This window comes from Cryptomeria japonica, chromosome 11 (genome assembly GCF_030272615.1).
Source record: "Cryptomeria japonica chromosome 11, Sugi_1.0, whole genome shotgun sequence".
Taxonomy (NCBI): Eukaryota; Viridiplantae; Streptophyta; class Pinopsida; order Cupressales; family Cupressaceae; genus Cryptomeria; species Cryptomeria japonica.
In genome coordinates, this window is record NC_081415.1 from 652,271,477 (window position 1) to 652,415,655 (window position 144,179).

General features: G+C 37.9%; 1 protein-coding gene across 2 annotated transcripts; it reads right to left on the reverse strand.

Moving 5' to 3' along the window:
• Positions 1-29,431: 29,431 nt before the first annotated feature.
• LOC131050967 (28 kDa ribonucleoprotein, chloroplastic) lies at positions 29,432-105,374 on the reverse strand. 2 transcript variants are annotated; one of them, XM_057985290.2, is made up of 6 exons: positions 104,728-105,374; positions 103,876-103,977; positions 103,481-103,738; positions 102,994-103,044; positions 30,179-30,421; positions 29,432-29,882 (listed from the first exon to the last, which is right to left on the reverse strand). In XM_057985290.2, the coding sequence occupies exons 1-6, from the start codon at positions 105,148-105,150 to the stop codon at positions 29,826-29,828; spliced, it is 1,134 nt and encodes a 377-aa protein (XP_057841273.2). In that variant the 5' UTR covers positions 105,151-105,374; the 3' UTR covers positions 29,432-29,825. The 2 variants fall into 2 exon arrangements, with proteins under 2 accessions (XP_057841273.2, XP_057841272.2); XM_057985289.2 differs by having other exon boundaries at positions 30,179-30,478; positions 104,728-105,296.
• Positions 105,375-144,179: the final 38,805 nt, after the last annotated feature.

The following is a 144,179-nucleotide window of genomic DNA, read 5'->3' on the forward strand; positions in this document are numbered from 1 at the left end:
TTTCTATAGAAGTATCATTTGACTGTGGGTAGGTTTCCCACCGTGGTTTTTCCCTTTCCATATTTTCCACATACAAATCATGGTGTTATGTGGTATGGTTGCATTGTGTTGATTATCTATTTTATTTTTTTGCTTACCAGTATCTTTTTTTGCCATTCTAGTACTTAATGTTTATATGCTCTAGTTTAAAGTTGTAAAGTGGATTAATTAATATAATCTATTAACAATTGATTCACCCCCCCCCCATCTCACTCGTTCACTAGTTATCCTAACAATTGGTATCAGAGCTTAAGTCCTCTTTTGCATAAGCTTAACCACTTGAGGTAGATCACATGGCAGCTAATACTTCTAATCGATCGGAAATTATTTTTAGAAGAGAAATCCCTAAGCTTGATGGAACAAATTATGGGATATGGAAAATCCAAATGGAGACTAATCTTAGATTTTTTGGCAAGGATATTTGGGAGATCACTGAGAAAGGATACACACCTTATGATCTGACATCTGGCAATCCTGCTCCTACTGACCAGGACAAGAATATTGAAAATGATTGTAGAGCTAGAGAAGCCCTCTTGTGTGCACTTACTGATCAACAAATCATGGGATTAATTGATAAATCATAAGAAAAGGTTATGTGGGATAAATTGCAAACTTTGAATGAAGGTGATCCTACTGTCAAAATTGCTAAACTTGATGGTTACCGGGTAAGGTATGAAAACTTGAAGATGGAAGATAATGAAAGAATTGTTGTATTTATGGAAAGAGTAAATGAGATTGTCATGGGAATTCAATGTTGTGGAGAATCTTTGAATGATGATGAAATAGTTTCCAAAGTCTTAAGAGTCCTTCCACCGGCTTACAAGATGACTTGGCAACTACAATTAATAAGCTGAGAACAATGGCAAACACTTCAGTGAATAGAGACATTCTGATTGGGAAATTGTCTACTTTTGAGCTTGAATAATTTGGACCCTCTAGAGTTTGCAAAATCTGAACCTGCTTTTCATGCATCAACATCTACTGGCAAGAGTGATTGGAAAGCCTTATATGAAAAGGAATTAGAAGATATGAGGAAAGAGGATGAAGAATTTGAGCAACTTGAAGCCTTATTTGCTAGAAGTACCTAAAGGACCAACAGGGAGTAAGTATGAAGGTAAAGCACCTTTTAAATGTTTTGCATGTAATAAGATTGGTCATTTTGCTTCTAGATGTCCTTAAAGGAATGCAACATTTGAAAGAGAGTTAATAAAACATTTAAGCCTAATCAGAATAGATATAGATTCAAGAAAAGTAAACAATGCTACATAGCGGATGAGGAAGGAGTAAGTGATGACTCTGAGGATGAATCGGCAGGAGACTCTGCTAGTGGGCTTATCAATGGAAAGGAATGGGTGTTCTATGATTTAAAGGAAGATGAACTGGCACCGGCTTTAGAAAATGAAGAAAAGGCCCTGGCAGCAAAAGTTGAAGACAAGGATGAATGGGTAATTGATAGTGGATGCTCACATCATATGACTGGAGATGAAAGAAAATTCATGTCCCTATAAGAATACAATGGCGGTCAAGTCAGATTTGGAGATGCAAAAGCATGTATGATCAAAGGTAGAGGTATTATTTCTCTAGATGGAAAGAATAACATTGATAATGTCTATTATGTAGAAGGTTTAAAGAATAATCTTTTGAGTGTTGGTCAATTGGTGGATAAGGGTTTCCAACTTCAGTTTAAAGATAGAAAATGAAAAATCATTAACAAGACTGGTTTGGAGATTGCAACTGGTATTCAAACTGGAGGTAATATCTTTCACTTGAACACTGGTAATAAGACATGTTTGATTGCTCATATTGATGAGAGTTGGTTATGGCATAAGAGGTTGTGTCATGTTAATTTTGATTGTATTGTTAAGCTCAATTCAACAAAGGCAGTTAGAGATGTACCTAAGATTATGAAGCCTCATAATTCGGTATGTAAGGAATGTCAATTGGGAAAGCAAGTTAGAACTTCTTTTAAGAGCATACATGATAAATCTAATGTACTTGAATTGATTCAAATTGATTTATGCGGTCCAGCAAGGACTAGAAGCTTTCAAGGTGATAAGTATTTCATGTTGATAATTGATGACTATTCTAGAATGATGTGGCTGAATTTTCTTAGGGAGAAGTCTGAAGCTTTTGAGAAATTCAAGATCTTTAAAGCTAAGGTAGAAACAGAAACTGGATTGAAAATCAAATGTCTAAGATCAGATCAAGGTGGTGAGTTCACTTCTCATGAATTTAACAGTTATTGTGAGACAAATGGAATTAGGAGACAGTTATCTGCACCTAGGACTCCTCAGTAGAATGGAGTTGTGGAAATAAAGAACAGAACCATTTTGGATGCAGCAAGAACTATGATGATGGAAGCAAAATTGTCTCACACGTACTAGAGAGAAGCAGTGAGTACAGCAGTCTACACATTCAACAGAGTTTACATCAAAGGTAAAACCAGTAAGACCCCTTATGAACTATGGTTTGGACATACACCTACTATTAAATATTTCAGAATTTTTGGAAGTAAATGTTATATAAAAAGGGATCATTCAATTGGAAAGTTTGATCCTAGATGTGATGAAGGGATATTTCTTGGTTATTCAATTCAAAGAAAAGAATATAGATGTTATAACAAAAGATTGTAGAAAATTGTGGAGAGCGCAAATGTCAAAGTGGATGAGCAATACAGAAATCAATCTATATCATATGGTAGGGAACCAGTAGAGGAAATGATCATAACTAAACTGAAAATGCCTCAACCAGTACAAGACACTGAGACAGTTACACCGGCACAATCAGAAAATTCAACTATGATTGATGATCAGATCAGTGAACTTGAAGTCCAGAAGACACCAAGGTATGTAAGATTAAATAATTTTGAAGATCAAATCATTGGAGATAGGAACAAGGGAGTTATGACAAGAAGGAGATTGGCAAATGAAGAGGTATATCTTATTTCTCAAATTGAACTGGAATTTGTTATTGAAGCTTAGGCTATGGAAGATGAATTAGATCAGATAGAGAAGAATGAGACTTGGACTTTAGTTCCCCGGCCTAAAAATAAAAATGTTATTGGAACTAAATGGCTTTTTAGGAATAAACTAAATGAGGATGGTCAAGTTGTGAGAAACAAGGATAGATTGGTTTGTAAAGGATATTCTCAAATGGAAGTAATTAATTATGGTGAAACATTTGCACCTGTAGCTAGAATTGAAGTTGTTAGACTATTTCTTGCCTATACAACTTATAAGAACTATAAGGTCTATCAAATGGATGTCAAATGTGCATTTTTGAATGGTGAACTTGAGGAAGAGGTATACATTGAGCAGCCTAATGGATTTTCACTAACAGATGATAAAGATATGGTTTGCAGATTGAAGAAAGCTTTATATGGATTGAAACAAGCTCCTAAAGCTTGGTATGCAAGGTTAGATAAATATCTTTTGAAGCTTGGTTTTACTAAAGGCAATGTTGATAGTAATTTATATTATAAGATCACTGATGATGATATTCTGATTATTAAAGTATTTGTTGATGATATCATTTTTGGAGGTGAAGATAAATTGTGCATGAAATTTTCTAATAATATGTAGAATGAATTTGAAATGTCCATGATTGGTGAGATGAGATTTTTCTTAGGTTTGCAGATTACTCAAACTGACAAAGGCATTTTTATCTATCAAACTAAGTATCTGAGGGAATTGTTGAAGAAGTTTGGTATGGATAATTCCAAACCGGTAAGTACTCCTATGGTGACAAGCGAGAAATTATGTATCAAAGACACATCTACATCGGTGAATTCAACAAGGTATAAGTCTATGATGGGTGGCTTGTTATATCTAACTCGGACTAGACAAGATATTATGAATCCAGTAAGTATTGTTTCAAGGTATCAAAGTAATCCTAAAAAAAATCATGAATGTGTAGTAAAGAGGATATTTCGGTATATGCAAGGAACAACAAAATATGGCTTATGGTATTCTAGAGATGATGACTTCACTATATGTGCATATACAAATTTAGATTGGGCAGGTGATACTTATGACAGGAAGAACACTTCTGGTGGAGCTTTCTTTCTTGGAAAGAAGTTGGTTTCATGGATCAGCAAAAAACAGTCATGCATTTCTTTATCTACTGCAGAAGATGAATATGTTGCAGCAGCAACCAATTGCACTGAAGTCTTGTGGATGAAGCAAATGTTGAAGGATATCAAGGTAAATTGTAGTGAACCGATAGTTATTTATTGTGATAACTCTGCAGCTATTGACATGTCTAAGAATCTGGTATTTCATTCTAAGACAAAACACATATCAATAAAGTATAACTTTCTGAAGGACAAGATAGAAGAAAAGGAAGTCAAATTGGTTTATGTGAACACTAAAGAACAGATAGCTAATATATTCACTAAACCGTTGTCTAAGGAATCATTTGAGTATTTGAGAGACAGGTTAGGGTTTTCTGCCCCTCCAGCAGAGACTTGATTGATGTGGTTTGGCATCAGTCTGGCATGCATTATCAGAGATACTATTCATTTCGGCACTGATGTGTGGTGCTACTACTCAGGGGGAGTAGTCAGCTTTGAGATTCAGAGGTTTATATTATTGCTTTGATATTTTTGTTAGATTTATGGCATTGATGTCAAAGGGGGAGAGATAGTGATGTGAAAAATAAATTCAGAACTTTACAGAGATATTATTCATAGAGGGGGAGTTATTGATATTCAGGAGATTATTGGTTGTCTTTCACAGGGGGAGACTTGTTTGGCATTTCTTGGTACTTAGATGTTTTTCACATCTAATGTTTCTATCAATGCCAAAGGGGGAGATTGTTGGCATTATGGAGGAATTGATTATGTGTTGCATTGATGTTTTGTCATTGATGTCAACATTAGTTGTTATGGTTCATTACTGGCACTAGCTGTTACTAGAAGACGAAACTATATGTTGGACACTTCCGGCATGTTTGGATCAATGGAGTATGTTTGATTTTATGTGTTACATGCTTCTGGTGCATATTTTGGTTGGTTGGCATTCACTTGGTGATCCGATGTTATCATACACTCTTGTAAACCCATATCAGCATTGGTTTAAGGTTTAACCGGCAAAGCTTTTACTGAGAATTCTTGATAGGATGCATAAGTGGTGTTGGTGTGGCTTCTAGATGGATTTCAGGATGCTAAAGATATTCTTTGATCGTGCTTCAACTGCTTGAAGACATTTCTTTGGCGTGGTGGACCTAGAATAGCTCTGGTACCTATCTAGGTTATGGACCAGTATCATGTTAACGTGTACTCTACACGTTACCAGGGTGTTTCGAGATGTTTTATGGATTTGTTATTATTGTTTTGGTCTTAAGACGACATGGCATATCATTGTAATATGGATTTATGTTATGATCTTATTGTAATATCTTTTAAGTGGTCGACCTAATTGGTTTAGGCCTTAGGGTTGGTATAAATTGATGTAAGATCTCATTGTAGATCATGTGGAATATGTATTATGGTCATGAAATGTAATATCATATGTGAAGGAGATTTGGTCGATCATAGGTGATCGAATTGAGTTTAAGGAAGAGGTCAAAGGCCTTTGGTATTGAGCTTAACTGGGACTGTAATCAGGCATGGTAGATGTTATCTCTGGCAATTCACTCTACTAGATTATTGTCCAATTATCTTGAGGTGATTATAACCTCTCTATAGTCAGTGAGACTCTTTTGTAATGAGCAGTACGCTCTAGGCAGTGTGCCTTCCTGCATGTCTAGGCCCCTTATTGTATCACATACTTTCTACAGAAGTGTCATCTGACTATGGGTAGGCTTCCCACCATGGTTTTTCCCTTTCCGATTTTTCCACGTACAAATCATGGTGTTATGTGGTATGGTTGCATTGTGTTGATTATCTATTTTATTTTTTTGCTTACCGGTATCTATTTCTACCATTCTGGTACTTAATGTTTATATGCTCCGGTTTAAGGTTGTAAAGTGGATTAATTGATATAATTTGTTAACAACTGATTCACCCCCCCCCCCTCTTAGTTATTCACCGGTTATCCTAACACTTAGTCTAACCTTGGTGTATCTCTATCCTTTCTTGCAAATAAACCATTTTTTCCTTTTCCTGCAACTTGATTGCACCCAGGGAAAACATGGCAGAGTACATTGACAAAGTTGATGCTTCCACTGTTGAGGTGTCCCTCAATGTTCTTATGATGGTTGTTGGCATTGCACACTCTAATGGTAGTTAAAGGTGATTGAAGGTGTTGTCATTGATGGCAACCTTGCAATCTTATAGCACCGGTAGGCACCAGCACCGGCAGACTCTTCACCGACAGATAGTTCATCGACAGCGACAATAATGTTTATCGGCATCCTAGCTGACAGGATTTTTGATTATTGTATTTTGTATTTAATTGTAATATCTTTTTGTAATCCAACATGGCATATTGTAATAAGATTCATATATAAGTATGAGATCTTGTAGATCATTTGAGAGACATATATGATAGAGGATATATATGATGGATATGTAGAGCGAATATTAAGGCAGATTTTGTAGAAGGGTTTATGGTTATTGTATGAGCTTAAATCGGTACTGAACCTGGCATAGCAGATGCATTTTGTAGCAATACATTATATTGGATTTTCATAATCCATTTTGTAAGTTAGTGAGACTTCCTTTTGTAATTGAGCAATGAGCTCTAGGCAGCTGGCCTTCCTACATGTGCAAGCCCCTCTTGTAAGTAATATCCATTCATTGGCCAGTGAGTGAATATTGTGGGTCACAAATCGCACTGAGGTTTTTCCCACATCGGGTTTCCTCGTTAAACATCTTGTGTTATGGTGTTCTTTCTATGTTGTCTTTACTGTCCATATTTGTTGCATTAATTCTTGTTTACCGGTATATTATTTTGGAATACAAAATACTTAATAAGGTTAGAAATTTTGTAAACTAGTTAGATATTGATTCACCACCCCCCCCCCCTCTCAATATCTTTGGGACTATCATCAATCCTAACAATTGGTATCAAAGTGTGGTCCTCTATTTTTAAAAGCCTAACAGCTTTAGGAAGATTCTGACACCGGTACAGATGGAAAACTTGAGAAAACAATTGGAAACAGCTCCTGCAGACTTTGATGCAGAAAAGTTGAAGAATATCAAACTTGAAGATGATCTGAAGACTGCACAGGAATTCATTCAAGGACTTCAGGAGAATCTCACTATTGCTAGAAATAAAAGAAGAGAACTTCATGAGAAGATACAGAATGATGATGATGAAAAGGAAACTCTTAATGAGCTTGTAAGCAAGATGAGGCAAGAAAACATGACCTTGAGGAATGAGATGCAAGACATGACTATGAGATTTTGTAAAGATATTGAAGACAGAAAGAAGAATGAAGATGACTTGACTAGGAGACTCAATGATGCTGGAAATGAAAATCTAAGACTCGATCATGAAAATGATATATTAAAGACGGATCTGATTCACATGGAACATGATAAAATTGAACTTATGAGACAAAAGGAATTTTTGGAAAATAAGTTGGCTACTACAGATCAACATAAAGAGAAATTCAAGAAAAGTTCAGAAGAACTTGATGATATGTTGAAAAGTCAGAAACCTAATGGAGACACTAATGGACTTGGATTTGAAGTTGGAGAAAGCTCTGGTACTGCAAACAATCATGATCACGGTAAACCAGTAAGACAACCCAATGCCTACAAATTTAATGGGAAATGCTTTCACTGTAACAAGTATGGTCATAGAGAAAATCAGTCTAGATCTAGAAACTATCAAAACATTAATGCACCCACCAATCAATGTTCCAAATGCAACAAAATTGGTCACAATTCAGAAAATTGCAGAATGAATGTAAGATGTTATGTTTGTGGAAGATTTGGACACTTATCTAATCAATGCAGAACACAAACTGGCATAGGATATGGAAAGGCTATTCAGAAAAATAATGTGACTTTTTATGCTTGTAACAAGATTGGACATATTGCAAAATTTTGTAGAAGCAAGACTTCACCGGCAAATAAAAAAGGACCCAGTTTGAAAGGCAAAGAGAAGGTAGATGAGGTAAAGCAAGAATTTTCAAAATAATGGATTATAAAGAGAGATCAGAATGTTGATGAGACTATTCCTTCACCTATAGAATAGAGTATCACTCCACCGGCAGGAGATTCTTCATCCAACTAAAAAGTAATCCTTGGGGGTATTGCAGCAAATTGAAAATCATGCAAGTTTACCCTTGACTGATGGCGAGAAGATGAGCTTCTTCTTTATCGATAGATGTGTTATGTTTCACTTAACCGGCAGGCATTTATTATGGTTGTTGAAAGAAAAGACATTATAAATCATTATTTTTCCCTCTTTTTCATTCACCGAGCATTCAAACTTGTTAAACATCTTGTGTTAAGGTGTTCTTTCTATGTTGTCTTTAATGTTCATATTTGCTGCGTTAATTCTTGTTTACTGGTATATTGTTTTGGAATGCAAAATACTTAATAAGGTTAGAAATTTTGTTAGTCGGTTAGATATTGATTCACCCTCCCCTCTCAGTATCTTTGGGACTATCATCAATCCTAACAATGGCACCATCCCTTGTTCTCTCCTCCACACCAATTAAAACTCGAGGCTTGTTTGTACTTGGGGCCTTTTCCCATTGTACTAATGCCTGGATGTTAGGATGATAACCAAATCTAGTATAGCCTCCTTCCTTTTTAAATTTTGCAGCCAACATAGGATCCGGATGCTGCCTTATTTGATCCAATAAAAACATGGTCTTCAAATTCCAACCTGGTATGAGTAGAATCCCACTTTCTTTAACTATTTCTCTAGCCTTCTCTGGAGTGACATGATCTAAATTAAGATCCTCATAATACTGGATCTCAAGAACTCCTTTAGTTGGACCTACCACTTGCAACCACAAGGCTTTAAACTTATCATCTAAAATAAGCATATGAGCAGCAATTGCTCGCTCATCTTCATATTCTTCAAGTGGAATGTGATGTAGTCAAGGCAGGGAAATCCAATAAAGGACATCCCAAGCTTGCAGCTTAAAACATAAACCATGCAAAGCATACCGGTAACCGGTAACAAGGTGTCAGAAATAGAAGAAAGAACAACTGGTAACAACACAGAACACATAACCGATAAACAATGTGAATGAATCTTATTACAATCTGAAGAATTATACATGCCACATGCTGGATCACAGTCCAGGATAAAAATAATGCTTACAATGCAATTACAAGATCCGTAGATCATCTACATATCAAATTGGCCTCCAATAACAGTATGTCGATTCTATCCTAATCTGGACCTCAGCCTTACGGCCTTAGTCCTACCAGATTAGAATCTTGTCGAATCTACATCTTCACTCAATCTCATAACTCTTTCTTCAATCTTCTAACTTTCATATCCTCAAATGATTCACAAACCACACTTTATACCATCCGCAATAATAATAACTCGATCAAGTTGGCCCAAAGACCAACTAGTTCAAGAAATGTGTAATGGTAACATGTCGGCTCAAATCACTAAGAATAATCTCCAAATCATAAAATGATATGCAGACCTCTGGGAATATCAGCAAAGGCCCAAAGAAACACCTCAAATTATCCGCAAATCATGGAGATTAACCGCAACCCAAAATCATCTTCGCTCAACATACAGTCGGGCTAACTGGTAAGAACATATCAACTGGGACAATACCGAAATCCACATCTCACCAAAAACAAATCCAAATGCTATTTAACTCGAAAATGATAAAGACCACGAACACAAGGGAATAAACCCAAAACCACAATGCTAAACACTCAAACATGAAGAAATGCCACGCTCTTAAGCAATTCCACTAAAAATTGCCCAATTGGTAAGAACCAGATCGGTTCTCCTGCATCAGACTCTCGAGGTTAATTGAAAAGTGAGTCCCATCACTTGCTCTAGTTCGGCAATCGGTCAATAGGTACTTGCAACTGCCTCAGAGGATTCAGTGATCTAACCACAACTTCTGGTTGCCTCTCCATAGTGATCTATCGGTCTAAACTGTAGCCTACCTCAATCGACGATCTGTTCAAGTCTCCAACCATTAACTACCTCAATCTCAAGCTCTAGGATCAGTGGTCTACCTGCAAACCTTTCTCTGCCTCACGTTCAGTGATCTGAACAAGTCCACAAGTTGCCTCGATCCTCTCTCCAACCAACTGGTGCACAAACAACACTATGTCCAACAACAGGTTCACAAACCAGCTCTAATACCATTTGATGCAGTCAAGGCAGGGAGATATTATGAAGGACAGCCCAACCTTGCAGCTTAAAACTCAAACCATGCAAAGCATACCAGTAACCGATAAGAAGGTGCCAAAAACAGCAGGAAGAACAACCAGTAACAACACAGAACACATAACCCATAAACAATGTGAATGAATCTTATTACAATATGAAGAATTATATATGCCACATGCTAGATCATATTCCAAGATACAAACAATTCTTACAATGTAATTACAAGATCCGCATATCATCTTCACATCAAGTCGGCCTCCGGTAATAGTCTGTCGGTTCTATCCTAATCCGGACCTCAATCTTCCAGCCTCAGTCCTACCAGATCAGAATCTCGTCGGTTCTACATCTTTGCTCAATCTCATAACTCTGTCTGTAATATTCTAACTTCCATATCCTCAAATGATTCGTAAACCACACTTTATACCATCTACAATAATAATAACTCCATCAAGTCAGCCCAAAGACCAACCGGTTCATGAAACGTGCAATAGTAACATGTCAGCTCAAATCACTAAGAACAATCTCCAAATCATAAAATGATGTGCAGACCTCTGGGAATACTGGCCAAGGCCCAAAGCAACACCTCAAACAATCCCCAAGTTATGGAGATCAACCACAACCCGAAATCATCTTTTCTCAACATACAGCCAAGCTAACCGATAATATCATATCAACCGGGACAATACCAAAATCCACATCTTACTGGACACAAAGACAAATTCTATGAAACTCAAACATGATAAAGAAAATGAACACAAGAGAATAAACCCAAAACCACAATACTAAACACTCAAACATGAAGAAATGCCACGCTCTCAAGCAATTCCACTAAGAATTGCCCAATTGGTAACAACTAGACCAGTGCTCCTACATCAGAATGGGTTAGCCAAATGCACTCCTACTTTGAGGCTCCTCCACCATCTGTACATCTCTTGTAGGTGAAGCAAGGATCTGCTCAACTTCTTCATCAATAAGGTCCCCTTTAACCTGGCCTTATGCAGCTTCTTCTTGTTGCTCTAATGGTATCTATTGCTGCTTTGGAACATATTGTGGAACATATTCTCATGTCTCCTCATGAGCTATGTCATCTTCAATGTTGTATGTCCTAGAGAAAATGGATTCAAAATTATCAAACATTTTCTCAATTCTCACCACTGGTTTAATTTCCTTGGATAAGAATTCTTGGAAATTAGGGAACGTGGCCCTTGTCTCATTCTCTAGCTTAATAAGAACTGTCCACTTTTTTCTCCTTTGGAGGACATGCTTTGTGGTGAGGCAATTCCTTATCACATCTTCATTCAGGTCCAAGTCATGATTGAATGACCCTCTCTTAATTTTAGCCCTAAGCCACTCTATAAATCCCTCAAGGTTGAAGTTCCTTCTCTTAGCATACCTCAATGCATATCTTGTCACCAGATAATTTTTCAATCTATCAACAACCTTACTTCCTACGACAAGTTCACCAAACCTTGTGGACTAGGAAATTAAAGAGCCCTTCCTTTGGTCTACCAAATGCAACTTTTGAGTCCATAGCATTTGCCACATAAATTCAAGGAAAGTTAATCTATGAGAAACATAAATGGGCAATTTGTGAGGAGGGTAACAACATCCATAAACCCTTATTATTGTATGATCTAAAAAGAGGAAAACATCTGCAAAATTGAACCTCCCTTTCTCATCCATTCGATTTTCCTTTGGTCTAAAAATCCATTACTTTGGTTGGAATTTTGTCTATTACTACTCCTAGCCATGACATGATCTTCATAACAAAATGTCGATGGTATGTCACATAATCAACACTCTCACATGTCTTATCCCAATTGTGGCACCATCTCTACACCGAGAAAGGGGGAGCACTCTTATCAAAGAATTTGAGTTGAAGACTTGGGCTCCACTCATATTTGTGTTGAAAGAGAATCAAATGAGACAACAAGGAAGAATACTTCATTTCCATCTCCATGGGCTTCTCTACTACTCTAATCAACCCTTCATGGATCTTCCTAGAGATATATGCAGCATAATTGAATTCTAAATTCACATATTTGTGTTGAATCTTCATCCCCGTCAGCATCATTCCTATTGGTATCCTTACTTCCACGTCTTCCCCAAAATCTGATATGGAGAAAATTATGTTTTAATAAAATACTTTTCAAATGATTCAATAGCAAAAGGATCTTTGTCAATTGGAATGATTGGGGCTACATCACCACGCCAATCTCTCTTCCTAAACAATTGGATCTCCTTCTCCTTGTAATGTTGCTTTCTCTTCTGATAATCATTTTCAAACTTCTCCATATCAATGTCAGTAATTACATGCCCAATTAGACCAAGGAAATTGACAATCTCCATAGGGCTTATATCAACCAAGATTGTGCCTTCATCAATCCTTACTGTCTTAGAAGTAGGGTCATACATTGTTGTCAAGGCTCTAATAAAAATCCACCTCTACAAAAACATCTGGCACAATTAATTTAGGCATATCGAAGTCTCCAAGGATTATACCTAGGAATTGGTTCATCTCTATTGTTGTAAAAGTATTGGAATAAATTCCAACCTCTTTCAGGAATACGAGCATTACCACACCACAGACAACCATACATTAAATCATCAGCATCCTTAATGCTCATGGTAGATGTAGGTAGCACATCCAACAAGTCCTGATACAACGGTGGTTCTTCTCTATCAGTACATTTCATTATAGCCATTTTATGTTCTTCAACAACGGCCTGGAGAGATTGTGTATGTTCTTCAAGTCTCTCCTCAGGGACCTCATGTCTTTATGTCAAACTCACTTGAGACGCTTGAGCCTCCCTCTTCTTTCTTGGAGCCCTAGGTTTTTTCTCTTTTGGCTCTTTTTCCTCTTTTGACGTTGAGGTTTCTCCTTTCTTGCTACTTCTTTTCCTTTTTTTCACTGGAGCTACCACTGATTGGGAAATTTTTTGTATTGCTTGAGGACCTTCTAATTGCTCCGTCTCATCCTCTTGAATTCTGATAATGGGAGGGTTTTGTACAGTTGCATCGATTCGATGCTTCTTTCCCTTCAAATAACTACCCCCTTCTTCGACATTATGACAATTCACAAGAAAACCAAGATAGACTAGGGTAAACTATGGAAATTCTAAACAAAAACACCCTAGGGCTAACCATGCATATACAATTTCCACTCAAAAAAAGCAATTCAACCTAACAAATTAGCCAAGTTTGAGAACACTTACCATTTTCAGTCCACTTCAACACTAAGACACATTCAATTTATGCTCTTACTACATTTTTCTGCAATTCCTTCTCATCAAAGCGATCCACTATCGCACTGTCGTAATTCAATAATCAGGGTTTCAATTGTGAATCAATTTGGCACAAGTGATCATAAAAACCAGTGCATTGAGCAATAAATACAACAGGAAAACTGAGTGTGCAAATAGTCGTACTTTGGTTTGAATTTCCACTATTGATATCTGTTGTGCAAGCAAATCAGATGGCTAGGCCAAAGCTGAAAACCCACATGGAACTCCACTAATGAATTCAAAAACCATGATCTGCCTTTTGAAAGGTCACTAAAATTTACCGCATACCCACACACTTACTATCCCTTTTGATATTTCACACGCAGGAGTGTGGGGTCTGCATTTCATAGTTCCCACAAATCCGTAGCCTTTAGAATTACCATGCAATACTCACGTGGGAGTGCGGGATACACACTTACCAATTCTAATACCTCTCGTGAGTAAGCCAAACTATCTCACTTCCATAAAACCTACTCATGGGAATGCAGGATGCAATTCTCTCGCTAAGCCTTAAACATTAAGATTACCCCGCGAGCCCGCTAAGCTTATTTATTCTCATCAAACCATGATGAGGGAACACGAGGAACTACAGCTTTTGACTCCGCTCACCCGTGCGCTTAGAAAGAAAACGCAAAGGTGAACCCTGGGAGTGTGGGATCTTATTCCCCTTACTAATACAGAAAATTGCATACCTGTACCAACTGTATTTTGGAGGATTCACAAACTGCGGAACCGCGAGATGAACTTTCATGAGGCCGATAAACATTACCCATGGGCCCGTTGTTGAAATCAAAGAATGGGAAAGCAACATGCAGGGACACGGGAATCAATCTGAGCACACAAATATTTAGCACATGCAACTTAAAGAGAGAAAAAATATACTGAAGGAGATCATTTGCTTAGGGGGAGCACTTTCGGTTTTTGGCAATTTTGGTTTTTGATTTTTCTCATGAGTGTTGCCATCAATGCCAAAGTGGGAGATTGTTGGCATTACACACTCAGATGAGAATGGTTGATGTTGTCATTGATGGCAACCAACTGGTAATATGGTTCATAGATTATACCGACAACAATCTTCGCATACCGATACCGACAACTACACAAAGTTCATTCACACGGGCATCCAGTTTACACCGACAATGAATCATAACAGCACTCAGGCCGACATAAGATAAAGTTTTGTTTATTCGAATTATATTGTAATGTAATTAATTATTTGTAGCCGACATGATGTATTGTAAAGACTCATATATGTATGAGATCTTGTAGGTCATTTTGAAAGTAATCTAAATGGTATGCAATTAGGTAATGCAAGCGGATTATGAGAGCGAATATCTGTATATGCATTTTGATGTAATGATTTTATGAGCAGAGCAGAGCAAAGAAAGTTTTATGGTAGAGGTATTTGACAGAGCTTAAACTGGTACTAAATCTAGCATTGTAGATGCTATTTTGAGCAATACATTGTCATTGGATCTAATCATCCAATTTTGTAGTCAATGTGACTCCTTTTTGTGATTGAGTGGTGAGCTCTAGGCTGTTGGCCTTCCTGCATGTGTAGGCCCCTATTGTATCAGTAATATTTATTCATATTGACCAGTGAGTGAATATTGTGGGTCACAAATCCCACCGAGGTTTTTCCCCTACCGGATTTCCTCACCAAAATATCTTGTGTTATGGTGTGCATTGATGTTGTCTCTCTTATTTCTCTTTATTGCATTATTGTTTGTTTACCAATACATTAATTTGGGTTATAAAGTTGCAAACAAGTTTAAATCTTTGGTAAACCGGTTAGACACTGATTCACCCCCCCCCCCCCCCTTCTCAGTGTCTTTGGGATTGATCAAGTATCTAGCAAGCATAAGGGGTTGCTAAGGCCCTAGGACTAAGGGGACAACACATAAAAGGGTTTGAATGGGAAAAAAACCCTTAGAAAATAAAGGAACCCTTTTCAGAATTAAAATTACCAAATTAAACCTGACCCAACGACTAAAAGGCAATAACAAAAATTGAAAATTCCTTGGGATAGAGATGCAAAAATTTTGCAGTTCTAACAGTGGCTCTTGTTGGGGAAAATTGGGAGAACCAAGAAAGATGAGGATCTAGACTTTGGGACGTAGACACACCAAATATTTACAAATGTACACTATATAAAAACCCTAAACTATAATGTATTAAAAATTAGCTAAGAAAAGAAGTTTTTGAGGAATTGTCCATGCACAGGCAGCTCCAACACTTCACCTTTCGTATTCTAGAGAAAATAAGGATCTTCACCATTATTTGTTCCATTCACAAAAGGACCCATCCACAATGGTTCAAACTTCCCATGTTTTCTTTTGTCTTGTATCATAGCATTCCATTGCAGAACCATGTCTCCAACATTGAATTTTCTCTCGGCAGTCCTTTTGTCAAAAAGGTATTTTGCTTTCTGTTGCACCATTAAATTTTACTTCTTATCCTAATCTCTAATCTCATCAAGCTCCACCAGATGTTATGTCCTTTCCTGCATCGAATCCTCACTTTCACTGTACTCTTGCATAAATTTGTGGATAGGCACGAGATTATTGATAGATATCCTAGCTTCAGATCCATAAATCAGTTCAAATGGATATTTTCCTATAGCTTTCTTAACCGTCAATCTATCTGGCTATAATGAAAACTTAATATTTGAATTCCATTCTCTCTTTTTTTTTTCTCTAACATCCTCTTTATAATTTCCATAATACTTTTATTGCTTGACTCAGCCTGCCCAATCCCCTAAGGACGATATGGGGCTGAATAGAAAATTTCAATTCCATAAGCGGCATAAAAGTCCTTGAATTCCTCATACCTAAAACACAAAGCATTATCCACCACAAGTCTTGTTGGTACTCCAAACCTTGTAAGTATATTATCCATCAAGAAATCAATAAGAACCTTTCTTGCAGCATTCTTGGTGGGGATAGCTTCTATCCACTTGGTAAAATAGTCAATGGCCACTAAGATCCACGTGTGCCCTCCACTAGACTTGCCTGCAATTTCTCCAATGAAATCCATTCCCCACTAATAAAAAGGGGCTTCTACATGCACCGTCCTTAGGGGTAATGTACCCGCAAATTTGAGCTTACCAGAAAAATTTTGACAAGCCTCACATTTCCTTGTGTAAGCATGTGCATCCCTAAACAAGGTGGGCAAATAATACCTTGCCCTCAAAACTTTGTGAGCAGTTGTGTGTGTTGTAAAATATCCACCATAGACACCTTCATACAACTCTCTCAAAACCTTTTTGGATTGACCCTAATCCAAACACAGGAGCAAAACTCCATCTCTATTTTTCCAAAATAGATCACCCTGAATCATAACATACTTTTGAGCTTCCAGTTTTAGAGACCTCTTTTGGTGGTCTTCAATCCCCTCAGGTAATTCCATATATTGCAAGAAATGAACAATAAATGTGTACCACAGTTGCCTCTCTATACTAGTGATCTTATCACTAGGCACTTCTATATTGTTCACTTGAGCAGCATCAAGATTGGATTCAACCATCAACTTAGCTAATCCTAGTCCTCTAACTAACTTAGTGATTTGTATATCCATGTCAAACTCCTAAATTCTATTGATCCACCTACCCCTGCACCTAATCACTTGAGATTGAGAAAACACGTCCTTAATTGCTGCCTTAGGTACATATGCAACAACTTTAGCACATACCAAGTATGATCTGAAATTTTTTACCACTTTGACCAAGGCATATGCTTGTTTCTCCATGATATCATACTTAAGTTTTGTCGCTTGCAAAGTTTTACTAAAGAAGGAAATAGGCTACTCAAACCCTTGATCATTCTTCTATAATAATACTACAACAATGGTATGGAATGAATCAAAGGAGAACAATTGGAAAGGCTTATCATACTCAGAGGATTTCAACATCAGGGCCTCTTTAATGGCCCTTTTAATGCCAGCGAAAGCATCCAACGCTTCAGTTGTCCAATCAATCACAACTCCCTTTTTTAGCATTCTAGCAATCGGCTTCACAATCTCTGCAAAATTCAAAACAAATATCCTAACAAAATTGATCTAACCAAAGAATGATTGTATTGCCTTTATAGTCTTTGGAATTGCAATCTTGTCAATCGTTGCTACTCTTTCAGGGTCTATTCTCACTCCTTCTTTAGAAACAATATGCCCCAGCAACTTCCCTTTTGTTACACTAAAGTTACACTTCTTAGGATTCAATGAAATGCCATACTCCAGTGCTTTTGTAAAAATCTTTTCCAAGTGTGCACAATGGTCTTCAGCATGCTTTGAAAAAGCAGTAAGATCATCCTGGTATACAGCCATGATTATATTTATCAATTTTGCAAATGCAACCTTCATAGCTCTCTGAAATGTTGCACCAGCATTTGTTATACCAAATGGAATTCTCACATAAATATAAGTTCCCCAAGGAGTTGTAAATTTTTTCTTGTATTGCTCTGACTCCTTAACTTTCACCTGGTTATAACCTGAGAACCCATCCATCATGGATAAGAGTTCACAACCAGTCATTTTATGTAACATAGCCTCCATGTTTGGCAAAGGATAATTGTCCTTTAGTGAAGCAATATTTAGGTTCCTAAAATCAACACACAATCTAATGTCCCCATTCTTCTTTCTAACAGGCACTAGATTTGAGACCCAGGAGGAATGTCTGATTGGCTTGATTATTCCCCCTTCTCTTACTTTGATCAACTCTTCCTACATTTTTTGAGCTAAAACTAGATTGATCGGTCTCTTTTTTTGCCTGAATGGTTTAGCACATGGTTTCAGAGGTATTTCATGTTTGAATAGATCCTCTTTGTAATCTTTCAAGTCATCATACGACCAAGCAAAAACCCCTTTATATGTCTTCAACAATCGTACCACATTATCCCTAACAGTGGGGCTTAATTTCTTACCAATGTATACCCTTTTAGGGGACTTCTCAATTCCCAGGTTCACTTTCTCTAAGTCCTCTCTCATAGCTGAAGATACCTTGTTCACTGCATTGTCACTACCATTAAACACCCTTTCTAATGCAGCCAGACCTTTAGGAATTTTATTCGTCTTCTGTTGCACTACTTCATTCCCAAAACCTGTGTCTTTACCATCAATGACTTCTACAAAAGCATTAAAATCAATTTCTTGTGTTACGTACCTATCTATACACTGGATAAAGATTAGTATATCATCATCATCCTCAAATACTTGACAATTATAAATATTATCTGGTATCGAAGGTCTCGATTTTATTTCTACTTGGGACATCCCAACCAATGTAACATCGTCAGACTTCAAAGCCACATTAGCTAAAAAGTCTGCCATTATATTTTTTGCTCTCTCAATCCAGTCAATAGAAAAGGCATTAAAAAAATCAATGGAGTTCCATACGGCATGCTTGTATTGTTTAAGCCTCTTGTTCTTAGCAACATACTTTGACCTAACTTGAGACACCACCAACTCTGAATCTCCAGAAACTTTCAACATCTTAATTCCATGCTTGATTTACAACAGCTATAATATAGAACCTAACTTCTTCATCACTGGGCCCCTTCATTCTAATATTGACATCAGCATTATGTACAACATTGATTATCATAAAAAATCCTTATATGAACCGGGTGTAAATTTTGGTTGATGTCATTGTTTCTTACAAATGTCAAACCTATTCAACTCATCTTCAGAGAAATTACACTCTTCAACCTCATAAGCGTGCAATGATACCATATTAATTGTTTGCTCATGATGATTACCTATATGAGTTTCGTCACCTTGGTGTCATTGGGAAAAGGTGGACTTAGCAACTTCACACTAATGAGGGGGATACGGTAAATTACATGCTACACACCACAGATTTTCCTCCACTACATGTGCACCTAGTCTCATCAAAGGGTCAGGGGTATCTTTAGTGTTTGAGGTTGCAGCCTTATGATTTTTCCAACAGGTTTACCATCCTTCCAGTTGATATGGTAGGGCATATCATACAATCTCATTTGCTTCTAGAATTCTTGTCTATCTTGAGTTGACCCCTTTTCCTTTTTATCTACCTTATAACTCAAATCCTTGAATTCACTCATGAGCTTATCTAATTTATCTTCTTCATAGGATTGTCTGTTCTGGTGATTCTTCGGATTCTATAAGATCTTCACCTCATCCCTCTTGCCGATTTTTCCAGCAACCCTCCTATTATTATCAATGCTTATAGTAGTTTTAAAGGCATCTGTAAGAGTTGCAAGCTCTCTAGATCTTAGCTCATAACCAAATTTCGGATCAAACGCCTTCAGGTAGAAAGCTAAACTCATTGCATCATTTGGAGCCATATCATGAGATATCTTACTCAAAGCCTTTATGACCCTGGCATTAAACTCTATGACCATTTCATTTTGATTATTCTGGATGGTTGTAATTTCGCCCAACCTAAACCGTGGATCAATGTGATCACCATTTTGTTCTCTGAATACCCTTTGAAAATCATGCCAACTAGAAATGTGCAAGTCAAGAAGTCTTCTACACCAATCTCTTGCATCATCAACTAAAGATTGCATATAAAATTTAATCAATTATTGATATTGTTGTTGGTGTTGCAATAATCGTTGTTGCAATTGATTTTGTTGCAAATTGACTTGGGGCTGCACTAAGGGCAAGGAAACTTGCAGTGCACAAACTACAAGTATTCTTATAGGCACTAACAAAGCAATAGAAGCTGGCATAGGTATAGTAGTATTTGAATGAATCGCTTGAGGCATACTACCATAACCACTCAACAAATATACGATGGGAGGTTGGGCCATATCTTGTGGAATAGAGTTGGGAGTAGCATTATGTTGGACAGAATTAATATTTTTCTTAGCTAATAAACTGATATTTTCCATCCTCTTCAACAACTCTTCTTTTCTAATCAACATCTCTTGCCACGTATATTCCTCCTCCAACTCTTCGGCCTCCTTTTTAAGTTCAGCATTAGTTAATTCTCTTGTCTTAAGTCCTAAAAATGTACCTATGTCAACATCAGTAACAATGGTTTTACCCTTATCCAGGCTTGACATCGCAACACTTTTAATAACACTTTCACCTACATTCACGAAAGCTGGACTTATTGACATCCCACTAACCAAACCATCTTGCAAACCATTGGTCATGGCTTCATTTTCCCTTCTCAATTGTTGCTTACGGGCCTCCTCATCCAATTCTGCTTGGAATTTTTTTGCCATTTGCTCGAGCCTTGCATTAAACTCCTCAACCCTCTCTTGCTACATATTCAAGCCACTTAGGGATGTTTTGGGTGGGTCTGTATAGCATGTGATCTTGATACCCTCGCCTTTATCATAGTAGACTTGATTACCATCATCATCCATATAATAATATCCTGACTCTTTGGGAATCTCAGAATAATACCTATGGTTTCTAGGGGAAGTTTCACTAGAAGATGAACTCATATGATCCATTAACGGAGTAAAAGCACAACCCTCAATAGTATGTGAATCTTTATTCAAAGCTGAAGAAACATGGTCATTTGAGGAGGAGGATGATAAACCTCTATGATTCTTTCATCTCCAGTGCTGGTTGTCATCGTGTAAGGGTTGATTTGGATGCCCCTGGTGCAGAGATCTACTTTCGTACATTTTCTCTTATTTGCAACTTGGAAAAGGTTGTAGAACGTCAACAACTAACACTTATGTGAGTATACTTGTGTGCATTCAATATTTCACACACTTTCAAGACTATACTGGACTTGAACCTTCAGAGTCGCCACCCAAACTTGGGAACTAAGATTAAGAAATAACATGCTCATAGAGGGATAATAATGAATCAAAACATTGACTCCTCAGACCCAACTAAAGCTACTGGGATAGAACTATAGAAGATGGACAAATCTAAACATGAAGCATTCCAAATGGCTTCCCAACCTTTTAAAACTTGATTTATGTCAAGCGTCCCCGGTATAATCGTCATTTTGTTGGCTATTTTCCATCTAGTAGTCAAAATAGAGATAATTTCAAAGTCTCACTGTGTTCACTGTTCCGAGCTAGATGGCCAACTAACAAGAATTCCAAGAATAAAGCAATTCTTTTGCACTTCGGGCTTTGCAAAACCTAGGCGGGTAAACCTACAGGACATTCATGAAAGTAACACAATTCTTAAAGAACCTCCCTTACAAGAAGATGATTCCCAAAATTCTACGCCAATACACATATATTATTGCCTAACGACATCATTTCATTCCCATGCAAAGTTATATTGGCTTCTAAGAAAACAAGAATATAAACATAAAACTCAAAACAAAGGAAAGATTTAATGATTTTCAAGTTCAGATGTCTAAAAGATCATAGCAGAGAGCAGATCAGTGCTTATCCCGAGCTATAGAGTCTATTTCCCTTAATTCCAACAACTCCACAATCATTCACAAATACAGATGCCTTACACCCATATCCAACAATTCATACCATGAATCATACTCACATAATCTTTGCCATTTGATCACCCTCTGCAACACTTAGCAGGAATTTAATCTTCTCCTTGAAAAGAACCCTAACTAAGTAAATACACATTCACATATGATTGCGAAGACAATACCCATTTACCCCTAATAAACAAGAATCATGAAAGGCAATAAGATGCACAAAAAGATGAAACATGATATGATTTTCATTAATTCAAAATTGTGAGCATGCAATCCAGAAAAACTATCAGAACCCTTAGAACAATTACTTTGAATATCTGTCTATTATGAAATCTCAGAACCCTTTGTCAATTAGCCCTGATTTCCTTTTATAGAAGAAGGAGCAAAACAAGCTTCAAGCTAATGATAGATGTCAAAATTACATTACACATATGGGAATATTTTGTAGTATCTTTTTTAAATTCAAGAGCAAAGATGTCACGCCTTAACAGAACAAAAATTCAATTTCTAACAGAATATGCAACCGCCTGCTCCAAGTGATTTTCAATCTTAACCAAAAGTCATCTCCTTAAACGTCCTTAACTGAGCAATGCTTCTCATGCCAGTTGTGAACTACAAAACCCATTGGCAAATTGCCTCACGTTCAGCAATTTGTTCACATGCTCAGGAACTTCTACTCTGATACCACTTGATAAAACACACTCCCCTTACAAACCCAGCCACATAACAATAACAGAGAGATAAACAAAAATGAAAGAAGGAAACACTTTTTGTCTATTATCCCAATGAAATGAGAACTACAACATTCAAAAAATTACATGTTACAACCACATGAGCTCAAGTCATCACAAAGAAAATCAACTCTTTAAGACAACACAACAATCTGGAGCCACAATATGTATCGATGGATCTATCCTTGTAAACCTCTGTTCACCTCTTTATTTAGCACTAATAATTGCCTTAGAATGTTCTATAAAGTGTAACTTTTCTTCTTTTTGGTACCCAATAGTTCAACAACTCATTTTCCTACCCAGGTGGATTTTTCATTGAAACTTGAATTTTGGGGACACAACTTCCAAGAGCCATAACTTTTGACTCAAGCATTTGATTTGCTATTATAACATATTGTTGAAAATCTTGTGAAGAAATCTACAACATCAAATACATCAAAATATTATTTGTCCCAATTATAAACTTTTCTAGGTCTTCTAAGGTCCTCAATTTTGAGTTTGAAACTTCATTGGAAAATTTTCTCAAAACGAGAACTTTCATATCTTCCAATCAGTGCAAGATATTCAAATGATTCTTTCAACAATCATTTTATTTTTCGATTTCACTCCTCAGGGACAGTTTTCATGTCCATATGAACCCTAATAGATCATCTTACTAAAAATAACAGGTGATTTTTTGTTAGAATTCGTGAAATGCGAATCCCACGAGCCTAGTTATCTTCTACAAGAATACCTATCTCACAATAAGAGAAAATTGAACAGCAAAGAGAATTCAAGACAATTAACAATAATTGAATGTATTGCTTTGAAATTGCTTATTGCTTAATTACAATGAAGGATATGGCATCCTTATAAAGAAATCTAACTCTAAAGATAGAAATCCCAAATGATGGTGTCTACAAGATAGACTGAGAGTTAAAATAGAACGCATGAATCAATCATGTATGCACAAAAAGCATAATAGACTAATTAATGCATGAAACTCTCGAAATTCTAAACATAGCTTGCTTTTCCTAGTTTGCATTATGCATGGGGATAAATATTATTATTCGTAATTAATCAATTAACTAACTAATAAATGCCAATAATTAATTACTAAGGCATCAATTATTTAGTGAATTAATGCAATTAAATGAATAATTAATATATGAACTATTTATTCCAACAAATATTTTTGCCAAGCTTCTAATTGTCCTACACCTCAAAAGTGTCATCATGGGCTCCAAAACAACTAACATGAAACTACAAAACAAAAGAAAAATATAATATTTTTTGGTGATGCAAGATTGCCCTTACACCACTAGATGCACCTGCATCAAGAACACATGAGGTCCAAAAGATGTGCTTGTAAGCACCCTGCACCATCATACTAGCCAATTTGCACACGTGTTGAATCAATGACCACCTATACAACATTTGAGGCTCCAACCTCCTCTATGGCATCTCTCAAAATGTTGAATTGGAAGTTTGCATCCTTACGCTTCCCTGAACAATTCATGGCTTTAAGATAATAAGATCCAGTAGAGCGTGCAACTATGATATTGATGAGTGGTTGATGTCTAATATCTATTCACCCATCCATCATGATAAAACAACCTGTCCTGATCCAAGTTTGCCTCATTTCTTCCATTAGAAAATTAACCTTAGATTTTTAGTAGGGTAGTGCATAGCTTATGATCTTCAGGGGTACGAATGAGGGACCCATAGAAGCTACATGTAATTTCCCCTTCCTAATTTTCCCTAGAATCACAATTGCAACAAATTAGGGTTAGGATTACATCTTACCAGGTAAAATATCTCTTTAAATAATGTGATCCTGAATTTGAATCTTGATTTTGAATTAGAGTCTGATATGTATGTGTGATCTCAATCATATAAAGTAATGGAATAAGGAGGCATGGTAGGGTGCCTTAAGACATACATTTCTCCCTCCATGTAATCTCTCTCCATTCTTCCATGGCAAGAGATCTTTGAGTTTATCAACAGTCCCTCAATTAGGGGTTTGAAGGAAAATTGCAAGAGGGTGCCCTTAGCCATTATTTGCATTTCACAGTGCAATAGGGTGCCCTAATAGTTGTTCTCTCCCTATTTGTCACTGTAGGAGGGTGCCCTATAGTTGTTCTCCCTTGATTGCAAATTTACTTCCTTTTGACAGACTATTGTAGTGTTAAATGTATTTTCAATGCTTATTAATATATAATAGATATGTGCAATAAATTCATATATAAACTAAACAACAATTTCTATATTTACATAATGAGCTAGAATATTCACAAGTTAGATTTGATTATTGCAACGTTTAGTATTCTATAATCTTCTTTTATGTCATTCGATTTCTATTAATTCTCTTCTTCAATGCTGATTACTTTTTTTTCCATCACTTCATTCCATATCCTTGTATACTATCCTATTTTATTGAGGAGACTCGTCTCTTGGAAAAGAGACATCCATTTAAAAGGTCATGCCTCCTCGTTGTTGTCTTATCAAATCTACACTTATTGAAATCATATTTGCACTTCTAATTCCCTTCCATATTCTTCCCTCAAATGAGGTTTACTTCTCCCTTTTATATCTCATGTTTGAGGGAGTCACAGTTTTTCATTTCATGTCTTTTGACCATTCATTAACTTAATTAAATTTTGATTATATTTAATTTAATTTCTATTTTTTATTCTTTTGTATTTTAATTTTATTATTAAATTTTATTTCAAAGTGGGGAAATTACAATACATTTCTGATCATTTGTTTGAAATAAGAGGAACGTGTCACATGAAATAGGATGGCATGGGCATTAAAAAAATTAGCAATGAAAGACTTTGTTGCATCTCATGCTTGCTCATTAAAAATAGCTTCAATTATCCCTGGCCTCTCACCATCACTAATCTTCCTCTTTCCTCTTGTGACAATTTCACTACTACCACTACCAACCATTGACATAGATGATTGTCCACTTGCAAAAGAATGTGCCCATATTGTCACACCTTGAGATCTCATTTCCGCCTCCATGTGCAATCTATGAGCCTCTATCTTCTCATCCTCTTTTATTTGTGAATGAAGTTTAACTCCACTATTGTACTATTATGTAGCTTGCTCTATACTCTTTCTGGCAAATATGACAAAACCACAACCTAGTTTGCCCTGAATTTTTTACTTTGGTATCTATAGCTGTAATAGGTTAGAGAAGAGGTGTTTTTTTGTTAAAAGGGCCCTTTGCATATTTTTTCAAGACTTTTTAAGGGCGCTCAAATGGATTGATGGTTTTCCACCACCACCATCAACACTTGCACTTGTATTTGTTTCAATTTCTTCCACTTCACTGTCACTGCTAGCATTCTCATTGTTGCTCTTGAGATTTCATGCAACTTTAAACTAAAAATGAAAAAAAGCCAAACTTTTTTTGCTTTAAGTTTTCAAAAAAATTGAACAAAGAAATAAAAGGATAAATGACTAACCTCTTTGAAAAAATTGCAGTCCCACTACCAATGATGCCCTGAATTCAATCTCTTTTGTAGTTGCTCCTTCAATGCTTATTAAAAAAAATGTTCTTCCTTCAAACCTTGTTGCAAGACTTTTAGTTTTCACAAATAAAACATGGAAATGAAAAGAAATGAGGTCATTTTTTCTCATTTAGGTTGAGCTAGGGTGTGGGTGCCCACAAAAGAAAATAAAAAAATGTTTGTTTGTTTTTTTCTTAAAATATTTTGTGTTCTTTTAACTAGCAAAGGACTTTATGCTAGAGAAGATTGACTGTACTTGACGTAAAGCCCCTTTGTCCCTATGTCTCAAGGACGTTTCCCCCTTTTTGCTGTGATTTGGGGATGGCCCAAGGATGCCACAAGGCATCCCCAATCCCCAAGACATCCTAAAAATAGGGATGCCTAAAAAAAAAAAACCAAGACACATCCTTGAGTTTCCTTGCAAACTATTCTAATTGTTAGAAACCATAGAAAACAAGTTCGAAAATATTGCAATAATATTTTTACTACAGAAATCTACACCTATATTACCTCTAATAAAAGAAAAAGCCACAAATATTTTTCCTTGAAACTAAAGTATGTACCCAACATCTGATACAAAGGGAAAAGAATTTGTAGCAAAAGTACAATTAGCAATGAATTTTTTGTCAAATTGTCTCTTCCTAGTCCCTATTTTAGGACAAATCCAATGAGAACAATTTTTATGAGGTTCTTGTGAACCTAAACACACTTTCCAATACCCTTTATGGAAATACAACTCCTCCAATGAAAACTTACAATCGGAAATGTAAACCCTTCAAAATGAACAATATCAATCTTAATTAGCCCTCTAGGTTCAAAATGAACTAATATCTATCTTAATTAGCCTTCTAGGCCTCCAAAAGCATGTTTTTGAGAGATGACGCCCTCACACATGCTAAAATGGTACAAAACCTACTTGAACAAGTGGAGTAAGTTGACAAAGAGCCATAGACCCAATTTCATCAATTGGGGAGGTGTTTGTTGATGTTATAGCTAGATCGGATTCCTTCTAGGGCCAAGTTATAGCTAGATGAGATGACAACATCATGTCGAGGATTCTGTGATGGGCACTTGTGTTCATTTGTTTTTTCTATCCATGGGAATAGCCATGATGGACCCACCCTCTGGGAGTAGCCATGGTGGATGTCACCATGTGACTCATGTTGAGGACTCCTCCCTAGCTAAGAGGGAGTGTTGATGGGATAGCTAGGTCGCATTCCTTCTAGGGCCGACCTAGCACTTTTGGGTGGCTAATTGGCATATCGGCCTTAGCCACAATATCTTGCAAAGTTCAATGTATAACTTGTTATTAGGTCTGGCCCTAATAAATGGGCGTCATCATTTGTGAAATGTAATTATAACATGTAACTTGTATTAAGTCCGACCCTAGACAAGTAACTTGTAAATTGTAATTGGGCTAACCCTATGTATGGGCGCCAAAATGAGATTCAATTATTAATTTAAATGCAAGGCCAACCTAAGGAGGAGACATAAAGTCTCATATATATGCAAGATCATTCTTGCATCAATAATACATTTTTCATTCAGTAATCAATCTCATTCACACATCAGCGAACTACCTCTGCTATTGATCAGTGAATCAGTTATCTTGTGCAGCGAATTCATCCTAGATATTATCTAGGGCTAGCAAACTTCCATCTAGGGTTGGCAAACTTCCTTTAGGGCTGGCGAATTCATCCACAAGGATAGCAAACTCCTAGGGTTGTCAGCTTCATCTACAAGGTCAGCGAACTTGTTCTAAGGGCTGCAAGATCAAGTGAATGGTCTACAATCAGATTATTGAGTCACCTACAGCAAGTATACCTCAAATAAGTCTGCCCTAGTGTGTGCCCTAACTTGGATTATCATCTGCTGATTATATTATGCTTCAAGTGTTGAAGCAAAAGTTGTAAGACTGCTACTAATTTTAAGAGGGAGGTTTTCCTACGGTATTGTTGTGTTATGTGTGTTTATTGTTTCATTTCTGCATGTTGTTATCAGTTTGATCTATAAAGTTGACAGCGTTTAACCCCCAAAACTCCAAATTTCTCGCTAAACCCTATGTAGGGTTTGGATAGGGCAACGAAGGTGAAAAATTGATTTCATGGTTAATTTTTTAGTTTCAAGGGCCCTAACCAAGTGCATTAGGTTTGTACTAATCCTTGACATCTCCAAGTACCAATTGAAGTTTTTAATATTTCATATAAAACTTGAAATTCACAGTCTATCAATCAAAAAGTACCAAAAAAATGCACTAGAACAACTCTGTTTTGAATGAATAACTGAAATTCTCTAGTTAATGATTGAAATTAGTTCATTTCACCTCGAGAATGATGAAAAACCAACTAATAATGCTCCACACACAAGAAGATTAGACAACAATTATTCATATGTCATTTATTTTGCAAAAATGTAGGCCTAAACCCTTATTCACACCCTGCCAGCCTAACTGCAACAAAGAAGTCGCTTTCTCTTCAAAAGATCATCAAAACTAACTTGTTCCAATGTTTTTGAAAGTGTTATATCATCCCTAACTATCTACCCCACGCCCTTACAAACCATAGTTCACCAATATTCATTAAAACCCTTGATTAGGTTCTTGGGTCTGAGTTACACACCAAATTTTGAAATTTGTGACTTCTTATTTATTCAAATTTCAAACCTAACTAGATACCTCCAAACGTGTAATTTAAAACCTATCACAACATTTAATGCAAACTGAGGATAAAATTAAATGATGCTCCTGCATCAATATCTTACTAGGGTCTCAAAGAATAATGATTATCTATACAACAATAATAATCTCCTTTCGAGTTTCTCACAGAATCTGCAAGTATCAAGCAAATTCAATGGCCCGAACCACGGAATACAATATTGGAAATAAGGAGTCATAACTCTTGATAGTTTGATAATAAGAACCTTATGAAACTTAATCACAAAAGTAAGTTGAAATTGGATAGCTGAAAGTAAAAAGATAGATGGCACAAGCTGAATGGAGTGCAGACATCTTGCAAGAACTCTGGTAGATCCCCCAAGTAGGCTACTGAAAATATTTGACCACTGCACTCACCAAGATTTACTTTTGTAACCTTACACTGCAAACCAGGGAATACAATCACGCAGAATGACAGCCATTAAACTTGATTGGTTCAAAATGGGAACCTTCAAGAAATTAAATCCCACGAGAAAGTTTATAAAATTCATATGGCCAAAGCAAGAAATTAAATGAATATAAATTTATAAATGGCACAAGTTGAATTATGAAAGAGCCAACTTGCATGAGCTCTGGTGGATTCGCTTGATGGTCTACCAGAAATATTTTACCACTGGATAAACCAAAATTTTCTTTTGTCACCTTATGTTTCAAGGCTGTTTACCCTTGCTATGGAAATTCCTGAGGAAAAATATTGTAAACAAAAGAAGATATTTGACACATTATAGTCAACTTGATACAATCCTGAAACATGTACGATAGTTACAAGGACTGAAAACCGATAACTGAAATAAGGCGATCTTGTATAGATCCTGGTTAGTGACATTCCTTATAACCAAAACATTTATGTTCAGACATTCTGGTTCTTGCAATTCTGTTGATATGGTCATGCTTGGTTCTTCACTTTGGCTTCTTGCACCACTAACGCTCTCTTAAGAAATTCCTAGAACACATGAACAGGAACTTTATATAAGAAAAAAGTTCATATTTTTATCACAACTTGCACATTATAAACTTCTAGGAAAAGACAAATCGATGACAGAATTGCTATAATAGTTAGATTGAAGTGCACAATATGAAGACAGTTAAGAAATCTAAGACAACAATAATCGACAAATTCACAGGACAACAGCAAGTTATATTTTTCAATGTCTTTAACATCACTCTGTTTCTCCAAATTTAGGAAATTATTTATTCCTTTCTTATCCATGAGTCCAAATTAGGGGTATGGAAAACTACCTTCCCATTTAAAGCAGTAATTGCAGATTCAACTTCAGTTTGTGACGAATAGGCAACAAATCCAAAGACACGAGGGCTTCCTGGTTTGCGTTGAAAAAGGACTCTTGCATCCAGCACATTCCCATATTGACCAAACAATTCTTCAAGAGATTTAGCACTGGCTGAATTGGAAAGATTACCCACGTATACTCGGTATGGAGTTTCTGTAAGGAGCGCCATTGATGTATCAGATCTATTGTCTTCCTGCACATATGCAGGTTTTATTAGAATGTTCTGGCCTTCATCACTTTCCCTGATATTCTGTGATCCAGAAATTCAAAAATAAATCACAAGGACATGTCTCCTAGAACATAAGAAAAATTTAAGTGCACCCTAGTTTTATAGCATGCTTACAGTTTTTTTCTAAACTCCAAAAGCCTTCATGCATGCAAGTGCTTAAATTTTCAAACAATGCTTATCATGCCATTAGCCAAAAAAACGAAAAAGTTAATTTCTGAGAAAATGGAGAAGAAGTCAAAATTACTAAAGTGAGTGTGAGACAATCTCGGGGAAAGTACACAAACCTTAGGAAAATACGGGATGGGGGCAAACAATCTCAAAATATTTTTAAAATTACAAGTTCTAATGCATATGCACACAAACAAACCAAAAAAGTATAAAGATTCACTTGTGCCTCATCAAGACGAACAATGAACTCCGACTAGGCTCTAAATAATCTTTCTTGCTTTATTAGAATCATTTAACTTGCAACAGAAAGAACTGCAAAACAAGAGTGCATAAAATTTATACTAGTTGCTGTATTTATATTTATACAAGATTGTATTCGAGAGCCACAGAGAAGGTTGATGCTTCCTTTGTTTCACTCTTCGTGCTGCTACTCTGAATGATTCAATTTTCAAAAAATGCTAACTGTGTCATTAGCCAAACAAAAAAAACTTATATTTTTTAACAGTAGAGAGGTCAAAAACTACTAACCAAGTGTGAGACAATCTCAGGGAATATGCACAAACCTTAGGGAAATACAAGATAGGGGCAAACAATCTTGAGATATTAGATCTTGAATATTTGTGGATTTGACTGCTGAAACCTTTTTCCACCAACATTTTCAGATCACGCTCCATTATCCATCATCAGGATGTAGAGTGCAAGAGAAGAGAAATGTTGATGGAAAAAGTCAAATCCATAAATATTCAAGATCTATATTAGGTACTTGTTGTGACCTTTTTCACACATCGCCCCATTGCAAATGGGGGCCCTCTCTTTTCCTGCTTTCTAGGGTTTTTGTTAGTGTCCCGTGGCCTTCCGATTCAGTTTTGTCAAGCCTTGCTCAATTTTAAGTAGTTCAAAGTCCTAGAGATTGAAAGTTAGTTTTTGCAAACGAAGTGATTCTAGAGTCAGGACACCGTCAAAGTGCCTAGAAAGGCCAAAAGACGAAAATTGCAATTGATTTGGATGAATTTGAACAGCTTCCTATTTTTAGAAAGTTTCTTTTTTGCTTTTTCCTATTTTTTAGGAAGTTTAATTTTTGGCATTTTTAGCCCAATCCCCGATATGGCTATTTTTAAAAAGTTTTCCCTAATTTTTAGGGATGTCTTCTTTTTGCTTTTTCAGAATGGGGACCTAGGGTTTGCACTGATACCACTGACCTGCTTTGACCAAGATCCAAAATTTCCAAGTTTTGACCTAAAAAGCCATTTTCCTACATTTTAGGGGTCATGATGCTTCAGATGGTCTGCTTGAGTATGGATTTCAAATTTCAAGTTAATCTGGTTAAATTTGATTAAATTGTGAAATTTTGAAATTTTCCAAAATTTTTCTTAGTCTGGCTAATGGATGATGTTGAGTGTTATAGCAGGTAATAGATAGTTCGCCATGTTGAAGAGGCCATGAAGAGAGACCTTCAAAACTCCGCCCTATGTTGATGGCCAACACTCAAAACTCCGCCATGCAAAGGAAGGGCATCAAAGTCCGCCCAAGATGCTAGCAATGGAGAGGTTCGCCTTGAAGAGGGAGTACCAAAGTCCGCCCAAGGAAGACCTTCAAAACTCCGCCCTAGGCCTTGTTGAGGTCACACAAAAGTCCACCATGTTGGAGGTAGCATCAAGGTCCGCCATGTTGGAGAGGTGCCTAAGGTCCGCTCAAGGAGACCTTCCAAAAGTCCGCCCTGGTTGAGGTCACTCTAAAGTCCACCATGCCTTGAGAAGCCTTCAAAGTCCGCCATGATTGGAGGTCATTCAAAGTCCGCCATGGAGGGATGTTCAAAAGTCCGCCCTAGGAGATGCTCAAAACTCCACCCTATCTTGGTGGCCTTCCAAAAGTCTGCCCTGGCAAAGAGCCATGATGTCTATGAAACTCCGCTCTATCTAAGCAAGATGATGGTGATCTCCCAAAAGTCCGCCATGAAGTTGAAGAGTAAGCCCAAAAGTCTGCCCTATCATGGGGAATGTCCAAAGTCCGCCATGTAGAGGTAGTAGAAAAGTCTGCCCTATGCCTTGATAGTGGTCTCAAAACTCCGCCTTGGTAGTCATAACAAAAGTCCGCCATGAATGTTAAAGAGGCCAAGAAGAAGGAGCTCAAAACTCCGCCCTCCTTGGTGTCCTTCCTAAACTCCCCCTAAGGAGACCTTCAAGAGTCCACCCTAGGAGATGCATCAAAAGTCCGCCCAAGGTGCTAATTATGTTGAAGACATTCAAAACTCTGCCCTATGCCTTGAAAAGGTAATGAAAAGTCCGCCCAAGTTTGATGTCAAAGAAGATGGTGGAGTCATAAAAGTCCGCCATACATAGTGAGAAGGAGAAAGGCCGCCCATGAAGAGAGCCTCTAAAAGTCTGCCCAAACTTGGAATTGAAGACAAATAAACATGTTGGAGTCCTTCCAAAAGTCCGCCCAAGTATGAAGTTGAGCACTTAAAACTCCACCCTACTCTTGGAAGTCAAATAAAGTCAACAAGAATGTGAGTGATGTCATCAAATCTTCCAAAAAAACCGAACACTTAATCAATTTAGAAAGTTGGAAATTGAGATTTTCAAAGATCAGCGAGTTAGGAGATCAAAATGGAAACTCAAGATTAAAATGCAAAAGAAGATATTTATGATTTTCAGACTGACTTCCAAATTAGAAACTTTTTGGAAGATACTATTTTATGAGCCTAGTTCGAATTAATAAACTAAAAACAATTTAGAAACTTGCACAAGTAAAGGATTTTCGAACTAAAGAAGATGACAACACTTTCCCAAGATTTGAGTTAGATTTAGAAACATGAGTTGGATGATTTTTGCATGTTTTTAATTAGGAATTCAACTTCATTACAAATGCATCATTTGTAACTTCATTCTTACATCAAGAAGTTCGAACTTCTTTAGCTAAGGAGAGCATAAAGAAGTGTTTGCAGATTGGAGTTCATCTAGAGAAAATTTTGATATTGCTTGCAGTTGGACAAGCTTCTTGACAAAGGATTCATGGATTTTGGAGTGAAGCCAGCTGGTATAAGGAAGAATTGTTAAATCTTTCTAAGTTTTCTGAGAAATTTCCAGCCTTATTTCAATCTATTCGAAGGTGAAGTTGAATTTACGATGCAGATTTGTGCATTTCCTGAGTTTTTCAGTCTCATTGAAAATGATTTTTAGTGGATTTATTTGAATTCTTAGTAAAGGAAAATCATTCTATTGACTAAGTAAAAGAGAGTTTTGAAGTTATAACACGTAGTGTTGGATTGTGATCACAGTCATCCTTAAGATTGAAGAATTTATATACGAGAATCCATTTTTTTGGCCAAGTATGAAAATGAAATGAAATCTTCAAACACTTAGCCATTCGCAGCCCCTATTTTCTTCAATTCACGAATTAATTTCTAACTTAAGCTTCATTGTCCAATTGCAGATTCTAGGCACTATGAAATTTCAAGTGGACAAAGACGCTCCTCCTGAGTCAAGGATGACTTCAAAGTGGAAGAATGTTAGCGACACTAACCTCGGGCACATCAATCTGAGGGAGTTCAAGAAACGGATGTTTGGTCTGGACAACCTTGTGCCTACCACAATCGCACAAAAGATGATGAAGAGTGGCATCGTGCATGCTGCTGGTTTTCTTCCCACCATGCAATGCACTGAATTAGTAGCTGAATGTGCTAGGCATTACAACCCCGCCAATAGGGATATTGTTGCACCCGATGGAAGAATATTGGCGAACATCAGTGATGAGGCCATCAGGTAAGCCTTCAGAATTCCGGAGTATCACAATGTCGTGTATGTGACCAAAGATGAAGTTGATCGCATGTATCAAGACCACTTGGAGGAGTATGACGCCATTGTCAATCATTCCTGGCTGGACAAACCTAGGAAGGGTGCCTCCAAACTTCAGAGGAAGAGCTTGGTGAGAGCATACTTCAAGGAAGATATCGGAGATATGATCATCCTGTTGAACAGGATAATGGGGAATCCTCAAGATGCTCCATTTGAGCCCTGGATGTATTATTTTATTAATGAAATAATGAATGGAGTGAAGATGATAGACTAGGCTCAGATGATAAGTGACAACTTGGATAGCCAACTGAAGAACCTGGAGGCAAATAGGACCTTCTTCATGAGTTCATACCTATTTTATTCCCTGGCTAGAACCTACAGATATAGAGGTCTTACTTGCAAAGGGGAAGTGGGAAACAAAGAAAACCAGTTTCCAATCTATGATTGTTACCCTCAGCTGCACATGGAAGAAAAGTCCCATTTTAAAAGGGTAAATGACACATTTCTCATGCACATCACACAGACGTTGCAAGGTGGACTGCATCAGAAACTCTCCCTAGAGTCTATGGACTTCATCAGTAGATTTGGATATTGGTATATCCAATACCCAAAGTTCACTTACGTTAGAATTCAGGGGTTCACTGGATCTCCCTACAAGCTTCCAGCTTATCCTACCATCCGAGTTGTATTGCTCGAAGTTGTGAGGCAATTGGAGGGGTATATGGCAATTCAAAGAGATAAGCAAAAGAAGGCAAGAACCTTTTCTCTCATGATTGGGAATGGACTGAAAACATGTCCGTCGTCACAAGTTGTTGCCACTGCTGAGAAGGAGCTGGCTTGGTACCCCTTTTATCAGTACAAGGCGAGGAAGAATTTTGATCCGTTCCACAAAATAAAAAGGATCGAAGGGATGACATTTGAGCATAGAGTTGATTTAGAAGATTATTGGGCTAACGCAACCAATAGTTTCGAGGTCAAGAAGAGATTTTGGTCAAGGATTCCCTTGAGCCTGGTAAGAGCAACGGAGGTGTTTAGAGTTGCTGACCAAGTAGAAGACAACCTTAAGCTTCAGCAGCCAGGCTTTGAAAAGATGAAGAATGAAACACTAGCCTTGATAGATAGGTCAGAGGGAGAGAAATCAGATTTGGCAGACCTCATGAGGTCAGTTGTCGAATATTATAAATGGTGGACCTTTGAAAGGACGAAACCACAGAAGACTAAAGGTGTGACCCTGACCTATGACTTGATGGGAGTAGATGACTCTCTATCCTCCAACCCTTGTATCTCTGCAGGCAATGCTCGGAATCTAGAGAGTGTTGGGTCACGAAAGAGGAAGGAGTTAGTTGGAAGCTCCGGAAAGGCCATAGGAAAGAAGGTTCTAGGGGAGAGACGGGAATCCAGCGGAGGTCATTCCATCGTGAATGCCGCATCTGCCGTGCCTGATCAGAATGCAGTTGAGGAGCAGGAGATGGACATGTGTATGGTTGATAAGGGAGTGAGAGTGCCTTCTCCTTCGATTGAGGAAGTAATGAAAGTAGTTGTCCAAAGTCCGGACAGAGAGCAAATTCTAGATACAGCTATAGAAATTGAAACGCCTGCATCTCCATTAGTCTTCTTGGATGGTATAGTTACTGAACTAGGAAGGGCAAATGATGGGTTTGATCAGAATACCGTAGAGAAGTCAACTATTCCTGATTGGCTGAGGGAAAGGATAAGGGCTAAGGTACTTAAGGAAGCCCATTCTGAAGAGATCACAGCAGCATTTCTAGAGAAGGTAAATGAGCCAGTCAGAGTCAAGCCACCCAAGTCAGCCAGAAAGTTCTCTTTGATTCAAAGAGACAGTGCAGGATTCAGGACAGTTCAAATAGCGATGCCAAAGGAAAGAAAAACTAGGGATAATGTTGCCCCAGAATATTATAAGATCACCACTATAGAGTTGGGTAAGCCTACCCAAGACCAAGAAGTCCAGTACTTCGATGACTCTTGTAACGCCCTCAAGGCGAGTTTAGCTCAGGAGAGAGAGAAGAGAAAGAAGGTTGAGGAAGAAAACCAGCAATGGAGGAAGTTTGTTCTCCATCTTACCAGGCCACTCAACCATGAGATACCGGTCACCCCTCCATAGCCTCTTCAGCAGGAGTCAATGAAAGATTACGAGGATATGAAGGGCACATTCACACAGACCAAAGAGTGGATTTCAGATGCTTCAGCACGAGCTGATATATTTGTGGAAAACTTAGTATCAGCACATGAATCTGCCTCTTAATTGGTTAGCCATATCCAGGACCTAGTTGCAAATTGGGAAGTCGTGGAGGAAATTCAGGATGAAATACTTCCGCACCTGAAGGAAATCTGAGGCTTGTCGAAGAGAAGTTTGGTGGCTGCAGGTGTAATACAGGCTGGGGATAGGTATGACTTCAACACCTGGTATTATGCTTTGGTCACTCGGATTAAAGTTTTGAAGAAATCCGAGACTAAGTGCTTTGAAACAGAGGAGAGTGTTAGGGATATTTTGAGTAAGGTGTTTCATGTAGCATCAGAGATCTGGAAGAAAGAGAGTATAAGGGAGAAGCATTTGTAGGCAGAGAACCTGAGAGCCAGGATTCAGTCGAGCTTCTTCAAAGACTCGGGGATGATTGACAAGGGCGATCTTTCAAAGATTACCCATTTTCTCTTCATCGATGAGAACTTTCTTGCTCGAGCAGTTGAGTGGGAAAGCATCCTCGCAACATGTACCGATGATGTGGACATCATCGACTTCCAGATTGGCAACTTGCCAAGTGTCACCATGGAGGAGGTCAGGCTTATTGTGTCCAAGTACATCGAATCCGCGAAAGAGGAAACTGGACATTCACCTCAAAGAGATTAGCAGTTGTGCCACATGTCACTTTCTTATTCATTCAAGCTGGTAGAGTTTTGGGAAACCCTAATTAGGGTTTGTAGCTTTTAATCTGGGCCCTCGATCACTGTTTGATCTTGGTCGTTCATTTATTTTCTGAAAACTATATAAGGCTACCTCCTCTCATTAGGAGAGTGTGAGGTTTCTGACATATTGTTGGGTAAGGTCATTTTCAGATAATATATTGCATGTGCGCTTTCTCTTAAGGCTTTGTAATCCCTATTGTTTGAATGATTTGCATGGTTTCAATTTCCTCAACACTTAGTTAAAATTAATCTAGATTTGCTTCCATTGTTGTTAATTTGAATGAAGGATTTGATACGTGTTAATTGATGGTGTATCTGTAAATGTTATTCAATTTTCAATTTAAGATGCAAGTTATATTCAAGGTTATCTTTTCTTTCTTATATGTATTATTTCTTAATACAATGAATCTGATTATTGTCTGGTATGTTGCAGATGGAGAAAGAACATTTATCAATTTCAATGATCTTCCTTCATTTCACCGATCGATATATATATGCAAACATAGGCGATCAAGCAATACCTTGACCAGTCATGTCTATTAGACATGACCGATCAAGATATTACTTGATCGTGCCTCTTCAAACTGATAATCGGTGTGTATTCATTTAATCATTGAATCCGATACTTAATCGGTGGGTAAGTATTTACCGTCAAACCCGATACCAATCGGTGCGAGAGCATTTGACATTAAGACCAATACCAATCGATCTGTTTAGCATTAACAATACGCACGATACCAATCGGTGTGTTAGACCCGATACCAATCGGTGTCCTGTGCACTATGTTCAGTAACTGATGTTAATCGGTGTTAGTTAAGAACTCGATTGTTCATGCAAGATTATATTTATGAATCGAAGGATACGATTATAGTTAGATCATGTATCATGTTCATAATATATAATAGCTGAATCATGATCATAATCTAATGTGTATATAAGATAACTGGAGTCTTATCATAGTCTATCGATGAGATAGATGATTGAATGAGAGACTTCATTTATCTCTCATTCAATCATTTATCTTACTGAGGCTATCATGTATTAACACTCCCTCTTAACTAGGGAAGATAAATGGAAGAAAACATATCTAATATCACATTTCTAATGATGGTCAGTATTCCTTACGTAATCTGACTCTCTAGAAGATCATATCACCTAAACATGTGACATGAAGTACCATTAATCATCTGATACAGGAAATCACATCACGTAAGCACATGACATGAAGTATCACCTAAACATGTGATACAAACGTTCATCACATCAACTTGTGATGACAAGATATCACTTAAGCGCGTGATATCAGTATTGCCTAAACACGCAATACTTTAGAAATAAGTACAAGAAAATAGTTAAATTCTCTACTTATTCAAGTTGCGGTATGTGCACTAACATTTTATTTAAAATGTTTTACCACAACACAATCATGGCACATCCATGGCATACCAGAGATCCAACATGATAATTGGTTTGAACATCACAAGATCGTCACCTTATAATGTCTACATACATGTGTTCATTATCTGAGAGATCATCACCTCTTAGACATGAACACAGGGGGTTTAAACCCATAAAAGTCCTAACATGACAAAAAAGTTTGCACATAAAACATCTTAATAAGCATCGAAGTACAAAGCAAATTACATTTCAATCATACCAAGACCTTTTCTAAAGCGCTCAACTTTCACCCTTGAAAGTGGTTTGGTAAGAATATTTGTTGTCTGATCTCCTGTACAAATGTATTCCAACTGGATCACATTCCTATCTACCATGTCTCGTACATAATGATATGGAATCTCAATATGTTTGGATCTGTCATGAAACACCGGATTCACTGAAAGTTTTATACAACTTTGGTTGTCGCAATAAATAACTGTAGGCTTCATTGGTTCACCGAATAACCCCACAAGCAGCTTCCTAAGCCATACTGCCTCTCGAGCAACCATGGAGGCTGCAATGTATTCGGCCTCAATGGAACTTTGTGCTACTGATGACTGTTTTTTGCTGATCCAGGATATTATGGCTGAACCTAAACTGAAACAGCACCCTGAGGTGCTTTTCCTGTCAGTTACACTTCCAGCCCAATCTGAATCTATGAATCCGTGTAGGTCTAGTTCAACTCTCTCATATTTGAGATCAAGTTTTAGGGTACCTTGTAGATATCTCATGATATGTTTTACTGCTACCAGGTGTATTTCCTTTGGTTCACACATAAACTGACTCAAGGCATTAACTGCATAACAGATATTTGGTCTTGTATTTACAAGATACATCAGGGACCCAATCATTTGCCTATATAGAGTAGGATCTGAGGGTTGTGATTCTGCTGCTGCTTCCTTAAGTTTATGAAGGTTTGTTTCCATTGGAGAGGTCATGGGTCTGCAGTTTAGCATTCCAAATCTCTTCAAAATGTCCAAGGTATATTTACCTTGGTTTAGTATAATGCCATCAGAATTTTGCCATACTTCCAAACCTAGGAAGTAATGAAGGAGTCCCAAGTCCTTCATATCAAATTCTTTAGCAAGGTCTTTCTTACACTAATCTATGAGGTGATCTTCTCCTGTGATTAACAAATCATCAACATATAAAATCAATATCAACATATCACCTTTGTTTTGCTTATAGTAGAGGTTAGGATCTGCATCATTCTTGGAGAAACCTAGTTTTGAGAGATAAGTATCAATTCTTTCATACCAAGCCCTGGGAGCCTGTTTAAGCCCATAGAGAGTTTTCTTGAGTCTACACACATGAGACTCTGTATCATGAATCTCAAACCCTTCAAGTTGCTCTAGGTATACTTCTTCTGAGATCTCACCATTAAGGAATGTTTTCTTAACATCCATCTGATGAACTTTCCATCCCTTTGATGTTGCAATGGCTAAGACCGCTCTTACTGAGGTGTATCTGGCTACAGGTGCAAATGTTTCCTCATAATCAATTCCTTCCTTTTGAGAGAACCCTCTGGCTACAAATCTAGCCTTGTGTTTCTCAATGCTGCCATCTGCAGCGTGTTTGATTTTGAAGAGCCATTTGGAGGTGACAACAGATTTCCCAGCTGGCTTGGGGACAATCTCCCAAACATCATTTTTCATAATGGATTGGTATTCCTCAGACATGGCATTCTTCCATACTTGATTTTTAAGTGCATCTGATAGATTAGTAGGTTTTTCTTTTGAGAGATCATTCATGAGAGCGACGTAGTTGGCGAGTTTGTTGGGCCTTTTACTTTCTCTAAAGGTTCCTGAAGGAGCAACATACTTTTGAGCTTCTTCTACAGTTTTGGTGGCCCATAGTGGTCTTTTCTTGAGGTTTTCTCTAGGTGGGTTTTGAGTTTCACCTACATTTTCCTCAAGACTCTCCCTCTGAAGCTCAGGAGCAAAGTCTTCCTCTATTCTAGGGGTGGGGATATAGACTTCAAGTTTTATTGAGCTTTGGGCTTTTTTGAAGGCTAAGTCTTCTTCAAAGATTACATCCCTACTTAGTTCAATATTCCTCTGACCGGGAATATAGATTCTGTAGGCCTTGGAGGTTTCACTATATCCTACAAGTATTCCCCTTTTTCCAGAAGGCTCTAATTTTAATCTTTTCTCCTTAGGTACATGAATATAGACAGGACACCCAAATATTCTAAGGTGGCTGATATCTGGCTTTGTTTTAGTAAATACTTCCTCAGGGGTTTTAGCTTCAAGATGGGAGTGAGGACATCTATTTTGTATATATACAGCAGTGCTTGTTGCGTCTGCCCAAAGATTGGTATTTAGATTCTGATCAAGAATCATGGCTTTGGCAGCTTCTACAATTGTCCTATTTTTCCTCTCAGCTACCCCATTTTGTTGAGGGTTATAGGGTATAGTAAGCTCCCTCTTAATCCCAGCATTTTTACAAAAGTCTTTAAACAAATCTGAGGTGTATTCCCTCCCATTGTCAGTTCTTAAGGTTTTGATTTTATTTCCTGAGTAGTTTTCTGTTAGTGATTTAAATTCCTTAAACCTATTAAGGATCTCTTCTGATTCTTTACATTTCAGAAAGTAGATCCAAGTTTTCCTAGAGTAGTTGTCAACAAATATTACATAATACAAAAATCCCCCTAAAGAAGGTACAGACATAGGTCCACATACATCAAAATGCACTAACTCTAGAACTTTGCTTGTTTTCCTAGTACTACTTTGAAAAACACCTTTAGCATTTTTACCTAGTGCACATCCCTTGCATGCCCTTGAATGATATTGCTTTAACTTAGGTAGGCCTGTGACAAAGTTTCCCATTGATGATAAAGCTCTAAAATTCAGGTGACCTAGTCTTCTATGCCAAACTTCATTAGCATTTGTAGTTTCATGGATTAGAGCTAGGTTGAGCTCTGTGCACAGCTCATATAAGTAGCCTTGTCTTTGACCAATGGTTTTAGCTTTCTTGATAGATGAATTCTTTGGCCAAGCCAACACCTTGTTGTCCATGAAGGTCACTTTGTACCCATTATCCTCTAGTGCTGATATGGAGACTAGGTTTCTCTTGATGCCTGGGACATATAGTACTCCTTTAAGTTGTAATGATACGCCTGACTTTAGTTTGATGGTGCAGGTTCCAACTCCTCTAACTGGATGTGTGGAATCATCTCCGATAGTCACTTCCTCATCATTCTCCTCTATCATGGAGTCTAGCACTTCTCTAAACCTTGTAATGTGTCTGGATGAGCCACTATCGATCACCCAGGAGTTAACCTTGTTTGATGCTTGGTTTGTAAGTGCTGAGTAGAGTACATACTTCTCGAAGTCATCTTCCCTTTTAGATTTTCCTGCTTTGGCAAATGTGGCTTGTTGTTTGGCTCTTTCTGGACATTTGGCAACATAGTGCCCAAATTTGTCACATTTGTAACATTGAATCTGTGAAAGATCCTTCTTGAAGATGTTCTTGCCATGACTACCGTTCCTCTTCCTAAATTGTTTTTGCTTGCTTTTCTTGTTGGAGTTTGTATTTAGGACTTGAAGACTTGAAGATCTTCATCTATATTCTTTTGTTTGATCCCTTTCTTATTTAACCTTGATTCTTCTTGGAGACAGTCTGCCTTTAGCCTATCAAACTTAGGAAATTCATCCCTTGCACTGATGCCTTGGACGAATGTTTCCCATATACTAGTAAACCCATCTAGAGCAATGAGTGTTAATTCTTTGCTTTGGATCTCATATCCAAGGGTTGCTAGTTCATCCCTTAGGGCTGATATCTGCATGAAGTAGGCATTGACTGACTCCCCTTTGATCATAGCAATATGATTTATCTATCTCTTTAAAGCCAAGGTTCTACTAGCATTGGATATCTCAAATGCATCTTCAAATGCTTTGAACATGTTGTAGGCCGTTGCATGTTTCCTTATGATGGGCATGATATTATTTCTCACCCCATCAACTAAGATTTTGATGGCCTTTTCATTTCCCTCTATCCAAGTTGTTTTGTCACGTTCAGTCTCAGGTTCTACAGTTTCAGTTTTTACAAATGATTCGACTTTATTTTCTTTTAGAATCATCTGAATTCTGAACTTCCATGCTGAGAAGTCATCACCTCCTCCGAGTCTATCTTCGAATCTGATAGCGCTAGCCATTAGAAGAAATGTGATGTTGAATATATGCTTGTCTTGAATTTTCCACAAAATTGAATAGCCTCAGGTTCGATTTAACTTAGCTCTGATACCATGTAAATGTTATTCAATTTTCAATTTAAGATGCAAGTTATATTCAAGGTTATCTTTTCTTTCTTATATGTATTATTTCTTAATACAATGAATCTGATTATTGTCTGGTATATTGCAGATGGAGAAAGAACATTTATCAATTTCGATGATCTTCCTTCATTTCATCGATTGATATATATATGCAAACATAGGCGATCAAGCAATACCTTGACCGATCATGACCGATCAAGATATTACTTGATCGTGCCTCTTCAAACTGATAATCGGTGTGTATTCATTTAATCATTGAACCCGATACTTAATCAGTGGGTAAGTATTTACCGTCAAACCCGATACCAATCGGTGTGAGAGCATTTGACATTAAGACCTATACCAATCGGTGTGTTTAGCATTAACAATACGCACGATACCAATCGGTGTGTTTAGCATTAACAATACGCACGATACCAATCAGTGTGTTAGACCCGATACCAATCGGTGTCCTGTGCACTATGTTTAGTAACTGATGTTAATCGGTGTTAGTTAAGAACCCGGTTTTTCATGCAAGATTATATTTATGAATCGAAGGATACGATTATAGTTAGATCGTGTATCATGTTCATAATATATAATAGCTGAATCATGATCATAATCTAATGTGTATATAAGATAACTGGAGTCTTTTCATAGTCTATCGATGAGATAGATGATTGAATGAGAGACTTCGTTTATCTCTCATTCAATCATTTATCTTACCGAGGCTATCATGTATTAACAGTATCTCCGCTCAAACTTTTGGTGAATGGATGATTTCCATTTCACCGTGCAAAGTTAGTCTGAGCCCATCCTCTGTGCATCCCAATATCTCGATCATAAGCACAACCCATTGAAGATTGCACCGGCTTTGTGTAGTTGTCCTTAGTGTGGCGAAGCAAAGTTTGGTTTCCCGAGAGCACCCAATTGATACCATCTCCAGAGTTCGTAGGATTAGATTAGCCTTCTCAAACCCTATCTCTTTTCTCCTTTTTGAAAGTCTAAATCCCAAAAAATCCCCAAAAATTAAAGAGCCTAAAATTGCTAAATCCGTTTAAGTCCAGCAGTTCAATAAACAGTTGTCAACGTAAGTCCCCCTTGAGATTTTCAGCATACACTACCCAAAAAGCTATTTCACTAAAGTCGCTTGTTCGCACATAAAGACCTTGGAATCAGTAGTGATTTTTCAAGAGAGGATAGAATACCTTCGGGTATCTTATTCTAATGTTTGGTAGATGATAAAACAAACACCAATAGGACTATGGAAATTTAATATCTTTAATCTTTGAATATTTTTATAATTCCAACTTCTCATGCATATGCACACACATTAAAAAAAAAAAAGAGTCACTTATGCCTCATCAAGACGAACACTGAACTATCTAGACTACAAAGAATCTTGTTTTACTAGAATTGTTTATCTTGCCACAAACAACTGCAAAATGAGAATCCATAAAATTTATGCTAGTTTTTGTATTGATATTGTTGCAAGATTATGTTAGAGGGCTATGGAGAGGATTGATACTTTGTTTCGCTCTTCATGCCGCTACTTGGAAGAGATATTATATTAACTAATCTCGCATTGTGAGATTTTGCCAAGATCTAGAGGCAATGGAAAGCACAAATAAGAGAGAACAAAATAGATGATAGAAATAAACTGTATTCTATCAAGAAAATACTGATCAACTGGATCATTACGCGTTGTTCAATGTAGATGAGCCTGCTTATATAGGCAAGGCTATATGGATATGTGAGCACACAAACATGACATGTGGCTCAATAAGAAACAAGGGTAGGTAGGAAATAGGTGTGGTAGGTAGGAGAAACAATAAAATATTCCACATGAGGTGGATCACCCACCGAAGGTGGAATTATCACTCCACAATAAGTGGATATGATAGAGTAGTAACAAGATCAACACCATAAAAGGTGGAAATTCTCCTACACACACTATCCCAATGTGGCACAAACACCCAAGTGTCTTATACCCAAACTACTATGAAATGTGTTTCCTAAGTAAACTTAAGTAAGGTGTAATAATATCTAACATGAATAATTATTTACACCAACACCCCCCCTTAAGTGCAACTTAGGGGAATGCACTTAAGTCTAAAATGCAACTAAGCAATGCAAGATGGATCCCGGCTACGAGGCCATGTTAGGTATTGTTGTGACGTATCCACACATCGCCCCATTGCAAATGGGGACCTCTACTTTTTTGCTTTCTGGGGTTTGTTTCTAGGTCTTTTAGGGTTTTGTCTATTAGCCTTTGCATGCTGAGTGTTGCCAGAGGGATCACTAAGAGAGCAGGCTCTGTTTTAGCTAACGGTGAGTTAGTGGATGCTCCGGGTTAGGGTCATCTTTGAAAGTCTTCCTTAGGACAAAGTTTTGCTCTTGTTGCTAATTGTGTCTTGTTGGAGTTTCAGGAGGTCAATAAATCTTGGTGAGTGAATATAATCTTTGAAGGTCTGAGTTAGGTCAAATTGGTGAGTGATAAAGTTTGGAATGTTGACCTGATCTTCAAATGTCCTGAAATTTGGCTAAGTCTGGAATGTCATCCTGATCCTGAAATTTGACTAAGTCCAAAAAATTGAAGAATCCTCCAAAAACTAGATTTTGCATTATAACTCCTGGAGGTCCGAAACGACTCTCAAACATCCTGATAGTATATATGGAATATAACTTAAAGTATAAAATGTCACTTATACTTAAATGTTATATTCCATATATGAATCCTGACAGGAGAGAACAAAATGTTAAATTTCGCTCCTGACCCTTCCAAAGGGTCCAAAGTGAATTTCAATTTCACTCCTGATCCTTCCAAAGGGTCCAGAGTGAAATTCTCCATAAGACATTCTACTTTGACCCAAACTTAGAACTAACTCATTCCCAGGCATTATTGAGGGAAAAACACTTGTTAGGATGAAGAAATGTGAGAAATGAAGTCAAGATTTGAGCCTAAATGTGAATTTCGCTCCTGACCCTTCCAAAGGGTCCAAAGCGAAATTCTCCCTAGACACCTTTTTTCCAAAGTTACCCCGAGTTTCCGGGATGGGGATGGCAGGGGACGGTGGGACGCGTTTCCAGGACGGCAAATTTTTTTGCCAAATTTGGGGACGGCGGGGGACGGCAAAGGGGACGGCTATATAAAATATAGGAAAAATTTAAAATATATAGGAAAATTTCAAAATTCTAAATGTTCATATGAAAACATGGATAAAGCATGCATACATACATTATATTCATATGAAAACAATAAAACATGGATATAGCATGTGTATGATACTATGAAAAGTTGAAAACATTTTAGAATGTAAATTCTGAACATACAACATTGTTAATACTCAATAGACAATATGCAATTATGCATTCATAAATCAGAATTTCAATTCATTCACATTGTCAATATGCATATCAATAGACTCGGAGGTTAAATTTTCCCTACTTCTATCGACGCAGTTTCCCCCCATATTTTTCAACGGGGGTTTGGGAGCAGCGCCCCCAAGGTGGGGTCAAGGGGCATCGCCCCTTGCGCGCTCCCTATCGCGATATAGGGTGGGGTCGAGGGGCAGCACCCCGCGAGGCCAAAAAAACTTATTCTTTAATAAAGGCATTGGGTGTTATTTTTCTATTGACTCACCGAGTTTGGCGATTTTCTAATCTCTGTGTCAAAATGCCCAAAGGCTACACTGCTGCCATATAGTTTCATTGTCAAAATTATGAATTAAATTGATAAATTTAAAATTTAATTAATGTTATCTTTTAATTTTTTTTATTTTTAATAACAATTTGAATTAATAAGGGGCCTATATTAAAAAATTTAACTAAAAAATTGAAAATACAACTTTTTTCATTTTTTTAGTATTTTTTAAGGGCCTTAGATATGGGGGACGTCTGGCCGTCTCCGGGACGGATTGGGGACATCCCAACCGTCCCCGGGACATACGGACGTCCCCCAAAGCTAGGGCAAGCGTCCCCCCGTTTCAGGGACATCCCCTCAAAATACAAGGCAATTTGGGGACGGGGGAAACGTCCCTTGGCCATCCCCAAGTCCCCAAAACGTCACCGGGACGGGGACAGGGGTTTTCAGGTCGGGGACGCGTCCCCAGGTAACTCTGCTTTTTTCTTCTTTGTTTGCACACAAACCTAGTTCCTTGGGCGTAGTTGGAAGGAGAATGATGTGTCTTTGCCTTTTGAGCTGATAGAATGTGAAAGAATGGAGGATTTTTGACCAAAACAAGAATTTCGCTCCTGACCCTTCCAAAGGGTCCAGAGCGAAATTCATTTTTTCTCCATTTTGCTCTTTAACTTGACCAAGATTGGAGCTTCGAAGGCATGGTTTGGAAGACTTGGATGCATATTTTCCTTGGAGAGGAGGTTTGATGCGATGAAATGGTGAAAATCAACCTAGAATGGAAATTTCGCTCCTGGCCCTTCTAAAGGATCTAGAGCGAAATTCCCTATAGGTCCTATCCTTGGCCTAGGTCCAGAGTGAAATCCTCATTTGACCCCCTATTTTGCCTAAGGCATTGAAAGGCGAAGTTTTCAAGCTAATTTGGTGGTAAGTGGACTTGATGGTGGTGAGAAGAAGTTGGTTAAATCAAGTTTGAAGTGAGTTGAGGAAAGGGGTATGAAATCAACCCAAATCTTGAATTTCGCTCTTGACCCTTCCAAAGGGTCCAGAGCAAAATTCCTAAAAGACACCTTTTCTTCCTTGTTTGCACTAAAAGTCTCATTCCTTGGACATGGTGGGGGTAAATTGGTCATGTTCTTGCCTAAGGAAGTGATTGAAAGTATTGAAAAGTGAGGGTTTTGTCCAAGAATGGAAATTTCGCTCCTGACCCTTCCAAAGGGTCCAGAGCGAAATTACCCATAAACCTCATTTTCTTCCTTGTTTAGACCAACATTCCAGTTCCTTGGACATATTTGGAAGTGGATTAACATGTCTTTGACTTTTGAAGTGATGGGATGTAAAAATGTGAAGGATTTTGTCCTAAAACAAGATTTTCGTTTCGCTCCTGACCCTTCCAAAGGGTCCAGAGCGAAATTCTTGGAAACTCATATTTTCTTCTTGGAGATGGTCAAATTCTTGAGTTTTGTGGCATGGTTGGAAAGACTTTGATGTGTTCTTGCCTTTGAAAATTGGATTGAGGCGATGGAGTAGTCAGATTCAACCCAAAGTAGGAATTTCACTCCTGACCCTTCCAAAGGGTCTAGAGAGAAAATCCTTATAACTCTCATTTGCTTCCTTGTTTTGGCTAGACGTTGGCATTTTGGAGGGTGAATTGGTATATTCTTGCCTTCACAGGTAGTTGGACGCTTTGAAAGATGAAGATTTTGCCTAAATCATGAATTTCGCTCCTAACCCTTCCAAAGGGTCCAAAGCGAAATTCTTTATTAACCTCATTTGCTTTTATGCTTGGGCTTCAAACCTTGTTCCTTGGGTGAAGAGTGATGGAATTTTACCTTGCAAATAAGATTGGGATTGAAAAGATGAAGAGTCAAGTCTAGAATGAGAAATTCGCTCCTGACCCTTCCAAAGGGTCCAAAGCGAAATTTCGCAAAACCACTCTTTTCCCTCAATTTTATGCCAAGTCTAGGGTGGTTCAAGGTGAATTAGGATTGGAAGTGTCCTTAGGTGGGACTTGACTTGCTAGTGATTATCAAATTTGAAGGAATTGAGCCAAATCATGAATTTTGCTCCTGACCCTTCCAAAGGGTCCAGAGCGAAATTCTTAAAATCACCTATTTTCCCTTCAAAGCAAGTCAAGTCTTTGATTTTTATGGCTTGGATGGATGTGAAGTGGCGTGACCTTGCCTTCGAAGATGGATGGAAGTGAGAGGAATGAAAGAATAAGCTCAAAATATGAATTTCGCTCCTGACCCTTCCAAAGGGTCCAAAGCGAAATTCCTTAAAACTACCTTTTCCTTTCATTTTTATGCCAAGCTAAAGCCTAGACCAAGGTGGGAGAAGTTGGGAGATGCCTCTAGGATTGCCCTTGAATGGATTGTCGCCTCCAGAAATGAAGATTTTAAGCTTGGGCAAGGATTTCGCTCCTGACCCTTCCAAAGGGTCCAGGGCGAAATCCTAAATAGGTCCTGTCCCTGGCCATGGTTTTGGCGAAATTCTCCTTATTAGCCATTTTTTAGGCCAAGTAAGTGTTGTCAAGTTGAGAGAAGGATTCAAATGGAGAATCAAGTAATAACAAAGTGGAAGAAATGGAGTTGAGTGAGGGAAAACAAGCAAAGAGAGAAATTCGCTCCTGAACCTTCCAAAGGGTCCAGAGCGAAATTCTCCAAATCAACCATTTTCTCCTTGAGTGAAGCCAAAACATTGATTCCTATGGCATGGTTGAAGGTGGAGTGAGGTATTCTTGCCTTGTTAGGTGAATTGAAGTGAAGGAAGTCAAGAAATAAGTCTAAAGCTTGAATTTCGCTCCTGACCCTTCCAAAGGGTCCAGAGCGAAATTCTTAATTTCACCTAACTTGCCCATAACCAAGGTCAGGACATGGATCCCTAGGCTTTGGAGAAGAGAAAACTAAGCATATGCTTGCCTTGGAGGAATTTTGGAGTAAAGGTGTGATATAATTGTCCTGGAATGCAAATTTCGCTTTTGACTCTTCCAAAGGGTCCAGGGCGAAATCCCTTATAGGTCCTATCCTTGGCCAGGGTCCAGAGCGAAATCTTATGGGGCCTGTCCCTGGGAAGGATCTCAAGCAAACTTCATTTTGATAACTCTTGTTGATGTTTTAAGGTAGAAAATGCTATGTTGAATGAATTTATTATGTGTCCTTAATCATCCTTGGTTTATTTTGCAGATGGAAGAAGACCAGGCCAGGGCATGGACGACCACTTCCAGTCCATCATCATCAAGGACGTTCCACAGGCAAAAGGGGAAGACTCAAGGTGCTTTGAGGCATTGGATGACTAGGAGTGTTCAAGGAGTTCAAGTTAGCCTCAAAACCTCATTCTACCACAAGATAACAAAGAAAGGCTTTGCCAGCACTTCAAGGCAAGGTGTACTTCCGGAGAAGGACAACTTGATAGTCAGGAAACCTCATCAGACACATGGGAGTCAAAGAAAGGCACACCGTTCTGTTGTGACGTATTCACACATCACCCCATTATAAATGGGGACCCCTACTTTTTGCTTTCTAGGGTTTGCTTTCTTGGTCCTTTAGGGTTTTGTCTGTTAGCCTTTGCATGATGAGTGTTGTCAAGGGGATCGCTAGATAGCAGGCTCTGCTTGAGCTAGGATGAGTCAGTAGATGCTCCAAGTTAGGGTTTCTTTCAAGGTCTTCCTTAGGCTTAGTTTTGCTAGTGGTGTCCTGTTTGAGTTTGAGGAAGTCAGTGAGTGGTTGAGCAAATTTGGCTAAGACATGGAAGGAATGAATCAAAGATCAAGACTAAGGCAAAGTCAAGTGGAAAAGGAGGTGAATTAAGCCCAAAATGAGGATGTCGCTCCTGACCCTTCCAAAGGGTCCAGGGCGAATTTCTCTACAAGACACTCCACCTTGACCTGGGCTCTGAGCTACTCCTTTCCTAGGTTTGAATGAAGGAAAAGGCATTTCTTTGAATGAAGAAATGTGAAAGCAAAGCCAAGACTTGAGCTCAAAGAGGAATTTCGCTCCTGACCCTTCCAAAGGGTCCAGAGCGAAATTCATGTAAAACCCTATTTTTCACCAAATTCTTGGGCTAGATGTTGACCTAAGGGGTAGATTTGCATGATCAAGACGGAAGGAAGCCTGGCTAAGTGTGTCCAAGGCATGAAAAGGAGGAAGCAAGTGAAAGATTTAGAATTTCGCTCCTGACCCTTCCAAAGGGTCCAGAGCGAAATTCCTAAAATCCATCTTTTCCTCTCAATTTTGTGTCTAACCAAGTGTAGATTGAGATCAAAGAAGTCCTTAGGCATGGCTCTGAGTTGCTTATGATCACCAAAAGTGAAGGAATTGAGCTAAAATTAGAATTTCGCTCCTGACACTTCCAAAGGGTCCAGAGCGAAATTCTTAGAAGACCCCTTTTTTCTTCCTTGTTGGCACTGAAAGTCTTGTTCTGTGGGCATATTTGGAAAGGAAATAACATGTCTTTGCCTTTTGAGGTGATAGAATGCGAAAGAATGAAGGATTTTTGACCAAAACATGATTTTCGCTCCTGACCCTTCCAAAGGGTCCAGAGCGAAATTCATTTTTCTCCACTTTGCTCTTGATGTGATCAAGTTTTTTTGACTTTGGGGGCATAAATGAAAGAGTTTGATGCATGTTTGCCTTAGGGAGTAGGTTTTAGACCTTGGGAGAATGAAAATCTTCCTTTTTGCCTTCCTTTGGCCTTAAAGCCTAGTTTTACCTTGCCTAGACCCAGTTGGATGGAGGTTTGTTTTGATTGCAATGAAAGGAAGTTGAATTGACCAAGTTTGTATGAGAATGAGTTGAAAGGAAGATGAAAATCAACCTGGGAAGTGATTTTCGCTCCTGACCCTTCCAAAGGGTCCAAAGCGAAAATCCTTGGAGACCTCAATTTCTTCCTTGTCTAAGCCAAGTTCTTAGTTTCTAAGGCATGTTTGGAGGTGTTTTTGAATGTTCTAGCCTTAGGAAGTGAGTAAAGGTGGAAAAAATGAAGGATTTGGCTTGAAAGGTGAATTTCGCTCCTGCCCCTTCCAAAGGGTCCAGAGCGAAATTCTTGAAAACACTCATTTCTCCCTTAAGCAAAGTCAGGATCTTGGTGGAGACGCAAGAGGAAGGATCTATGTTTGCCTCCCAAAGAGGATTGGAGTTGGAAAAGTCAAGAATCAAGCTCAAAACATGATTTTCACTCCTGACCCTTCCAAAGGGTCCAGAGCGAAAATCCTTGTAGCTCTTATTTTCTTCCATGTTTTGGCTAGGCGTTGGCATGATGGAGGATGAATTGGTGTGTTCTTGCCTTGAAAGGGAGTTAGACGTTTTGAAAGATGAGGATTTTGCCCAAAAGGTGAATTTCACTCCCGACCCTTCCAAAGGGTCCAGAGCGAAATTCATTATATACTTCATTTGCTCCCTTGTTTGGGCTTGAAACCTTGCTCCTTAGGTGAAGAATGATCTATGTTTGCTCCCAAAATAAGATTGAAAGTTTGAAAATTGAAAAAACAAGCCCAAATAGTAATTTTCGCTCCTGACCCTTCCAGAGGGTCCAGAGCGAAAATCTGCCTAGACCTCATTCCCTTCCTTGTTTGACCAAATTTTAATATCCAAGGCATGATGAGAGGAAGAATGGACATGTTTTTTGCCTTTGAAATTGTTTGAAGCGTTGTAGAGTGAGGATTGTAGCCTAGAGGGTGAATTTTGCTCCTGACCCTTCCAAAGGGTCTAGAGCGAAATTCCTTGCAACCCTATTTTTTTTAACCTTGCTTGGGCTTAAAACCTTGTTCCTTGGGTGAAGAGGGATGAAATTTTGCCTTGCAATGAAGATTGGGATTGAAAGGATGAAGAATCAAGTCTAGAAAGGGAAATTCGCTCCTGACCCTTCCAAAGGGTCCAGGGCGAAATTTCACAAAACCACCTTTTTTCCCAATTTTATGCTAAGTCAGATGTGGGCTAGAGTATTGTCAAGTTGGGAGATGTTTTGAGGCATGACTTTGACTTATTGGTGATCATCAAGCTTGAAGGAATCGAGCCAAATCAAGAATTTCGCTCCTGACCCTTCTAGAGGGTCCAGAGCGAAATTCTTATAATCACCTATTTTCCCTTCAAAATAAGTTAAATCCTTGGCTTTCATGGCATACATAGAAGGGAGGTGGCTTGACCTTGCCTTTGAAGGAGAATTAAAGTTGAAAAGATGGAGGAATAAGCCCAAATCATGAATTTCGCTCCTGACCCTTCCAAAGGGTCCAGAGCAAAATTCTTCAAAGCACCTATTTTCTCCTTGGATGAGGTCAAAACTTTGGTTCCTATGGCGTATATGGAAGTGGAGTGATGTATTTTTGCTTTAGATTGGAGTTCAAGAAATGAAATGTCAAGCCTAGAGTGTGAAATTCGCTCCTGACCCTTCCAAAGGGTCCAGAGCGAACAAAACCACCTTTTTTCCCAATATTGTGCCAAGCCTAGTGCAGACTAAGGCGAATTGTGATGGGAGAGGTCCTTAGGAATGACTTCAAATTGCCAATGATTATCAAGTTTGAAGGAATTGAGCCAAATAGTGAATTTCACTCCTAACCCTTCCAGAGGGTCCAAAGCGAAATTCCTAATATCACCCACTTTCCTGGCAAGGCGAGTCAAACTTTGTGTTTTTATAGCTTAGATGAGTGAGGAGAAGTGTTTTCTTGACCCTTTGAAGATGATTCAAGTTGAAAGGATGGAGGAAGAAGACTAAAAAGTAATTTTCGCTCCTGACCCTTCCAAAGGGTCTAGAGCGAAAATCCTAAAACCCATCCCATCCTCCAAAATTTGTGCCAAGCCATGCCTAGACCAAGGTGAGGGATGCCCTTGAGATTGCCCTTGAATTGATTGTTGTCTCCAAAAATGATGATTTTGGGCTAGAGAAAGAAATTCGCTCCTGACACTTCCAAAGGGTCCAGGGCGAAATTCATTATAGGTCGTCCCTGGCCATGATTTCTAGCAAAATTCTCTTTTCTAGTCATTTTGAGGTCAAACAAAATGTTGCAAGCATGGGAGAGCGATCCAAGGATGAGATTCCAAGTATAGAAAGTGAAAAAGATGGGCCTTGGTGAAGGAAAACAAGCAAAGAGAGAAATTCGCTCCTGAACCTTCCAAAGGGTCCAGGGCAAAATTCTCCAAATCAACCATTTTCCCCTTGAGTGAAGCTACAACTTTGATACCTATGGCATGGTTGAAGGTGGAGTGAGGTATTCTTGCCTTGAAGGGTGAATTGAGGTAAAGGAAGTGTAAGATCAAGCCTAAAACTTGAATTTCGCTCCTGACCCTTCCAAAGGGTCCAGGGCGAAATTCTTAAAACCTCTCTTTTGCCCCAAATTTACATCAAACTTGGTATTGGTTGAGAATATAGGGATCCTTAGGCATGCATCTAAGCAAGCGTAGTTGCAAAGTGAGGTCTAAATGAGCCAGGAATGCAAAATTCGCTCCTGACCCTTCCAAAGGGTCCAAAGCGAAATTCTTATAGGGCCTGTCCCTGGGGAGAATCTTGAGCAAGCTTCAGTTTTATATCTTCTTGTTGATGATTTAAGGTAGAAAATGCTATGTTGAAATGAATTCGTTATATGACCTTAATCATCTTTTGGTTTGTCTTGCAGATGAAAGAAGACCAGGCCAGGACAAGGACGACCTTCTCCAGTCGAGCATCATCAAGGGTGACCTTTTCCAGTCCAGCATCATCAAGGACGGCCAATTCGCCAGCTACCTCCAGAACCTTCACTTTGCCACACTAAAGAACCACAAGATGACAATGAAGGGCGTTACCAGCATTTCAAGGAAAGGTACACCACCCATCCATCACGTCAAGGACAGAGGAGAATCAAACAAGGTCAGTGCAAGGGTCTGTTGAAGAAGCAGATAGTTTCAGAAGAGTTAATTAAAGTTAGCTTCTCAGCATCATCAAATTGAACACCTACCAAATTACAAGTGTCAGACAAGGTGGCATCCCAGTCATCACTCCTCCAGTCGGATTGGTCCACCTCAGCGTGTCCAGATTCAATGTACCTGACTCATCAAAGATGACACTAACTTCGATGTACCTACCCCGGTTATCCATTGGTTGAATATTCCGGAGAAGACGTGTCCAAATAATGCAATTATTTCATTGGCCAGAATTGAGTTTGTTGTAATAAACCCTAATTAGGGTTTTCATTGTAAAATCTCGGCCATTGATCTCAAAATGATCTGAGCCATTGAATTGTATTGAGAGTATTATAAAAGGCTCAAGCTCTTCATTTTGTAGAGGTTAATAGTTGGTTAATAGTTAGTTCATAGAGGTTAGAATAGCTAAGGATCAATAGTGAATAGTATAGAAATTAGAGTAAAGTAGGAAGAGAAGGCAAGAAATTGTTGCCTTGATTGTAAATGAACCCCCTTTTCATTGAAGATATGGTGAAATGTGTCGTTTCTTTGCAATACGCATGGTCTCTTGTTGAATCTTCATTGTAGATGATAAATGATTAGATTGAATGAAAGAATTTATTGAATGTACTCGCGTGGAATCTACCTAGTCCAAACCACTAGCCTTTTGCTGACTGTAAGAGCGCCTTGCGTGGTCAACTAGCATAGAACGAGCTTAATCTCGAATCATAACACCTCTGTTGTTCATGCATTATCTTGAATGGTGATCAGTATCTTATGGTGTACGATTTGGATATATTTGAAGCATCCCTTAGAAGATCGCACTGAGTTGGTGAATTGTTCAACCTGATGGTGAGACCCAGCCCAGTAGGATTCCACCTAGTCATTCATCCATCTTCTCGCATTCTAGGTCTTAGAGTAGACTTCTTGAACCCTGTATCTTTTGCCATTTGTTTGTCTTCCAGTTAGTAAATAGGACTTGTGATTCCAGCAAATCAAACGTTCAGGTCATCGAATGTAAGTCCCCTTGTGATTCCAGCAAAATCACATCGTACCGCATAGAGCTTGTCCACGAGTAGAGATCCTACATAACAGAACCATGAAGCTTCTCCGATTGATCCTTCTGCGATATCTTCAGCATTCGAGAGTTTTATTCAAGAGAGGATAAGGTACCTTTGGGTATTTTATTCTGTGTTTGGTCGTGTACAAAAGACACGTCAACACGTTCATCAAGCACATTAAAGACAGAGGAGGATCAACCAAGGTCAATGCAAGGGTACGTTGAAGAAGCAGATAGTTTCACAAGAGTTAATCAAAGTTAACTTTTCAGCATCATCAAATTGAATATTAAAAGAGGAACGAGCAAGTACTAGACAAGGTGGCATCCCAATCATCATTCCTCCAGTCAGATTGGTCCACCTCAACATGAACAGATTCAATGTACCTAATTTACTTTGATGTACCTACCCCTGCTTCCTATTGGTCCTCACCCTTGGAATGTAATTTTCTAATTGGCTAAGGAAGTTTGTTGTAACAAACCCTAATTAGGGTTTCTATCTTGTAATCCTAGCCATTGATTCTAAGTCAATCAAAGCCGTCTGTTTGTAAAGGGTTCTCTATATAAAGCCCTGGCTCCTCATTTGTAAAGGTTAATAGTGGGTTAATAGATAATAGTCAGAGATTGATTAATACAGAAAAATTGTTGCCTTGATTGTAAATGAACCCCCTTTTCATTGAAGATATGGTGAAATGTGTCGTTTCTTTGCAATATGCATGGTCTCTTGTTGAATCTTCATTGTAGATGATAAATGATTAGATTGAATGAAAGAATTTATTGAATGCACTTGCATGGAATCCCCCTAGTCCAAACCACTAGCCTCTTGCTGACTATAAGTGCGCCTTGCGTGGTCAACTGGCATAGAATGAGCTTAATCTCAAGTCGTTACAAGAGGGTCAAAGTGTTCCCTCGCAACAATCAAAGTAGGATCATCTTCATCAAAGAGAAGATGAATATCATCAATGATGTCTCCCAAATCTGCAATGTAGGATTCCACAAACAAACTTGCAATGTCTGTGAAGTACTCATCCCATGAAACTGAAGCTGGAAGACAAAATATATCTTGCTGCACTGAATCACATGAAGGCAAAACTGTTGCACTATCGGCACCATCAGGTTCAATAGGTGATGTGATATCAATAGGAGGAGATGAAACACAAGGCTCAAGAACGGGATCATATGTGAGAATCCCCAAGTTCAAGTACCCAAAGTTCTCAAAATCTGAAGCATCACAAGAAGTGTGAGCATCATATGTAGAATCATCATATGTGAAATCATCATCATCAACAAAATCTGAAAAGGAGTATAACCGAGATGCATGATCAACCACCCCAGTCGCAATGATAGCTCTAGTCTCCAAGTCTCTAATGAAAACTAACTCAGGTGTGAACTCCACAATTCTCTTAGTTGCGACATGAGTGATTTGATAGATGGACAGGAGATTGTTTGTCAAATGGGGTACACACAACACATTATTGAAGGAGTTATCCCCAATGGCAATAGATCTTTTCCTAATCACATCCATGTATGTATGATTGCCCATCAAAATCTGCAGCATGGTGCAAGGCTCAAATGAAGAGAACATAGACTGTGAAGATGCCATATGATGAGAAGCCCCTGAATCTAGAAGCCATCTCCCTGAATCATGACTTGTAGTAGCACAAAGAGTTTTTCTTTTTCTTGTCCCAAAAGAGTGAGTCTTCCCACTTGTAGAAGCCATGAATGCTTGTCCTTCTCCTTTTGAATGTGAGGAAGTGGAAGTTGACGAATCATCCTTCTTGTAGACATTAGGCAAATCAATGTTACGCTTTTTGAGGATATTTGTGAGCTCATCAATCTTCTTAGAATGGCAACGGTGCTCCTCATGACCAAACTTTTTACAATATGCACAAGTAGGTCTCTCTCTCTTTGGTGAATTGTCCCTCTTGCAAGAGGATGAATCTCCTTGTTGTGGAGAATGAGATGCTTTGTTCTTAAGCTTTGATTGTCATTTCTTCTTGTTTGAGTTGTCCTTTCCTTGATTTCTTGTGTTCCCTTGATTTGTTGCCACTAATGCTTGAGACTTAGAAATCTTAAGAATGCCCATGCTTATCAACTTAGTTTGTTCCATCATCAACATTTCAGCAAAAGCATCAAATGTAGGCATTGTGTAGCTTGAACCCATTGTCATCCTATGAGTTTGGAAACTAGAAACAAATGTTGCATATTCTTGTGGAAGCTTGCCCATCAAATTGAAGATCAATTGAGTATCCTTCTTATCAATGCCACAATCCTTGAGTTGTGCCTTCAACTCTTTTGCCTTAGTGACATAATCTTGTATAGTATCAAAGTTCTTGGGATCCAACATGGTGAGATCACTATCAATCTGATATCCCCTAATCTCATCAACTTGACCATACAAGTCTTGAAACTTTTGCCAAGCATCCTTGATTAGAGTACATTTCTCAATATGAAAAATGAGATCCTTTGATACATACTTTCTTAAGGTACCAATTGCCATGATATTTTTAGTGAGCCAATCCAAGTGACCAACAGGATCAGTCTTAGGATCAGCGAGAGCAATTCCATCAATATAATGAGTTAGTCCTTTTTCCATAAGTTTACTCCATGCATCAATTTTCCAAGTAGCATAATTATGAGGAGTTAAGAGAGGAAACTTAGGAGAACCCATAGCAGCAAAAAGGAAAAAACACAAGATAGAGAGAGGCACAATCACACAAGACACCCCCCCCCCCCAAAAAATCATGATTTGGTACTTTATACTTAGTGTGCGTACAATAAGCCACTTGCAGAACAAGGCAAGGTGGACTTTTGATTTGAATTTTACTTCTCAAAATGAGATATAAGAGACATCAACAAATACTGCTAGTGATCTAAACTGAGATCCAAGCAAAATACAAGTACCAAATAGGCCAAAAAATGACCAAATACTGAAAGTACAATTTCTACTCAAAATCACTACAAACAAATGGTAGATTATGAAAGTAGACAAAAAATTATGCACTTTCAAAAAAACGGCACCTGAAAAGGAGTCCAAATGAGCCCGAACGAAGCCTCCAAAGTTGTCAAAATCGGTATTTCACGATTTCAAAAAAAAAATGTATCCGAAAATCAGAAAAATCCTGCACCACTGTATAGATCATGAAATTCTACCCCAAAACAAAAAAAAATTGCTCAAAAAAAGGACGTCGGATGAGTGAGATATCGCTATTTGAAAATTGCCTGCAAAATTATAATTTCTGGAAAATTTCCATCGCAACTTCAAACTTCAAATGCTTCCAGATTTGGCCTCTGAAGTTCGATTTGGATGAAACAAAAGGCAAAACTGACTTTCTTGGACCTCCTCAATCCAATGTTGACCTTAGATTTGACCCATCAAGCTTCAATAATAACCTGCAATAGAAAGCTCCAAAATACACAACCCCAAATAGCATCAAATTTCTCTCAATTGGCAAACCAATGACACTGTAATGGCTCTGATAACATGTGAGATTTTGCCAAGATCTAGAGGCAATGGAAAGCACAAATAAGAGAACAAAATAGATGATAGAAATAAACTGTATTCTATCAAGAAAATACTAATCAACTGGATCATTACGCGTTGTTCAATGTAGATGAGCCTGCTTATATAGGCAAGGCTATATGGATATGTGAGCACACAAACATGACATGTGGCTCAATAAGAAACAAGGGTAGGTAAGAAATAGGTGTGGTAGTGTTGTGACCATTTCACACATCGCCCCATTAAAATGGGGACCCCCTCTTTTTGCTTTTGTTTTGCTTGTTCTTCTCTCTGCTTTTACGGTTTTGAGTGAGTAAGTGAGTTGTCTGGACTAGGGTTAAGCCTTAGGGGTTTCTTTTGGATATTTTCAAGCCGAGTCCAGTCAAATTTTGAAGATTATTATGCATCCTCCCGAGGCTTGCAATTTTGAAATAGGATGAGCCTGTCAGGAAGTCAGGTATGTCTCAGGTTAGGTCCAGTCAGGGTTTTTTTGAGGGCAAATTCAAGCTATGTCTAAGTGCTAGCTTTTTGAGGATGGAATTGTCCATTTTTGTCTGGGTAAATTTTGACCAAATTTTTGAAGGCTTGATAACTGGTTCCCGGCCTTGGAGATGACCTAATTATGCCTTGTGAAATGATTGAAGACCTAAATTGTGGATATTTTGGCTTATAGAGGTGAAATCGCTCCTGTCCCTCTCCCAGGGACCAAGGCGAAAATGTTATTTAGTGCATATTTGTCTCTAACTTCCTTTAATTGTTTTGTGCAGGGTCTCCAGGGGAGATAATTGGACGTGAATTGAAGATTTTGAGGATTTTGAAGGTTTGAAAATAATGAAATTTGAAGGATTAAGACAAATCGCTCCTGTCCTCCACTGAAGGACTAGGGCGAAATGATTTATTTTGGTCATTTTTGGCCTTGATTGGTCAAATTGAAGTATCAAGGGTACAAGGAAGAATGAAATGAGCATAATAGAGTATCCAGACTTAGTTAAAAGCAATGAAAGGTTGAACTTTTTGCCTAGCAAGATGAATTCGCTCCTATCCCTCACCAAGGGACCAGAGCGATTTTCTTTGTACACACCTTCTTGGACCTTTTCTGGATTTGAGCTCCCGTTCATGGATTGTTAAAAGATGATATCTTCCCCAGCAAAGGAAATTTGAGATGAAAAGTGAAAAGATTTGGCCTTGAGGACAAAAGGCGCTCCTGTCCCTCACTGAAGGACCGGAGCTTGAATTCCAAATTTGCATTATCCTTGCAAGATTTAAGTGATTTCGCGATTTGAAGAGGTCAAGGGTAGTATGTTTTGCCCGTTGAATATAACTTGAGTAGGCCACAAAGAAGAGAATCAACCCAAATGGCAATAGGCGCTCCTGTCCCTCTCCAAAGGACCAGAGCGATTTTCTCACAAGACAAATTTCTGGCAAAGGTAAAGCAAGTTTCATGTTTGAGATGAATGAAGGGAGGCATAATCCGTCCATTGAAGATAATTTTGAAAGTTAGCAAAACACAAGTGAGCTCATAATTGCCAAGGCGCTCCTGTCCCTCACTAAGGGACCAAGGCGAAAAACACATTAACAAGCCTTCCTCCCCAAATTGGGACGAATCCAGGTCAAGGCACAAGATTGGAGTGATATTTAAAAATACTTCAAGGAAGAATGGAGTTGCAAGGACCACAAAATTCGATGAAAATGGGCTAGGGCGCTCCTGTCCCTCACCAAGGGACCAGAGCGAAATCTTCAAGTATGCCTAAACACTTAACGTTTGAAATACTATTTCTCGTTTCCAGGACTCAAGATAGAATGGAGAACCATGTTTTATGCCTTGAGGGTAATTGGAGGTTGATATGGTCAAGAATTTGTGCAATAAACTAAAAGGCGCTCCTGTCCTTCACTGAAGGACCAAGGCAATTTTCATAAAATCAACAAATCCCCTCCAGAATCACGCCAAGACAAGGTTGTGCAAAGTGAGAAATATCTTTCGAAAGATGATGAACAAGGAATTGCCCCCAAGAATCGACAATCTTAGGCTCAAATGTAAAAATTGCTCATGTCCTTCACTGGAGGACCAGGGCGAAAACCTTTGGAGAGTCTATTTTGCCTTGAGAAAACGAGTTGAACATACACTGAAGGGACAAATGAAGATCATTGTTTACCTCCGAACTTGAATTTGCAATTTGAAAGACAAAGACCAAGGACAAAGGGTGAGATCGCTCCTGTCCCTCACCAAGGGACCAGGGCGAAAATGCTTTAAGGCAAGCTCCTTCCAAAGATCACACGAATTGAACTCAAAGTTCCCAATAAAAATGCCATTTTGAACGCCAAAGGTGAGGTTTTGAACGTGAAAATAGAGATGCAAGAAATAAAATGCATGGGCGCTCCTGTCCCTCTCCAAGGGACCAGAGCGATGTTATTGATATCCATTGTTTTCCCCAGGCTTGAGCGCTTACTTCAAACAAATCGCATTAAATGCCAAATTCACTAAAACCTTGAAATATTTTAATTAAATTGGCATTTAATAAGGGTGCGTTGGTATTTAATAATTAATTTAAGCCTTGGAAAATCGATTTTTTATTATTATTAAGGCATTCGAAATTAATTATTATTAAATAAAAAATTAAAAAAAAACAAGCGCTTAAGGTATCATTTTAATGTTTTGGGGCAAGTCGACCTCCTCCTTTTATTTATTTTTATTATTTTTTGGCCTATTTTCCAAGTCGGCCTATGGGAAAAGGAAGTGGTGAGCGCCTATATAAGAGAGGTGTGTTGAGCGATTTTAATCCATCATTCAATCATTCATTCAAGTGCGATTTGGAGAAGCAATAAAAGGTGCGAAATCTGGTCTAAGTTGGAGCAAATTTTGTTGAAGGCTAGAGGTGGTGGAGTTGATAAAGGAAGCGCATTTTGAGGACTTCGATCTACCATTTCCCTAGCGAATTTTCCTAATTTTGCATCATTTCTTAGAATTAATCCTCAAGTGGAGGTATGGCGAGATCTTCCTAGTCCAATGTTGAAATTTTGAATTTTGAATTTCAAATTGCGTAGTTAAATTTAGGAAATGATGATTCGAAGATTTATCATGAAGTTTCCTAAATTAAAAGCTTCAATCTTCCTTTCTACTCTATGTGTTTAAATTGCAAGATATATTACTCATTAAGAAATGTTGTGTAGGTGTCACGATGGCGACCCCAAAGGCAGGAGCATCCACTAGTCGTCCAGCTCTCATGAAGGAAGATCAGAGGAATGAGGAATTGGAGACCAAGATCGTGTCAAAATGGAGCAACATTGGAGATAACAACTTGGGAAACATCAATGTGAAGAAGTTTTGAGAGGTCCCTTACATTGGAAAACCATCACCTGTCGCAAAGAGAATAATTGAAAGTGGCATCATCAAGGCGGCCGATTTCCCTCCAGCAGTCCAGTGCCATGAGTTGATGATCGAGTGTGCCCGCCATTATGACCCACAATCAAGGTCAATCGTGTCCAAGGAAGGGAACACTTTGGCTTACCTTTCAGAAGAGGCTATCAGTGAGGCTCTCCATCTGCCAGAACATAAAGATATGATTTACAAAAGCTTGGAAGGAGCTAGGTCCATGTACGAAGATGATCCAGACACTTGCTTGGGCATCATCAATAAGAATTGGTTACTCAAAAGTCGTCCTCGCCTGAGCAAGATTCCCAACACACCACATAGGATCGACTTGCAGGAGGAATACAGAGATTTGATAACTTTGCTCAATCGAGTTACAGGGGCTCCTCAAGCCTTCTATTTTGAGAAGTGGATGTTCTACTTCATCCAAGTGATAGTTCAAGGGAAAGGAACAATTCATTGGGCTAGAATTATTAGCCATTGCTTGGACGTGCAGTTGAGAAGATTGAAGGCTACTAAGTCATTCCACATGAGCTCGTACATCATATATGCCTTGATCAGGAGTTTTGAATATGCAGGACTACCTCACAGAGGAGTGATCGGAAGAGGACCAAGGGAAGTGAGAGTTTGTGACTCTTATGTTCATTTGCATCATCCACCGGGAAGTAACTACAAGTTAGTTAATGATACCTTCACGATGAACATCACCAGGATGTTGCAAGGTGGGATTCACAATGGGATATCTCAAGATGCACAAGAGCTTGTAAAGAGGTATGGTGCTTGGTTTATCCAATTCCAGAAGTTTACATATATTAGAGTTCATGGGTGTCCTTCACCTCCATATATGTTGCCAAGATATCCGACAGACAGGATAGTGTTACTGGAGGTGACTCGACAGTTGGCGGCTTATGCGAAGGCATTCAGACACAGGCATGGAAATGGAATTCCGGTGCCTATCATACTAGGGAATTCAGTTGAGGTATGTCCTAATGCTTTAGCCTTGGATGATGCAGAGAAAGAGTTGGCCTTATATTCATTTTCATTCTTTGCCTTGAGAGAGAATTTTGATCCTTATGGATATATAGAAGAGACAGTCGGTAGAAAGTACAAGCATGAATTTCAGATAGAGGACTTTTGGATGAATCTCTCAAGTGATCTAGAAGTAAAAAGAAAGATGCATTCCAGATTGCCTTTAGATCTCATCAGGAAATGCAAAGTTTACAAAGTGGCCGATCAAGCCCAAGACAGTGGCAAACATCTCCAATCATCTTATGACTGAGAGGACAAAGCAGTGAAGATAGATTGGAACGAGCCTGAGATTGTGGATTTAAAAACTTTGATGGCTCTGGTTTTGTCATGTACTCGCAGATGGGTGGATATACAACATCAAAAGTTGAGAGAACAGAACACACCGATGACTTTTACTTTGGAGGAAAGGCCAGGGGAAGAAGGAGAAAGCACAAGTGAAGGCAATCCTCATCCTAGGAGCACAAGTGAAGACAATCCTCACCCTAGATGCGTAAGTGAAGGCAATCCTCATCCTAGAAGCGCGAAGAGGAAAGAAAGACCTGAGAAAAGGGAACCCTCCAAGAAGAAGCAAGAGGCCCATCGAGATCACTCATCTAGTACATCTTCCCGACATGAAAAAAGGACAAGAGAAGAGGACACTTGAAGTTGAGGAATCTATGGAATCAATGGTCCAGAATGATAAACATGAAGAAAGGCAAGCACCTCAACGTTCATCAAGTCAATCTCCCCAAGTCAATGAGCTACATGAAGACAAGAATGATGATGAAGTGACATCTCCTCTCCGAGAAGAGGGATTAGTGCCTAAAGAAATACAAGTTAGAGAGACAAGGTCCGCCATTCCAGATTGGTTAAAGGAGAGGCTAACAAGGGTGATTGTGATCGAAGATGAAGATAATGTAATTGATTTGGAAAGCCTTGTTGGAAATTCTCAGGAAGTGACAGAGAGGAGGAAGGCTACCAAGATGTCCAAGATGATCAGAGATGAGACAGGGTCCAGGAAGTTGCAGATAGCTACACCAGCAGTGGACAAATATGAAGGTGAGATCCTGGCAGAAGAGTATGATGTAGAAACATTTGAGCTTGGTCCACTCGCCGCTGAGCAGGCACTGGATGAGGCAACCGATTCATTTGAGGCACTTAAAGACAAGCTTAAAGAAGAAATGGAAAAGAATAAAAAGCTTGAGCGAGACGTCGGTGCTTGGAGAGGCTACTTTAGCCATCTCAATCAGCCTTTGGGACGTCAGGATCCAGCAGTGTCTCCCGTGCAAGCACTTCCCCTTGAATCAGTTGGCGAGGCAGAAAGAGTTAAGAGTTTGGTTCAGCTTATGAGCTCTTGGATTGACAAATCCCATACCGTTGCCGTTGAGTTTGCAACAAGAATGATGCAGACCACCCATCGAGCTATCCAGGTTCTTGAGATCATTCACAACCTAATGATAATAGTAGCCACCTTTGCCCACACTAGAGATGTTATCATTCCTGTTCTGCAAGTAATCAGGCAAACACCAAGGAAGATCCTAGCACAAGAAAAGATAATGGATGGAGGAGCTCATAATTTACTCCAGTGGTCAACTCTACTCCAGATGAAGGAAGTTCTTTTCGAAGACATCAGCACCAAATGCAATCAAGTTGAAGAGGTCATCCATCCGATACAGGATAAGATATTTGGGGCGTTATGTTCTATTCTTGGCAGAAGGATTGAAGATGAGACAGATGTGAATCTTCAAGAGTTGGAAGAGAAGGTTAAGGTCATCTTTTGCAAAGATGGGAATATTATCACAAATGAGCAAAGGGATCAAATGTTCACTATTATGCTCCTGATTGAGAAAATCAAGGAACTCGAACCTGGATGGGATGTAGCTCTTCTCAAAGCCTTCGATCAAGTTATCCACTTGGAGGAACGAATGAGGAATCTTCCCGAGATTCCTATTGCTGAGATTGAAGGAATTGTGTCCAGATTCATTGCATATGCTAAGAAGGAGCATTGGAAAGGGAACAAGGTTCTAGAAGAGAGGTTGTTATAGATGATGTGGCACCTTAATTATCATTGGTCTATGTTTCCTAGATTTTTGTGCCAATTAAATATTTGGCTATGCATTTAATATTGTTCAATAAAAGGGGAACTTTTTGTAATAAAACCCTAATTAGGGTTTAGGTGTCAAAATCTCAGCCGTTGATCTTCTTTTGATCTGGGTCGTTCATTGTAATTGAGGATGCTATATATACCCTCACTCATTTTCATTTTGTTATTAGAGATTAGATGATTTGCAATTAGAAGTTAGAAGATTAGAGTTTTTGAGAAGAAAGTTATTTTGTAGCAAGATTGAGCATTGAAGAAAGAATTTCCAGCAATTGTTGTCTATGTTGGTTTTGAGATCAATAAAATATTGAAGTTATGGTGTTTTATTGCAATTCTCGTGGCTATCTTCATGGTTGTTTACTTTCTTGAATCATTCTCAGTCGAAGTAGTGTTTAAATTTGAAGGACTAAGTGTTGAGCTTGATCTTTGGTGAGATTCACATTCCAAACCACTAGCTTCTTGCTGATTGTAAGGACGCCTTGTGTGGTCAACTGGAGATATTTGGATTGCTTAAAACCTTCAATCATTATTGAACTATTGATATGTACCTTCATGGTAGTGTCTATGATTCTTGATGAATTGAAAAATCATTAGTCACCTTAGAAGATCGCATCAATTTCAGTAGAGTTGTTATTCTTTGGCAATACTGAAATTGGTAGAATCTTACCAAGTCTAAACTACATTGAGTCATTCCTAGGATTAGATTAGAATTCATCTCTTGCAAACCCTACCTTTTGATCTTTTGAGAACTTGCTAGTTTTAGGAAATTCTGTTCCTACAAAACGGAAACGTAAGGCCCCTTGATGAAACAGCATTCACAACGACCACTAGTGCTTATCCACACGTAGAGACCCTACATCAAAGAACCTTGGAGTCATCCTGATTGATCCTTTTTTGCGACATCTTCAGCAATCAGAGGCTTTATTCAAGAGAGGATAAGGTACCCTTGGGTATTTTATTCTGTGTTTGATTGTATACAAAATACACGTCAACAGGTAGGTAGGAGAAACAATAAAATATTCCACATGAGGTGGATCACCCACCGAAGTTGGAATTATCACTCCACAATAAGTGGATATGATAGAGTAGTAACAAGATCAGCACCATAAAAGGTGGAAATTCTCCTACACACACTATCCCAGTGTGGCACAAACACCCAAGTGTCTCATACCCAAACTACTAAGAAATGCATTTCTTAAGTAAACTTAAGTAAAGTGTAATAATATCCAACATGAATAATTATTTACACCAACACGCATGTATATTGCATTGCAAAAACAAACCTTTAGCCTGCCCTGTGGAGCTTTCTTATATTATATCATATAAACAAACAAAATTCTGCTAGTTTCTGGTTCTGATGTGGAAAGTCTCCGTGACATCTGAAGTGTCAAAAAAATTGTTGAACAGTTATATAAAGAGTTCACAAAATTGAAACCCATGACTTATCCAGCTTGATAAATATGAAAAAGCTAGCACGTGCTTGATTCAATGTGCTTCAGTTGGTTACTTTACTAGCATAATCCCCTTTAAGCCTATGATTTGAATATATATCCAGCAAAATTGGGAATCCATTTCTCTCAGGTGATTAAATTTAAAAGCCATATCTACAATTTCTTTTCATTTCATTTTTTAGACCCAATGCACAGCACCTGTACTCCATGACTCATGGATCTGTAGAATACTCTGGTAGTTTTCAACTGTTGTATTGAATATACATTTGCTATAAAACCAACAAAATTTCAGTGACCAGTGTGATTTATGTTCCCCAGCCTTCCTGCTCAACTCTGGTCATATCTTGAACAAACGATTCATGCCAGGATACTTATTGAATTTTCCATGAATCTCACGCACTCTTTTCTACCACACCTATAAAAGGGTCTACAGTTCCATCAATCTTGTTGAGATCTTGATGGGAGATATCAACATTCAGGTTGGACACCACATGTTTCACTCAACAAGTTCAATATATTAATTTGCCAAAATATTGCTTTTAATGTAAAATCTGTACAAAATGATTAGAAATTGCTCTTTGCAGCTGTAAGGCTAGTCCCTAATCCCTCCCATTGAAAATTTTCCTCCTGCTTTAACTTCAATGAGGAATATTTGACCACAGTTTCTAGAAAAGTAGCCCATAACCCCCTCAAAGCCCTGAGCTCATCCAACTCATATTGTAAAAAATTCTCATAAAAGTAGCCAATTTGGAAAAGGAAAGCAGCTTATGTTTTCCAAACTGCCTGCTTTCTATGCAATTTGTTCTCAGGCTTGGCAAAACCATAAGTGCCAAGGAAACTCAAAGCCCTCTCTACCCGTGGAATCAGACCAAGGGGCAACCTTGGCCTGGAAAAATCAAAACAATGGCAAATCATTTAACAAATTTCATCAATAAGACAAAGGTTCTGCATGTAATGGTTTCGAGTTATTGGACCAGCTGAACAGCAACAAGAATATGACCCTGGATTCATCATTGCCCACTTGACTACGAAAACAATGGCCTGGAATGTCAAGCAACACACCAGCCCCTGCAAAAAGTAAATTCTAAGAGTTTTGCAATATGTTTGCACTGTAAAATTATTCTTACAATATTTTTTTCTGAACTAGTATCTACTTAGTGGTGAACACAGACAACCTGAAGTTATTCTAACATTCATTTCTAGATGATGAACCTGTGAAGATGTGAAGATAAAGCAACACAAATTTTCTGACAGCAGAAGATTTTGTGTTGGACTCTAAGAAATCTTACAGCTAGATACCAGTAGCAAAAGACTAGAGCTGGTGTAATATTTGTCTTCAATGTGGATATATCCTATCCTAAGTGTGATATTGCACTTATTTAATAAGTTTGATATAAGGAATAATCAATTTTCCTCATCTAAGTAGCTAATGATGACATGTGTTCACCTTGACTTGAAGTACACAAGTGCCATCACTACCTCATTTACTCTTGATTGATGGTAGTCTCTGTTACCAGAAACGTGATGGCAAAGCACCATTTCGCATTTCTAGGCAAACTGGGTTGTTTATTTCCATTGCAAAGAAGTTTCCATAAAAAAAACTGCCGATTTGTTTTCTCAAACCCGCTTTTTCATTTTGTGTTGCCTTTTTTTCGTAATTAATAAATATAACAGAGAGATTGAACAACAAAATGCTCTTGAACGGGGACAAAGAATTGGATGCAGTGCTCTAGATAATTTTAGAGCAGGTTTTATAAAACAGATGTAATTGAAGTTAAGGATTACTTTTATTATGCATAAATTATCTATAAAAATCAGAATTATATACATATATATATATGAGTTTCTTATATGCAACCATTGAATATCTTGTTTCTCATCAAGTTGTTGTTGCAGTTGCGATTTCCGTTTCTCGTTAGTGGTAACATAGATGGTAGTTAGTTGCCACCTTTGTTTAGTCAAGGTCACCTCTATCTTAGTTAGATTGGGTTGATTTACCTTCTCATTGAGAGTGACGGAGAGTTAAACTTGTGACCTTTGGACATGATCTACTTGATTCATGCATCCAAGAGGCTTATATATTTGTATGTTACTCTTTGTAACTTGTCTCCATATTGAATATTGAATATTGAATATCTTAATTCTATTCATCTAGGTTTGTGATTAGCTTATAGGCTGTAGCGTCGTAAATTGCACACCCTTAATTGGGTGGTACAATTCCACACTTAGGTTAGCACCTGCCTTAGCGTGTTTGCGTCTTGCATTTAAAATTTCCTTTAAGCATTTAATTAATTAATTTAATTAAATCTAAAGTCTTATTTCATCCCTCTACACATCATAAAATTGGGCCCTTTACCCTAAGTGTGCCCCTTTTAATTTTATTCTTTGCAGACCACTGGTATCCATGTTTTCATTCATATCGTCTCATTAATGCCTCGATTTCACCATTTGATGAATGCAGATTGGATGCAAGGCAAGGGCGATTCTTTTAGGGGCATCAATTGGTGACAAAAGTGCATATATAATTTATTAAGGGAGACCGAACCTTAGCAGATCCGTCACCCCCTAAACCCTTCGACTTCACCTTTGGTGATTGAGGATGGTTGGAAATCGTTAGAGGAGGCAAGCGTTGTCTTGAGGAAGAAATCCACTAAAAGTATAAGCAATTTGGGAAGCACTCTAATAAGTTGCAGCAACAAACTCTGAGACAGCTTCATCAGCAGCAGATTGGCACCTGTTATGAGTCACTTTTACATTGATTTTGATCAAGACTTTCTCAGGTGTTCAGCACAATCCCCTAGTGGGAAGATCGGGCCTTTGAGGAGGAGTTTGGTGTATTATCAGCAATACAACTCAGTGTCTTCAGACTACATCAGGCATTCAGACTAACAGCAGTTTGACAGTTACATAAGAAAGACTATTTGGCACTTGGGGAAGCTTGTAGACCACCGTACTGCTTCCTACTCCACTGCAGATTTACCAGGTTCATTTCATTGCATTTTCAGTTTGTTCTCAGACTTTAATGGCTGCCATTGTCCTCAGAAATTAGTGTCAAGTGTTTGGTCTTCGGGTGAAAATTAATTAATGGACTTGTATGATCATTGCACGTGAATTTAAGGAGGAATAAGAGTGTTCTTGATTACTTGTTTATCTGAGGTTCTATGTTAAATGTTTGACAAATTGACACTTGGCTGTAAGTGCATATGCACTCATTGTAAACTCATATATATGTGCGGTTAAAGGCTTAGAATGTCCTAGATGGTGAATTATGCATGATAGTGTTGACTTTTCTAGTTTAGGAAGTCATTATATAAGGTTATATCAGTCTGATTTTATAAGACCAGCAAGTTGGAAAACTGTCTGGCAAGTGTTTGACAATATTCCTTGTGTCTCACAAGCATATATTTTGACCTATAAGACCAAGGGATATTACAAATTCCTGCATGGGGTGATTTTAGTGCCTAAAGATGGATAGATAGTGCCAAACTTAGGCATAGGAGGAATTCATGAAAGACTCAAAAATCCTCCTCAGTGTGTTTGTAGCGCCCAAGTTCAGTTGTATAGCTCCAGATGAAGATAAGGAAGGATTTTTCCTTCTAGACAAAAATTCCTCCATGCCATCAAAACTCCGCCCAAGTCATGCATTAGGGCACCAAAATGGTGTAAGTAAGGAATTTCCTTCCAAAGGCAAAATTCCCCCATGAGGTCAAATCAGCACCCGGGTCAAGTAAGGGAGCGCCAAACTGAGGGTGGGGAGGAGTTTTCCTCGACCAAAATTCCTTGACCACATGGAAATGGCGCCCAAGTCAAAGGGAGAGCACTGGATAAGGGTAAGGAAGGAATTCCTTCCAAGTAATATTTTCCTCCACAAGGTCAATTCCACGCCCATGGAAAAAGGTTAAAGAGAGGGGCATGGAAATTAAGGCAAGGAAATCCCCTCAGGAAGAAAAATCAAAATCCCCTCTCAAGCATGAAAATTCGCCAAAATTGAACAAATTTCGAGATCAAGGTAAAAATTAGCCAAGGAAAAGAATTTTCTCTCTCCTGAATTCCGGAGCTAAAAATGACAAAATTCCTAAAAAATAGGAAAGGTGATGAATTGATCAAAAAGCTTCCTTCAAGACAAGAATTCTTGGAAAAAGTGAAAAATTAAGTTAAGTGTTGGAAATTCCTTCCTTTAGGACAGAATTCTTGGAAAAAGTGAAAAATTGACTAAGTGTTGGAAATTCCTTCCTTCAAGATAGAATTTTTGGAAAAAGTGAAAATTTGACTAAGTGTTGGAAATTCCTTCCTTCGGGACAGAATTCTTAGAAAAGGTGAAAAATTGACTATGTTATAGAAATTCTTTCGTCAACGAACAAATTTCCAAAATTTCTTCTCCAACTCAAAAAGTGCCCAAGGTTGGAAGCAAGACATGAAAATCAAGGTTCAAGAAGAAAAGTTCAAAGTTCAGAAAATTTCTTCCTCAAGGTAGAATTGCGAGCGAGATGATGAATTTTAAAGCACGAAAAAAGTTGTCCAAGTGCAAGAATTTTCTCTCTCCAAAACTCAAGACTAGACAAATTCCCCAAACATGGAAGAAGTGGTCAGTTGATGGAAAATTTTCCTTCAAGACGAGGTGTGCATGAGAACACGAAAAAATTTCTTCAGAAAAAATAACCTCCATAAGGATTTTCTCTCTCCTCGAATTTCGAACGTACAGGAATCCTTCAAAGGTGGAAAAGATTGTTAAAATTCCTTCAAGAAAGGAAAATCTTCCAAAATGTCTTTTGTGAGCCCGGACTAGAAAGATTCTTGCAAAAGATGAGTTGGCAACATGCAAAGAGAATATTCCGTATTAATGAAGCACAACCCGGAAAATTATAGAAGTTCTTATGACGGCGAGGTCCACTTGCATGTCAAGAATCAATCGAATGCATGGAGACATGATGGCACATTTACTGTTGGCGGGCGTTTAACCAAGTGGTGGCTGATTCAATGCATGGCAGCCATCATATGTAATGTCCCCTTCTCCGCAATGATTAGTTCAGTTGGCTATTAGCCTAGTTCGGAGGCCCGTAGGCTAGTCGGGAGCAGAAATTAGGGTTTCCTATTTTCTAGGAGGATTCTTTGGTGTTTTCAAGGGGTATATGTGGGAGTTTGACAGTTTGAATTATGGATTCCTTCTGGGTTTTCAGCGAGCTTCGGGATGGTTCGACATGCATCTGCATCGGGTGACTTTTTCCAAACTTACTATTTTTAGTAAGTGCGACAGCTGCTCAGAATGTAGTTAAAATCACTTTCGAAACACTTACTATTTTTAGCGGTATGCTATTTTTAGTAAGTACCATTTTTAGTAGTTCTATTTTTAGCAGGATGTCAGCAAGCCTGTTCAGATGGCTATTTCCGGCAGGTCAGTTTGAGCAGTTGGTCTTTTAGCATTTTTTGGTGCTATTCTTGGCAAGGATTTTGCAGCTCAGCTCAGTGGCTATTTTTGGTAGTATTATTTTGGCAGGATCTTGTATTCACTCAGATGACTATTTTTAGCAGTTCAGTTCAAAGCCCCAACTTAGTTCAGTTTTGGTGATTTCGAGCACTTCAGTCTCCGGCTCAATTTGGCAATAATCAGTATTTGAGAAGGTATTTTTAATGTATTAATACCTTAGGTATGAGGTATTAATATTTGATTATTTTATGAATGGACGACTTAGGAAGGGAGAAAATATTAATTTTATCCTAAGTCTATTTTGGCGAAATTTGCATATGACTTCAAAGGGGTCGTCATGGTGTTAATAATTAAATTATAACTCAAGGCAAATGGGGCGATTTTCTAAGTATATTGCCTTAGTAATATTTTTTATTTGGAAGTCATAGTTGGGCGCCCACTTTACACTTTATTTTATGACACTTCTATCTATTAAAAAGGGCAATTTTGGATGAATGTGAATTGGGCGAACTTGTGCAAGGAAAAGAAATGAAATGCAATGCCAAATGTGGATGAAATGGAATGGCATTTGGTTTGGGCGTATTTGGAGTGCATCTGAATTTGAATTTGGCTGGCAAAAAGTTATAAATAAGTGACTTGGGCTCTCATTTTGGTATCTCAGACAATTTACATTGTTATGCTGTCGAATTGACTCCAGACAATCTTCGAGGGTGAATACCTCCTAGGTCTCTTGACAGACTTTGAGTGTGAGATATCACTCCTAGCTGTGATTGGATCTTCTGAAAGTGTGGTTTGATTTTAGTGTGCATTTGCCGATTTTCAGTGTTGCTGGTTTTTGGTGTGGCTGTAGCACGTTTTAGTTCATAACTCTCAGTTTGTGTGTCAGATCATTCTGGGTAGTGGCTCGTTCTCTTCCTATGCCACAGGCGATCAAGTTTGTAAGTTTGTAGAGCTTAATGTTGAGTATTTAATTTTTAAATGCAAATTGTACTTCTTTCCTAGCAGTACAATGCTGGGCTGCTTGGGAATGGGGGTTTTGGGTGCAGTTTGTTGGTTCTAATCTCATCGCCTATCTTGTATCTCTCATTTGCATCCTTTTGGGGGTAATTTCGTTGAGTGTGAATAGAGTTACGAGCATTTTTGTGAGTTTCTAAGCTGCTGGTCTGTGTGTTTCCAACGCATGGGTTGCATATCAAAATCTGAAAAATTGTTAGTTTGGAGTGTTTCCTTGTGTGGAGTTGGTTTTAGAGTGTGTGGGTTCCATGGAGTGTGTTTAGAGATAATTTGATTGTATGGGGAGTGATTTAGAAGTGTTTGTGAGGATTTTAATGTTGCTGGTTTGTATTTCCAGCTTGCTGTTCATTCATATCAGATTTAGTTTTTTTGGGGTTGAAGCTGGTTTTCAGGTGTGTGAGTCTATGGGTGTGGTGTAAAGAGTCTTGGTAATAAGTTGCAGCTGTTAGTTTGGGTTTTGACATTTGAATATCCATGATGAATCATATTGTAATGCTTGTTAGTAGTACTAACAGCAATTTATTTGAACTCTCTTTAGTCCCACTACATAAGTGGAAGAGGCTGGCCTTGCCGCCTAGTTTGGACAATGATTCTAGTAATTTTGTAATCCATGTTTGCATTGTAAAGCTGATTCGTAGTACTAACAGCTATATATTTGGATTGTTGCATAAGTGGAAGAGGTTGGCTTGTCGCCTTCTTATCTATTGTAATTTTGTCCTCCTGTTGAATAAGCGGTTGAGTTGATTGTAATCTCATTTTCAGTCCTCTCGCTGAATAAGCAGTGGAGTTGATTGCCATTTCATTTCTAGTCCTCCCACTGCATAAGCGGTAGAGTGATTGTTCTTCAGTTCTTGCATCATCCTTGGCTGGTTTACCGCCAAGTGATTTTTAATATTCTCCATATCCCGCTAAAAAGTGGAAGGGGCTAGCTTGCCGCCCAAGCATTGTATTATTTCCAGTTATTTGAAGCTAACGATCCCCTCAACACCGTATGCTCTCACCTTCCCATATTGGGCACTTGGTGATCAGAAAGTGGAAGGGTTACAGTTTCAGCATTATTGTATCTTTGTTTACTAACCTTAACAGGTTCTTGTTGTGATTGTAACTGGAAATAAATTGAAAAAAATTGTGGGGGGGTGGAGCATTCAAGGCATAATGGGCGATTTCTGGCTTGATGGGGCATTTATTGCACATTGGGCAAATTTGAAAGAAGCGATGCAGTTAATGCACAGTGGATGCCAATTTTGGCAAGAATGTAATTAATTGATAATGGGCATAATGGGTCATTAATGTTTATTCCCACCTTGTTGCATCATGTGTGTGGAATCTTTTGGGTCAAACCTGTTGTAAGGTATTCACACATCACCCCATAGCAAATGGGGACCCCCACTTTTTTCCTACTTTCTAGGTAGCGTTAGGGTCCTTAGCTATTGGCCTTTGCATTTGAAGGGGAGTATAAGGTCAAGTGGCTAAGAGTCAGGTAGATAGTCTTGCATGAGTGTGAAGTAAGTAAGTTTGTAAGGTCTAGATATCAAGAGTTCAACCATGAGTAAGGAAGGTTTGCCAATGTGAAGGTCACTTCAAGTGCTCCTCTTAAAGGAGCGAACTTCCCTTCATGAACATTCCTTGTGTAGTGAATTTCTTACACTTCTCCCACAGAGCAAAGACTCACTCTAGGATCTCATGTTGAGCAAGTTACAGGGTATTGAAGTTGAGAGCGTAAGTGAAAATGAGCAAAGGAGAGTTTGGTTTTGGTTTGAAATCCACTTCATGAGCTTAACCTTGGAGCGAACTTCATGGCTTTGCATTCTGGAGCGAATTTCATACTTCATGAGTGGGTTTTTCAAGCGAACTTCATGATCTCACAATTTGGAGCGAAATTTTCCAACTTCATGAGTTGAGCAATTGGAGCAAAATTTTAATTTCATGAGTTGCCTTCTTAGAGAGAAATTTTCCAACTTAATGAGTTGGGCAATTGGAGCGAAATTTTAACTTCATGAGTTGCCTTCTTGGAGCGAAATTTTCTACTTCATGAGTTAAGCAATTGAAGCGAAATTTCCTACTTCATGAGTTGAGCAATTGAAGCGAAATTTCCTACTTCATGAGTTGAGCAATTGGAGCGAAATTTTAACTTCATGAGTTGAGCAATTGGAGCGAAATTTTCTACTTCATGAGTTAAAGAATTGGAGCAAATTTCAGGTAAAGAACAAACTTCATGAGTTAGGAATTTGAAGCGAACTTTATAAGTTAACAATTTGAAGCCAAATTCATGATCAAACACTCAAGAGCAAGCTTCATGAGTTCACCTTTTTGGAGCAAATTTCCAACTTCATGAACTCAACATTTGGAGCGAACTTCATGACTTGCCACCTTGGAGCGAATTTCATCAATGAGCATACATGAGCGAGCCTACATGAGCGAAGTTGAAAGAGAAAGATGAAGGATGTTTGATAGTAATCGCCTTGAATAGATTCAAGCATTCACAAGCGAAGTTCATGACTTCATGTTTTGGAGCGAACTTCATGACTTCATGTTTTGGAGCGAAATTCATGACTTCACCTTTTGGAGCGAACTTTATGTTTGGAAGAGACAAGCAAGCTTAGCAAGCAATGTGATTGAGATAAGACATCATGTGTAAACCCCTTAAGAGCGGATTTCAAATGAACTTCATGAGTTGCCTTCTTGGAGCGAAATTTCCAACTTCATGAGTTTCATTTTTAGAGAAAACTTCATGAGTCGGGGTATTGGAGCGAATTTCACATTCAAGGTTTCACAAGTGAAATGGAAGATAAAGGAATGAAGCAAATTTGAGAACATGAACTTCATGAGTTGCAAGTTTGGAGCGAACTTTACAAAATGAACTTCATGAGTCAATGAAATGAAGTGAACTTTATACAAAAAGCACTTCATGAATTAGAGGTTAAGAGCGAACTTTAGGAGTTGAGGATTTGGAGCAAATTTCTACAAAGGTAAACTTCATTACTTAGAAGATTGGAGTGAATTTCATGAATAAGCAAGGTGATTGAAACAAGCTTCATGTCCACACTATCTAGAGTAATCTTCATCTTCAAATATACATAAGCGAATCTCAACTTCATGTTCAAACGTACATGAGCAAATCTCAACCCCACGAATTAGCATGCATGAGCGAATTTCATATTGAATTTCACAAACTCAACATGCAAGAGTGAACTTCATGAATGGACAGAGGGGAGTGAACTTCATGTTCTGAGCCGCAAAAGAGAATTTCAAGAATGAAAGTAAATTCAAAGGCAAGACGAGGGCAACTTAATGAACATCAAGGGTGGAATAAACTTCAAGAGCTCCTCCCTATGAGCGCAAAAACAACTTCAAGTGTTGCTTCATGAGGGCGAATTCTCTTTATATGATCTTATTAAATCTATATATCAAGTATATTTGATACTCACTTGTTTGTTTTGCAGGAGATGAAGCAAGGAACAAGGAGCTGCAAGCAATAGAACGGGATATCTTCAAGGTTCTCGTTCTATCACATTGACATGGAAAGATCACACGAGTGCAAAGGAGAAATTATCTAACTACCTCAAGGCACTCGACCATCAAGGAAGGACAACCTACATGATGGAAAGATGTTTTACAATCTTGAATTCCCTTCAGGAATCCAAGAATTGAAGTCAGTACAATGAGGAGCTACATTCAACCAGTTGCATCATTCATCAAGTATGTCAAAAAAGAAGGAGGATCAACCAAAGTCATCACAAGACCTACATCGAACACGATTGAAGAAGCAGATAGTTCAGAAGAGTTAATCGAAGTTTGCTTCTCATCATCATCATCATCACATTGAGCAACTAAATAATGTTGAGTATCAAGAGATATCTCTCAACATCTCTTCATGATGATGAATCAAATCAAGTCTACAAAGTGCAAGATTGAGGTGGAAGCCCAATCATCCCTTCCACCAATCAGAGAGGTCCACATCAGCACGTCCTAATTCAATGAATCAAGCTCATATATGAAGGCACAAACTCCAATGTAACTACCCTCAATATTTATTGGTCCACATTCTCTGAATGTAATTATCTCATTGGCTTAGAAGAGTTGGTTGTAACAAACCCTAATTAGGGCTTTCATTGTAAAATCTTGGCCATTGATGGAGATTCAATCCTGGCCATTCATTGTAAATGAGCTCTCTATAAAAGGCTCAAATCTCTCATTTGTAAAGGTTAATAGGGAGGAGAATAGTTAATAGTGCTAGAATAGTGGGTAGCAAATAGTTAGTAGAAGAAGAATAGAATAGCAATTAGAATAGAAGTTAGAGTAGGAAAAGGCAAAGATTGTTGCCAAACCTTGTTGTAAAGAACAATTGATTTCATTGAAGTTATGGTGAATTTGATTCGTTACTTCAACAACTCGCATGGTCTTTGCTTCTCAATTTGATTTCATGTTGATTAAATTGAGTGGAGGAATTTGTTGAATGTATTCGTGTGGAATCGGTTTAATCCATACCACTAGCCTCTTATGGATTGTAAGCGTGTCTTGTGTGGTCAACTGGAATGATATGAGCTTAACTTCGAATCGTTCTACATTCATTGCTTATGCATTAACTTGAATGGTGATCGATGTTTGATGGTATTGATTCGAATATCTTTGAAATATCCTTAGAAGATTGTACTGAGCTTGTGTCAAATTGTTCAAGTTGATGGTGAGACCTCGCTCAGTAGGATTCCATCTAATCATTCACTCATCTTCCTGCATTTTTAGGATTAGAATAGACTCTCTCAACCTTTCATCTTTTGCCATTTTTTCAAACTCAAGCTAGTTTAGGAACAAAATGCATCACCATATCGCAGCATCAGATGATCAATTTCCAGTAAATCAAGCAATCAGGCATTTAAATGTAAGTCCCCTTGTGATTCCAGCATAATCACATCAACCAATAGAGCTTATCCACACGTAGTGACCCTACATTCATGAACCTTGGAGTCTTCTCAAGTGATCCTTAAGCTAATCTTCAGCATTTGAGAGATTTTGTTCAAGAGAGGATAAGATACTTTTGGGTATTTTATTATGTGTTTGCATGTGCATAAAAAACACATCAACAAAACCCTAATTAAGGTTTGCATGTAATCAAGGCTAGAGGCCTATGTAAGGGGGTGACCCCTTCATTTGTAAAAGAGGGGAGATTTGTATGAAATTGTTGCGATAAGTTATTGAGATAATAACAGTGAAACATTGTTCTCTAATGGTGTCCACTTAAGTTATTTTTCAAAACTTTCATGGTTTCACCTTCCTCACTTACGGTAGAATTTTATTTTCCAAGCATTTAGATGAACGAGACTAATGATATTGTTTATAGGGAAATATTTTGCTCATACCTTTTGCAAATAGATGATTTTTATTTGCAGTGTAAGGTTAGCCTAAGCCATTTAGTGTGAAAGTTTAACTTCGATCATTGGATGAACATTGTTCTTTGATGGTGTTCATTGGTGTTATGAAAATCTCTTGCACAACCTTTGAAGATTGCACCGCCTTTGTGTAGTTGTACGAAGTTGGCGAAACAAAGTGTGGTTGATTTCACTTAAGCAATCATTGTGTCCTATGTTCTTAGATTTAGCTTAGTCTTCCTAAACTCTTTCCCCTTTAATTTCAGTTCATTCGAAGTAGAAGCATCATAGAATTGCTATATCCGATGATGAAGTTCCAGCCACAGCAAAGAAGTGAAAGAATGATCAAACATAAGTCCCCTTGGATTACCAACATTTCACATCAAACCAACTGAGTCACGTCCACTACATAATCAAAAACTTGGAGTCAATTGTTTGAACTTATTGCAATCTTAGCATACAATTAGACTTTGATCAAGAGAGAGTAAAGTGACCGTTGGAAAACTTTATTCTATGTTGCGCGTGGTCACAAAACGCACGTCAACGGGTCCCTTCATAATTAATGGCCTTCCTTTGTGCACAAACCTGGCATGCAGAAGAAAGAAATTCATACCAACTGCCCAGAATGGAAATTGGATCAGTTTGCATCCTGATTGCTGATGTGGTTCAGGTTTTGGTATCTTCGATATCAGTTTCACATCATGATCTTGATTAAGAATGAGAACCAAAGGGGAGTTGGAGGATCATTAAGAGTTGAGCTCTCACTCGCATTAGGTGTATGATATAGTTTATCAGAGAGAATATTGAACTGGATGCAGAGCAAGCAAGATTGGATACTGTAAATGCTAATGGCCATGTGAGCTTGCAAACTTGCATTTTTTGTGATTGAAGGAGCCATAACTCCATTTCCAAGATGGAGTTTCCCATAATGGATTTCTCCAAGATATATTGTGTTCCCCTTGTTGTGTGTGGCTATTTGTGTTTCATACTTGCTCAATATTCATTCATTCATGCTGTTCTCATTTGCACCACATGGGGAAATACCATAAATCCAAGATATATTGTTCAAGCATAGTTCTTTTTTCAGTAAGTAAAAGTATGATCAATAATATAAAAATAAAGAACACTCTGTTTGTACACCATTAAATTTGCGAAAGAAGGAATCACAGGTTTGAGATTATTGCATTGTAGGCATGCAGTTGGGCATGTACAAATTCCAAACTGAAAGAAGGAAGTAGATGACAACCATTGCCTATAACAAACATCAATTCCGCACCTTATTTATGTTGTTTTTAGTACAAGTTGTGATAAAAAAACACATAAATAGGAGGTTCTCAACTGAGGCAAGATCAAACTAATAAACTGACTCCAACAGTCCTCAAAACTGACTCCAATGCTCAAGACCATATACATAAAGAATTAAAGGAAAACAAAACTACGCCATGCACTTCTTATACTATTCCTCAGAACTGACATCCACAGCTCAAGACTCATTCATATGAAAAGACAAAACATAAACAAAATGCATCTAAAAAACAGGTGAGAAATCTGAAAAACCTATTAGATCATTATTTGTTGAGTGGACCGTCAAGAGTGGAGTATGAGACTGCTCCTCTTGAGATACTCAAACTCACATCAACACTCTCTATGAAAAAACTCCTCATCAAGTCCAATTTGACCTCACGTCCAACTCCGAGTGTAGGCTACTCAATCTTTCTACTGAAACCAAGTCAAGAAACTCACTATTCTGACAATCGACCTCCAATATCCAAGAGATCTACAGCCTCACCCATGTCTAGATAGCATCATAAAGTACTCAACAAATCATCTCATGCAAATTAAACTCCAATTATATGACTGCAATATCCAAAAGCTCCCAAAGGAAAAATTATCATTGCACTCTACTAGAAGACCACCTAAAATCACCACCAAAGCTCCCACTACATGATTAACACAAAATCTATGAACCCATGACATTGTAACTTACATCTTCTCAATAGAAGATCATGTCTCTAGCCAAGAAATTTGCTCCCATGAGCTCTCATGCCAATACTATAAATCTAATCTATAGTACATCATGGCACAATAACACATCACTACCAAAGCTCCCACCACAAGTGATCTAGGGATACCCATGTCATAATGATGAACATTCATCTCTCTAACAAATTTGTAAGCTCAACGATATTGTGCCAAAGCTCTAAAGCATGCACAAGAGCTTCTATGACACCATGATCATCTTCAACCAAAAAGACAATCAACCACCATTGACTATGTTTCTGTATATATTTGCTGGAATAAGAAAGGTAAACTACTATAATATGAAAATCTAAAATTAAATATGCTGACAATTGTGCTTAATTGTAGAATAAAATTACTAGATTTATAAATTGAAAACAACATAAGAAATCAACAAACCGCATGAAAACATCACATTACATGATAGTTACATGGAGAAGTCTTTGCTGGATGAAACTCCACTAAGAAGACAGGCCAGGTATGTATTATCTTCTTCAAACAAGATTACAAAGCAACACACATCCTTCATTCCTTTGTCTACAATCTGACAACATTTGTGTATCTGTGATTTCTCAATGAAAACAATCAAAAGGATATCTTACCACCATCCCAAGGCGCCAATTTATAGGAATTTTGGAAGAAGGATACCATTAGGAGTTTCAAAAAGAAGAGGTGCACAAACCATCATAAAACATGGTGCCCAAAAGCCTCTTGCAAAAACCAAACATACCACTCCTCGGAATTTCCTTGAAAATGTGTAAAATCATTCATTTTGGCATTCCATGAGACATCTTTACCATACTTTCAAAGTGCCCAACTTGGGAAAGACCAATCATCTATATGGAATACCAAGAGTCACCTTTCCTTTCCAAGTGCCCAAATTGAGGAGATAATTATTTATCACAAATAATTGATTATTGTTGCTGATCCACCTTAATCTATTATGAACATATATACAAACTATAAGTGTATTGTTACAAATTATTTTCCACTAGCACCCTAGATGCCCACAAACACATTGACAAGGATGTTGTGACAAATTAAATAATATAGGATTTACAAGGTTGATGGCACCTAAATCCTAATATTCTCCCACTTAACATCATACATTTTAAATACAAGGCACACAAACTGAATTAAGTACAAGAAATGAGGCCCATGGCCTCTTTGCACTAAGTGGATATTTTCATGCTCATAGAATTGATAATAGAATTTGCAATATTCTCCGAAGTGTCAGCCTTCCTCAACATAACATATCCATTTGCAATTATTTCTTGAACAAAGTAGTATTGAACATCGACATGCTTTGTTAAGCATGAAACATTGGATTCTTTGCTAAATAGATTGCACTCTAACTATCACAACCAATCTAAATTGTGTTGCAATCAAAGCCAACACTTGCAAAAATATTTGTAGCCAAATTACCTCCTTGTGGACATTAGTAGCCATATAACTCTAGCTCAGTGATTGATAAAGCAATTGTGGGTTGTCCCTTACTCATCCAACTCACTACACCACCAAACAAAGTAAAAACATAGCCCCTAGTTGACCTCGAACAGTCCAAATCACCAACCTAATCTACATCAACAAAGCCTATATATTTAATGTTTATACACATTGTTAGTACCAAAATAAACCAAACAATAATCAAAAGTACCACACAAATATCAATATATGCTCTTCACATAATTTCAATGCTCTCTAGAAGTGTTAGACATAAAACTACTCAATACTCCCACTACTTTGGCAATATCTAGCCTAGTGCAAATCATTGCATGCATCAATCTACCTAGTGCACTAGCATATGGCACATTAGATATATCCTCAAAATCATCCTCACATTTGGACCACATGTCTAAAGTAAGCTTGGTGGCAAGTAGTAAGGGAATTCTAACTGACTTACAATCCTACTATCTACATATTAAACCTCTATAAAATAGTATTCACGTACTTTGAGACAACCAAATCTTTTTGTGTTCACAATCCCTCCTAGTTCCTATTGTGACGTTTTCACACATCGCCCCATTGCAAATGGGGACCCCTACTTTTTTGCTTGTTAGCATTAGTTGTCTTAGTTTAGTTGTCTAGCTTGGCAGTAGTTTCTTGAGCTATTAGCCTCTTGCTTGGGAGGGGATGCAGTGCAACTTCTAGGTTAGGTCAGGGTATGGGTCTCGAGCAGTTTGATAGCAGTCAAGTCTCTCTAGGATGGAATGAAGTCATAGCAGCTCTCAAAAGCTCAAGTGATGAATGGAGATCAAAGTGAATCAATAGGATGATGCCTCATAAGGTAGCCTTCAAATCAGGCCAAGTGGCCAAGCAAGGGGATCCTTTTAGTATAGCTTGGAAGTCAAGAATAATCAAGGAAAAGGGAGCAATTATCAAGTGATGAAGCATCAAACATGCCCAATCCTTGACTTGGAATGATTGAATGAGGACAATGCCTTAGCAAGAGCAAAAGGATAGGCTAGGTCCAATAAAATTGACTGAAGTGAGGAATGTTCCTCATGTCTCCAAATCCACAGCATGTTCCTCACTACCCCAAATCCGCAACCTAGCTAGGCGACTTGAAACTATTTGAAAATTTGAATATGGTTGCTTTGGCAAAGCGAATCAAGAAAAGGTGTTGTTTGAAGATGACTAAGTGATGAAACTGTTGTCATTTTATGACACCCTTGGTCCATCAGTGAGAACCGATCAGAGATATGTTCTATGGACCAACGCTGCCCAGTTGATCAAGGAGAGAAGAATCATGAAGTGTGAAGTGTTGCCTTGTCCGGAGGAAGTTCCTCCCTTGGCCCTTTTCTCTTCCCCCGGAACTCCGGAACCTCGAGGTGTCGAAATTCCCTTCTTTCCCTTAGCCTTCCTTTAGTTCCCCGGAACTCCGAACTTCCAAAGTTCCCCTCCTTCCTCTTTTTCCCTCTCGGAACTCCAGAACCCTGAGGTTCCGAGGTTCCTTTCTTTTCCCTTCTTTGGAACTCTGGAACCCCGAGGTTCCAAAGTTCCCTTCTTTCCCTTAGCCTTCCTTTAGTTCCCCGGAACTCGCGAACCCCGAGGTTCCGAGGTTCTTTTCGTTTCCCTTCTTCGGAATTCCGAAACCCCAAGATTCCGAAGTCCCTTTGCCCAGTTCCCCAGAACCCTAAGGTTCCAAAGTTCCCTTCCCTTCTTCCCTTTGGAACTCCGAAACCCCGAGGTTCCGAAGTTCCTTCTTAACCCTTCTCCCCTTCTTTTCTCCGGAACTCTGGAACCCCGAGGTTTCGAAGTTCCTTCCCTTTCTTCTTCCCCTTTTCCATCCCGGAACTCCGGAACCCCGAGGTTCCGAAGTTCCTTTCTTCTCTCTCCCTAGTCCGGAACTTCGGAACCCCGAGGTTCCAATCCGAAGTTCTTTCCTTAGCCTTTTGGGATTCTCCGTAGCCTCGGAACCCCGAGGTTTCGAGGTCCTCTGCTGCTCTCCTTTCTCCTATCCCGGAACCCCGAACCCCGAAGTTCCGAGGTTCTTCCACATCAGGAGTCCAAACTTTCGAAGTTCCCGGGCTTCCTTCTGACTAGCGACACTTCCTGATGGCGTGATCGACACTCAAAGCCTTTAATGCTCCGATAGTATGGTGACTTTTTGTGGAGCCACAAGGGTGCATTTAATGTTTTTGGCAGGAATTCCATCAAGGGAGGTACGGGGGCCATGCTGGGTGACTTATGTCATGTCTAACTTTGGAAGGTCAATCAATCCACCTTCCTCAGAATTGCCTTTGGAGGTATGGCTAGGTTGCTTGCATGTACAAACCAAGTGCATGCACTTCCGTACACTTCCAGATTGACATGCAGGGGCCATGATCACCATTGTAACCCAATTTTCTATATAAAGGCTTTTTAGCCTCATTGTAAAGGGTTCTCTCCCTACTGCCTTGAGCTTTCTTATGCTCTTCTCTTCTCTTGAAGACTTGTAATTAATTTTGCATTTCTGCAAATGTAAGATTGGCTTTTGGCCTTATGATTAATTGAAAAATGTCATGTCCCCTCCTTGATCGTTATTTATAATCTAAATGAAACAATTATTATTATAAACTAATATAATCAACAAATGATTATTTGAAATTATTAATATTTAATTATTAAATATTATTATTAATATCTATTAATATTTAATTATTAAATATTATTATTATTATTCACAAATTAATATTGAAAATTATTATACAAAAATTATTTAGTAATATGTGAATCACATTTTATTATTAATAGAATTTAATATTGTTAATACAATTAATATTACTAATGCCCTCACAATTAATTTTGACAATTCCTTGTGTTACGAGTATGACACTTTTTGGTATGGCCTCACAACCTCGGAATGTGTAATGTACCCAACTTAACCTTACAACGTTAGTACTTCTTCAATTTTGTGAAATCTCTAAAAGAGACAAAATTGCAAAATGAATCGAAAGGTCATTAAAGGAAGTAGACAAAGAAATGAATGATCTATTACAATCATATCTTTATAATCCAGATTCTCTTGTGTTTGTGGCTCCTTGATTTGGGAATCCTTAATTTGTTGTAATATCCCTTATATTTTGAGCATTCTATTTGAAGAGGATCTAAACTATTTATTTTGTTCATTAATCAATATTCACAATAATTATTAAATAAATACTGATTTGTATTTATAATCACAAGCAATATTTATTAACTAATATTTCCAATAATTATTAATATCCACAATAAATATTAACTTGCATTAATAATAATTACTGTTAAGTAATATCTGCAATATCTATTAAATGTATTGCTAACCGGTGCTTGTCTTGATCACTGATTATATTTGCTAAACCAGGGAGTAAAACACATAATGGCAGACCAGATCTGACGCATGTCAGATCTGTCTGCCTTTGCAAATAATTAATTACCAATACAAGTATAAAAGAGGCAAGCTAAGTTGTGTTAGGAGATATAATAACTAAACAAGAGGGTAGTCTATCATATCCTCGTGTCACTAGTACTTGATTAAATAATAATATTTAATATCATGATTAATAATAATATTTAATTACTTTGGTCATCGATGATTGTTTATTCATTAAATAGAATGAATACCTAAATATTAATAAGACATCAATAAAACAAGATCGTTGCCACTAACCATTGTATCTCTTGAGCGTGGCTATTGACCACGAAAGGAAAGGGATAAATACGTCCAAAAGGAATTAGCAAAACATAAGGATAGAAAACGAGAATAAACTACTTCAATAATCAGACTGGCACTTGGAAGGAAGGCGCCCAGGTATGGACTCTCAGCAATATTCTGCACTATCCATATATATATCTAAATAACTGATTCCGGTAATAGTATTTACAGATCTCATACATATGTGGAAATAATATTCTGTATACTTGAATATAATTATATTATAAGGCTGTAACAAACCAAAGTCTGATATGCTTAGTCATTCTGGATTTCTGTGCACATTAATCTACATTCTGAAACAAAATCTGTATAAACACATCACTGTATTAAATGCATATATATTTTTGCATACCTCGTATGGTGAATACCAATTATACTTGGAAATCTTATGTTAGAAAATACACTCAATTCATGTTGGTTACTTAGACTCAAACTATGTTATAATACTGAGAGACTGTTCTGAAGTAAGCATGATGGAAGGGGGAGTTACAGTAAGGAGAACGGTGTTGGGGTTGCCTTTTAAGGCACGCCGCTTCGTGATTTAGGACCAGGGAGTCCCATGAAGCCAAAGGAGCATGACGGATGCTGCCTTTGGGGTCTATAAAGGAGGGACTTCCTGGGCACCTTGCTGAAATAGACCACATATCTTTTGTCATACTAACTGAATCCTTAACTTCAGATTGTGGAATAGGGATGGTGAGTGGAGGAGAACGGTGACAGGACACCACGTTGGGTAGGCCACCTCATTGATGGCATGGGCCACTTGAGGTCAAGGGGGTTAAGCCGCCCTTGAGCCCAAGGTGGATGGCTTCTTGGGCACCACACTTAACCATCCTTTCCCACAATCTGCTCCTATAATTAGATCCAAAAGAATAGGTTCATATTGTTCGAATGCTAGGCTTTGAATCTGCTATTATCACTTATCTTATAAATCTATATCTCCTAACTTGTTCCCAGGACCTCGCCTCAACATATCAGGTACTTCTTTATCTCCTCTACTTTTACTTCAATTATATCTATATGGATTCTTTAAGGTTTACAGTCTCTTGAGTTGCAGTTACCATAGCAATCTGTGATCATCTATTTTCATTTAATTTTAGGTTTAAGATTAATATGTTATTACTGTTGTTGCTCTCAGTTACATTTAAATAAACTTGAGTTATTAATTGATGAATTATTATCAGCTCAGTGGGCCTAATTGGGGAAATATCAGTTAGGGACATTACAAAAAATCACCATTCTTGCCTCTTTCAACTTATGTATGTTGTGTATGCTTTCTTACCTCCATCATAGGTGTATATCTTGTGGCTTTTTTCTCTTCATATATGTTGTGTTAACTGGTTTTCGGAGTGTGACTTGTGGGAATCCTTCTCCCCTCTTGGCATTCAATGAATTCTAACCTTCATTTATGCATTGGGGTCACTCATACAACTGAAGTTGTGCATCTCTTGGGTGTCTCAGTTAATTCCTTGTGTCATTTCGGTGGGGAGAGGAACAATCTCTTCTTGGTGCATCACCTCCCTTTGTTTCAAGCAAATTCTCTCTTCCTTTTACCTATGCAGATTGTTAGGATAGGCTTAGGAGTTAGTTTTGAAGTGTTGAGTTGGTTCAACACCTGCACCTAGATAGAGAAGGAAGTTGGCCTTCTCCGGAGATTCAACCCCCTTGCGCAAGGTCCCACACTTCGAGGTTGTTTCCATGTTTCACAAGGTTGTTGAGTTCATAGCTCAGCAAGGGTGCAAGCTTTTGTGATAACAGTTTTTGGCACGCCCAATGGGACTTCATTCAAATTACATACTAAGGATTCAGTGCTATCCTTAGTATCTCACCCTTTAGAGGCAGTCATCTTCAAGCACTTGGTGACTATGCTTACTTGTTGAACCCCAAAGCTCTGAGCTTTTCGTTACTAGTCGTTGAATTCCAAAACCCTGGAGCTCCGAGCTCCTAAGTTCTGGCCACTTTGCAACTTCGGAACCCCCAAGTTTCAAACTCCCGAACTTCCTCACTCCAGAACCCCGAGGTTCCGAAGTGCCGAAAACATCAACTCTGCAATTCTGGAACCCCCAAGTTCCGAGGTGCTTAGGCTCGGACATCTGAAACCCCCAGGTTTCGAGGTCTCTGCTTGCTAGTCCAATCTTCCGGGATCGGTTGCAGATTTCATGCCCAAAATTCATACAAGGGCATCTTCTAGGAGCAGTTTCCAATTCATAGAGCTCCCATCTACAGGCTCTAGAAGGCGAAGGGGTAGACCTTCATTGTCACCAGTCAAGGGTGTCAAGGTTGTAAACACTCCATCTCCCAGGTCTCGTTCTACTCCTCCATTTGCAAGACCATTACTATCAAGGGCTCCCACCACTCATATCAATAGGCCATTGTTTCACATGGCAAGAAATCAAGTCTTTGTTACCTTCAATGGGGGGATTCCCCCTATTTTCACTCAATGGAATGACATACCAGTGGCTGCGTTGAAGAGTATACCATACTTCACTGGTGAAACAGCTACTACGCCCATTGAGCACATTCAAGACATTGCAAACATCTGCTCCGTCCATAATATCACTCAAGATGATGTTGTTGTCAGACTCTTAGCCACATCTTTGAAAGGCAAAGCTTTGCAGTGGTATAGACGGTTGCAGTCTAGCTCCATCCACAATTGGGATGAATTGGGGGAGAGGTTGTGCAACCATTTCGAAGACAAGAGTGATCACCTATCACTTGTAGAGCAGTTGACTACAATCAAGAGGGCACCCCACGAGTTCATGGGAGATTTCAATTTCAGATTCCATAAGACATGGAATAGAATTCCTGCTCTAGTGAAGCCATCTCCAAATCATCCCTTCTTGTATTATCTTAGAGCTCTCAACAGCAATATAGTTGTCATGATCCAATCAATGGGTGGAGCCTCTCTACTGGGTGTGTACGACATAGCTATAAGAACGGGAAATTGTTTAATTCAAGCTAGGAAGATAGCTCCAAGGCCTCCAATGCCTCTCTTCCCAGAAGCTCCTCCTCAACAACCAACCTTAGCTTCTATTCCCATGGCACCTGCAAGTCAACCATCCACACTATCTACATCCTCCAATGAGCTCCATGAGGCCAAGGCTCTATTACAAAACTTTGGCAATGAATTGGTGGCACTAAAAAGGCAACAAACTCAGTATAGCAGACCTTACCAAGCACAAGGTCAGAATTATCAGCAAAATAGACCATCCTTCCAAGGGCAAAACCAATGGAGAAATGCTAGGTCGTTGAATAGTGTGAACCCCACAACTACAAGCAGCTCAAAGGCGATAGTTCCAATGCAAAATAACCTTGTCCAAGAGCAAGATTGGTGTCAACCATGCAATCAGCCACACAACCAAAGTGCATGCCAAAATGGAGGGTTTGCCCAAACTTTAATAGTGCAAGATGAGCCAACCACTTCTAGCCAACAATATGACCCAAATCAACCTAGTGTTGGCACTCAGGTTCACTTACAAGGGGATTCAACCTTTGTCAATTGGCAGGAGGCAGAATTTTGTAGTTTGAACCAAACAAATGGTGAGTCCATGCTGCAATATGCGAGGTCAAAGAAGAGAGCCATTGAGGCTACCTCACCTTCAACATCAGTCCAAGCTCCAACACCAAATATAGCCGTCCATGATACAAGCCAAAGTACCATGCAAGGGAACAAGAGGCAGGAAGAGGCCCAAGTCGTCCAAAGGGCAAAGGCAGACCTTGTAACCTCAAAGGGTCCTCCAAAGTCAGCTGGTGTTCCCTTCAACATAGTTGATCAAATGAAGAAGGCCAACCTCAACATCACTATGTGGGAGGCCCTTTCAATCTCATTTCAAAGGGATTTGCTTAAAGAGGCATTAAAGTACGTAAATCAATCAGGTAGTGAGGCAACAGTCAACGGAAAGGCAGCCTCTACTAGTTTGGTGCAACCCAAGGAGTAAGAAGATTCAAGCAAAATCAACAAGCCTCCCCCCTTCTATCTCTCCTTAATCTAGGAGATAGCTTGGTTCACAATTGCATGATAGATTCAGGAGCTAGTATCTCAGTCATGCCTAAGAAGGTAGCTGACCTTCTTGGCGTAAAATACGAGCCCATGACCAATGGGGTGGTCCAATTAGATGGCACTTCTATTAAGACAGTAGGGGTGGTAAAAAATTTGAAGTTAACCTTGCATGCATGCCCTGGTTGCACTGTCTTGCAGGACATATCAATCATAGACCTTCCTACATTCTTTGCCATCTGCCTGTCTAGAGACTTCACAGCTAAAATAGGTGGGTACCTATCTTCTGACTGGTCCCATATGCTATTTCGAACAAGGTATGGTACCAAGGTCACCATAAGGGCAGAGCCCATTGCCCATAACCACATTGAGCCCTACACCCCCAGCCCTATAAACATGAGTTGCACTTTGCATGAGGAAGGGGAGGAGTGTGTTGTCCGTGAGCCTGCTACTCTTTTGCAGGATGTCCCTAATTGCTTGCTGGACGAATGGGCCAATGCTTTTCAGTTTGATCCATTAGCTGAGACTGAAGAGACCGAGCTTGGCACCTATTGTATCCATGAAGAGGATACTCCTATTCCTAACCTCATCAAGACACAATGAGATTCAAAGGGGTTATGGAACATGTTTTTTGATGGCTCAAGAAACAAGAATGGTGCAGGTGCCAATGTGATGCTTGTTTCTCCTAAGCAGGAGAAATATTTCTTTTCCTTTAGGCTTCAATTCGGTTGCACTAACAATGTCGTTGAGTATGAAACCTTGATCCAAGGTCTCCAACTTGCTCAAAGCAAAAAGATCAGATCTCTGCAAGTATTTGGAGATAGTGAGTTGGTTGTTAAACACATCTGAGCCCAAAGTGTAGCAAAAAACAACCTACTCAAATCATACAAACACAGGGTTTGCGACTTGATTGAAGGACTTGAGGGCTTCAATATCCAGAGCATTCCTAGGGGTAGGCTTGCAACGGTTGGCGCTCAATTCGACATACCGGTGCATGTTGCAAGTGAAAAGGAACAACACATCAGGCTTGTTGTAAGGCCTGTTGTCCCAGACAACCAAGTGAATTGGCAAGTGTTTGAAAGTGATCAACAGATCGTCAACTTCTTGCAAAATGAAGCAGAAATTTCTGCTAAAAATCAGTCCAGGCTGCAAGACCAATATGGAGATCAAATCATGCAGCTCAACTCCAATAAGTTGCCTAAAGGTCTAGTTACCTTGGAAGGCATTTTCAACTCGAAAGATCAGTTGAAGAAGAAGATGAACTTGTCTGCAAAGAGGGGTGATTACAAGCCAGTTGTTGTCGTTGAAAGTAGGTCCCTGAACTTGGGCAAGGTGTGCTCCTCAATCGAGCAAGAGGCCTTCGTTAAGCTTTGCCAAGAGTATGATGATATAGTTGCTTGGACCTATGAAGACTCGAAGGGTTTTGACCCTAGCTTAGCCCAGCATACCATAGAGCTGGACCCAAATGCAAAGCCAGTTAGACAAAAGAAAAGGCCAATAAACCCCAAGATTGAGCCACAAATGAGGAAGGACTTGACCAAGCTTATAGAAGCCAATATCATCTTCCCTATCAAGCACTCCTCCTGGGTGGCCAACCTTGTCCCTGTAAGAAAGAAGAATGGGGAAATCAGACTATGTGTAGACTTTAGGGATCTCAATAGAGCCTCCCTCAAGGATCACTATCCCCTTCCCTCTATGGAGCAAATTCTCCAAAAGGTCAGTGGCTTGGAAAGATCTTCATTCTTGGATGGGTATTCAGGCTACAATCAGATCTTGGTCCAAGAATCAGACCAATACAAGACTGCATTTACTACTAAGTGGGGTACCTATGCTTATTGCAAAATGCCCTTTGGGCTAACCAATGCAGGTGCCACGTTCCAAAGAGCAATGGACATGGCTTTCAAGGGTGTATTAGCAAAGTTTGTGCTTGTATAACTTGATGACATAATTGTTTATTCGAAGCATGCAGTTGACCATCTTGGTCATCTTGAGCGGGTTTTAATGAAATGCAGGGAGTATGGTGTGTCCTTGAACCCTAGCAAGTGTGTATTTGCTACTGATCAAGGAAGATTGCTAGGACACATCGTATCCAAGGAGGGTTTGACCATTGATCCAAAGTGAGTAGAGCCTATTCTTTCTCTTCCACTCCCCAGTCACAAGAAAGGATTGCAAAGTTTCCTTGGTAGGATCAACTTTGAGAGGAGGTTCATTCCCAACCTTGCCACCATGGTAAAACCCCTCACTTCCATGTTGAAGAAAAGCTTGGCCTTCAGTTGGACCAAGGAGGGAAGGGTCGATTTCGAAGAGATCAAACAAGCAATTGCTCAAGCCCCAACCCTTGTCAATCCTAATTATGAAAGGGATTTCATCCTCTATACCTTCAGAGGAGAATCTAGTATCTCAGCTGTCCTAACACAGCTGAACGATGACAATTTGGAGCAACCCATTGCTTTCTTTAGTGAGGGGCTAAAGGACTATGAGCTTAAATTTAGCTATGTAGAGAAGCAGGTCCTCACTGTTGTAAGGGCATTAAAAATGTTCAAACACATGTTGTCTAATAACAGGATCACACCCAAGAGGGCGATTGGTAACTCCCCTTTCATGCTAGTATATGGGAAGGAAGCAAGACTCCCAACTTCCCTGGAGTTACCCTCTCTTGAACTAGCACATCAGCTAGAATTGACAGAGAATGATGCCATGACGGTAAGGCTAGCTTAGCTGATGGAGCTAGAGGAAGTTAGAAATAAGGCTATGCATACACTTGAGACTCATCAAGGGCAGGTCAAGAAAGTTTTTGACAAAAAGGCGACTAATAGGATCTTCAAAGAGGGAGATCTAGTTCTCAAGTGGGATGCAAATAGAGCCAAAGTTGGGCGACACTCCAAGTTTGATGCTATCTGGAGTGGCCCATATGTCATCACTAGTTGCAAGGAGGCCAATGCATTTCATCTCTCCAAGCTCGATGGCGAAGTCCTTCCAATCCCAGTGAATGGGATTCATCTCAAGCCCTGCTTCTGAAGAGGGTGTTGATGACTGTAAATATTAGACTAGAAGTTGTTTTGCTTTCACAAGTGCTTATGCACGTGCCGCATTCTCCTTAAGAGGGTGTGCGCTCTAGTTTTCAGTTTTCCTCCAAGTGATGGCACAGACATGTTTTGGGTCTTTTCAATGACTCAGTGCCCAATGGATGTTTAAGGCTTTTGGACTTCATGCTTAGCAGGAAAGCATCCCGCAGAAATCGCCAAAAATGTTGTCATTTTATGACACCCTTGGTCCATCAGTGAGAACCGATCAGAGATATGTTCCATGGACCAGCGCTACCTAGTTGATCAAGAAGAGAAGAATCATGAAGTGTGAAATGTTGCCTTGTCCGGAGGAAGTTCCTCCCTTGGCCTTTTTCTCTTCCCCCGGAACTCTGGAACCCCGAGGTTTCGAAGTTCTTTGCCTTGTCCTTTCTTTCCTGCTCCGGAACCCCGAGGTTCCGAAGTTCCCTTCTTTCCCTTAGCCTTCCTTTAGTTCCCCGAAACTCCGAACTTCCAAAGTTGCCCTCCTCCTTCCTCTTTTTCCCTCCCGGAACTCCGGAACCCCGAGGTTCCGAGGTTCCTTTCTTTTCCCTTCTTCGGAACTCCAGAACCCCGAAGTTCCCTTCTTTCCCTTAGCCTTCCTTTAGTTCCCCGGAACTCCAAACTTCCAAAGTTCCCCTCCTCCTTCCTCTTTTTCCCTCCCGGAACTCCAAAACCCCGAGGTTCCTTTCTTTTCCCTTCTTCGGAACTCCAGAACCCCGAGGTTCTGAAGTTCCCTTCCCTTCTTCCCTTCAGAACTCCGGAACCCCCTTCTTAGCCCTTCTCCACTTCTTTTCTCCGGAACCCTGAGGTTCCGAAGTTCCTTCCCTTTCTTCTTCCCCTTTTCCATCCCGGAACTCTAGAACCCTGAGGTTCCGAAGTTCCTTTCTTCTCTCTCCCTAGTCCGGAACTCCGAAACCTCGAGGTTCCAAAGTTCTTTCCTTAGCCTTTCGGGATTCTCCGTAACCCCGAGGTTCCGAGGTCCTTTGCTGCTCTCCTTTCTCCTATCCCAGACCCCGAGGTTCCGAGGTTCTTCCACTTCGGGAGTCCAAACTTCCGAAGTTCCCGGGCTTCCTTTCGACTAACGACACTTCCTAAAGGCATGATCAACACTCAAAGCCTTTAATGATCCGACAATATGGTGACTTTTTGTGGAGCTACAAAGGTGCATTTAATGTTTTTGGCAGGATTTCCATCAAGGGAGGTACAGGGGCCATGCTGGGTGACTTATGTCATGTCTGACTTTGGAAGGTCAGTCAATCCACCTTCCTCAGAATTGCCTTTGGAGGTATGGCTAGGTTGCTTGCATGTACAAGCCAAGTGCATGCACTTACATGCACTTCCAGACTGACATGTAGGGGTCATGATCACCATTGTAACCCAATTTTCTATATAAAGGCTTTTTAGCCTCATTGTAAAGGGTTCTCTCCTTGCTGCCTTGAGCTTTCTTATGCTCTTCTCTTCTCTTGAAAACTTGTAATTATTTTTGCATTTCTGCAACTGTAAGGTTGGCTTTTGGCCTTATGATTAATTGAAAAATCACCATTCTTGCCTCTTTTCAACTTATGTATGTTGTGTATGCTTTCTTACCTCCATCATAGGTGTATGTCTTGTGGCTTTTTTCTCTTCACATATGCTGTGTTAACTGGTTTTCTGAGTGTGACTTGTGGGAATCCTTCTCCCCTCTTGGCATTCAGTGAATTCTAACCTTCATATATGCATTGGGGTCACTCATACAACTGAAGTTGTGCATCTCTTGGGTGTTTCAGTTAATTCCTTGTGTCATTTCGGTGGGGAGAGGAACAATCTCTTCTTGGTGCATCACCTCCCTTTGTTTCAAGCAAATTCTCTCTTCCTTTTACCTCTACAGATTGTTAGGATAGGCTTAGGAGTTAGTTTTGAAGTGTTGAGTTAGTTCAACACCTGCACCTAGATAGAGAAGGAAGCCGGCCTTCTCCGAAGATTCAACCCCCTTGCGCATGGTCCCACACTTCGGGGTTGTTTCCATGTTTCACAAGGTTGTTGAGTTCATAGCTCAGCAAGGGTGCAAGCTTTTGTGATAACAGAGACCTCCAATACTGAAGGTGGGATCAATGAAGATGCAATGTTCCTCATGCCCTCAAAAGTCCGGGATATCCTTGGCAATGTTCCTTGCACCCTCCAAACCCCGGCACCTTCCTTGCATCTCAAGATCTCTGATCACATGCCTCACCACACACATTCCACGGCATATGCCTCACCTTCCCAAATCTGCAACCTTCCTAAGCAAGACATTCCTTACTACCTCAAATCCACACCTAGGCAGTAAGGTGATGATTTGTCCTTATGATCCATGACTTAGCAATGGAAGTGTTGACGTGTATTTTGTACACTATCAAACACAGAATAAAATACCCAAGGGTACCTTATCCTCTCTTGAGTAAAGCCTCTGAATGCTGAAGATATCGCGAAAAGGATCAATCAGGATGACTTCAAGGTTCTTTGCTGTAGGATCTCTACGTGTGGATAAGCTCTCTGTGGTATGATGTGATTTGCTGGAATCACAAGGGGACTTACACTTGATGATTGAACTTCTGATTTGCTTTGAATATTGCTGGAACACAGGATTTTACTGCCTTTGACTTGAAAAAAGGAAAAAAGACGAGGGCGAGGAGAGGATCTAATCCTAACACTAAGAATGTAAGAGCAATGAATGATCTTCGACGAAATTCTAACTAAGTCTTGTTTTGACATCACAGGAACATCTCCACAAGGTTAGTATGATCTTCGAAGGAAAGCTTTATGATGTTCAAATCATCACTGCAGGCATAGACACCATTAGGCTGATGCATATCAATGAAGAAGCGACAATTGAAGTTAAGCTTAAGCTGAATGATTCCAATTGACTACACAAGGCAAGTCTGCAATCAACAAACTGCTAGTAGTATGGATATACGAATTTCACCATCAATCAAGCACATTTCTTCCACTCATCTAATAACATGAAATCAAATATGAGAAGTATAGAGACCATGCAAATTGTCGAATCAACCCATAAATTTCACCATTTCTTCAATGAAGTTACAAGTCTTTTACAACAACATCTTGGCAACAATCTTTGCCTTCTCTCTCTACTCTACTCTAATTGCTATTCTAATCACCTTCTAACTACTCTCTATTCACTAACTCCTTTCTAACTTTCTTTCCATGTAAATTAGGTGCTCTCTTGTGGTGATGTGTGTTTTTATTTATCACTTGCATAGTTGAACCCCCCAATTGTTAGTATATCTATGTGCATAACATTATTTTTATTTGATTTAAAATTATTTTATTTCTTAAAAAATTATATTTTAATTTTTCTACTATTTATTTATTTATTTAATATTTATTTAGAAAGTTATTTTATAGTTGTTTTTAATTTTTAAATTCTATGTAGACTCTTTATTAATTTATTTGTGAAGATTCTCCTAGAGTTGCATTGTTATCTTAAATACATCTATGCCTTTACAAAATGAAGAGTCAGGGCTTATATTAGTGCCCATAATACAATTCGATGGCTCAGATCAATTTGAGATCAATGGCCAAGATTCAACAATGAAAACCCTAATTAGGGTTTGTTACAACCATTACATAACATTTAATGCTTGACCAATGATAAAATTGTATTAATTGGACACATGTCTTTTCTGGAAAATTCAACCAATGGATAGCTGGGGTAGGTACATCGAAGTTTGTGCCATCTCCCATGAGTTAGGTACATTGAATCTGGACATTGTTGAGGTGGACCACACTGACTGGAGAAGTGATGACTAGGATGCCACCTCGTCTGATACTTGTAACTTGGTGGATATTCAACTTGATGTTGTTGAGAAGCTAGCTTTAATTAACTCTTCTGGAACTATCTGCTTCTTCAACGAACCCTTTGCTCTGACTTCTTGTGTCCTTGATTTGCAGGATGATGATGTACCTCGCCTTGGAATACTGGACTGGAAGAAGTCATTCCTAATGATACTTGACTGAAGAAAGCCGTCCTTGTCGATGCTAGACTGGAGGAGGTCGCCCTTATCCTTGCTTGATCTTCTTGGAGGAGACCGTCCTTGATCTGGCTTGATTTTCCAACTTCCGGGATCTCCATTTGATGCCTACACAAAATATTAAAGTTAGTCTTTTGAGCATCAAACCTCAAAGCATGAAATTTAAGACCTTTCAAAGGTAAAAGTTTAGATATTAACTTGAAAAAAGTCATGATAAATCGAGAATTACACATTTTCAAATTAATAATGAATGGAATTTGGATCTTCAAGACTTAGATTTTACAAAATTGCAATGGGATCACAATAAGTCTTCAATAAGAACTTCAAAAATGATTCTTCCTACCTCCTCCTTTGAGTGCTTAACTACAAAACCTTGAAAAATGAAGGAAGAAGACCGGATTTTGATGGACAAGCTTAGATTATAGTCCTCCCTTGGATGAAGTACGCCTCCTCTAGCTTCAAAAGAATTTCACCTTCCACTAGCCTCCAACACTTAGCAAAATTTCACCTTCAAATACCTTCCAAAATCTGGAAATTATCCTCCAATCTAGCAAGAAATTCGCCTCTCCAATTTGCTCCTCCAATTCGCATTTTAAAACAATGAATGAATGATTTGCATTTGTCCACAACACTCCTCTCTTATAGAGCGCTCACCTTCTTCAACCATGAGGCCGACCTAGCAAATAAGCCTTAAAATGAAATATAAAAAACACTAAGAAGAAGGCCGACTTGATAAATAAAGACAAAATAATGCCTTGTGCGCTCAACTTGTAAATTTTTTAATTTATTTAAATTAATTTTAATACCTCTAAGATGTTTATTTTGATTATTTCAAGGTACAAAATTAATTTAAATTGAAATGCCTTTAATTTAATGCGAATTTGATTCAATATCTCCAAAGGCCTCAAAGTTAGAATATCAACGCTCAAATGATGTGAAAATGAAGGACATCACCAATTTCGCCCTGGACCCTTGGTGAGGGACAGGAGCGATTTTTCAATTTTGCTCTCAATCCTTCATTTTTAAATTGCCAATTCTCGTTGTGGGGGTAAGCAATGATCCCCTTCGTTCATTCTATGCATGCTTAACTTGTTCTTTGCAAGGCAAAATTGATGTTCTAAAGATTTTCGCCCTGGTCCTCCAATGAAGGACAAGAGCGCTTTTGTATTTTAGGCTAGGATTCTCAAATTTCGAAGTCAAATCTTTGTTCACCATGCTTTAGAAGATCCTTCCCATCTTGCACAACCTTGCCTTAGCGTGATCTTGGAGGGAAATTGTTGATTTTGTAAAAATCACCCTGGTCCTTCAGTGAGGGACAGGAGCGCTTTTGAATTCTTGTGCAAATTCTTGATCACATCAACTTCAAATTACCCTCAAGGCGTAGAACATCATTCCCCACTCCTTCTTGAGTCTTGGAAACAAAAATAGCATTTCAAAATGTAAGGTAAATGGGCATATTTGGAAATTTCACCTTGGTCCCTTGGAGAGGGACAGGAGCACCTTTGCCAATTGTCATCAAATTTTGCAAATCTTGCATCTCAATTCCACCTCGAAGTATTTTAAACATCATTTCAAACTTGCGCCTTGGCTTGGATTTGTCCCAATTTGGAGAGAAGAGCTAGATAATATGTTTTTCGCCCTGGTCCCTTGGAGAGGGACAGGAGCGCTTTTGCAAATTCAAGCTTGTCTGTCCTTTGCTAGCCTTCCAAATTATCTTCAATGGGCTAATCATGCCTTATTCCATTCATTTCAATCACAAACTTGCCTTGTCTCTTGCAAGAAATTTGCACTTTTTAGAAAATCGCTCTGGAGCCTTGGAGAGGGACAGGAGTGCCTTTTTACATCTTGGTGTATTTCTTTGTTCTTTAAACCCTCAATCGCATCTAAGGCATAAAACATCATTGCTCCCTCCTATCCAAGTCAGGTTTTGCCTCAAAATCTTAAACAAAGAGGAGAATTTTGAAAAGACGCCATGGTCCTTCAGTGAGGGACAGGAGCGCCTATTGTCATTTGGGTTGATTTCCTCCTTTGTGGACCACTTAAATTATATTCAATGGATAAATCATGTTTTCTTTGGTCTCTTCAAATCATAAAATCACTTTGATCTTGCAAAGATAGTGCAAATTTGAGAATCAAGCTCCGGTCCTTCAGTGAGGGACAGGAGCGCTTTTTGCTTTCTAGGCCAAAGTGCCTCATTTTTCATTTCGAAATTCCTTTGCTAGGGAGGATATCATCTCGTTACACACCATGAATAAGAGTTCAAGCCCAAGAAAGGTTTAAAAATGTGTATATAAAGAAAATCGCCTTGGACCCTTGGAGAGGGACAGGAGCGCTTTTACCTTTCTAGACAAAAACTCCGTCATTTCATCGTCTTCGATCAAGTCTAGATGCTCTATCATGTTCATTTCGTCCTTCACCATGCCTTTGATGTTTCAATTTGACCAAACAAAGTCAAGAATGACTCAAATAAGCCTTTTCGCCCTGGACCCTTGGTGAGGGACAGGAGCGATTCGCCTTGGACCTCCTAAGAGGGTCAGGAGCGAAATTCGCTCTGGATCCTCAATGAAGGACAGGAGCGAAATTTGACTTTTGAACTCTCTATCAGGATAATTTTTATGGAATATAACATTTAAGTATAAGTGACATTTCTTATACTTTAAGTTATATTCCATATATACTTTCAGGATGTTTGAGAGTGGTTTCAGACCTCCAGGAGTTATATTGCAAAATCTAGTTTTTTTGAGGTTTTTCAGTTTCCAGACTTTGTCAAATTTCAGGATCAAGACATTCCAGACTTAGCCAATTTTTAGGATCAGGACTCTCAGACTTAGCCAAATTTCAAGATCAGGACTTTCAGACTTAGCCAAAATTTCAGGATCAGGACATCACTCAAGCCGGACTTGCTATCCATGTGATCCCCTTGGCGACACTCAAAATGCAAAGGCTAACGGACAAAACCCTAAAAGACCTAGAAAACAAACCCTAGAAAGCAAAAAGCAGGGGTCCCCATTTGCAATGGGGCGATGTGTGAAAACGTCACAACAGGAAGGAAAAATGTTGATATTTGATCAAGCAAGAGATAAAGTTGATAAAGGATAAAAGTGGTTGACCAAACATGTTTGGAAAAGTCTAAGTGAGCAACATTCCTCATGACCTCAAATCCACGACATGTTCCTTGTCCTTCAAAAACCTTGGCCAGATCTTGAGGATATTCCTAACCATCCCAAATCCACAATATAGCAAGATGACTTGAATTTTTTGAGAATAAAGTGTGGTGAATGAAGATGGGGTGTTTTGAAAGAGATCTAAGTAAAGAACCCCCAAAGATGAAAGTGAATGATAGTGAAAGAGGAACCTTCCTCGCTACTTCAAAACCCTGAACTTCCAAGCAAATGTTCATCATTGCCTCAAAAGTCATGCACATTCTTGACAATGTTCCTCACCCATCAAAAAGTCCGGCACATTCCTTGAGCACATGCCTGAACCCTCCTTCCCCACAGCACATTCCTCATACCCCTAAATCCCCGACCTAGCAAGGTGACTTGAAAAGTTTAGAAAACCAAGGATGTGATCGCTGAAGGTGAGATGTTTTGAAAGACAATAGAGTGATGGAATCCCCAATGTTGAAGGTGAAAGACAAATGAAAGATGCACATTCCTCATACCCCTGAAAGCCCGGCACATGCCTCACACTCCTAAATCCCCGACCACAAGTCATGGCATTCCTCACTGCCCTGAGTTCCCAGCACATGCCTGACCTACCCAAATCCCTGACCATTCCTTAGGAACATGCCTGACCTCCTCAATTTCCCGGCATATTCCTTATCCACCCAAAAGCCCAGCCACTCTTGAGCACCTTCCTTACACCTTGAAATCCTCGGCTTGGGTAAGATATGAAATCCAACAAGTTTGCCTACCCTGATGGAATCCACGATCAGACCTTAAGGCAGAAAGATATCAGGACTCAGACCTGAGATTCACAGATCAGACCTAAAAATACAGAAAAAATCAGACCTGAAACATTCGAAATTAGACCTTAAAGTATCAAAGTCATTCCTTGTAACAAGCCCTTCTCCTAGCCTTTTGAGGCTCCTCCGAAATCTAGTAAAGAGTGGACTATGATTGGGAGATGTAAAAAGAAGTAGTGAGCACTGGTGAATCTTAGGCCAAAACCCCTTCCAAGCCGAACCAACCAACAGATCAAGTGCAACCAAGGTTGTCTTCAAACCTTTCTGAGAAGGTAAATGAGGTCACTCCCTCCAATGAAGAACCTTCCACCAAACCACAGTTCTCCAGAATGTCACAACTAGCATCTGTTTTATCCTTGCAGCCAAAAATACCAATTGATTCTCCCTCTTCTACTAGGAGTTTAAATCACTCTTGCAATCTGCTCGAACGGATGTAGGAGGGAGAGTATACTGCAGAAAAAAGGAGGTTGTCAATCTCCAACATTCAGTTTGGATATTTTTCTAGAAATTAGTTTTTGCAAAATTGAAAATTGCTATTCCTCACTTGAAGAGTTGAGTAGCAATGGCATGACTCTTGATTCTCATCAATGAATTTTATCTCCTAGAATGTTTGAGGTTTCACTAACCTCCCTAGGAAATATGCAATGAGAGATGTTCTTAAGAAGTTTTCAGTTTTGGATGTTCTTTACTTATAGGAGGTCAAGATTACTAAATTTTTGCTTTCTACTACTTGTGTCATTTGGCTAGCCTATTCCTCTATTTATCCAATCATGATGTTGGAGGTGGAGGGGTTGTCACCGTTCTCTCTCCGAGGTAGCTTCAGCATGTGGTAGATCAAGGTTCCAATCCTACCAACAAGGTGAATTAGATCCTCTTAAGTATTGAAAATCATTCCTTTGGAATTATCAATATTTATGCTTCCAATGATGTTGTGGAGAGATCCTTATTATGGCAGTGGATTGTTGATTCACTACTTTTTTCAACTCGGGTCATGTGTGAAGACTTTAATCTCAATAATATATCAAAACAGCGTGCTTCTGGAATATACCCACAAGAATACTCTTAAAAAGTTAATCTCAATAATATCAATGGATAGTGGATACATACTCCAAAATTTTGAGCATTTTTTCTAGTATTACCTTTCACATATATATTTCAATAATTTATTCCTGCATCGCTATTAAATACTGGAAGAACGAGCCAGACATTAATCAATCCAACAAACACTTCAATGAATTTCCTTTGGTATAATTGATTGTAAGGCTATAAATGAGACAAAATAAAGCCATCCAACCTGGATAAGTGCATTTTACAATCAACAAATATTTATCACTACATAGTACTAGCTGTTTTCGATAGTCAAAAATTGTTCTAAACAAAGCAGTATCAACTATCTTAAACAAGTCATCGATTTAATTATTTTTATTATGATGAACTGGAATATGTATTTCATGAGCACACGACAAAGCCAAAATCAAGTGTCAGTGCATCGGGCAGTTTAATGTGATAAATTAACATAGATTAACCTTGTACTTAGACTGCAAGTGTCATCAAGGTCTGTGGCCTAATAGACAACTGATAAAAAACAATGGTGGTAAAGAACAATTCAGTCACCATGTTTTACATGTAAAGGCTGTTTTTATCTAGCAAGGACTTGCTAAAACTGAGGGACTACAACAGATTATGAAAGCATACCAAGATAAATACCAGGAGAAAAATATAAAATCAGTAAATACAGAGGAAGGAGGATGCACACTAGAGGTTCCTTTGATATTAGCTGTACAGCCCTAAAACATGGACTGCGATCACATTGACCAAAGAGCAACTGTGTGTACCTTCTTGTATAAATCCTACTTACATATGAAAATTTACAAAGGATCTATCTGATTAAAAATAAATGGTTTCCAGAAATCAACATGCACAAGCATACCTTGCTGTATGGTTTGGCTTCTCTTACTACCAGTTGCCGTCCATGAAATTCCTAAACAAAACACACCAAACAAATTTGATTCAGTTGAACTGGTAAATGAATAAGTATCACAGTGTTAAAGCTTGTACAGGTATAAAATGCCATAAAAAGTGAAATGTTCACCACATAACAGAATCCTAATAAGATTAGGTCACAAAAAGACAAAATATTGATAATTTTTTGGCTGCATCGAGGCCAGATGCTGATGGCTTGAGGCCAAGTTTAGATTTTTAGCCCATTATTGCATCAGCATGTTACGGATGTCGTCTTGCAGGTATCGGAAACCCTTTCACTTCCTCCATCGTGTTGAGTTGATTTCCGGTTATTTAATGATTCTAGAATTAGTCTGGGAATCACCCTTGGCAAGGTAAGACTAAAAATTTATTCAAATTATTTCCTTCTAGTAATTGACAAAGTCTAATAGCATAGAACCACCGAAAGTAATTACCTTCCCATTCAATGCAGCAACAGCAGCTTCCACTTCCGATCTAGTGGATAGAAACACAAAACCATAGACACGAGGTACTCCATCTTTACGATCATAGTTAAGTCTTAATCCTAATACATCCCCATATTGACTAAATAATACTCTGATAGATTCTCTCTTTGCTGACCAGGCAAGGTTGCCTACATATATCTTGATTCCACTTCCTGTGGATTGTACTCTTTCTGGTAAGTTTACAATTATATCACGACCACCTAAATCCTGCATAACCAGATTACAAGCAGCTGAAAATAAGAATATGCAATAAACTTATGTCAATGCCAACAGAACCCATGTAGAGAAACCTAAAAAGAAAAGCAAGGATGTGAATAATCTCAAAATTCTTTCATGAGACTTACATAGTTTCGCAGTTTATCAATTGCTTCATGAGCTTCTTCCTCATTCCTCATTGTTACATAGGCAAATCCTCGGCTTATCCCAGTTTCTTCGTTACAAATTACCTGAGGATGCTAAGATTGTGAGATATCAAATCGTATATTAAGAATTGATGTTTAAATTAACATATATATTGTGCGTGCACAATTATCTGTGCTGTTTAGTTTGTCAAGATGAGGTATGGTTGTAAGATGAGTACTTATTACAATGATGACCCAGGTTCAAAACCAACACCCTCTTAGATCTTTGCAGATGGGGCAGAGGAGTTCACTTTCAGTGAATCCTTGCACTAGACAGTATCATAAGGTGTTAGGTTTTAATGGATCCATGCTTCAAATCGGTATGATGAGGAATTGGGTTTCAATGAAACCTTGCTCTAAATGAGCACGACCAGGAGCTTGGTTTTAATGAACCTTTTCTCCATGATAATATGAAAGAGGAGTTATCTAAATCCTTGTTTCCAAATAAGCATGAAGTAAAAAGAGTTGACTTTCAAATCATTTCCCCCATACCATGCAACAAGGAGGATGTGGCAGAAGAATTGACTTTCAGATAATGCTGTCTAAGAGAGTATTAGGAGTATGTTGTATAGTAATTGGCTTTGCTTGAACTAAAAAAAGTTAGAGTTTGTTTTCAATGACTACTTGCTAGTATGAGTTGATATTTTGTTGAACCCTCACCCACTTCACAATATAATGAGGAATTGGCTTTCAAAGAATCCTTGCTCCTAGATAATTACGAAAGCCTTGTACCTAAAAAACAATGTGGGTGTGATGTTCATGTTAATTGGTATGTCAAAAAGAAAAAAGAAATACCTCCACAGAATCCACAGTTCCAAATTCTCGAAAGATCTGAGTTAGTTGTGCACTATCACAGGACCTGGGGAGATTACCCACGTAAAGTTTCACCCCTTCGGGGGCGGTCGCTGCTATTTTTCCTTCCGTGTCTTGCTCTGCCCCTGCTCCCTCTGGACGATCTTCTGCTTGGGTGTCCTCTGAATTGACTTTTTCTGTACTTTGTTCTGTATCTTGAGCTAATGCAGTGACTCTAACAACCTTTTTGCAGGTCACAATTGCAGAGATAACATGGGAGAGCTGAAGAGAACTGTAGGATGGCAACGATGTTATTGTTGATATGGACATGGATGATGAAAGGGAGGGAACCCTGCTTCCAGAGGGAAGAGCATTGTGATTGAGATTGAAAGGAGTTGTTGGTAGAGACAAACACGACGCTGCCATCTTCCTGAACAATGGGAGCTTAATGAAACCACAGCCATAGGAAGGGAGATTGTGTTTATACAGATTGAATGGAATGGATAAGGTGTGTAGTTCTTAGGTCATTTTACGTATTTGGAGTGATTCTTTTACAAGAGTCTTTAAACATGGCCAAGAACCAAACGTTTAGAACCAAATACTAATGGGAGTCCAGGTCAGATGGATTTCCTTCAAATTTAAAATAAAAAATTCATATCAGGAATTGAAAGAATGAGAATAGATTTAAAACAATAAAAAAAAAAATTTGAATTAGAAAAGTAAAGGAATATAAGAATAATAGGATTAGTAATTCTTGGATATAAAATAAAGTTTAGGATATATATATATGTGTGTGTATGGTATTTCTTCATATCTCTTTCATTTAAATGGTGAGCATTAATATTAATTTAATAAAAAATTTAAAAAAAATTGGATGTATTTTAAAGTTATTGTCTTAATATTTTTTTTAATTAATCTAAATAAAAAGATTAGAGTTTAGAAATAACATTGAAATATAATGATATTAACAAAAAAGGGATGTGTATTTAATTTTATGTTATAAGTGAATGATATGTTGTAGCATGTATTTTATAATACCACTCAAAGTTTTATTATCAAATTAATGGTTGCTATGATCCAACAAACTAGAAGTTAACCTTCACTCTACCAAGATTCAATCCCACATCTATGGTTTACCTATTTTTGCAGCCTTGAACCTATGTTTGCATACTAGAACCTATTTTGTGACCTTAAACTCATCGTGTAGCTTTGAACTATGCAACTATGGTCTTGAAATTATTGTTTATGTATATTATTTGGAAATGGTGCTTCTTAATATTACCATTAAAACTTGTTATGCTAGAGAAGGGGAATTGACTATCTTTGCACCTTAATCAAGACCCTTGATTGATCCAGTGATTTTGAACGAGACTGTAGACATGTCAAGGAGAATGTATACAAATGCATATGTATGACCTTATGACTATAAATGTTGATACAATGCTCTAGATGTGATCAAATGATGGATAAACAACAATATCGTGTGATTCAAAATAATCTAGGACCATCTTTTTTTTGCAACGCCCTAATTTTCAAATTTGAATATTATGTGTTTGAGTCAGCAAGAGATGGCTAGTTCGAGATAAGTCAACTTGGGTCCATAATTAATTTTAAAATTGAAAAGGTGGTTTGAGGCTACACATGTGGTCCTAAGCCATGTTTAAGGTTATTGTTGTGGTCTTGAACCAAGACTAAAATTAACATATTTTAGTTCTAGATCCATAATATTAGGGGAAACAAACTTAAAATCAGATCAATAACATGTTCCAAATATTGCACAAAAGGACACTAGACTAATGCACTAGGGACAAGGAGTAAAAGTAACTTCTAAAAAGTGGGGTAAAGTATTCCCGATACACTCTCACCCATGAGAATTTCCATAAGTTATGAATATCAAAGTAAATGAGTAATTAAATTGAAGTAAATAGCAAGCAAATATAAAATAGACATGGAAATGAAAAATGATTTGTGTGTGCTTCATGTAATGATAGCTCCATCTACAAACGTACAAAGCAAAAAATTCCATCATTAGCATCTAATTAAAATCTAAAATATCCATGAATAACAACTTAGCATGTCAAAGTGATCTACATAAATAAATAAAATTGAATGGCGACAAAGCAGGCGTGGAGGCGGTACTAGGGCTTTAGGAGAGGATGCAGACGATGGGGAAAAATGGAGATCCAAAGGAAGATGAGGATTATCTCTATGCGAGTTGTTTTGTGGCGTTGTTGGCCTCTTCCCTATCCTTTCACGGCTCAAATCTTGTTGTTTATAGCGTGTGATTTTTTGTTTGTCTTCTTCATGTGTTCGTGGATTTTGTTCTTTCCACAAAGTATGTTGTTTTTGGTGGTTCTCTGATGCAGGAGCATCCCCGGTTCATAGCAATCTTGCATCAACCAAAAATATTTCCTTTATGTTTGCAGTTTCAACATTTCTTTCTGTGTGTCCCGAATTTGGTTGACCGGAACCTATGGAGTTGGATTTTACTTGGAGACTTGATCATCTTCCTTATTCCCAAACCGTGGAGCATTTGGATCATTTTCCAACAAGTTATCGCTACCGGTTGTCGAGACAGTTTTCTGTTATCGATTTCTGTGACAATTTTTTGTTATCTGTTGTCTGGACCTATTTGCATTGGTGATCTACCGAATCCCCTTTTGTAGCTTGTGGAGCCCTGAGTGTTGATACTGATGTTCCTTGGCATGTAGCCAACCTTTTCTCGTGATCTACACTTCATCCATTGGATTTTTCAGAGGAATTTATTTGGCAGATGCCGACCTTGTTGGTTTTGCACGTTAGGTCTTGTTCCTCGGGTTTTGATCCCTTTTGGGGCTGACCAGATCCCTTTGGATCGTATAAATCATTGTAATATAGCATTAGAATGTAATCAAGAAGTTAGAATAAGCATAGAAGATAGATCTTAAGATTTGAGGTTCCGGTTGTGTCCTGTTCTATATTTTGAGGGTGAAAGTATAGTGTTGTGTCGCACTTTAGGCTAAGTGCGAGGAAAAAAAATCCTACTCGGTCGAGTCTACGTGGCGCCTACATGTAGGATGGGTGGCGGGGTATACTCAGTTGAGGGCCCTACATATACTAGCCGACTGCACTCCACAATCTGAAATAGCTGGAGCAGGAGGGAGGCTAAGAAATCCTTCGGTCGAGCAAGGTAGGGCCGAAAGGCTTATTTATTATTTATTTTTGTTTTTTTTGTTTTTTAATTATTTTAATAATATATGTATACATTTTAAGTAGATTTTTTTGTGTTTTTTCAAGTTTTTAATTTTTTTATGCAAATGAAGAACACATATAAAAAATACAATCCAAAACACCTGATATAAAAAATACAATCCAAAACACCTAATATATAAAAAACAATGCAAATGAGATAATATTTAACCATAAACTTCATAACATCACACATTCGCCATCCAATTGTAAACTACATATCATTAGCATATTTTGACATCCAACCATAAACTTTCAAATATGCAAACATATGTTGATACTTGAATGCCAACACATCATCACTTCTAGTGCAAAAAAATCCTTTTAGGACACCTAAACAAGAACATTTATTATCATAGATTGACATCAATGTCAACACACTACTCCATATCTACAATAACCACAGTTCACCGGATCATTAGATCATAGGAAATCAGAAGATGATTTTTTATAAAAAAGAGTTTGATATTTTATACAATTATATTAAGTTTGTGAAGCAATGAACTACTTTGTATACATGTCATAGTACTGAAGGGCTAGGATAAAAGTTTTGAGTGGAGGTATGTGGATGAAATGATTTTTTTTTTTTTAGGATAGATAGTTTAGAATGTTTTCATGTATGAATGTACAAATTTCTCAATGTTTATATAACACGTGATTCGTCTCAAGTTTATACAAATGTTAAATAAGTTCATGTGTATGTTCATGTAATTTGTTTTTCAATGTAATCTTTAAGTTTCAATGTCTATAGGTCGCAATTCATTTGATTCATTTTGTTTAAAATGTTTAAAGCATATTTGTACAATAGTTCATCTTATTTGTGATATACATTGTATATGAACTTATTTTTAATTCAATTTAATGTATACATGCAGATTCACACACACACACACACACACACACACACATTCATACATTTCACATCACATAGATATGGCTTCTAGTGGTTTACAACATTTTTCTTCTGAGCAGAGTGTGCATCCTGATTCTCAGCAGACCTCATGTAGGTCTGAAACTCCTAAGAGTACTCCTGAGAATTCAGAGACTGCTCATACTCAGACTATTTTGAGAATGCAGTCCTCTCTAGTGCAGTTACATGGGACTTTAAATAACACTCTTGTGTTGGCCAATAGGGATAAATTGGAATGTATTAGAGATGAGCCGATGCATATGATTTAGCTTGCTCAATCATACAACCCATATGATGACCCTCACATTGAGCATTTTTATAGGACTTTATCTCACGTTGTCTATGGCACGATTAAATGGAAAAAAATAGATAGAGATGTTTTTGCAGTGAATGTGAAATCCATGTTCCCATTTTACATGGAAATGGTTGTGGTTAGAGGATATCGGGTCACTAGATGCGAGGATCCTATTATCGCACCATTCATATATCCTAGATGGTTGGCAACACATCATAGGTGGCCGCAGAAGGATGAGCTACCACAATATTTCTCCAAACAATTGTATGCAAAATTTCATCTAGAATATGATGTTGACTACACAGACTTTCCACAACATGCTGGGCAAGGTAGGGGTAGATTTGTAGAGAGATTTAGACATTGTGTCACACAACCCCCTAGTAAGAGGGCAATGGTGGGTCAGAACCTTTCAATTTTTTTGAAAGGTTTAGATTTGGTCACAGGTGGTGTTGGTGATATGGCATTTGAGGAGGCACACGTTGGCATGTATTCTAGCATTGTCAACATTGCTACTCAGGTTGATGAGACGACTTCTGATCGCGTGGGGATATATATGTTGTGTTCTCGTATTGTCCCTATTGTTGATGAGATAGATCCATTTTATGATCCATATATTCGTTATGAGCTATTGTCGCCTGCATAGATCGCACAGTTATTGAAGGATCATTTGTGCCAAATGAGCTCCTATTTAGTGAGTGATCATGTGGATGCTTATCAAGCTTTCTTTACATTACATGGGATCACTCCCTAGCAGTTGTCTGAGTTCATTGGATGAGTACTTCAGAGATGCTCGACTAGTACCGGCCATGGTGGAGGAGATTTAGAGCCTGGTAGTTCCAGGCAGGAGGATATTTCAATACCTCCTACAACTCCTGAGACTACAGTGCATCCTACACAACAAACTCTGGGAGTTCGGCGATGAGGTTTTCATCTCTTCTTATGGATGACTTTATTGATCCAGATATTGTATCATTACACTCTTCAGAGATATCTGGCATCGAGTGTGCATTCGAGGAGAGGAATAAGGTAAGAAACTAAATTTTGATTTTAACTTAGTTGTATATATAAAGTTTCTATGTATTCACTACCACTGACATATTTTTTTCATTTTAAATATATATTACAAGAGATTATGATGACCGTGAGATTTGGAGATTTACAGGCACCTGGTGATCCTATTCATCAGGATACACAAGGAAATTTATATTTAAATTGACGTGTCTTATTTTTTCCTATTCATCAGGATCCACTATATAATTTTTTTAACATGGAAATTGTGTACACAATTTAGGCCCCTGGAGCAAGCGACGGATCAGATCAGGGATCGAGAAAGGGCGCGACATAGCTCATTATTGTTATATACATGCTTGCTTCTTTTATTCTGGATATATCTGACATTTCTATTATGTATATCTGACATTTCTAGTATACATGTTATGGACATTTAGCTATTATATATGAACTATGGACATTGCATTTGTAGCCTTATTTTAGACATTATACCTGGACATTTCATACATGTTACATGTTTATCTAGGCATTTCATGTGTTACATGTTTATAGACATATAATGTGTTGTACATGTTTTATTTATGTGTTACAATGTGCTCTCACTCTCAATTAGGTGCTCTCACTCTCCTAATTCATCAACACCTTTCCTTAGTATTTATAATTTATTATTTAGTGCATAATTTAGTCGAAAAATGATGTCTTAATGGGATCATAATACATGCTAAATTAGCATTCAATTTTTTCGAACTCATTATTATTGAATTTGTCTACTTAGTTGTGTTACATGTTTATAGAAATTTTATAATTTGTTACATGTTTATTTTATGTGTTGCAATGTTCAAATTTCATGTGTTACATTTCAGTTAGATTGATATGCAAATCATTTCTATATTTCTACATGTTTCATTATTAAAATCAACTAAGAAGAATTTCTACATTTCAATTAGATTGATATGCAAATCATTTCTACATTTCTACATGTTTGATGTGCATATTAACTAAGAATAATTTTATAAAATTTTAGATGACCTCTAGAGCTACTTTATGAGGTTGTGCATTACTAGATAGGTCTTAAAATTCTCAATGAACAAGTTTGTGTATATTATCTAGAATAAATAATTAAGATTTGATATTAATCTAGAGTTTAACATTATTTAAGACTACATCCTAGGACTATACCTAACTTTTCTTATGACTATACATGTAATCATACATAAAAGCATTTCAACCAAACATGCATAACAATATATGAAAACCATTGTTCACCATGTCAAAAAAAAAAACTAGATATGATCCGATATATTCAGTCCTAGTTCAAAGTAAACATGAGTTCAAACTCTAGTTCAAATATAAAAGTATGAGCTACAAAATCAAGTTAGATAGCCTAAGTTACCTCCCGATACATATAGTATGGATCCTCTCTATCTTTTATTTTCTCCAAAAAAAATTCATGTTCTTCAAAAGGTAACCTCCACTTTTGGTTGACATGTCCTTTTTTTGGCAATGTCTCAAATTGAAGTTTTGTCACTATAACCAAGTGACTGTAATGTAGAATTGTTTTTCCAAGCATGTATTCAATAAATTGAACACCATTTTTGTCTATCTTAGTTTGCTGATAATAGGAGCCTTCTATAACAACTTAACCAGTTGGATATGATTGTCCATCACCATCTACAACTTTACTTCTGGAAATTTGAATTTTTCTTTTGTGCATCTTAGTAGATAATAATCTACACCTTCCACATTGTCAGGATCCGCAACCACAACAAATATATCACCTATGTATGTACATCCAAATGACACCATATAAATTTAGAACAAAAGTAAGATGTAGATTAAATTTGAACATCACTATGATCTAAATTAAAACTAAATAAAAGAACATGTATGCACACGCGCACTTGTAACGACTAAATTAGAAACACGTTCATAATCAATTGAATATATAGGATCGTGAATGTCTATGCCATTTTCATCATCTTCATAAGGAGGCATTTTGATTAACTCTTTCGTATCCCATTGTGAGACATATCCATTTGCAATATTCTCACATTGACTCATTGGATTGTCCTCAACATAGTCAACACAAAAGCATGATTTTTCTCTTACTTGAATCAATGGAATCTTGTAGTGTCCTGTAGTCATCACTTGATGTAAACTTCTAATACCATCAATTGTTTGACAATTGTAAGGATTAGATCGATCGATACCTGTTACAAATATGAAATAAAATTTGCACATTTTTAGATCAACAACTTTAGGATAAAAGTGAAATGCAATTGATGAAATTTTTTAAGAATTCTTGAGAACAAAAATATTTTACCTTTCACTTCCCAAAAATAACGTTTGTTGTATGGCATGTCCCAACTAGCAAAATAACTTTGACACCATTCAACAATTTTGTTTGAATTCTCTATGCTATTACTTACATAAAAGAACTTAGAGATGTCATGTGCACTTATTTTTAAATGATATTAAGAAATAGATACAACAAATTGAAAACAAAATTAACAGTACATGCAAGTTCATGTTGGCGAAGTGCACGCTTCACACATGCTTTTGCTCCATCGTGCTCTCCTTTTCCATGTCCACTTTCAAATAAGTTCCACAAAAACTTAACATTGTGTCTAGCATGTTGCATGGATAGCCAATTAAAGGCTTTTGCATATTTAAATTGTCTTGCTACATAAAGTTGTATGTCGTGTACATGTACAATTGAACATTTAAAATAAAATTTATCAAATTGAAATCAAATACGAATTTACATATTGTAGATAGGAAATGTGGAAATCATCAAAGCAATATAAACATTAGTCTAGTTCAATCACGAAAACTCAATTGCAATGATCAATCCTAATTACACTCAATGAAAACATGAGAACAAGGCATTTGAGATTGAAAACTAAGCAAACCAAATGCAGATGTCTCCTTCATGCGGCTCCATTGTCCTTCTTTCTCCTTCAAATAGCTTTGTTTTGTGGATCTCACCTTCAAGTGCATGAGCTTAATGTGAAAGCAAGACATGATGACAGCATAAGGGTACTAGAAGCGTGATTGATTCGACCAGGGACCTTGATTGAAGAAATTCATCCAATTTATAGACAAATTGGAGAAAAGATCAGATTAGCATGAAGAGATTTGAAAGGAAATTTCAAATCAAGAATGACAAATATGACAAATTATGACAAATTTGCACTTTCTATGCAAGATTGATTGATTGATAATTTTGACAAAATTATGACAAATTTCTATGTCAAAATTGATTGATTGTCAATTATGACAAATTATGACAACTTGAAATGTCATTCCCATGAAATTAGGAGAAAAATAGGATAGAATTGAGAATTAGAAATTAGAAAATTAGAAAATTGAAATTGATGAAAATTAGGAAATTAGGAATTAGGTGAAATTAAGTGAATTAATTAACAATTTTTCATTTATTAATTAATTCACAAAGAGAGAGGAATTAGTTAGCCAATTAAATAAACATTTAATTGTGACAAGAAGACTTAGGATAAATCAACTATTTAACCTAGAGGGAGAAATGACAAACAAGGTTAAATGACTAAATCATGAAACCCTAGAAGATGAATTAGCAATGCAAGAATGACAATTAGGTCATGACAAAAGATAATTGATATCGATTCGATTTGATCATGATTTTGACTGACAAAGGACCAATGCTGATAAGTGATTTGATTGATAAATGTGCCAATTGACGAGGAATAATGACTAATTGATCCAAATTGACATGATTGAGAAAGACAACGATCGATGACAAATCGATCGCAAAATGACAAAATTGACAAGAGGACAAGGATCGATGACAAAATAGATTGCAAAACGACAAGATTGAAAATGACCATGATCGATGACAAATCAATCGCTAGATGACAAGATTGAAAATGACAACGATCGATGACAAATCGATCGCCAGATGACAAGATTGATAAGAGGACAAAACCCTAATTAGGATTGACGATGTCCAAAATGATGACAAATGAATACGCACATTGATGCAACAGGATAAGATCAACCAAAATCATGACTGAAGATTGTTATCGACAAGACCATATTCGAAAATGAGACAAATGAAGAATGCAGAAGAAGGACTCAATGCTCGCAAATGATAAAGACCAAGTGCGCAACATAGAAGAAATGTTAATGCAACGCAAGAACCCTAAAATAAGGCAATGCGCAAATGTTAAAGTATGACTCCACAAGCGTTGACCATTTTTAGATGTCTACACATATAAATTAAAATGAATTGAAACTTATGTACTCACCTGCACAACCATTCGACCAAATCTAGTGTTGTGAAACATTTATCCTGCGATTTGCAAGACCTTCAAAAAACATTGCAAATTTAATGAGCTACATAGCTCCTATCATGAACCTTATCATCGCTAATGTAGAAATGAACCTCCTTGATGATAATGCATTCATTTGGATCAGTACAGTTTTCTACCCTATCCACATCAAATTGTGCGCGTCTATAGGTCACTTGCACAAATATTGCAACTTGATCAGTATGATAATATTGAGCTTGAATTTGCGATTGAGGGGAAAATGTATAGTTCTCAGAGAAATCTACAATTGAAAGAATACAACTAGGTGGAAAACAAATTTTGGAATCATGAAATTGTTTAGCTTGCCATCGTGCACCATGACAATGTTGGATATGTGGATAAATCATAGTATGAAATATGTTCATAAAATCAAGGTAGGGCAATTCACTCTCCTTCAATGCAATTTTTTTGGATTCATCTCCTATCTTAGTTTGATATGTCTCATATTGAAATCTCTTCCACAAAATTGGCATTGAAACATCAATATTCTCAATTTGTAATGGAAATTTTTGCAAATATCCACAACCAATGCATGTACTTTTTATACATTGTACATTGAAGTCATCTAAATCTTCTGATTTATCACATAAAATTAATTTCACAAATTGTGTCGTACTTCCAAGGATGACCATAACTGGATTAAGTACTGCCATATCTTTTTTATATGACTCTAAGTATAGGTGAAACTCAACATGATTTCGATAGCAACAAGTTTCACGTACCTTATTTATGCGTACAAAGCAAGGGCACAACCTCTCAAACATTCTCTAACATATTTTCACATCTGAAAATTCTTCCTTGAATGCTTCAAATAGTTCACTTTGTGTTGTATCTACAAAATGTTTAGGATGTGAAATATTCATACCGGTCTCTTCATCTTTCATCTATATAGTGTCCCTTCTATTGGAAGAAACATAGAAGTGGCTGGTTCAATATTCAATGACTAGTCTTCTTACATCTTCTAAAATTTTATCTTTTTGAGGAAGTCTACAAATATTTACCCAATTCATTTCAATGTTTTCAGGTAACATATTTCTCCTCCTAATATATCTTTGAACATTTTTTCTAGATATATGAAGTAATTCAGAAATTGTTGTAACTTGTCTTTTATGTGACAACCTCTTACTAGAAATCGTAGTCATCAACGCTCTACGCGCATCACTTGAGTTAGTTCCTTGACTTGTGGTATTAATAAGGTTCAATGCATCTTGCAAATTTTCAACTATTGTTTCTTTTACATGACCTCCTGAGCTTTTCCTATTATCGACACCCAACAACTCCAAAACAAGAGTCATTTCTCTTTTCCATAATAACTTTACAAATAATTGTGCTCTCTCGACCATAGATTTTTTTTAAAAAATATTCCTCCCACATGTTTTTGCAATGCAATTTAATTGTGCTCTCAAGTACCATGTGTTCAGATGAAATTTGACTGATAAGAGAATCATCAGTCATCTCTGTGAGATTTTGCCAAGATCTAGAGGCAATGGAAAGCACAAATAGGAGAGAACAAAATGTGACACGAATAAACGGTATTCCTATCAAGATGCAAAATGTGATCAATTGGATCATCAAGATTGTTGTTGTTACATACAATGTAGATGAGCCTACTTATAAAGGCAAGACTAAGAGATAAGAGAGCACACAATGATGACATGTGGTTCAATGAGATGCAAGGGTAGGTAGGGGTAGGTAGGAGAAATAGTAAAATATTCCACATGAGGTGGATCACCCACCGAAGGTAGAATTATCACTCCACAATATGTGGATATGATAAAGTAGTAACAAGATCACACCATAAAAGCTAGAAATTCTCCTACACACACTATCCCAATGTGGCACAAACACCCAAGTGTCTCATACCCAAACTACTATGAAATGCATTATCCTAAGTAAAGTGTAATAATATCCAACATGAATAATTAATTACACCAACAATTTCCATCAAATTTCTCATGACAGAAGAAAAATTTGTACCTTGACTAGTACCAATTTCTTCCGCTACTTCAGTTGCATCATCTTCAACATCAACATGATCTTTTTCAACATCAACAGGTTTCTCTTGATTACATTTTGTATGACCTTTCATTAAATCATCCCTTATACTATCATATTTTTTTGCTCTATTTCTTTTATTCCCCATTACACAAAGTATTGAAATTTGCTATCCTAAAATCGCAAGTGAATACTCCTTAAGAAAAAAATCAACTCCTTTGGAAAAAATCACCTCCTTGAGAAAAAATCACCTGCTTAAAAAAAATCGCCCTGAAAAAATCAACTTCCTAAGAAAAATTGAAATTGAAATGAATTGTTTTTTGTTTTAAAAAAATGAAAAAATGACCTCATTAATATATGAGGGAAAGAAAGGGTGGGGAAGCGAGCGGTCGCTTCCCCACGCGACCACTCGCGGAGGGTCCTATTGCTTGGGGGACTCAGCCGAGCCTACTCGGTCGAGGCTGCCTATGTGGCATCCCAAATGGCAGCCTACTCAAATACTTCATATAAAACTATTTTAAATCTGCACATTAAAACAAGAAAAATAATCAATTCATCTCTAAAAATGTGCCAACTTATTTTATAAATTCACAATTTAAAATAAAGAATTAATTCATTGTGAATATTTGAATAGAATAATTTAAATCTCTTAAATTAAATAATAGTGCATAAAGATTTAAATTATTATGAAATCATTTTTATTAAATTTTAAAATAAATTAAAATTTAGTAACTCCCTTATTTTTTTGCATGGTGGGTCCAACTTTCCACTTCTCCTCGAGCACACAAAAATGGTAGTTAATTTATAAATACTTCATATAAATGAACTCAAATCAATAATTACTTTTAAATTAAAAGCTGATTTGAATCCCACTTTTTAAAGAATCCATTATATTTTAATTAATAAAAAATTAACATACAACACATCTTACAAGCTTTTAACTTGGAAGGTTGGGGAAAATAAATCTTTGACTAGACAAACATACAATTGCAAGAATGATTTTAATATTTCTACTTTTTTTTCCTTGTAGAGACAATGATGATAACTCAATGATGAACCACTAGTACCAAACCGGTACTGAGAGGGGGGGGGTGAATCAGTACAGACACAAATGCAGTCCAAAACCGATTTGACAGAAAACACTCACAATGACTGATAAACAGAGATACCGGTAAAACAGAGTGCAACCGGTAGCATCCAGAATAACTCAAACAGTCATGAACCGGTCACTTACTAAGCTTTTCTCTTAGCTCAATACCACATTATCATAATATTCTCATGCATGAACTAGTAGACCTAACCATCAAATCTTCACAACAGTGAGTTCAATATGTTTTATAGACAGGCACAAAACATAGAAACTTCATGTGCATAATAGATAAAACAAAGCATCACAAGACAAAAGCATTTCACATGACACACATATTTTTCACGTGGAAACCCAACTGGGAAAAACCACGGTGGCGATGAATACCCACAAGCTGCTTTTTGAACTCTTTAGAAGTTCGCTCTGTTAGGAACCTTGTCCGGTTAAGAACATTACAATAGGTTCCGGTAGGAACTGATCCTATTAGGGATCACCCGGTTAAGGGATACCCGGTTAAGGGTTAAACCCGGTAGGGTCACCTTGTTAGAGGATTTTAAGAACTCAATAGCTGAAAGGATCTCCTAAGCTTCTCTAGCTTCTCAGAACTCATTAGCTTCGAGTTACCCAGTTAAGGGATTTACAGCAAGCCGGTTAAGACCACCCGATTTAAGGGATTTTGAATCAAGCCAATTAAGGCTACCCTGTTAGGGGATTTTGCAACTGTTGAAGTGGTTAGAGATCAACAGGTATTACAATGATCTGTTAACAGTACTTAATACTAATACAGATCCATTTAGACTCCTCTTTTCCTTCTGCACATACACTTTGCAGGTATCTCTTTTCTCCTATGGTCTAGCAAGAATCTTGTATCACTTTCGTTGGATACACACTTACAACTTTTTGCCAACACCTTTAGACAGAAACCTAACATCGACCTTATAGGGAACATACAGGTCGGTAGCAAAAACCCTAAACCCTAAACCTGTTAGGTTGAGAAATTCAAATGGTTCGATCCTGACCGTTGAAACATACTGCATTGAATGCACCAGTCTTGAGTCGATCTCAAGATATTCTCCATCGTCCATTATCCACCGTTTTCATAGTGGTTGATAACCCATCATGCATTATCACTATTTGACAGACTTCGCACATTCCCGAGGTAGATAGGAATAGTCTTCTTCATGCAAGATCCTTCATGCGCACAGAGCTTATGTGGCAACACGATCTGTCCTCCATCATACTACTAACTCATCACACAAAGATCACCGATTGAGTCACACAGACTTGAGATACTCCAACCGGAAACCCCGAAGTGGAAGTTGCCTTACCAACCGGTAGTCATACAGTGTTTCCATGTGTCAGTTCCCATACTGCATGCCGATTCACTTTGAACAAATGTGCCGCTTCACTTTGGCATATACCGGTTCACACATATGCCGGTATCTCTTTCTTCACTTATCTCATGTGCCGGTTCACACTATGTCTCATATTGACATCAATGACAACATACAATATCATTATGTCTTCATGCCAGTTTACATAAGGCTCATGTCGGTTCACATAATGCCAACAAATGAGTCATGCTCGTAATTTTTGGTAGAGATGCGTGCACTTTTTTTTTTTTTGGGTTCGTCTTAAGTTCTTATCGTTCCAATGTTGTGTTTGCCCTAAGTTCTTATCATTCTATTGTTTGGTTTGCCCTAATTAAGGCTTTTTCATCGAATCAATGTTCTTCAATCTGTTAATCTACTACATCAGGTTGGGAAATTTATCACTCTTCATACCGATCATAATACATTTCCCATGCCTACCTTTTGGACGGCCATGCCTACCTTTTGGATGGAGATCACGACCTTCCTCTTCTAAGCGCTATGTGTTATTTCCATCGATGCGCTCCATTAATTTTATATTGGAACATATGTTTTATTGCACATTATCTGTCTTATGGCTACTCTTCCCTTGTTCAAAGTTTTCTTGCATTTCTTTCATCGCTCTTTATTTTATCTCTTTGTATTGCATTATCCCTTTGCTAAGCATTGCAATGATTTTACTCTTCAAAATGACTTCGGAACTTCATGCTTTCATGTTCTTCGGAGGTTGGGGATTATGGAGTCAAAGCCTAGTCTTGTTTTAGTCTTCCCCACCTCGAGGATCCGAGATTCCAGATTGTTGCTCTTCCACTTAGCTTTTACCGATTTCAGCTTCTGCATTCATTACACTTTCGGAGTTTCGGGTTCTCCGGGTGTGGAGTTTTGGGTAATTAATTCTTTCATACTCCGGAGGTTTGGAGTTCCCGAGTTTCATATTTCCAAATGTTTTGGCTCCTTCTTGTGTCTCCCGAGTTTCGGAACTACGGGGCAACTAATTACTTTGTTGTGATTACTGTTTTGTTTATCTCTGATGGGATCATATTTCTGCAAACAAGTTTATTTGAGTTGGTTTGCATTGTTAACATGGTTGGTGCTCTATACTTTCATTTTTTGGCTTTTAAAATCCCTTTTTTCTTATCTTTGTATCAATGCCTCCTTTCATTACTCACTGTGCTATGTCTTGTTGATGCATTTTCTTGTCCAACACAACTTGTATTCACTGTTGTGCATCACTCTATTCACCCCACCTTTATTGGCAACATCATTCCTTAATGCCTTGTTGTTCCAGGGGGTTGCACCTATCTCTCTTTGTATCACTGAAATCTCATTGCCCTTGGTTTGCAAAGACATGGTTTCCCATGCGTCTCTCTTGCCTTCAACTATTTCAACACTGTGTTTGTTCAGATGGGCTTTGTTTTCGTATAAATATTACTACTACACAACTTTTATTTACAACAACAACCCCCTCCTACCAAACACCGGAGTCTGGAGTTCCAGACTTTCTATCCCTTCGCATGCCAGAGAATGAGTGACTTCGGAGTTCCAGACTCCCTGAGTCCCCAGTATTGAATGATTATCTCTCTCATGCTCCGGAGGTCCGGAGTTCCAGATTGCCCTTAAATTTTTTAGTTTTCATTTGGAATTTTTTGGAATTCATTTCCAGCTTCAAAAATCGGAACTATGGGAATTGGGGATTTTGAAATTTTGAACTTGCATGCTCTGGGAGTCGATAACTCTGGAGTATTTCATTTCCAAACTCTTTAAAGTTTTAAAACTTCAGGTTTTAATTATTCCAATTTCTAGTTTTCAATTTTAATTTTATTGCAAGTTATTAAAATTTATTAAAATTAACTTTACATATTAAAATTGAAATCAAAGTTTATATTAATATTTAAACATGTTTAATCTTAAGTTAATCCAAATTCAAAACATAATTAAAATTTTGAATTAACTTTGAGTGTAAACATAATTAAAATATTAATATAAATTTTAATTAATTTTAATATTTAATTTTAATTTGAATAAACTTTAAATTTCATTTTCAAAACTATTTGTTTTTTCGTGATTATTTATTTTTTGTATTTTTTTTGTATTTTTGCAAATATTTGATTCTCTTTTGGATTTTGACATTTTTCAAAATTTTAGGGATTTTGTGTTTTTCACTTTTTAGGGCTTTTGGTTTTTTTCGATTTTTTATTTATTTTGCGAATCTTTTCACCTTACGCTAAGCCTACAACCTATAGAAGATGAAACAACTGACGACAAAAATGACAACGACGATGAACAAGAAGACGAACACACAACGAAGATGAAACAACGACCAACAAGAGGAGGCATAGATGACAACATGCAACGACACGAAAATGGCTTCGAGGTTCCGGGATCTTAAGACTCCAAGAAGAAAACACAGGACTTCGGGACTCCGGAGTTTCGAAATCAAACAACGAAGCGACACTTCAGGATCTTGGAGTTCCAAAGTGTCAAAAGGAAAACAATGAAGACTTCAAAGTTTCAGGAGTCTAAAATTCCGAAGTCAAAAAAAGCAAAAGAAACAAAAGGAACAAAATGCACTTCGGGATCCCAGAAATTCAAGGTTCCGAAGTGCGAAAGAAAAGAAAATAGGGAAAAGACAAAACAAAGTAGAAAGGGGGTCCCAACTCGGGAAGTGAAAAGTTGGGGTGTGTTATGCAAGGCATAACATGAGCATTTGTAGGTTGATAGACAAAGAAGAGGTAAAGAGAAGATTAAGACATGGGATCGAATGATTTCTAAGTTGAAATCAAAATTTATGCTAGTTGATTATCAAGTGAATCTATTCCAAAAGTTGCAGAATTTGAGACATAAGGAATCTAGTGTGAAGGAATACAACGAAGCATTTTACAAGTTAAATATCAGATCCAAACATGTTGATGATGAAGTTGAATAAGTTGCAAGATATTTGAATGGATTGCGGGTGTCTATACAAGATGAACTCAGTTTGATCAAATTATAGAGTGTTGAAGAGGCTTACTAGTATGCCCTGAAGGCGGGAGAGAAACTAAACAAAAGACATTAGTAGAGACAGAGAGGCAGAGGTGGAAGGTTTTTCGGAGGAAGATTTCAAGGAGGAAGAGGATAAACCGGAGGTAGAGGAACCTGTACAGATCTGAACAAGGACAAAGAAGTGAATAAAGAAGGTAATTTATGCCGGAAGGATGATAAAAAATTCTATTGGAAGAGAAAACTAGATGGCCACTGGAATGAGAGTTTTGGAAGAGAAGATAAGAGAATATTTAGAGGAACTTGCTATAAGTGTGGAGGAGAACGACATCGTGCTTTCGAGTGTAAGAAGATAGACAGTTCCAAAAGAGTAGCAGTGGTGGAAGAAAACCCCACTAGATTAGATAATAAACTAGAAGATGGAGAATTGTTGATGATGAGGAGAGCTTTGTGTCATACCAGGAGAGATGAAGAGCCCTTGCAGAGGAAGAATTTGTTCAAGACCAGATGTAAGGTATTTGGTAAGTGTTGTAAAGTTGTTATTAATAGTGGTAATTCAGATAATATTATTTCAGAAGAGATGGTGAATAAGTTGAATTTGGAGAGACTGAAACACCCTAAGCCTTATCAGATAGCATGGATTCAGGATGAACATAAGTTGTTAGTAAGTGAGCAATGTTTGATGAAATTAAAAATTATCATGATGAAGTCTTGTGTGATATTATGCCTATGGATATTTGTCATCTTTTGTTGGGTGACCTTGGCAGTTTGATAGATAGGCAATACATGATGGGAGGAAGAATACATACACTATTGTGGCCAATGGGATGAAGCAAACCTTGTTGCCCTTGAAGGAAACTTTGAAGAGTGAAGTTTGTACGAATGCTAGAATTTGTTTGGTGGATGGAAGGAAATTCCTAGATGGATTGAGACACGAGAATGTGTGTTTTGCCTTAGTTCCTAAGAAGACTGAGAATCCAGAGCATGAAGAGGAACAACCAAAAGAGATAATAGATTTACTGACAGAATATGAAGACATCATTTCAGATAATGTACCTGATGGATTGCCACCTATGAGAAGTATCAGTCATTGCATGGACTTGGTTCCCGGAGCTATTTTTCCTAACAAAGTTGCACACTGAATGCCACCGACAAAGAATGAAGAACTGAATAGACAAGTGCAGGAGCTGTTGAAGAAAGGTTTGATAAGAGAAAGTTTAAGCCCTTGTGTAGTACCAACAATATTAGCACCTAATAAGAACGGAGAGTGGAGAAAATGCACCGATTCCAAAGCAATAAACAAGATCATAGAGAAATACCGATTTCCTTTGCCTAGGATGGTTGACATAATGGACTGTTTGAGCGGAGCCAAATACTATACAAAGATAGACTTGAAGAGTGAATATCATCATATCAAGATCAAAGAAGGAGATGAATGGAAGACAACATTCAAGACAAATGAAGGACTGTATGAATGGTTGGTGATGCCTTTTGGGTTAACTAATACACCAAGTACTTTCATGAGGTATTGAAGAAATTTTTGGGTAAGTTTGTTATTATATATTTGGATAACATTCTGATTTTCAGTAAGACAAAAGAGGAGCATTTGTTGCATTTGAGACAATTTTTGCAAAGGTTGAGAGAAGAAAAGTTGTTGATAAATCTTAAGAAGTGTACTTTCATGAAAGATGAGTTAGTATATTTGGGATTTGTGATATCTGAGGATGGTTTGAAGATGGACCATGAGAAAGTAAAAATCAATTGTTGAGTGGCCTACATCAAAAAACATTAGAGAGGTAAGATCATTTCATGGATTGGCTAGTTTCTACCAGAAGTTCATTAGAAATTTCAGTTCAGTTTGTAACCCTATGACTGAGACCATGAGGGGAGATCAGAAGGAATTCAAGTGGACCACCAGAGAAAACAAAATTTTTGAGTTGTTGAAACAAAAATTGACTCAGCAGCCTGTGTTAGCTTTACCGGATTTCAATAAAGTATTTCAAGTAGATTGTGATGCAAGTGGAACAACAATAGGAGCAGTCTTGAGTCAGGAAGGGAGAACAGTAGATTATTTCAGTGAAAAATTGAATGATGCCCGGAGGAGATATTCAGTGTATGATCAGGAGTTTTATGCCATAGTTCAAGCCTTGAAGAAGTGGAGACATTATGTGTTGCCTAAGGAGTTTGTGTTGTATACAGATCATCAAGCTTTGCATTATTTGAATAGTTAGAGTAAGTTGAATCAGAGACATATGAGATGGGTAGAATTTTTGTAGAGTTACACCTTTGTGTTGAAGAATAGAAGTGGGAAATCTAACAAAGTTTTTTATGCACTGAGTAGGAGAAGGAATTTGCTGACAGAGATGAGAGTGACAGTATTAGGATTTGAGGAATTGAAGACCTTGTATGATGATGACCCTGATTTTGCAAAACCTTGGAGAGCATGTAGAGAACCGGTTACAGTAGATAGAAGCAAGTGGTTGGATTGCTTCATTCAAGATAGGATGTGTAGACACCTAAAATTGTCCTGTCTAATTAAATAAATATCTTTATTTATTTAATTACTTTAGCCTATTTCTTCTATTAATTAAATAAATCTTTATTTATTTAATTAATTCATTTATCCTCTTCTAGCCTTATTTCTCATTTAAATAAATATATTTATTTATTTAAATTATCCTTTTCCTAAATTAAATAAATATCTTATTTATTTAATTGATCTCACTTCTTCTATTAATTACATAAATCTTTATTTATTTAATTAATTCATTAGCCTTTTCTACCTATGACACATGTCATTCATCTCTTAATTCCTACATTACCCACCCTCTCATTATTTTATTACTTTTTTTACCTACCCTCTAATCATAGCCGACCATTTATCTTTTACACCTCTAAATATTATCCCTTCATTTCTTATAGTGTCTTCTATATAAGGAGACGCTTCCTTCATTATCAAACCCTAACTGATCAATTGACTACACTACGCTTTCAAACTTTCGTATGCGATCAAGCCTACTTGCAACCACATTTCCATTCTTTGTTGAGCTCTTGTGCACACATAAAATCTGAGAGCAAATATATCAAGCAAGATCAATGGAGATAGGAAGAATGGAGATCCAAACCCTATTGGACATGTGATGGTATAATCTTTGTGATTTCATTTAGTTTGCATTGTCTTAGGTAATCTTCATATGTTATGGTGGATCTTTGTTGTTGTTAGGCTAGGGTTTTGTGGTTGAATCTATTTAGTCTTTCAATATTGTTGTTTCCACTTTTCACCATAAACATTTTGGCACGCCCAGTGGGACTCTTGTCCCTTTTGCATTTAACATCTTTTTTTGCAAATTTTGTGTTTTTAAGTTGCAGATCTGACATTTTTGACAATATTTTGATATTTTCGCATCTGCATACATTCGGATCGTGTTTTTGATTTTCTACTGCATTTGTGACATCTGGAATCGCGTCTGCACCTTCGACAGTATTTTATTTTTCCTTTGCAGATTTTGGGAAATACGTCCGTGTTCCCTATTCGCGTCTGTGAGGTTGCCAGACGCGTCTGTGTTCAAGAACCTCGTTTGTGTCAGATCTAGCCACGTCTGCGCATTTATATAGCGTTTGTATTACGTAGAACCGCGTCTATGTTCAGTTGTTGCATTTTGACTTGTTTGATTCGGTTTTTCGACATTTGGATTTTAGATCTGGTTTATATTGAGCTAACATCTTCAGATCTAATGAAATTGGTGCAGCTTGTTTTGAAAGCAAAATCATTTTGTTGAAGGCCCCTATTTCATAAAGTCTTTTGGACCTAAAAATTTACCTAACTTTTGTGCTTGCAGGAAGGGGTGATCATTTGAAACAATCCAAACTACTAATAAATATTTGTTGTAGGACCTTGGCAAGGGTTTTTGATCTTTCATTGTGTGCCTTGTTTTCATAGATTATCAAACACTTCAATTGGTGCACTAAAATTGAACCAGTGTCTTTTGTGTCTTGGGCAATAGGCTCTTTTTGTTTCATCTTTAGAGGGCCTGTCTCCCCGTGTGGTCATTAGGACTACTAGTGAGGAGAGAATGACCCAAGTGGTAGCAAGGAAAACCCACCTCTTTTGAACCACTATAAACAACTGTATTCATGGTGAAAACTATGGATAACGTGTGCTGATTAGTTCATACCGACACTATGTCTCCCCATAAACCCGTTTGATCAAATTTATTTGATCAGTTGTAGGGCGTAACCCCTACCGGCTGGGAGCCTTCTATATTTACAGAGCTGAAAGTGCCACATGTATGGTCACACGAGCGGATGCCCTTACTAGCACCTTTTTGTTTTAGAAGCCAAAATCCTTCTAGTTGTTGGGGCAGGAGGTCGAACCTCTAGAGTGGCCCACACACATATGGTTCTTAGTAGAGATACAAAGTTTGCCACAAGGAGTTTTCATGGGGACTGATGCTTGGCTGCCCCAAGAAGTGAGTGCCGAGGGTGGAGCCAGTGGGGTCAAGCATCTAAGTATCCGCTTTGAATAGCATAGCCTCATGTGGGAATCAACAACTATTGTCTTGACCAACCATAAGAATTGTGCTTGTCTTATTTTGAACAATCAAACATTCAAGACCAAACATTAAAACATTGTGTCTTTTGTGTCTTCAAGTGTATGCAAAACAATTTTACATCAAACAAAATAATTTTCTTTGAGTCATTTTGAGTCTAAACACTTGCAAACATTGTGTCCTCATCAACACTGTGTCCTCTTGTCATGAAAAAGAGTCAAAATTTTAGATTTGGTCACAACAAACAACTTCACAGATTGGGAAAATTGCATAAAGTTTTTAGAAACGCGTTTGTGTCTAATAGAACCACGTCTATGTCATATAACTGCGTCTGTGAAGGGCAAAAACACGTCTGTGTCCTTTTGAGCAACATTGCACTTACAAAATCTCATAAACACGTTTGTGTCTGACAGAACCATGTTTGTGTCATTTAAGCACGTCTGTGAAGTATACAGGCATGTCTGTGTTCAGAATTGAAATTTTTTTATAGTCCAACAAACAAGAACAATCAGTTTCAGACTTATTGAGCTTCCTAGGTTATCGCTCTGGGTTTTCATTTAGCATTCAACCTGTCTTTGGGTCTCACAAAGTCCTTCATTGCTTTACATCTTGCATTACATTCACATTTGTCTAAACTTGAGTCAAAAGGTCACTTTCTTGTCCTCATCATACTTTGTCAACACACTACATACAACAACATTTTGCTAAGTGGTCCCTCAACAAGGTCTATTACCTTTGGGTCTCATTTGGTCTTACTTAGAATCAAGGTCAACTTACCTCATCAAGAGAAACTATCATCTCTTTGGAAGTCACACTTACTCTACTACATACATACTTGGTCTTACACTTTGGACATTGCAAGTACACCTCAGATTCATTTACATTCCATCCAACTCTTGGTCTTCCATACTCTTTCCATTTTCATCTAGTCTCAAACATCTTGGTCAATACCTAGTTCATGGTTGAAACTCGTTCCCAAAAATCTAGGAGAGAAACTAAAGAGGCTCAAGAGTCTGCAAACACGAGTTCCTATGAGTTTGACAATGATATCTTTTTCAATTATGATCATACTACATTACCTGACATGGATGCCTATAGAAACATTTCAAATGTTGAGAACATGGACACTACAAACAACAATGATACACACAATGATAATATGGACAACTTTTCTGTACATTCAGCAGAAGTGGAAGACTCCATTATGGATCCCCATTTTAATCGATTGGTTGAGGAAATAATGAGGAGAGATAGACAATACTTCTTACAAGTGATGGCACAAAGCGGAGCCAAGATCCCTCATGATTTTGACATGTCTCAAATAATGGAAAATCAACCTTTGCAACAACCTCACCTCAACATGGATCAAAGGAGGCCTACTAGTGGAGACAATAGAGGACCACATCTTGTGCCTGAATCACCATCATCTTTGTTTCAAAAACTAGAGGTCCCATACACACATGGTCAAGCATATGATACTCACCTTCACAGACCATTATGGAAGTCTTATGCAGAAAAATATACTCAATCGCATACCAATGCTAAGGATCAATCACCAAAACAATTGGATATCCAAAGGCATGTTCAAAATTTGGACACAAGGAAACCCCATGTCAAATTTGGGGACAACACACTAGAACAAACTCATGACATTCCTATAGAGTATGGTATACAAGGATAAAGAAGATTTTCTGCTCCTCATCATGACTCTATACCAAGTGGTCCATATACGCAGTATCATTATAGACCTCCTCCATATGAACATGTGTATGATCAATATCATCCATATATGCAACATGCTCCTCCTCCACCCGGTGGTTCAGGCATGGGGTTTGGTCCAAGAAGTCGGTCTCCACCTAAGAACAATTTGGAATAGCAAATCAAGGACATACAAAAGAAAATGGAGGACATAAATACACTGAAGCCAACTTACACAATGAGAGATGTATGTCCTTATCCATTTGATAAAAGCATTCCAATGCCTCCATTCCCTACACACTTTGTGACACCTAAGTTTGATAAGTACAGAGGAAAAGGGGATCCTAAGGCACATATAAGACAATTTTTCACATCTTGCATTGAGGTAGTAGCAGAAGAGACATATTTGATGAGATTATTCCCACAGAGCTTAGGTGATCAAGCTATGGAATGGTTCTCCCAACTCCCACCTGGAATTAAGTCTTGGGGTGATCTAGCAGAGGCATTTATCCAACATTTCTCATACAACATAGAGACAAACATATTAGTCACTACTTTGTGCAACACCAAGCAAAGGGATGGAGAGTCTTTTTCATCATTCTTACAAAGATGGAGGAATTTAGCCAGCAGATGCTCTTGTGAAATTACACAAAAACAAATGGTAGAGATGTTCACCCAAAATGTTAACAAAGACATTGGTTATGACCTAAGAAAATCTTGTTTGTCCACCTTCAAGGACGTCATTGAAAAAGGCTTAGCGACAGAAAAGGTCCTAATTGAACAAGGAGTCATTAAGATATTCAAGGAAAACAAAGATGACTATAAAGGAAAATACAAGCCAAGATTTTGGAATAAAAACAAAAACACAATCAATGATGGTGTTGTGGATGCCAATACAGTGCGACCTAAGATCGTTTTTTCTAGATCAAGCTCTACAAACAATCAGGTGAATACTCAAACAACTTCAAAGTCACGAAGGAAGTACACTCCATTGGGAGAACCACTTGAGTCAGTTTTCAAGAAGCTAGTGGAAAACAAAATAATAACAATTCCAGATCTGCCTCCATATGAGCCAAAGGTTAAACCAAATTGGTGGAATGATGATGAGTATTGTGAATTTCATAAGAGCAAAGGACATAAAACAGGAAATTGCCATCGATTGAAGAACATCATACAAGATCTTATTGATAGAGGTGACATTGAAATTGAAGGACACTCATCCAATCAAGAACATGAGATGTTTAAGGAACCATTCTCAAAGCATGACAAGGGAAAAGCTAAAGCCATAGATGACCAAACCAACTATACCAGAGCATCTTATAACTATGATTCAACTATCAATCACATTTCGATGGACAATTATGTCTCTACCATTATCATCAAGGACAAAATGCCTGAGACTTCTACCCAAAGACCCAAGATTGTCCTTAAAGGCATTGGATCTTCTTCCGAACCTACCTCTGAATGTAATGTTACAACTCATCGAGGTAAATTCACTTTGCAAGGTGCTCCAGCTAAAAACATTGTTTCCTCATCAACCAAACCTGAGTATGACCTTGTAGAACAGTTAGGGAAGACACCTGCGCTTATCTTAATCCTTGAGCTCTTACAAATATCCCCCACACATAAAGCCATTCTTGACAAAATCTTGAGAGACACTTATGTCCCTACTGATCTGAACGTGGACTAGTTGCAAGCCATGGTGGGATACCTTTCTGTTCCACACTCCCTTACATTCACAGAAGCTGATGACACCTCCGTAAGTCAACCACATAATGCACCTTTACACATTGAAGCCTTCCTACACAAACATCGAATAAAATGAGTCCTGATAGATGGAGGAGCAGGTCTAAACATTTGCACATTGAGCACTATTAAACAATTAGGATATTCAGATAAAGCTATGAATTCTACAAATAAAATTACCATCAAGGCATATGATGATGAAGAGCATTCATCCAAAGGCATAGTCACCTTGCCTCTCAGAGTTGGGCTAGCTACAAAGGATGTGGTTTGTCAAGTCTTAGACCTGGATCTCACATACAATATAATACTGGGACATCCTTGGATTCATAAAACGAGGGCAGTCCCATCTACATATCACCAATGCATAAAATTTCCTCACAATGGAGTTGAATTAACAATTAATGGTGATCCTAATCCATTCATATACTACAATAACTTGAGACCAAAAACTGAGATGATCATTCCAAGTAATAGGGAAGTTGTTCCTTCTTCTGCATACATTGATCCTGAATCATTAAAACCTTCGACATCAAAACAAGGTGAGCTTAAAGGGAAATATCAGGACAAGGGCATGGGTGAATACACTTTGAATCAAACCATGTGTTTACAACAAGTTATGAGTTCACCAAAAGAATATGGACGACCACATCCTTCTAAACGGATATCCATCATTACATTGAAATGGGATCCTAATATCTTCCAAAAGTGGGGTGAAGTGGAAGAAGAAGACTTATGCAAATTTCTTTACAAAGACCATGAAAATGATACATGATCACATTAGCATACCATGTGAAAAATATGGCAAAGGATTCAAGATCCTACAAAAATTTGGGTATGATGGAAAAAGTCCTCTTGGCTTAAGAAAGGAAGGCATCATTGAACCTTTACAACCTGAATTGACATTCAAAAAGGAACATTCGAAATGACTTGGCTTCATGTCTTCCAAGGTAAATACTCAAAAGACAGGAGAAGCATTACAAATCAAAGCTACCAAAATTCAACAAGAGAACCATTATTCCACAGACTCCAATGAATGGGAATGGGATTCAGACAAATCCTCTAGTGACTATGAACTCACCGAGACATTCAGAGAACCAGGTGAACCCACAGAAGAAGAGGAATTTTATAGAAAATTCAAAGTTGGTCAAGAAACAATCCCTGAGGATCCCACATAGTCCTTGCCTCTAGGTTCTAGGTCGAAATCACATAGAATGAGGACACCTGTCCTAAAATGCGCTACTAGTAATGACAATTTGGATTCATTCACGATCGAGAAAGATGAGGAGAGTGCCAATGATGACCTTGATAACTACCTCGACATACCTGAGTATAACTGCATCTTCACCCTTAGCCCCGCTAACTTTGAAGACATCAAAGGCCTTCCCCTTGTTCACCACCAACTTATTGACTGGGACCATGAAGGACCTGCACAGTTCGACACATTCCAAAATGATGAAGCCTTTATTGACTATTTAGTCATTCGAGATGATCTTCCCCATGGGGACCATAAAGAAGGATACATTATAGAACTCGACAGTGTGGCATATTTTGGTGAGGGTGTCGGGCCTTCCAGTCGCAAAAATATAAAAATAAAAACAAATCAAGGGTCTTATGGTGAAAACCACATTGTGGCGTTGTCTGACCCCAAAAAGGTAAAAAGAAAGGATGTATCTGAGGGTGAAAACCTCTCTAAGGCACCCGAGGATGGAAGGCTCAACATTCTCCTGACATCATATGAAGAAAAATCATCTATGTTGGTAGAGGAGACCATCAAAACAAACATTGGTATAGAAGAAAGTCCACATAACATATTCCTGGCTCAATCTCTGATAGAGACAGAAAGATCAAAGTTCATACATTTCTTCATAGAGCGACAAATCAATTTTGCATGGTCATACGCTGATATGCTTGGATTGGATCCGGATTTGGTAATGCATCATTTGACAGTTAAACCGGGGGAAAAACTAGTGAAACAGAAATTAAGAAAGATGCATCCACAAGTGGCATTATTAGTCAAAGCAGAGCTTGAAAAATTATTGGATGTCGGATTCATACACCCAATTGATTATCCTGAATGGATCTCCAACTTAGTGCTTGTCATTAAACCAGATCGTAGCATCAGAATATGTACATATTTCAGAGACATCAACAAAGCTTGTCCTAAGGATGATTTTCCATTGCCAAATATTGACTTGATCGTAGATCTCATAATAGGTCAAGCGATGTTATCTTTGATGGATGGATTCTCTGGTTATAATCAAATAAAAATTACATCTGAGGATCAACGCAAAACAACATTCACTTGTCCTTGGGGAACTTTCTGCTGGAATGTCATGCCCTTTGGGCTAAAAAATGCAAGCGCTACATATCAAAGAGCCATGACTACTATTTTTCATGATCTCATGCACGTTAATGTGGAAGATTATGTTGATGACCTCTTGGGAAAATCAATAGACAGAGATACACATTTGGACATACTTTTAGTCAGTTTTGATCGGTTGGAAAAATACAAAGTAAGGTTAAACCCCAAGAAATGTGTCGTTGGAGTAACCTCTGGGAAGCTCCTGGGATTCATTGTCTCAAAAAGAGGAATCGAAGCCAATCTAGCAAAAGTCAAGGCCATCCTAGAGATGCAACCACCAAGAAATATCAACCAACTTCAATCTTTGCAAGGGAGACTCCAGTCCATACGAAGATTCATAGCACAACTTGTAGATAAATGTAATCCTTTTCAACACTTGCTGCATAAAAACATCAAATTCAAATGGGATGATAACTGTTAACAGGCTTTCCAGATACTCAAAGATTATCTTCTGAATCTGCCAGTATTGATGCCACCAGTTCCAGATCAACCTCTATTACTATACATATCAACTACTTCAACAACACTAGGGGCACTCTTAGCACAACAGGTTGTTGAGGGCAAAGAAAAGGCAGTCTACTATATCAGTCGCACATTGGTGGGATATGAGCTAAACTACACACCAATTGAGCGTGCATGTCTTGCTGTGGTCTTTGCTTCGCAAAATTATGACATTACATGCTAACTCATAAAACTAAGTTGGTTGCAAGGATCGATCCATTGAAATACCTTCTCAATAAAGCAACGCTTACTAGGTGACTAGCCAAATGGGTGATGCTCTTGAGTGAGTTCAACATAGAATATGTGGACAGAAAAGAAATAAAAGGACAAGCTATCGCAGATCAGTTAGTAGATGCTCCCATGATAGATGATGTTCCTCTAACTTTAGAATTCCCAGATGAATCCATCTTGACAATATCACACACAAAGCCTTGGCAGCTATACTTTGACGGCTCATACACATAGCATGGGGCAGGAGCTGGCATCCTCTGATAGTTCTGATACTAATTGTTAAGTACAGATGCCAAGCTAACAAGATGAGAGCGAGGGGGGTGAATCATATAAACTTAATCTTCCATAAAATCAATAGATTCAATCCCGGTAACATATACTTCAACAATATAACCAAAACTGTTAAACATACAAACTCATAAGCATATAAACATCATAACACTCATAACACCAGATTTAATGTGGAAACCTAAATAGGGAAAAACCACTGTGGGATTTCAGACCCACTAAGAAATATACTCTTCTAGAGTATGCTCGGTTAAAAGCAAATCCTGTTATAGATTACAAACACATTTCTAGATTTGACCCGGTTAAGGGATTTCCCTCAGATCTGTTAGGATCTTCACCTTGTTAGAGGTGACCTTGTTAAAGACTTTCAAACACTCAATTAGAATGTCACCTTGCTAGAGGGTTTTACAAATAAAACTGTTAATTCCACTCGGTTAAGAGATTTTTCGTCACTTCATAAAATAATAGTAATAAAAATCTATCTGCAACTTCACATCTAAAATGCTAAAGCAGATTCTTATTTTCTCAATACATTCTAGTCATAGGACTTATCTTATCCCTCTGCTGGGCTCTATACTCTATTATTCAAACAGGTCTTCAAGCTTCTATGCTCGGTAATCACTATGTAGCATCCCTGTGCTTACACTTGCCCACATACATTGTTTATCAACAGTTCCTTATTTATAAACAATTGCTAACCACTTAATCTCCTTGATCACATATCCCATGATCAATCATGGCCATCAAATCTTCAAACTTGACCAAGTTCAATGTATCCTTTGATCTGAAAATGTTTTACCTCGCCTTGGAACTTGCATACATTTCTTGGAACTTGTGCTAAGGTATTGCGGTTCAATCTGAGTTGTAGATCTTCCTGCCAATTTTCCTTTACCATAGATCCTCAACAAACTTCATGCATGGCATACTAATCATTTAATCAATTCCATCTTATCAGCTTCCTTCATTAAATAACGCTTTTAATCATTTAATACATTCTGTTATAGCTCGGTTGCAACTCGGTAAATACTAAACTTCACTTGGTAGACCTTCCGCCTTCATTAACTGATAGCGATAACCTTAGGGTTTACCGACTAGGTTCCTTAGGGTTTACCAACTAGGTTCTTTGCTCGGTAACATAATATAGTATTAACCTTACAATCAACAATATATGTAGGCTATCAAAACAATCTAAACATCATGATCTCATCATTTTCTAACTCGGTAATAGTTGTCCATTGAATAACTTATTTCTCCCCTTATTCATCACATTCTTTTTGTGTCTTTTACCGACATCTTTATACTCATCAAATCATACTTCTTAAGATATGGCAACATCATACTAAATTAGAAAATCAATTTTTTGACATCAATGACAAAATAATAATATTAAGACAGTAAACATCCTTAATCAGTTATATCCATAATCATCAACAACCTTCTCAATATCCTTATTAAAATGCCAACAATCTCTTATTGTCTGTTATAATGCCAACAATCTCCCCCTTTAGCATTGATGGCAAAACCAATTGATTTGACCTAATTGATTTGGATTGTTGTGAGATTCTGAAATGCTCTCCCCCTGTCATCAGACTTCTCCCCCATACAATAGTCTTCTCCCCCTTTGACAACAATGCCAAAAAGTAAAGAACTAAAACATGATTTCTTCCACTGAGAAGTGAATTCCTTGCTGTTATGTGTCAACTCAGTCTCGGTCAGAGCATTATGTCTTCAATTCCTGTTCCCTATATTTGTTTCTTGCACACCTTTAGAAAACATCCTAAAGTGTGTAAATAAGCATCAATCCACACATAATATTCTATAGATTCATCGAATTGATGCTTTCACCGAACTCGGTTAGTGAGTAGAAGATAGGGGTAGGACCCCTAACTTGCTTCTGAGATACTCAAAAGTGTCCCTTGGCAGTGGCTTGGTGAAGATATCTGCGATTTGTTCCTTTGTGCTAACATACTCCAACACCACTTTCTTCTCTTGAACTTCTTCTCTAAGATAATGATATTTGATAGAGATGTGCTTTGTCTTAGAGTGCATAACAAGATTCTTTGAAATGTTAATGGCACTAGTATTGTCACAGAATATAGTTACTGGCTCGGTAACTTTCTCATTTATACCTTCCAACAGTTGTTTGATCCATGCTATATTGGTACAATTCAATGCTGCAGCAACGTATTCAGCTTCTGATGTTGACTGTGAAACACATCCTTGTTTCTTGCTAAGCCAAATCACTAGTCTTTCTCCTAAAAAGAAAGCTCCTCCACTTGTGCTTTTTCTGTCATCAATGTTGCCTGCCCAATCAACATCAGTATAAACTTTTAAATCAAAATCATTTCCTTTCTGATATACTAAGCCACAATCCTCAGTACCTTTCAAGTATCTGAAAATTCTCTTGATTGCTGTCATGTGTGTTTCCTTGGGATCTGCAGAAAATCTTGCAACTATACCTACTGCATGTGCTATGTCTGGCCTACTGTGAACAACATATTGTAGCTTTCCAATCATGGATTGGTAAAGTGTCTCATCAATAGATGCAGATTCATCATTCTTTGATAGTTTACAGTTGGTAGTCATAGGAGTACTTACTAGTTTTGAATCCTCCATTCCAAATTTCTTCAAGATTTCCTTTATGTACTTGCATTGAGTAATGAAAATCTCATCTTTCATTTGTAGTATTTGTAAACCTATAAAATACTTTATCTCACCAATTAATGACATCTCAAATTCTTTGCACATTTCATTACCAAAGTTTTTGTATAAAGAGTCATTTCCACAAAAGATAATATCATCGACAAATATGGCTAAGATCAGTATTCCATTTTCATCATTCTTCATGTACATATTGTTGTTTTCACTTGTCCTTATAAAACCAATCTTGATCAAATAAGAGTGCAACCTCTCATACCATGCTCTAGGTGCTTGTTTCAAACCATATAAAGCTTTGTTCAATTTACATACCTGATCTTTATTCTTGTCTTCAACAAATCCTTCAGGTTGTTCAATATAAACTTCTTCTTCTAATATACCATTCAGAAATGCAGATTTGACATCCATTTGATATACCTTGAAATTTTTGAATGCAACATATGCCAACAATGTTCTTACTCCTTCAAGTCTTGCCACAGGTGCAAAAGTCTCACCATAATCTATTCCTTCTTCTTGAGCATATCCTTTGCAAACTAGTCTTGCTTTATTTCGAATGACCTCACCTTTTTCATTTAGCCATTTTCTGAAAATCCACTTTGTACCAATTACTTTTTTGTCCTTCGGTCTTGGGACCAGTGCCCATGTGTCATTCTTCTTGATTTGATCAATCTCTTCTGTCATAGCATTTATCCAATCTTCACTGTTAAATGCCTCTTTCACTATCGTCGGTTCAAATTCAGATATCAAACATGTGTTCTGTCTTAGTTTGTTCCTTGTCATCACTGGATCATCCTTATCTCCTATAATTTGACTTGATCCATGATGTCTTCTGACATACTTGGCTAATACAGGCTTGGTAGGTTTTGTATGATCTTCTTCATCACTCGGTAACTGGACATTCTCTTCATTTTCTTCAGCAGTTTTCTCAGTAGGACTTCTCGGTTGAACATACACAAATTCTTCATAGTCTTCTAGTTCTTTAGAATTTCCTTCATCATTTCTTTCTGCAAATTCATCAATTGTCACATTTGCACTTTCTACTATTTTGTTAGATGATTTGATCAAACATTTAAATGCTTTACTTCTAGAAGAATAACCAAGAAATGTTCCTGCTTCACTTTTCTGATCAAACTTTCCATTTCTATCATCTTTGTGTACATAGCATCTACTTCCAAAGATTTTGAAGTAACTTACATTAGGTTTCTTGTCATACCAGATTTCATATGGTGTCTTCAAAGTTCCTTTCTTCAGTTGTACTCGGTTCAGAGTGTAAACTGATGTGCTTATTGCTTCTCTCCAAAATGTTTGTGGCACTTTCTTTTCAATCATCAGGGTTCTGGCACAATCCACAATAGATCTATTTCTTCTCTCACCTATCCCATTTTGTTGTGGAGTTCTCAGTGCAGAGACTTGTCTTTTTATACCATGATCATTGCAGAATAAGTTGAACTCATCAGAGGTAAACTCTCCTCCTTTATCTGATCTAAGACACTTCAGTTGTCTTCCTGTTTCATTTTCAACTCTTGTCTTGTACCATTTAAACATTTGAAAAGCTTCTGATTTTTCTTTTAAAAACATAACTGACATCATCCTTGAATAATCATCCACAAATAATATGAAATATTTATCACCAAAATAACTTTGAACTTTCATAGGACCACAAAGATCAGTGTGCACAAGATCTAAAATTCCATTAGAAGTGTAGGACTTACTTGTAAAGCTTGATCTTGTCATTTTACCCATTTGGCATCCTCAACACATAGCATTCTCAAGCTTTTCCAAACTTGTTAGACCTCTTACTCGGTACTTCTTACTTATTTTGATCAGATTATGAAAATTTACATGACAAAACCTTTTATGCCATAACCAGGTATCATCTATCTTTGGATACAGACACTTGTTCCTAGTTGAGTCAAGATGAAATGTATTACCTTTTGTTTTTGTCCTGGTAGCAGCTAACTTTCCATGCTTGTCATGAACTTTGACAATTCCTTTCTGAAAATCTATTCGGTAACCTGTGTTGTTTAACTATGCTACACTCAACAAATTATATTTCAAACCTTCAACCCAATAAACATCATTACATTTAGCATTGTCAAGAAGTGTTATGGATCCTTTACCTTTTACCAGACATGGTGCATCATTACCAAATCTTACATAACCTCCATCATAATCTTCTAATTTAACAAACTTGAGTTTATCACATGTCATGTGATGTGAGCATCCACTATCTATGATCCAAGAATCATTAGTATTTATGTGAGATATTAGGGCTTTTTCTTCATACCTTTCTTCATCTGATCCATCTTTGATAGCCACATAAACTACTTCCTCTATATCAGTTTCATCTGATTTATCATCATTTGATTCCTCATTGGCTATTAGGCATGACTTTTATCTCTTCTTCTGAAGTCTCGGTGTCCTCTGTAATGATTATCTTTCTGTCTGTCATCTCGGTAATCTCTCTTTTCAGTAAAATCTTTGTCAGGACAGTTAGAAGCCATATGTCCTATCTTATCACAATTAAAACATTTCAAAGGTAGTTTTCCTTTATACTTACCTTTTCCTCTCGGTAGCCTTCTGGCTAATAGTGCTTCAAACTCTTCTTGCTTTCTGATTTCTTCATAAAGTTTGTTTACCTCCTCCATGTTTTTATGAAATCTTTCACTTGCTCCACTGTGATTCCCTTCAGAGTACTTATACTTTCTATCATTGTAATCATCAGATTCATCAAGATGAAAAGAACTAAATGCAGATTCAACTTTATTTACCGAAGACCCACTGTTATCAAAATTACTTAAACTCAAATGCATGTAGCTTACCAATAGTAGCATCCAAATAAATTGGCATATTGGGTACAAACCTCAATTCATTGATTGCAGAGACTCGGATTGCATAAGCAGGTAGAAGGGTTCTCAATAACTTACTTGTGACATCCTTTTCTTCAATGGTTCCTCCTGCTCTTTTGATTTGATTGACAATCTCCTTTAGTCTTGTACTGTACTGGGTTATGTTCTCACCTTCATTCATCCTCATAGATTCAAGTTTTTGTCTTAGACTATCCACTTTTGCTCTTTGAACATGTTCATCACCACCATACACAGATATGAGCTTGTCCCACATTGTCCTGGCATCATTGTAGCCTTCTAGATCATTAAACTTTGAGTCGGTCAATGCAGATGTTATTTCAATCATTGCTTGAATATGTTCTTGCTTTGCCTTTATCTCTTCCATTGTTAATGGATAGGTGCTAGGTGTAATGAAATCATTCTCCAGATAATATACAACATATTCTCCAACTCCTGATAGGTGCAACTTCATCCTTTTCTGCCATGTAGAGAAACTTGACTTGTTCAGCTTCGGTGCATCCCTCTTATACATCTTTGGATCTTTTCCTCAAGTACCTTTAAACTTTTTCTTCCAGAGTCCAAAGCTCTGATACCAATTGATAGTTCTGATACTAATTGTTAAGTACAGATGCTAGGCTAATAAGATGAGAGGGGGGGGGTTAATTATATAAACTTAATCTTCCATAAAATTAACAGATTCAATCCCGATAACATATACTTCAACAATATAACCAAAACTGCTAAACATGCAAACTCATAAGCATATAAACATCATAACACTCATAACACCAGATTTAACATGGAAACCCAAATAGGGAAAAAGCACTATGGGATTTCGAAGCCACTAAGAAATATACTCTTCTAGAGTATGCTCGGTTAAACATAAATCCTGTTAAAGATTACAAACACATTGCTAGATGTGACCCGGTTAAGGGATTTCCCTCATATCTGTTAGGATCTTCACCTTGTTAGAGGTGACCTTGTTAAAGGATTTCAAACACTCAATCAAAATGTCACCTTGCTAGAGGGTTTTACAAATAAGACTGTTAAGTCCACTCGGTTAAGAGATTTTCTGTCACTTCACAAAATAACAGTAATAAAAATCTATCTGCAACTTCACATCTAAAATGCTAAAGTAGATTCTTATTTGCTTAATACATTCTAGTCATAGGACTTATCTTGTCCCTCTGCTAGGCTCTATACTCTGTTATTCAAACATGTCTTCAAGCTTCTGTGCTCAGTAATCACTATGTAGCATCCCTGTGCTTACACTTGCCCGCATACATTGTTTATCAACAGTTCCTTATTTATAAACAATTGCTAACCACTTAATCTCCTTGATCACATATCCCATGATCAATCATAGCCATCAGATCTTCAAACTTGACCAGGTTCAATGTATCCTTCGATCTAAAAATGTTTTACCTCGCCTTGGAACTTGCATACATTTCTTGGAACTTGTGCTAAGGTATTGCAGTTCAATCTGAGCTGTAGATCTTCCTGTTGATTTTCCTTTACCATAGATCCTCAACAAACTTCATGCATGACATACCAATCATTTAATCAATTCCAGCTCATTAGCTTCCTTCATTAAATAACGCTTTTAATCATTTAATGCATTCTGTTACAGCTCAGTTGCAACTCGGTAAATACTAAACTTCACTTGGTAGACCTTCCGCCTTCATTAACCGATAGCGATAACCTTAGGGTTTACCGACTAGGTTCTGTGCTCAGTAACATAGTATAGTATTAACCTTACAATCAACAACATATTTAGGATATTAAAACAATCTAAACATCATGATCTCATCATTGTCTAACTTGGTAATAGTTGCCCATTGAATAACTTATTTCTCCCCTTATTCATCACATTCTTTCAATATCTTTTACCGACATCTTTATACTCATCAAATCATACTTCTTAAGATATGACAACATCATACTGAATTAGAAAATCAATTTCTTGACATCAATGACAAAATAATAATATTAAGACAGTAAACATCCTTAATCAATTATATCCATAATCATCAACAACCTTCTCAATATCCTTATTAAAATGCCAACAATCTCTTATTGTCTGTTATAATGTGAACATCCTCTTCATAACTCCTCAAGGGGATTCCATACCAAAATCATATCGATTATCATTTCCCTGCACTAATAACATAGCAGAATATGAGGCATTAACAACTGGATTACGGATTGCAGTTCAGTGGAAGATCCAGGAACTTCATGTTTTTGGGGACTCTCAACTTGTAATTCGTCAAGCAACTGATGACTACCAAACAAAGGATGAGAAATTAATGCCTTACAAAAGAATGGTGGATGACCTGAAACAACATTTCATGAAGTTAGACTTTGAGCAGATACCAAGAGAGCAGAATCGAGCCGCAAATGCCATGGCCACAATTGCTTCACTAATCGATCTACCACAAAATGAGACCCGCTATGAGTTCTTGGTCGGTAACCTTTTGGTTCCCTCGTATGAGATCACTCCTACTGAGATGATATGTGTCATCAGTCCTGAGTCCCAGTTATATGGCTCCATTTTCACATACCTTCGTGACAATACCCTTCCTCCTAACCTATCCAATAACCAATGTCGCACTTTCATTCACCAATATTCTCGATACATCATTTTAGTTGATATCCTATACCGTTGAGGTCTAGATGGCACTCTTCTTAGATGTTTAGAAGGGGACAAAGCTCAGATTGCGTTATGTGAAGTTCATGAAGGGATATGTGGTCCACATTCTAGTGGTCCTACCTTAGCCAAGAAACTCATTAGGACTGGATATTATTGGCCCAATATGGAAAAAGACTCATATCAGTTTGTCAAGAAATATAAGCAGTGTCAAATTCATGGAGACCTCATTCATGCGCTAGCGCAAGAACTTCAACCAATTACAACTGCTTGGCCCTTTTGTCAATGGGGACTCGACCTCATAGGCAAGATTCACCCTCCTTCCTCCAATGGTCATAAATTCATCATCGCTGCCACAGAGTATTTCACAAAATGGATTGAAGACATGCCTCTTACACAAGTCACTGAAAAATAATTTTCTACATTCATTCTCAACTATATCATTTGTCGATACGGTATTCCTATTTCCATCATCACCGATAACGGGTGTCCCTTCAAAAATTAGGATGTTCGCGAACTCATTGACCACTTCCGTATTACCCATCATTTTTCCACACCTTATTACCCCCAAGGTAATGGTCAAGTTGAGGCGTCTAATAAAACAATCCTTAAAATCCTAAAAAAGACAGTCGACGACGCTGGCCACAATTGACATATCCAACTTAATCCTTCACTTTGGGCTTACCGCACAAGCGTCCACACACCTACAGGAGCTACACCCTATTCACTTGTCTACGACACTGAAGCTATCTTGCCTATTGAGGCTGAGTTACCCTCTTTACGAGTCTCCTTGCAAAACATTATTAGTGACGAAGACTACAGGGTCTCTTGCTTACAAGAACTTGAACAATTGGATGAACAAAGACAAACTGCTTTTAATCATCTCAAGGCTTATCAACAACGAATGAGTCACAACTACAATCATAAATTCAAGCCTTGTACATTTGAGGTAGGTGACTTGGTTCTTAGAGAAAATCCTAAAAATCAGCAAGACAGAGAGAAGAAGGGCAAGTTCGAACCAAACTGGCTTGGTCCTTACATCATCACAACAACATATGGATCTGGTGCATATCAGCTCTCAACCATAGAGGGTGAACCTTTGGAGGATCCTATCAACAACATGCACCTTCACAGGTTTTACACATAGATTTTCAGAGTATCCTAATTCAAAAATACAAAAAAAAAAATAAAAAATAAAAAATACAAAAAATTCAAAAATACTAAAAAAATAAAAAAAAATTCAAAAATACTAAAAAAATCATAAAAATAAAAAAAATCATTACCTGGTGAAAACCTGGCAAACAGGTGCCTTGTAACACAAAAAAATAAAATTGAAAAAAGAAAAACATTTTCGTCCAACGGTGAAAACCACTTCGGTGGCGCCCTAAGCAAGTACCATGGTGAAGACTTGGTCACCAATGCCATGCTCAGAGACATTGCTCCTCCCTCCTTCAGGATTCCATCTCATCCTTTCACTTTTCACACACTCACAACCTATCCATAAATAATAAAATTACCCATTCCCATCATGGCTTGTTATTGATCTACTTAAGATTGGTTAGCCATTTCATAATAATCCTCCTTTTCATCCCTTCCATCCATAATAAATTAACTCCTATCTATGGCTAAGGCAAATCCTACGTCTAGTGATGGGGTGTGGACCTAAGAGTATCACATGTTTTGAGGAGCACAGTTTCTTCCAGTTTTCTTCAGTCTATCCGTGCACAATCTGCAATAAAGCAACACTTGCATCGCCAATCCGTAATAAAGTTTCACTTTCTCCGCAATAAAGTATCAATTTCATGTATTCAGCCAGTTTCAGATGAGACAAGCAACAATGGGCTTCAACAAATCAAATCTTTCAACAGACTCAGACAACATTATGATTTAGTACTATCTATCCGTTTGTGAAAGTAAACATTGTAACCACAATCAAATAAGACTTATACAAGTGACAAGAGACACTAAACTTGAGGACTACAGTGGATGTTGGTGTCGAGTCTTGATTTTCTTTTGATTTTGTCTTTTTGGTGACATGTCTTTTAGCTTTTCCAGGATGTCTCTGACTAGAGATTCTATCTCTAGGATGTCTCTGACTAGAGATTCTATCTCCAGGATGTCTCTGACTATAAAGGTGAGGATGGGGTATCATCACCTATTTTTCTTTTGCTGTCTGTGGATTGACTCTTAGTAATGCTATGACTTGTCCAAGGATATGAGGACACTGTGAGTCTAGTGTGAACCAGGGCATTCCTTGTTTGTAACTATCTGATATCCATGCAAACAAGTATATTGACTTTCTGGGTCGAACATATACCTCGATTGTCATAACCTACTTGCCATAATAAAGCTCAATGATGATAACGCACAAGAAGCTCTTTTACTTTCATATCTTCTATCTTCCATCCCCCTTTCTTGATTGACTTCCTTAGTCCTTCCCAAGTCCGTATAGCCTGCTATCACATGACTGAGTATAATGACACGCCAAAAATATTTGCATTTCATGTAGTTGCACCTGCATTACCATATATTAAGCATTTCATACATACATATAGATATCACAATTGCATCACATCCTGCACACAACACATGTTAGCACATTTTACATTTTCATCAAATAATTATTTACATTATCATATTCATCTGCATTTCATACATTCACATTTACATTTGCATAACATATTAAAAACATAAAAGAACA

Coding starts and splice junctions, on each gene's coding strand:
- LOC131050967 (XM_057985289.2), bottom strand. CDS start 105,150: ATGGCAGCGTCGTGTTTGTCTCTACCAACAACTCCTTTCAATCTCAAT. Junction 103,739..103,875: donor TTGATAAACTGCGAAACTAT/GTAAGTCTCATG, acceptor CTGGTTATGCAG/GATTTAGGTGGTCGTGATAT. Junction 30,479..102,993: donor AAGCCAAACCATACAGCAAG/GTATGCTTGTGC, acceptor TCTGGATCACAG/AATATCAGGGAAAGTGATGA.